Raw genomic sequence first — 144,179 nt, forward strand, 5'->3', positions numbered from 1 at the left:
CATCTTTCTCCTATTTTGTGCCAGTATGCATCTCGATCCTACTAGCTTGCGTAGTAAATAAAAAAGGGTACATGGAGATGCAAATTTTAAAGCGGTAAAAATTTTTAATAGTTGTACCAGAAACATTGGATTTATATGCTATCCTCGACTGGAGGATTTAAAAATATTAAAAATAAATAGTCCAATATCCATGAACCTCTTCTTAATCTTTTGTCATATAGAATAAAACAGCTAGAATAACAGAAAATGTGTCACGCCCCGAACCCATCACCTGGGTCCGGTACGTGACCGGCCGCATGAGCCCTAGAGCAGTGCCCTAAAGATCATGCAAGGCCTAAGATAAACAAAAATTCCAATAAATCCATAATTAATATATTGAAACCAAACCAACTAAAATGTACTGAATAATTACATAATTTCAAATGTCTATAAGCAAAAGATAAATTAACTTCTATCTATCTAGCAGTCTGACTCCAGATCGAGCTCACTTCTTGTCCCACCCAACAGATTCTACGAATCCAGTGTCTCTGAAAAAAATGTAAGTGTAGTATGAGCTTTTCCAGCCCAGTAAGAATCCCAACAGCCACACACAGTAATAATGATAAAATCATCAAAGTAACAAATAAATGTCATTTCATCATTTCAAAAGCTCAACAAACAACAAGTATATATAACCATTTCATATATATAAATCCTTTTTCACATTATGTGATCCATTCACGTATTACTCTGATTCCCAAATTTTAGAATTTATCACTTCTGGCTTTGGACTAACCAAGATCATGTCCCAGTCCAAGACTGCACAAATCCCACGCATAAGCTCGTGGCAGCTATCCCACGCGTAAGCCCGTGGAGGCTATCCTACGCATAAGCTCGTAGAGGCTATCCCACGCGTAAGCCCATGGAGGCTATCCCACACATCAGCTCGTGGCAGCTATCCTACGCATAAGCTTGTAGAAGCTATCTCATGACAAGGTTAGTCCAACCCAATTTACATGTCTAGTTTTACATGTTTAATCTAATTCCAATCACATCACATATTTTCATCAATACTCAAAAATATATTAATCCTTTCCAATTTAATTATTCCAATATTTTCATAATAAACAAAATGCACACCTCATATGTGTCATATCAGCTCAAATATATGCATAGAGGTGCTCAGATGTAAGGATTCTTATAGAGATTGTAGACTGACTTAAACACGGATCCGAATCACAACCTACGCGCTGGGGTGCTGAGTCCCCTGATCAAAATCTCCTGGCACCGCTGACTCTTCCCCTACAACATCAATTATAAATCACAAACTAAATTACTTAATATTTAAATATTCTAAACCATAATTCACATCTACTATGGGGTCCATCACCAGGTCCCCAAACATCTTTATCCCTCCAGATCTAGGGCAATCGGGGTGGTCCGACTCCCACCTTGTACCACCGGCCCATGTCGTCGCCAGCCGTGGCCGCCGCCATACCGGCGACGATGGCAGGTCTCGGTGAAAGGACCAAAAGAAGGGGGTGGATGAGAGAGAAGGGAGGAAGACCCTTCTCTCTTCACAGGTGTTTTTCCTTGGTCCTAGGGCAGCAGCCATGGTGGCTGTGCCCTCTTCCTTCCCCAACCCATGGCTGCTGCCCTCTTCCTTCCCCAACCCAACAACTCGGCTACCACTCCGACGATGATGGCCGACCAAGAGAGGGAGAGAAGAAGAAATTTCTTCTTCTTCCCCCCCCCCCCCCCCCCCAAAGAACCGGATGGACTTCCTTGCCCCCCCCCCCCCCCCTCTTCATCATCAACGGAAGGCCACCGTGATGGTGGCTCGGCCTTCACCCGACGGCAGCCACAGTGGCTCTCACCGTCGTCGCCGGCCGGCGGCCAATCGACGCGAGAGGGAGAGAAGAAGAAGATGGTATCCCGAGAAAGAAAATCTCGGATCCACCACTCCCATCTTCAATTAATCATAGATACCCCTCACAAATCCAACGCACAATCCCGTTCAACACAAATGCCATGGATCTCGGCCAACCCGGCGGCCGGCGGCGGCGGCAAGATCCAAAAAAGAGAAGCCGAAACAGGGTACCCCTATTTTGGATCCTTCTCCGACGGTCTCACCGGCCAAATCCCCACCATCACAGCCCTAAATCCAGGAAATGAAGCACAAGGGGCTTACCTCAGTCCGACAGGATGCTCCGGTGACCTTTCCGGTGAGAAATCGGAGGAGGAAATTCATGAGCAACTTGGACCAACGCGCACGGATCCAAAGCTTCTTCTCCCGATTTGTGGGGGATCTTTACTGAAGGAAAGGGGGCTTTGGGGCTTCCTCCGCGGCCGACCGGATCTCGGAATCGTCGCCTCTCCGGCGTTCGGTCTCCTCCGGCAGGTCACCTCGTCTAACGCCGCTGCCTCCCCCCCCCCCCCCCCCCCCTCTTCTCGTTTCTTCTTCCACGATCGTAAATGGTGGATGGGCCCGGTCTTTTTGGGCCGGCCCGTCCATCCCTTTTTTTTTTTTTTTCTGGTTTCTCACAAAATGGGTCATAGTTGGTAATTCTGAAAAGCTCTTACGGCTAGCCTTCAAATGTCACAGGCGAGTTGCACTGGAAAAGGAGGAAGATGGGAATAAGAATAGTTAATGGCTGGATAAAGTCTTATATAATCTAGATAGAATAAACAACCAAGATTTCTCTAGGTCATATAATAGGGAAGAATCCCATACTTGAGTTTTGAGATGGAGCATGGGGAGTTCCCACCTTGCTATGAATGCATGCACCTTACATTTCAACTCATATTGCTCTATGGAAGCATGTGACGTTGCTTTTCCATACGCAAGTAATGCAGTTCCTCATTAGGGCTTACCATGGTCTTTATTTTTAATAAATGCATTTGTGTGAGTGCTTCCTCTTTACATCATGTTCTTTGGAGATGCGTGCTAAAGTGGTTGCATGGTCTGGAGAGAATAGGTACAACACGCCCGGGAAGAAGATTTTAAAGGACATGACTGGATAGGGAGCTCAGTGAAAGAATATTACTAGAGGTCGATGGAGGATGGGCCAAATGAAAATATAACACGAAATTTAGCCAATCAAATGTTGTTATTGGTCTGATGGTAGGTGCAGAATGATCATGCTAGAGGACATGTTTAGTAGAAGGCAACTAACAATAGTTAACAGAATTACCAAATTGGGAAACAACCGTCATAATGAACTAGGTACTATATTTATGGGCGGTTATTATGTATTATTATAAATAAGTGGAATTATACTATGTAAAGACTTTTGGATAATCAATCCAATCAGTTTATATTTATCTTTACTTTAGTCTTCTATCCTAAAAATAGGCATAACTTATTTTTTATTGTAACCTAGTACTATATACTTACCGTAGGCTGGTGCTATATCTCTATCGTAGCCCAATGCTATACTCTTTTTTCGTAGTTCAGTGCTATACTCTTCCATCGTAGTCTAGTGCTGCACCTTCTCTTTCTATTTCTATCTACGTCAAACGGTAATTTGACGATGGCGAAAGCCCTTAAAGATGAAAGCATATGGATCCATACTACCATCTATCCTCCATTCAACTCGTACATTTTAGGATAGCCTAATATTGTTGGTATATCTGTGTATGCATCCCAGCTTCTTCCGATCAAGCTTGATAAACCGTCCTCTACCTCAACCAGCTGAGCTTTCCAAAAATCTCAAGTTTTTTAGCTCATTCGGAAGGAAACGAAAAAGGCGCCAACACTTCCATAGACTATTTTCTATCAAAATCCTTCCAAAACAACGAAAGAAAGAATATTCATCGAATAGCCTTCGTGACCTAGACATGACTCATGCGCACCATCATAATATATTTTTTCTTTGATTAATTTGAAAGTTAATCAAGTTTCTGCTCGATTGCTTTCCCTCAGCCAATAATGCGAGCCTTCCATTCTCTCCACCCACAATTAAGAATTTAAACTTGCCAAACTTGTTGCACCCCTCATTTAAGCCAAATAATAAGAGATTGAAAACTCTAAAGGACTCCAACAAATATCACCATCCTCAAAGCAAAAGGTTTTTAAAAAGACAACTCCGAGTCACTTAGTCGTTCCACAAAAGTCCATTATCTCAGTCACCTTTCTTAAAAACCATAACCAGTGAGATCACTTTCTAACTGCATTTCACCTTACTATTACGCTGTGTAAGGAAGAAGGCAATCTCCCATGGTCCACTACAAGAAAAACAAGATTTGACGACACTTTTTAAAGCTTTTACCGACGCTTATAAACGTCGGTAATATTTTCTTCCGATGCTTTTAAAAGCGTCGGCTATGTCAGAGTGGGAAAAAAAATTGCTGACGCTTTTGAAAAGCGTTGCTAAAGGATGGTTTTTAGCGATGCTTAAGGCGTCACTAAAAATCCACGGTTGCAACCCCAAAATAGTTAGCGACGCTTTAAAGCGTCGGCTTTTAACCTTTTATTTTTAGTTAGCAAAGCTTTAAAGCATCGTTATAAATATTTTTTTTGAAAAAAAAAATATTTATAAAATTATTTTGAATGAAAGCTGCATTGCGGTAGCCAATAGTTCAGAAATAGAAGCTATGAAACATGCAAGCATAAAGGTAGTAATTAGTTTCATTAAGAAGTTGTTTGGTCACATATGGATTGTCTCCATTCAAGATATTTGGAGCATTTGTGGCAGCCTCTTCAGAGACAGCATAAGCCATTTGGACAGAGCCACCTCCTAAATCAACCACTCCAACTGTGTCTGAGTATTTATTTCCCAAATTCCCCAACAAATAATTCATAGCAACCTGCATATAATAAAGGACTTTTTCACCACATCAGCTCTTACACAAGATGCAATAATGCTCTGAAAAGTAAATAACAAAACCTCAATTAGACCCTCGGTGAGCGTAGGGTGTCACCGAGGTTTGTAGCGGAGTTCGCACGAGCACAGGCATTGAAGATCAGACCCTCTTCCGATGGACCTTCGATAGCTTGGGACACATGGGGTTCCCTCTCTACTTCGGCAGCTCCTCAAATGGTGTTTTTCACCTGGGAACCCCCACCTCCGAGTTTCCTCAAGGTCAACTTCGACGGATCTGTATAGGATGGAGGTGCGCGGGGTGGTGCGGGTTTTGTGATACGAGGCCCGCACTCCAGAGTGGTGGCAGCAGGTGGTTGTCAGTTGTTCGACATTTCGGTCCCCGGGGCAGAGCTACGAGCTGCTTGGGCGGGTCTTCGATATGCGAGGCAGGTACTGCGGGCTGGCTCGGTTGTCCTGGAGGGCGACTCGGCCACAGTCATCAGGTGGATCCAGGAGGGGCTGAGGGGTGTGGGCACAGACCACCCCTTGGTTCGGGACATTGGGATGATATGTGGGGTTGGGGTGGCCGTCGAGGCCAAATATGTATTCAGAGAAGCTAATGGAGCGGCCAATTGGATGGCTGCCTTTACGGCTCATCATTCAGGGTACACCCTTTGGGTGGGAGAGGCGGAGATGCCATTGGCACTCCGTGAGCTAGTGTATTTTGACTTTATTGGGTGTATTCATACACGTTGTGTATGATATACCCGCTTTCAGCAAAAAAAAAAAAAAAAAAAAAAAAAAACTCAATTAGAAGTCACTATCCCAAGATTAGCTATTGCAAGGGGGTTCTGTAAATTTCAATGTACATCAAAACTTTTGTATGTAATATGTCTCTCTTCAGCATTCCATCGAATAGATATTGTGCTTCCCTGCCTGCCACTCTTCTCACAGTCAGAAAGGCTGAGAATATTGCATCCGTGGCAAGCGAGGAGGACAGCGGTGAGGGAGGTGGAGTTCGCCGGAGATCCGGCAAGGCCAGATCCCCATACTCCTAGTATAGTTGGTTAGCAAGCTGCATAAAGATTTACAGTTCGAGAAGAGAGAAGAAAAATCAAATGAAAAACTATCCGTATTTCTCAACATACCTTCTTGAGTGCCAACCTCTGCAATTTGGGCAACTCCTTAATCAACCGGACCTTGGTGTGCCGGATCTCAGCATTCATCGCCACCACCGCCGCCCTGTTTTTCTCCCCGGCTGCCATCTCCGATTTCTACGCAACAGGGAAAAGAAAAAAAAGAGCCACTAAGGGAACATTAAGGAAAAGAAACCCCGGAAGGGAGAAAGAGGAGGAGGACCTAGAGACGTCGTCGATGTCGGACTCGACGGCGGCGAAGGCATCATCGCCGAAGACATTCTCTGCGCACTGCTTCTCAATGCCACAAAGAGAAGCGGGAAAAAGAGGAGGGGAGCCGAGGATGAGGCCCCCTTCCACAGGGCTAGCCCACCAACCGCTGCCGCCTACGGTGATGGAGAGGGAGGAAGAGTAGTAGAGGCAGAGAAGGTCGGAAATGGGGAGGAAAGAGGGGGATTTGAGGAAGAGGAGGATTTGGTCGGGGAAGGAGATGGCTCCTTGAATCTAGAGGGGGTTAGGGATTTGGGAGGGGGGGGGGGAGGGGGGGTGCGGCGGCTGAAGAGGTTAGGGATCATTTCTGAAAACGAGCGACGGATAGAGAGGGAGAGGAGGCTTGGGATTTGCAAGGAATGGGCCTCCGACGTGTTAGGCTAGTGACTACGACGGCGTCGTCTATTGCCGACGCTTTCTAAAACTGTCGGTAAATTTTGGTGCTAGACCAAAAATTGCCGATGCTTGTAAAAAGCATCGGCAAAAAAGTGTGAGGCCCAATAGTCCCACATCGGAAAGACTCGTTCCAGAGCCTGGGCATATGAGGCGGGTGTCTCCAAATCCTGCAGACGCGTTTTGGGTGGAAAACAAAACCGGGGAGGGGTGAAGGACGCTTGCGTGAAGCCCCAGAACCAGACAATATCTGGCAGGGGAGCCCCGTGTTCCCCCCTCATGTGGCCCCCACGTGGGCACTAGGTGCCTCACGTGCCTCGCAGAGGCGGGGGCGTGACATTTGGTATCAGAGCCGAGGACGACTCTTGTCCGATGGTGGAAAGGGTGTGAGGCCCAATAGTTCCACATCGGAAAGACTCGTTCCAAAGCCTGGGCATATGAGGCGGATGTCTCCAAATCCTGCAGACGCGTTTTGGGAGGAAAACAAAACCGGGGAGGGGTGAAGGACGCTTGCGTGAAGCACCGGAACCGGACAATATCTGGCAGGGGAGCTCCGCGGTCCCTCCTCATGTGGCCCCCACGTGGGCACTGGGTGCCTCACGTGCTCCGCGCAGGCGGAGGCGGGACATTTGGTATCAGAGCCGAGGACGACTCTTGTCCGATGGTGGGAAGGGTGTGAGGCCCAATAGTCCCACATCGGAAAGACTCGTTCCAGAGCCTGGGCATATGAGGCGGGTGTCTCCAAATCCTGCAGACGCGTTTTGGGTGGAAAACAAAACCGAGGAGGGGTGAAGGACGCTTGCGTGAAGCTCCAGAACCGGACAATATCTGGCAGGGGAGCCCCGTGTTCCCCCCTCATGTGGCCCCCACGTGGGCACTAGGTGTCTCACGTGCCTTGCAGAGGCGGGGGCGTGACATTTGGTATCAGAGCCGAGAACGGCTCTTGTCCGATGGTGGGAAGGGTGTGAGGCCCAATAGTCCCACATCGGAAAGACTCGTTCCAGAGCTTGGGCATATGAGGCGGGTGTCTCCTAATCCTGCAAACGCGTTTTGGATGGAAAACAAAACCGGAGAGGGGTGAAGGACGCTTGCGTGAAGCCCCAGAACCGGACAATATCTAGCAGGGGAGCCTCGTGTTCCCCCCTCATGTGGCCCCCACGTGGGCACTAGGTGCCTCACGTGCCTCGCAGAGGCGGGGGCGTGACATTTGGTATCAGAGCCGAGGACGGCTCTTGTCCGATGGTGGGAAGGGTGTGAGGCCCAATAGTCCCACATCGGAAAGACTCGTTCCAGAGCCTGGGCATATGAGGCGGGTGTCTCCAAATCCTACAGACGCGTTTTGGGTGGAAAATAAAACCGGGAAGGGGTGAAGGACGCTTGCGTGAAGCCCCAGAACCGGACAATATCTGGCAGGGGAGCCCCACGGTCCCCCCCTCATGTGGCCCTCATGTGGGCACTAGCTGCCTCACATGCCTCGCAGAGGCGGGGGCGTGACATTTGGTATCAGAGCCGAGGACGGCTCTTGTCCGATGGTGGGAAGGGTGTGAGGCCCAATAGTCCCACATCGGAAAGACTCGTTCCAAAGCCTGGGCATATGAGGCGGGTGTCTCCAAATCCTGCAGACGCGTTTTGGAAGGAAAACAAAACCGAGGAGGGTGAAGGACGCTTGCGTGAAGCCCCGGAACCGGACAATATCTGGCAGGGGAGCCCCGCGGTCCCCTCTCATATGGCCCCCACGTGGGCACTGGGTGCCTCACGTGCTCCGCAGAAGCAGGGGCGTGACATTTGGTATCAGAGCCGAGGACGGCTCTTGTCCGATGGTGGGAAGGGTGTGAGGCCCAATAGTCCCACATCGGAAAGACTCGTTCCAGAGCCTGGGCATATGAGGCGGGTGTCTCCAAATCCTGCAGACGCATTTTGGATGGAAAACAAAACCGGGGAGGGGTGAAGGACGCTTGCGTGAAGCCCCAGAACCGGACAATATCTGGCAGGGGAGCCCCGTGTTCCCCCCTCATGTGGCCCCCACGTGGGCACTAGGTGCCTCACGTGCCTCACAGAAGCGGGGGCGTGACATTTGGTATCAGAGCCGAGGACGACTCTTGTCCGATGGTGGGAAGGGTGTGAGGCCCAATAGTCCCACATCGGAAAGACTCGTTCCAGAGCCTAGGCATATGAGGCGGGTGTCTCCAAATCCTGCAAACGCGTTTTGGGTGGAAAACAAAACCGGGGAGGGGTGAAGGACGCTTGCGTGAAGCCCCAGAACCGGACAATATCTGGCAGGGGAGCCCCGTGTTCCCCCCTCATGTGGCCCCCATGTGGGCACTAGGTGCCTCACGTGCCTTGCAGAGGCGGGGGCGTGTGAAGGACGCTTGCGTGAAGCCCCAGAACTGGACAATATCTGGCAGGGGAGCCCCGTGTTCCCCCCTCATATGGCCCCCACGTGGGCACTAGGTGCCTCACGTGCCTCGCAGAGGCGGGGGCGTGACATTTGGTATCAGAGCCGAGGACGACTCTTGTCCGATAGTGGGAAGGGTGTGAGGCCCAATAGTCCCACATCGGAAAGACTCGTTCCAGAGCCTGGGCATATGAGGCGGGTGTCTCCAAATTCTGTAGACGCGTTTTGGGTGGAAAACAAAACCGGGGAGGGGTGAAGGACGCTTGCGTGAAGCTCCAGAACCGGACAATATCTAGCAGGGGAGCCTCGTGTTCCCCCCTCATGTGGCCCCCACGTGGGCACTAGGTGCCTCACGTGCCGCGCAAAGGCGGGGGCGTGACATTGCCTCATATGCCCAGGCTTTGGAACGAGTCTTTCCGATGTGGGACTATTGGGCCTCACACCCTTCCCACCATCGGACAAGAGCCGTCCTCGGCTCTGATACCAAATATCACGCCCCCGCCTCTGCGAGGCACGTGAGGCACCCAATGCCCACGTGGGGGCCACATGAGGGGGGAACATAGGGCTCTCCTGCCAGATATTGTCCGGTTCTGGGGCTTCACGCAAGCGTCCTTCACCCCTCTCCGGTTTTGTTTTCCTCCCAAAACGCGTCTGCAGGATTTGGAGACACCCGCCTCACGTGCCTCGCAGAGGCGGGGGCGTGACATTTGGTATCAGAGCCGAGGACGGCTCTTGCCGATGGTGGAAAGGGTGTGAGGCCCAATAGTCCCACATCGGAAAGACTCGTTCCAGAGCCTGGGCATATGAGGCGGGTGTCTCCAAATCCTGCAGACGCGTTTTGGGTGGAAAATAAAACCGGGGAGGGGTGAAGGACGCTTGCGTGAAGCCCCGGAACCGGACAATATCTGGCAGGGGAGCTCCGCGGTCCCCCCTCATGTGGCCCCCACGTGGGCACTGGGTGCCTCACGTGCTCCGCAGAAGCGAGGGCGTGACAAAAAGCGTCGGTAAAACCGACTTTTTCTGTAGCGTCCGGTTTCTAAGGCATGGATTGGATTTAGCAAGCTTGCAAAAATGTTTAATAGTATCTAACGTGAATAGGTTTAAACAAGCCTATTGGAGCTGAGTAACATATAAATGTATGTATATGAGAGTACAAAGGTTCAGAAAATCGGGTTCCTATGACTTCAATGCGAAAAATAAGCAACATATAATACATATTATACAAATGATATACATTGTAGAAAATCTTTCTAATGTTTTCTGATATTTTCTAATATTCTCTAATATGGCATATCAATTAGAAATCTCTCTTGTATTCTCTGAATTGCTGTCAGCTGAAAATCTTCTTTGATATTCTCTAATAATTAAAATGGTGATAGCTAAAATTTTCACTGATATTCTTTGATAAAATTGGAATACAACCTCAAAAATATCATTAGAAATGTGCTACATCAAGCCGGTCAGCATTGTGTTGCTACTTCATCTATGCTGCCAACTTGAACCTTGGAAGATGCTGGGCAGCCCCAAATGATCCATTAAAGTGCTAGTCAATCTTGGAAAGGGTCAAGGAGGCCACCAACTTAATTCTTATATGCAATCTTGAAACTAATCTTTCTCCAATTACATTAATGTCAATGTGCTGGTTAGCTAATTAAGTGGGAGATTGTGGCCTCCAACACTCCAGCACCAAGTGGCGGCTCGTCCATGACTTCAAAAGCCGGAGCCCACCAGCCATACCTCTAATCTCAAACATAAAAAAAATAAAGCCATAGATTCTAATTCGATGTTTTTGTGTCTGTTACTCCGATCCTTATTCTTCCTATTTAATAACAAAAGGCAAGAGACATTTCCCCCTGAACCGGCGGTACCACATGAATGAAACTAAATCATGGCTCTCTCGATCCGGCTCAATTAACCATGAAAGAAACCAAAGTTGATATCAAATAAGCTCATAAGAATGGATTAATCACAGATACTTGCAGAAAATTTTATACCTTGTTTTATTCTCAAGTGCATGCTTCTTTTCATTTTATTAAGCATTCTGCTTTTTAGCACCACTCCAACGAGTCCAAAGAGAAATTTTATAACTCTCGCGTTTTTCTTCTCTACTTGTTTACACTTCGCACCTTCACCTACAAAAAGTGATCGACCATTCACAACATGTTTCCTTGGACCACCCTCTTAGCATGGGACTCCAAATTTTGATGCTTGCAATGCTTATAATTGGGTGGTGATGAGTTTTGCTGTAACCGGAGATATAAGTTATATGCCGGCTATTATACTTTTGTCGACCCCACAAATCTTGCTATAAGAGTTGTGGTTCATACTTGTATTTGGTTGTTATTAGTTTGTCGTGCTTATTAAGTCATTTTACTTTTCTGGCGACACATATTAACTACCATCTAGGGCTCGTTTGGTTCGCAAGAAGCATTTTTCCTCCTAGAAATATGATTCCTAGGAAGTAGATTCCTAGGAAGAGGATGCATAGGAAAATACTTTTGGCATATTTGGTTGACCATAGAAAAGTGACAGATTTTCAAAGTGCTTATATTTGGTTGACCATCCACTTTTCTGGAAAAGTTATGTATAATTCCTATTATACTCTTAATAAAAATTAGGTCTTTAATACCTCTTTAATGCTTCTTTAATGCTGAAGGATTTTTTTGGAAAAAAATAAAAATGGAGTGATTCCCACCTTATGGAAAAGACTTTCTTATGAAATGTGGGAATCATATTCCCATGGGAATACAACTTTTCCGTCTCTCTTCTTTGAAAACTCCAACCAAATAAAAGGCATCTCATTACTTTTCCATTGACCACACTTTCTTCCCTTCTTTTCCGTGAACCAAACGAGCCCCTAGACTAAAACTAGGCAACTAGCTTTGAGTTATGTGGTTGAACACCAAATAATTATTGTTATTGAATGTTCGGATTGTGCTACTTATTCTATTTTATGCTCCAGTACTCTTGGAAATGTTTGGGACGCCTACCCTTACCTTCTAGTTTCTCGCCTACCACCTATGCTAAGTGCCAAAAAGTAGAAAAGAGTCATTAGAAAGTGACTCAATGGGGAAGAAACAAGCTTAAATAGTGGTAGTCTAAATCGTTAAAGATCAAAACGTCGCATGGACTTGTATAGAATAAGCCAAAATAAGCTAGTCCTTACTTTTCAAGATATATAAGAGAATCGCCAACTACAAACAAGTACATGTCTAAATTTTCTTTTAGAGATTTAAGCACAATTACTTAATCAATTAGCAAAAGTGAATCGGTAAGGAAAAAAAGTCATAATGTATAACCTTGGTATCGGAAAATAATCTCACCTAAAAAGGTATTCTTTTTCCCACCGGACCACGTAGTGAAATATCTTCTGACGTATCAACCTTCATATTAAAAAATAAGCTCACCTAAAGCCTATCTTTTTGTTACACCTCGAACCCAGCACCCGAGTTTGACATGCGACACGGCCGCACACTCTCTAGGGCAGAACTCTAGAGAATATGCAAGGTTAAAAAATATATTGCAACATCAATATCCGTAATCAACAATGATCTCAATTCATATCATACAACAAAGTTGTTCCAATTACAAAATTTGATCATCTAACTAGAATCTATGATACTCTATCTAATTATTCCTTCCACCTGTGATTTCAACCATAGTCATGTACCATGCAATCTACAACTCTAAAAAAGAGAAAGAAGAAGGGTGGTGAGCTTTACAAGCCAGTAAGAATCCCCACACATCCACACCAATATAATAATAATATATGTTTAAAAACCACAAAAAAACGTTGCACACATCATGAAATCATGAAACGACTATCAATAATGCTCGAATAATCAATATAAATATGTACATTAAATATCAATAGAAATCTAGCTACTCAAAAGTGATATAGCGTATGATATCTCATAAATCTTTATTACTGTTTTCAATATTTTTTTTTCATTTCTTTTAAACTTGATTCAGATCAATTATCTTATCGACTTTGGGCCAAATCTCGGTCACATTTCTTAGCCCATGATAGGTCTACCAAAGTATCATATTTCCAGTCTGTGACAGGGCCCGCTAATTATAGTTTCACATTTTCAGTCTGTAACAGGGCTTGCCAATTATAGTTTCATATTTCCAGCCTGTGATGGGGCCCAGCAAAGTACCACATTTTCCACATGTAACAAGGCCTGCAATAATATCGAGATAAGCCCAAAGTCCTTGTTTATTCAATCCAGTTCACATCCATACATCAATTTCTTTTTATTTATTTTCGGCTTTAGACTAACCACAATCAAGTTAATTTCTAACCCATGACGAGGCAACCAATATAGTATAGTTAGTCCAGAGCACCACATCCATTAGTTTAATTATACAAATGTAGGTTATGCACATACATGCATCCATCATAATACCAATCACAAGCAAACAGGATCAAAATATAATTTAATATAAAACTATTCTTATTTCTTACTTATCTGGATCATAGCATACATACATATATAGGTACAAAAATATTTATATTATGCAGGTCGGTGTACAAGGATTTTTACCTCTTTGCTGATAATCCAGACAGACCAATCATCTGCCCACACTGCGATCTATCAAGCAGGGTGTGCAGAACCCTACTCAATGTTCTTTTGCCTAAAAGATTGCTCCTATAGAACCAAATCAACCTCAAAAATTATCCGAGGTATCTGACAACCTAGAACCCTTTACTGATCCACTAAAGAAGTCCACCATCACATAGCAACCCAAGACTATCCAGCAGCCCTCACAAACAATGATCTCCTCGGGTCGAGCTAGAGAGAGAGTACCAATAGGAAAAGAGGAAAACTAGAGTATAAGATCTTGTTGGGCTTTTTCCTGCCTGGATGAATGTAGCCCCATACAAAACTAGGACTGACCATGAAAATAGATTCATATAAGAAAGATATACAATGTCAGCTAGATGATAACGCCCAATTGTTGAATTAGTTAGTATAGCATAATCTAATTCATCTAATCAAGAATCAAGGGAATAGGTAAGAGGTTATGAATTATAGATCGAATGGTGGCTGATAACAGTCGGATGTAGGACGTACAGAGTCAACTAGGTAGCAACGTTCGACGATTCAGGTCGATTCACTTTAGACAATTCAATCAGTCAAATCATGAAACAAGAATCAGACCATGGTACAGGATAAAGCTAGCACGACGAGTGGTCGCAGCGACACTTGTCCAGAATTCTTTATTAGGGTTCAACCTGGATCTACAATAAGAACACGAGGACCCTCCTATTGGTCCATAGAACCATGTGAAGAGAGAAATAATTCAGGTAGAGGAAGAAACAAGAGAGAGAAACCAAGAAAGAGGAGAGATGAGAGAGAAAGAAGAGAGAGCTCTCTCTTCTTTTTCAGAACAGGGGAGAACCCACTCTCCCTCTCTTCTTGGAACAGAGGTGACGACCACCAGGAGGCCTAGCCCCGATGATGACGGCCATGGAGGGTCTTTAGTCATGGCACCACCAGTGATAGTGGACGGCATGCACAAGGAAACAGAGAGAGAGGAAACTCTCTCCTTCCTCAAAATAGAGGAGACTTGAAATCTTGAGTTGGGGTGGACGGGAGTTAGCACCGGTGGCAAGTAGCACCCGCTAGTGGACCAACCTCTAGCGAGGTTGCGACGGTGGCAGAGACATCAATAACCGGCAGCCAAGGCAGAAGGAAGAAGGAGATAAAACCGAAACAAAGGATTCTTTTCCCCCGATCGATTTTCGGCCGCTTTCTTGGGCGACCGATGTGATTTGGGGTTGTGGGAAGAAAGACATGGAAAGGGGAACAAGGCTAGGGTGATATGGAACTTGGATGCTTAATAGCATCACTTTGTTTGCACTTTCTAATTACCACATAAAGATTTGTAGATCATTTTCTAAAAATGTGTGAATATGATATTTTGGAAACTGTGTATTAATTTGCATAAAAATATATATTGAGTTGTTAGATAACTAATTTGCTAAACTGTATACCGCGTACTGGTGAACCATATTCTAAAAATTGCACATAAATTTATCTAGATGTATATATTGACTTGTTAAATAACTAATTTGCTTGGTCTGTATTTAGTCTTGTAGTATATATTGAGATTTTTTTTGCTATTTTTTAATTACGAAACCTACGACTACATTAGTAGAAAAAATCTATGACATTTGGATTTTTTTTTTAAGATAGGCACTAAAAAATCCGTGGTAAAATAGGAAACTCACCCTATTTTTTTCGCTGGTGCCTGCCTACGAATTTTTTTTTGATCATAAGCTCCTACAGAGGCCAGCTGGCATTCAAACACTACATCTATTGTTCCAATAAATGCTGTTATTTTTTTTTAAAAAAAAAAAGTGAATCAAAGGACAGTTTTTTAAGCTTAAAACCACATCACTTAAAAGAAGGAACACCATCGTATATAACCAGTCTCGAGAGAACACAGCTACCAAAGAAAAGTGAAAACCCATGATCGATGAACTCCACTCATGGCCTTGGAAAAGTGGGAACAATTGGAAGCGTTACATGGACAGGGGGAGAGAATTTTGCACTGGGCGGACAAAAGGTACATTTTGGGAATGATGAGTAAGTATATTTAAGATGAGGGAGTGAAAAATAATACGACAATTGGAGAATGGTGATGGCTGGGATAGAGCTATCAATGGAGAGCTCCTATATTAAACTTCCTATATTAATTTTCATACAGAGAGTTTCATCAAAAATAAAGTTTCTTGTATACAGAAGATTCTGCGGCCATTAGGGGTTAATATCCGGGGTAAGAATAGAGTTGGAAGTGGGCCGGGCCAGGCCATGCCCTATCCAAACTCGGCCTAAATTAATTTCTCGAGCTTCAAGTTAGACTTAGATCCAAATTTTTTTTAGATAATTTATACACGAGCCCAGCCCGAGCCTGACCCAAGCCCAATTGAGTTCACCATCACACAAGGGACTGCTTGGATAAATGTGCAGTCCTCGTAATCTCCATTTACTTAATTTTTTAAAAAAATGTAGATGCCTAGCCTCTTGCTGACCATGTAGACGGCCAATTCTAGCAGCCGGATATCTGCACTAACTCGGAGCTCCGGTGGTCCTCCTGCTGCTCCGTATTCAATGGCAGACTCTCTCCTAGATGATATTCTTTTTTTTTTCCGAATTAGGCTCACTTTTGGATACGATTAAAGTTCTATTTTATAATTTTTAAAACTAAGAATCAAATGGTTTTAACTAATTAAAGACAAAAAAATAAAAAGAAAATATTTTGGAGGAGGGATTTGGAGCGTATCATGAAATTATTCTAATAAATTCTCAAACAACATTTTTGCTAATTGCTGATTTCTTTTTGCATCAGATCAAACCGCAAGCTGGATCTTTTTAGTCCAATTCATAATTTAAATATGGCCTTATTTTGCCGAATCAGGTTTGTGGTTCTAAACTAGTTTGGTCTTGACGTTTTGTGCAATTTACGGCAAAGGAACTAAATTATCTATAATTTATAGCTGCAAAATGGTGCTATGAAGGGTTCAAATCTTGATCTTTATCTACACTTGCATTGGACTAATGCCTTTGCAACTCTAAGCATAAATCCAACGCAAAGCATAATGATTGATCTAAAGCGTGTCCTCTGAGCAATGAGCATTCAAGTCTCCAATGCTCCAAAATCAATCATTATGCTAAAATAAATCAATCATTAAAATAAGGAGCCACCATATACAAAATCAATCATTGAAAGGCGTTAGAGAAAACAAGCTGGCCGGGCAGGCGATAATGCTGAGAAGATTCAACATTGTTCATCTGTTCTTATATGAATTTGATGTTTACTTCCTACCAACTCGTCCGAACACCAAGGCAACTTGTTTGATGTTGCGAGAACCACAATCAATATTTAATAACTAAGGAAGCGGCCATTTACCTTCTTTATATATATTTGATTTGGTGGAATAGCGCTTTCAAGGGAATAAGTATTTTTTTTTTTTTTTACTCTGTCATCCTTATCTTTCATGTACGACCATTTAATGATGTCGTTAACGTTCTTTTAATATTTTCCGTTCGTTAGGATAGAGCTATCAACTTAGCAAGCATTTCTTTTGTTATTATTATTTTATTCTGAAGCCATTGTTTATTTTTATTTATAAAGAAGGCGTCGTTTATCTCCTCTCTATATTTTTGATTCAGTGGGATAGCGCTTTCGATGGGACAAGCATCCCTTACTTTATTTTTCAAAACATTACTTATTTTTATTCTTTTATTCTTATTGTCCGTGCAGTAAGCGAGCTGGGTTCCCCAATTACTCAGACCGTGTCGTTAGCCTTCTTTATATTTTCTGTTTGTTGTTGGGATGGGGCTATCAACGGAGCAAGTATTTCTTTTTCTATTTATTTTGAAACCATTGTTTATTTTCATTCCTTTTTTTTTATTTATAAGGAAGGTGTTACCTTTTTTTTATTTTTGATTTGGTGGAATACCGATATTTCTTTAGCTTTATTTTTTTATTCTCATCTTTTGTGTAGGAAGCGAGCTGGATCCACCGCTTACACAGACCATTTGATAGTGGCGTTTGCTTTCTTTTATATTGGGCAATCATCATCTTCTTGTTTCTTTTAATGATGTCATTTACCTTTTTTTTATAATTTCAGTTTGTTGGAACAGTGTCTGAATATTGGAATAAAACAAACCTCTAAGTCAGGTGCACGAAAATGTCTTAATATTGGAATAAATTAAACCTCAAGTCACATTGTAAGACGAATTGCTATGATTGTATCTTTCGCGCAATAGAATGATTAATCTTCTTTCGCGACATCAACTATTAAATCGTATTTTGCATATATTTCAAAGCACTCTAATTTTTATTTCATTGCATCATAGATTAGAAAGTAAACATTGTAACAACCCAAGACCTCACCCAAAATAGTTAGCCGGAAAGTATTATTTGGGTTATTTGATTCTGTATAAGTATCCAAAATCTACCCAGCGAATAACCGATGTGGGACTAAACATATGCCCCCACGGGTCCTCTCATACTCCTTCCATTCAAGCCCTGACGTCCTAGTCAGGCTAAGGGTTCATATCTATTCAAATCTAATCATAAATACCACGATGGGCCCGTGGTCAGCCCCAATGGATCTGTGCTGCAGTGTCCCCTAGTCCATATAGGTTATGGGCCGTGTCCGCTCTGATACAATTTGTAACAACCCAAGACTTCACCCAAAATGATTAGCCGGAAAGTATTATTTGGGTTCCTTGATCCTGTATAAGTACCCAAGATCTACCCAGCGAATAACCGATATGGGACTAAACAGACGCCCGCACGGATCCTCACAGGCATCATGCTTTAAAAGCTGTGCAAAGTATGATCCAACGGTTGATGCCGCGAAAAAAGATCAACCATTCTTTCGTGCGAAGGATACAACTCAAATCCAAAGTAGCCAAAATAATTAAACTTCTTATATTAATTTCATGCAGAGTTTGATTAAAAAAAAAATGTACAGATAAGGTTCCGCGGCCATTAGTGACGGGTGGTATAGCGGCTGAGAACCTATATTTTTGTCATAGACACATGCATCGAAAGTGCCTGGATATTGGAATAAACCAAACCTCAAGTCACATGGTAAGAAGAGTGGCTACAGTTGTATCTTCCGCGCAATAGAATGATTGATCTCCTTCCACGACATTAACCGTTGGATCATATTTCACACAGATTTCAAAGCATTCCAATCTTTTTCTTCCGCTATAGCAGAGATCATAAAGTGGACATCATACTTTGAAAGCTAGGCAAAACACAATCCAATAGCTAATGCCGCGAAAAAAAGACCAATCATTCTTACATGCAAAAGATACAACCCGAATCTAGAATAGCCAAAGTAATTCAACTTCTTATATTAATTTCAAGAATTCTTGTACAGATAAGATTCCACGGCCATTAGTGAATAGGGGCTTTGATTTTATCGGAGTGGCCCAAGTTCGAAATGCGCGGGCATCAATTAAATGCGAGAACCGAATGCCCCTACCTGGTTTGTCCGGTGAAGTCGTTATCTGGTCTGCCGTTTCCTAGATGGTGCTGGTGTGACGTACTCACACGGAGATAAGGCTGCCACGCTGGTGGGGCTCTGCCACAGATGAGGAAGATATGAGTAAAAAATGTTCTACCCTCATCAAACACTCTCCAGCGAGAAGGAGGGCCAGTGGGGGTTGCTACGCAGGTGAAGTTCTCCTCAACCATCCCCCTTCCTATTCCTAAGCAAAAAAAATAGGGGCTGAGAACTTATATTTTTGTCGTAGAGATAAATTGACCTTCTCACTTTTATTATACCCTGAAGAGTGAACATTATGGAAAAAAAAGAGGTAATACAGTAATTGGCTTATGATATGAGAGGCAGTAATCCTATTCTACCACTCTCCATGGACAGACCCGACTCCTGAGGGATATCCTTTCACATGTCATAGCAAGGGAATAGGTTAACCGGTAAGACCAGACAGACTGTTTGGCAGCACAAAAGAGGGAACAGGAGGTTATCCCCCCACTTGTTCTCAATCTAGACATAGCTAGAGTGATAATAAGTAGGGTACTAACATCTCATGTTTGGAATAATGTTCACCTGAAGGGCTGATTTAGTAAATTTCTTTCAAGGGAAAGAAGATTTGGTTGCTAGTGCTGAAGGATTGCATCCAACTACAGTATCAAATCAGTTGCTTTAATTTTTCTTTTCAATTAAAGTATCATATAAAAGATTATAAGATCTCTCCTACTTGGCTCGTACTTATAGCCTTAATTTGCTTAAAATTTTTTTAGTGTGACCGTGAGAGAGAGGGGGAAGCGAAGACGACCGATGATGGTGACATGGATGATGGTGAGCCTGAGCTACCACTGCGAGAGGAGGCGAAGTGGAAGCTCCAGCCTTGGAAGTGGTGAAGGCATAGGGGGCAACGGTGTCAAGATGGTAGGGGATAAGAAAAAAAAGTGATGACGACATTGAAGATTAGGCAGCGATGGAGACAGATTCGACATTGTAGATTTTTTTTTTAAAAAAAAAAGTTTCTTGCATAGACTATGGAGAAGATTCCGCGGCCAATGGCCGTTATTGACGGATTGCATCCGGGCTGAGAACTTCTTTCCCAGAAATCAAGGACTCTCCTTCTTGGCTCATACGTTCGACCATCCTCTAAAATCTTCTTCGTCTGAGTAAGAGAGAGGGGAGGAGAGATGGTTGAGTCTCTGGTTTCTCATGTCGTGTCTAAGCTTACCAACCTTCTCATACAAGAAGTTGCTTTCTTGCATGGTGTGCGCGATCAGATCAAATGGGTGGAAACAGAACTCCGTCTATTGCAAGGCTTCCTCAAAAATGCAGATGCCAAAAAGAAAGGAGATGAAAGAATGGAGAGCTGGATACATGAGATAAGAGATGTGGCATATGAAGTGGAAAACATCATAGACAGGGTCAAGTTCATGGCTGAGAGGCAACGTCAGAGGAGAGGCTTCATGGACACCATTTCAAGGTACTCTCACAAACCTCGTGAATTGTTCACCCTACATGAAATTGGTTCTGATATTGGAAAAATAAAGGAAAGGATCCGTGGTATCTCTGAGAGCAAAGATAGATATGGCATTGCTAATCTACGTGAAAGTAGTGCAGTGGATGAAAGTTCACAATCACTCAGAGAATCCTCTCCTCGCTCTGATGACGATGACATTGAAGTTATAGGCTTCGAGAATGATAAGAAAGAAATAGTGAGTCAATTGCTTGATGGGAATGAGAAAGCACGATGTGTAATTTCTATAGTGGGTATGGGTGGGCTAGGCAAGACCACCCTGGCAAGAAAAGTGTATAATGACCTTGCAATTAGAGAGCATTTTAATACCTTTGCTTGGGTTTCAGTTTCTCAGAGCTACGGAGTTATCGAGCTAGCGAAGGACATCATGAAAAAAGTAATGGGAATCAAAAAGAAGAAAGAAATGAAGCACCATGATTGGAAGGACATGATGAAAGAAGTAATGGGAATCAAAAAGAAGGAAGAAACAACTACAGAAATTACAGAAGAAGACTTGGAACAGATGGGTGAAGAAGAAGTTAGAGAGAAGCTCCGTGATTTCCTAAGAGACAAAAAGTATTTGGTCGTGATGGATGATGTATGGGAAGTTGATGTTTGGAGAAAGATGCAGCGAGTCTTTCCAGATGAGAACAACGGCAGCAGAATACTGCTTACTACACGTAAGACCGAAGTTGCAAGAGATGCCCAGCCATGGATTACTCCACATGAACTGCAGCTTTTGAACAACGCAAAGAGTTTGGAACTATTCCGTAGGAAGGCATTTCCACCAAATCAAGATGTCCCAACTGAGCTGGAGGCATTGGCCCAGAAGCTTGCAAAGAAGTGTGGTGGACTTCCTCTTGCACTGGTGGTGTTAGGGGGCCTTCTGTCAAGGAAAGATCGTAGCTACAATGAGTGGTGGAGAGTAGCTCAGAGCATGAATTGGGAAGATAGTAGAGATGGGAAGGAGTGCCTCAATCTATTGGGTTTAAGTTACAATGACTTGCCAGATCCGTTAAAACCATGTTTTCTATACATCGCTGCGTTTCCGGAGGACTCCATTATCTCTGCTTCCAAATTAGTCAGGTTGTGGGTCGCCGAAGGTTTCATACCCGAAGAGCAGACAAGGACAATGGAAAAAACTGCTAGAGTTTGGTTGGATAATTTGGTCCAGAGGTGCATGATCCAGGTTGTTAGCAGAAGCATGGTTCATGGATGGGTTAAGAGCATACGCATCCATGATATGTTACGTGACTTTGGCCAATCGGAAGCCAGAAGGGATAGATTTCTTCAAATTTGGAGCAGTGACAACATGGCAGTATCTGATGGCATATCGAGGCATCGTGCGGCTTTCCACAATCGTATAAATGACAAGGTTGCTGTTTCCTCACCACATCTCCGCACACTGTTGGGCTTCAATTTAATTTTGACTAATGGGAGAAGATTTTTGAATGGGTTAAACTTATTAAGGGTGCTGGATCTGGAGGACGCGAAACATTTGAAGGAGTTACCGAAACAGATCGGCAGCATGATTCATCTACGATACATGGGATTGAGAAACACTGGTTTGAAGAGACTGCCATCCTCCATCCGTCATCTCTTGAATCTGCATACTCTGGATGCGAGAGACACAAGGATTTCACGGCTTCCGAAATCATTTTGGAAAATCCGAACGCTGAGGCATGTCTATATTAATATGAAAACGTTTTTGATTACACTGCCGATAATTGGTGATTACAACAACCTGCAAACTCTGCGAATCAGGATGCTTGGAGATTTTCTGGCTTTCAGGGATCCCGCACTTTTTTCTATCACTCAGCTACGCTTGGCTTGGCTTGGAGAATTATCTGGAAAAGCACCCGTGAAAATGGACAGTCTGAACTCCGTCACTCTGGTACTTCGTTTTCAAATCACTGGGGACGTCCTTTTTGCTCAGGCACCAAACCTGCACCAGCTCCATTCATTGACACTATGGGGAAGGTTGTCACTCGAAACACTCAAACCACAGCAGCAGCTCCCAGACAGCAGTCAATTCCCGCCAAACCTCACCAAGCTCATATTATGGAATTCTAAATTGGAGCAAGACCCAATGCCGGTGCTGGAGAAGCTGCCAAACCTCAGGTTTCTTCAACTGAACGCATTTGCATACGTAGGGAAGAGCATGTCGTGTTCTTCTGCTGGTGGCTTTCCTCGACTGCAACACTTGATATTATTCTTTCTACACAATTTAAGGGAATGGAGAGTGGAGGCTGGGGCGATGCCCAGCCTCACCCACTTAACTATCAATAGATGCAGAATGTTGAAGATGCTTCCTGAGGGATTGCAGCACATGACCACACTTATCCACTTAACTATCAACTATTGCGACAAGTTGGAGATGCTTCCTGAGAGATTGCAGCAGGTGACCACCCTTCGACGACTGAAGCTGAGTCTCATGCCCCGTGAGTTGAATAACAGGGTCAGAAATACGGTCCGACACATCCCCTCCATTATTTTTGAACATGAGTTGCAGGAGTAAGTCGCTCCCTCTCTCCTCTATTTCCTCTATTATTTGCATCCCGCGAGATCCTACTAATGAAGTAAATTTCTTGCATGATTGAATACGCTCAAAGCTTGTAATTGTAGCACGCTACATGTTTTACATAATATCATGCGGAATATTCTGATTTATTTCTCTCTGATCTTCGAACTTTCTAATTGCTGAAATTCTTATTCTAAAATTCTTTCCCTAATCTAGCTTAACAAAACAGAGCATTGAACTCAACCAAGTACTACTGATCTTACTGGAAATTGATTTTCATTATTTCTGGTTGTTTTTTGTCAAGTACAAATAGTTGGATGACAGGATGTGATAACTCAATCCACCTCTTACAAGACCACATGCATTAAGACACTGATAACACCATTCATAAACCTGGGACCGACCAAGAACAGTTAGAAAAAGTAGAAAGTAAACATTGAAAAACTCAAAATATGTACTCTAAACATTAGGGTTAAAAGATTGTTATTATGGTTGGTTGTGATATTATGACTCCTTTAACGTGATCTTTTTTATTCAGTCAAAAGGTCATAACCCACCAATCCAATAATTGATTGTTAATATGTTTCTTGTGCTTACATAAATGACACAGCAGCATGCATTAATTCTCTTGTTGCATTCATTTTTTAAGGTTCCAATCATGACTTTATCTACCTAGATTTGTTAAAAAAAATTGAATTCATTGGTAGAGAAAATCAAAATTTTGGAATATTCTATTCAATGTAGACATTTTTGGTTAAGTGATTGCAAAGGATTTGACACGACTCTTCTTTTACAAATCATAGATAACTTTGTAATTTCAAATATAATGCCAACTACTACTATATTGTGGGTACTTTAGTAAATCTAAATGCACCCTTCATTTAGAATTCCCAATGTGGGTAAAGATGAATATCATCGAAAGAATCTTGGTTCTCGCTAGTTTTGAGTTTTTTCTCAATTCAATGCATCAAGGAATGTATTTCTAGTTCCTTTTAAAAGCCTGGGTTTTTTATTTATTTGTTAAATTTCCACTATGCCAAAGGTTGCCCATGCTTTATGAACTATCTAAAAAAGAATTGAGCGAATAACTTTATCATTTCCATCTAAGTAAGTAACAACTGTGGCGTTTCTTGTCTTGCAGGGAGATGCTTTCAATTTACGGTTAGCTGAAGTGATGATCCAGTCAATAAGGTTCTCTGGCTTTCTTTAATATATACAAGGCAACACTTCTAGCTATTTCTTATGGAACCATGGAACTCTTGATTGTATTAGTTCTTATTTTTCATTTCCAAATCATATAGATTTGATGGAATTGTTAATTTTCTGTAATGTATTTGATAATGCTTTTCACACATGAACTTCTATTTCGACTTGCAAATATTTGGCGATATATGTTATATTCTGATGAAATCTTCTTTTCTGTTGTTTCTTCAGTAGCATCCTTCAAAAACAATAGCTTCGTACATTTTTCGATTTAATATTAGCATATTCACTGAACCGTATCTCAACCTCACATAAAGTTTATGTTTCTCTATTATTTTTCCAAGAAAAGCAAGAGCAAAGCTCCACACAGCTTCAATAAGATCGCAGCATAAAGTTCATTTTTCTCGACAACACTTATTGACAATGGCTTGGTAAAAAGGATCTATGACATTTCAAAAGAAGATGCATGAGGAAACTTAGTTTTTCTTTTTCTTTGGAGTTCTTTATAAATAGGCTCGAAAAAGAAGGTCATTTTTGGAGAGAATCAAAAGGAACTTCTACTTCCTTTCCCCAAATTGTTAGTGTTGTGGGATGGGGTTCCCAGTTTAGTCCCACATCGGCTAATCAGCGGAAAGGTCTGTGCCTTATAATGAGGAGGCCTAAAATCTTTCCTCACGAGGCGCCCCTACGGGGGACAAAACCGTGAGGGACACCTGTCCAGCAGCCACGCGCCTGCAGGTGGGTCCGCCACCGTGCGAGCCAAAGCGCCCACGGTTTCCAAAGCGGACAATACCATATTCGCTCTGAGCTGAGCTGCTCCAGCACTCTCTCACTGACGAGGCGCCTTTTATAGGACAAAACCGTGAGGGTAGGGGGCAACCTCCGCGGACCCCCGCGCCGTCAGGGCTCGGGACTGTCATTGGGACTGTCATTGGGCTCCGGCCCTGGGCGACCTCCCGCAGACCCGAAGCGGCAATCCCAGAGCGGACAATACCTCGGGAGGGACGCAGATGCTTTCCCTGCTCGGCCGGTGTGTGGGCTGGTGTCGGGGTTCCGACCCCACATCAGATGGCGCTAGAGGAAGGGCCCCGGCCACGCACAGACCTTCCCACTGGGGGGGCTGTGTTGTGGGATGGGGTTCCCAGTTTAGTCCCACATCGGCTAATCAGCGGAAAGGTCTGTGCCTTATAATGAGGAGGCCTAAAACCTTTCCTCACGAGGCGCCCCTACGAGGGACAAAACCGTGAGGGACACCTGTCCAGCAGCCACGCGCCTGCAGGTGGGTCCGCCACCGTGCGAGCCAAAGCGCCCACAGTTCCCAAAGCGGACAATACCATATTCGCTCTGAGCTGAGCTGCTCCAGCACTCTCTCACTGACGAGGCGCCTTTTATAGGACAAAACCGTGAGGGTAGGGGGCAACCTCCGCGGACCCCCGCGCCGTCAGGGCTCGGGACTGATGGCGCTAGAGGAAGGGTCCCGGCCACGCACAGACCTTCCCACTGGGGGGGCTGTGTTGTGGGATGGGGTTCCCAGTTTAGTCCCACATCGGCTAATCAGCGGAAAGGTCTGTGCCTTATAATGAGGAGGCCTAAAACCTTTTCTCACGAGGCGCCCCTACGGGGGACAAAACCGTGAGGGACACCTGTCCAGCCGCCACGTGCCTGCAGGTGGGTCCGCCACCGTGCGAGCCAAAGCGCCCACGGTTTCCAAAGCGGACAATACCATATTCGCTCTGAGCTTAGCTGCTCCAGCACTCTCTCACTGACGAGGCGCCTTTTATAGGACAAAACCGTGAGGGTAGGGGGCAACCTCCGCGGACCCCGCGCCGTCAGGGCTCGGGACTGTCATTGGGACTGTCATTGGGCTCCGGCCCTGGGCGACCTCCCGCAGACCCGAAGCGGCAATCCCAGAGCGGACAATACCTCGGGAGGGACGCAGATGCTTTCCCTGCTCGGCCGGTGTGTGGGCTGGTGTCGGGGTTCCAACCCCACATCAGATAGAAAGACAAAATTTTTATCTTGTCCTGTTTTTCATTGAATCTCTATGATCAGATGATATTTTATATCTTCGCCAAACTTTAAAACCAAAAAGAAATAGAAACTTTATACAAATACCATATGTTAACCAATCTTTGGAAAATAAAGCAACAAATAAATTGATGACCAACAACAAACATTCCATAACATAGTCATTAGAATCATATTAATCTATTATTATCGTGAAATACACATGCCAATCATCCAGAACTTGAATTTTATTTCCACTACTTAGTAGACAATAAATGAATTTTTTTTTCAATAGTAGTTCATCATAAACAATTTACAATCATTTCATAACATAAGACACGCTAATTCGACCAATATCTCAAGAGTAGTCCATAACAAATCATCATCAGTAGTGCCAATAGACACCAATCAATTAAGCCATCGCCAGATGGGTCGTTAAATGCTTCAGCTAACAAATATTCTTCCACGATGGTTTCAACCCAATCAACCTCCTTACTCTCTTCGGGATCATTGGCTTGCTTACACATATTAAAGATGTTCAGTTCTAGGATCATGTTACTAAAGGATAGCTTCATGACGCCATTCCTACAATTAATCAATGCATTAGAAGTTACGAGGAATGGACGTTCTAAAATGACCGAAATCTGAGACTGTGAGTTTGAAGTCGGATGTATATCCAATACGATAAAATCAACAAAAAAGTAGAACTTGTCTACTTGGACTAACACATCCTCGATAATCCTCCTCGAGATCTTGACTAACCTGTCAGCTAATTGTAAAGTGACGGAGATTGGCTTCAACTCACCTAAACCAAGTTGCTCATATACAGAATATGACAACAAATTCACACTCGTCCCTAAATCTAACAATGCTCGCTCTATCCTAAAGTCGCCTATGATGCATGAGATGGTTGGGCAACTCGTATCCTTATATTTAGAAAGAATGCTGTGCTGCAAAATAGCACTTACATTTTCAGTTAAAAATGCCTTCTTCTTAACATTTAATTGACGCTTGACAGTACACAAGTCCTTCAAAAATTTGGCGTATGAGAGTACTTGTTTGATTGCATCAAGAAGAGATATGTTGATCTTTACCTGCTTAAAAAGATCAAGAATTTCAGAATTTGGTTCGAGCTTTTGTAACGGCCTTAACCGTTGTAGAAAAGGTAGGAAAAAAGGACATTCGACATTTTCGGTACAGGTTGGGACCTCAACTTCTTCTTTGTTCTTTTCATCAGCTTTGGGCACATCAGAATTAGAAGTGACGTGCGGTCCCAATGGGATAGTCTGTTCAATGACTTTTCCATTACGCAAAGTCATGATGCTCTTTGCATGCTCTGTGTGCGAACCAGAAGGAGCCATATTATTACTATCATGCACTTGTGGGTTTGGTTGGGGTTGATCTGGAAGCTTACCCTTCTCCTGAGTATTTAGGACCGTAGTCAACATTGACAATTGGTTTCTTATATCTTCAAAATTTCGAGTATTTTGAGCATTAATATTGGCTTGATCTTGTAGAAAAGATTGTATAGATTGCAAGGTATCCTCGATACTTGGCTTCTGAGGAGGTAGTGGTGCAAAAGTAGGATGTGCAGGTGGAGGAGCTGGATGGTATGACTGCTGAGGACAATCGTTCCTCCACCTAAAATTTAGATGATTCTTCCAACCAGAGTTATAGGTATATGAGAATGGATCATTATAAGGCTTCTGGTAGGAGTTCATAGCGTTTGCTTGATCATGCAAGACTTTCTTGAATGCCGGTATAGTGGGGCAATCTGTAGTAGTATGACCAGACATGTCGCATATCCCACAACACTCTTTCCAAGCTCTATGGTCTTGACGGGCTCAACCTTCCTAAGTTCAATTTCTTCTACCTTCCTAGTGAGGCCTGCCATTTTAGCATGAAGATCATCCTCAGTTCTGAGGTTGTAAAGGCCACCCTGTCCAGAGCTAGTAGGCTTGGGCAAAGGCATATTGTTTCTATCCTCGTTATCCCAAAGTTGGGCAGTCTCAGCAATAGAATCCAAATATTCCCATACCTCATCAGGTTGCTTTTCTAAAAATCGACCATTGCATATGGTCTCTACAAACTGTTTCAACTGTGGAGACAAACCTTCATAAAAAAAAACTAATAGTTCTCCAATTTTTGAACCCGTGATGAGGGCATGAGAGAAGAAGATCTTTAAATCTCTCCCAACATTCATAAAAAAATTCATTAATTTTTGTTGGAAATTGCTGATATATCTTTTCAGAAAATTGGTCCTTTGTGTAGGAAAGAACTTTTTCAAAAATTCTCTTTGCATCTCTTGCCAAGTTCCTATTGATTCGGGCCGCAAGGAGTTCAACCATGTTTTAGCCTTATCCTTCAAAGAGAAAGGAAACAATGTCAGCTTGAGGACATCCTCGGTGACATTTGGCACTCTAAATGTAATGCTTAATTCTTCGAAGTCTTTTAGATGAAGATAAGGACTCTCGGACTCTAAATCATAAAATTTTGGTAGCAATTGAATTACCCCTGGTTTGATGTCAAAATGTCCTACATTATCAGGAAAAGTCATGCATGAAGGCTGACTAGTCCTAGTAGGTTGTAGGTATTGTTTCAAAGTCATAACGGGGGGTTCACGATCGTGGTGACTCTTTGCATATTCATTAAAATCTACCATCTCAAAAGGTGTGAGATACTGCGAAGGAATCTCAGGAATGTATTCTAAGGGATTGTCAAAAGATGTACGACTTAATCGACCACTGTCGTCCCTATTCCACTTTAGCATGCAAAATAATTTATTATTATTATTATTTTATTTTATTATTATTTTATTTTATTATTATTTTTTCTTTTATTTTTTTTAAAGAGCTAAAACTGACCTAAACTAAGTCTCTAATTGGATCTGAAAATACACTAACAATTCAGTCGTTCCCCGGCAACGGCGTCAAAAACTTGATGCATCGCAAAATTGCTCTCCCAAGTGCAGGAGAATCGCACAAGTAGTATAACTCGGAAATTCGAAGTCGATTCCTCAGAAAACAATCTATGTATTATTAGTGTAATTTCAGATGTAATTTTTAGTTAATTTTCAAAAGTTAAAAGTAGAGAATAATAGGTAAATAAACAAAGTTCAATGAAATGAAGATGGTTAGGGATCTAGAATCCCCCTTGACAATATTGCATCCAAGAAATAAACTCTTTTGTTCTTGATTAAAGATGAGTAGTAGGATATATCTAATCATAGTATATGTTTCATGAACTAATGAATCCAACTTCTAAGTATTCATCGTGCCTAATACGTCTACGATAAATCAAATACTAAAGCAATCCATATATCAATAAACATAAACCATTAAAGGATTAACTACAAAATAATCATCCAAGAATCCATAACACATCACAAACATAAATCAATAAGAGCAAGGTTCAGAGTTTACTTCAAAGAAAGCAATACATCAAAGGTTTCTCCATCACCCTCCACCTAAGAAATCAGCCTCTCATTATAAAGATTAGCCTCTCCTCTCTTTTTTTTCTTTTTTTCTTTTTGAAAACAGAGCATCCTCTGTTTTGTTTTCTTTCTCCCCCTCTCTATTTTTTTTAGAATGAGAGCTAGCCCCCCTTCCTAGCCGAGAGCTGCCCCTTCATATCTTTCGCAAGAGCCCTCAAGCCAGCGATAGATTCCCAGATCGAACGTGGAGAGGAGGGGGAACGGACGGCTGGGATGTTGGGACGCGTTGATGCAAGGCTTGCTGTGACGCTGGGACGCGTGGATGGATGAACGCGGAAGTGAATGAAGCGGATGCGAAAGGGAGCTGAGACGCGGAAGGAAGCTGGAAAATCTAGAACGGACGGCTGGATGGAAGGAAGCCGATCGCGGGATGCTGGAGATGTTGTGATGCATCGCAGGATGAAGTCGGGATGCGGGGCTTGGGAATTCCGGGAGCTGGGAGGTTGATCACGGACTCGAGATGCTGGGATTCAGATGACACGCTGGTGGGGAGAGACATTCGAAAATGCGTGAGATGCTTGGGAGGAGCGGACGGACTTGTGGGATCGCACGGGATGCTAGGATGGCTGAAGATGGAAAGCTGGGACTGGGTGGAAGGCATGGAATGCGAGGAAGTGCGCGGAGCCCTCCTCTATTTCCGCACTGCTTATGGCAGATTTTCCATGCGGCTAAGCTCAGCCTCCTTCTAGCGTGCAACTGGGGCTAACCATGCAGTTGGGTCCTCTCTGATCTAGTTGAGCTAAGCTTGCTATATCCTTCTGCGCCCTGGCCTGATCCAGGCACTCTGCTGTTGGCCTGCAGTGATGCATCTTTCGAGACCCAATGCGCATTTTAGCTTTGATTTATGATCACCTGTACCCAACAAAAATATAACATTAATTCAGCGATATTATCATTATCTTGTTAGCAATAATACTAATTTAAGTAGTTTGTAGATCGCACTTTTGTGCTCTCATCATACTATGCAATCTGCAATTCTGAAAAAGAGAAAGAAGAAAGGATAGTGAGCTTTACGGCCCAATAAGAATCTCCACACACCCACACCAATATAATAATAATATATGTTTGAAAACCACAAGAAAACATTGCACACATCATGAAATTATGAAATTACTATCAATAATGCTCGAATAATCAGTATAAATATGTACATCAAATATCTATAGAAATCTAGCTACTCAAAAGTAATATAGCATATGATATCTCATAAATCTTTATTACTCTTTTTAATACTTTTCTTTCCATTTCTTTTTAACTTGATTCAGATCAATTATCTTATCGACTTTAGGACAAATCTCGGTCACATTTCTCAGCCCATGGTGGGGCAGCCAAAGTATCATATTTTCAGCCTGTGACAAGGTCTACTAATTATAGTTTCATATTTTCAGCCTATAATGGGGCATGTCAAAGTATCACATTTTCAGTCTGTGATAGGGCTTGCCAATTATAGTTTCACATTTCCAACCTGTGATGGGGCCTGGCAAAGTACGACATTCGCATGTGACAGGGCCTGTCATAATATCGAGATAAGCCCAAAGTTCTTCTTTATTCAATCCAGTTCACATCTACACATCAATTCCTTTTTATTTATTTTCGGCTTTAGACTAACCACAGTTATGTTTCTAGCTCGTGACGAGACAACCAATAGTCCAAAGCACCACATCCATTAGTTTAATTATGCAAGTGTAGTTTATGCACATACATGCATCCATCATAATACCAATTACAAGCAAATACGATCAAAATACAATTTAATATAAAACTATTCTTGTTTCTTACTTATCTGGATCATAGCATACATACATATATAGGTGCTCTTGGGGAGGGAGCGGACCTCGAAACTTTAGTCCCATGCTGCTTGAGTGACGAAGAGGATTGTGCCTTAAATGAGGGGGTGACTCATTTCTCTTCAAAGGGCCCCCACAAAAGGGGACAAAATCGTGAGGGGAGCAGTGCCTACGTGGACCCTCCAAAGCGAACAATACCACATTCTCTATGAGCTGAACTGCTCCAGCACTCTCTCATCAGAGAGAACCCTTTTGTGGGACAAAACCATGCGGGGAATCCTCTTCTCCAAGGAGTGCTCTTTTTTAAAGTGGACAATACCTCTGAGGAGAAACACAGTCACTTTTCGGCCTCAATAGTTGGCGTCGTCTGTGGGAAAACTCCTAAACCCCGTAAAACTGTAAGGTGGAGTCACAGCCCTCTCCATCGGGGGGGCTGTGTTGGGGAGGGAGCGGACTCTAGAACATTAGTCCCATACTGCTTGAGTGATGAAGAGGGTTGTGCCTTAGATGAGGGGTGACTCCTTTCTCTTCAGAGGGCCCCTATAAAAGGGGACAAAACCATGAGGAGAGCAGTACTTATGCGGACCCCCCAAAGCGGACAATACCATATTCTCTATGAGCTAAGCTGCTCTAGCACTCTCTCATCAGAGATGGCCCTTTTGTGGAACAAAACCGTGTGGAAAATCCCCTTCTCCAAGGAGTGCTCTTTTTCAGAGCGGACAATATCTTTGAGGAGAAACACGGTCACTTTTTGGCCTCAACAGGTGCAAAAATATTTATATTATGTAGGTCGGTGTACAAAGATTCTTACCTCTTTGCTGACAAACCAGATAGACCAATCATTTGCCCACACTGCGATCTATGAACCAAGGTGTGCAGAACCCTACTCAACATCCTCTGGTCCAAAAGATCGCTCCTATAGAACCAAATCAACCTAAAAAATTATCCGAGGTATTTGACAATCTAGAACCTTTTACTAATCCACTAAAGAAGTCCACCATCACGTAGTAATCCAAGACTATCCAGCAGCCCTCACAAACAATGATCTCCTCGGGTCGAGCTAAAGAGAGAAAGTACCAATAGAAAAAGAAAGAAACTAGAGTATAAGATCTTGTTGGGCTTCTTCCTGCCCGGATGACTGTAGCCCCATACAAAACTAAGACTGGCCATGAAAATAGATTCACATAAGACAGATATACGAGGTCAGCTAGATGATGACACCCAATTGTTTGAATTAGTTAGCATAATTTAATTCATCTGATCAAGAATCAAGGGAATAAATCAGAGGTTATCAATTATAGGTTGAATGGTGTCTGACAATAGTCAGGTGCAGGACGTACAGGGTCGACTAGGTAGCCGTGTTCGATGATTCAGGTCGATTCACTTTAAACAATCCAATCAGTCAAATCATGAAACAAGAATCAAACCATAGTACAGGTAACACAATAAAAATTCATGATAATAGAGTTCAATGTTGCTTGGCGATGGTCGGGATAAGGTTAGCGCGATGGATGGTCGCAGTGACACTTGTCTAGAATTCTCTATTAGGGTTCAACCCGGATCTACAATAAGAACACTGGGACCCTCCTGCTGGTCCATAAACCATGTGAAGAGAGAAACAATCTAGGTAGAGGAAGAAACAAGAGAGAGAAACCTAGAGAGAGGAGAGAGGAGAGAGAAAGAAGAGAGAGCTCTCTCTTCTTCCCCAAAAAAGGGGAGACCCACTCTCCCTCTCTTCTTGGAACAGAGGTGACGGCCACCAGGAGGCCCAACCCTAACGATGACGGCCATGGAGGGTCTTTAGTCATGGCACCACCAACGACGGTGGCTAGCATGCACAAGGAAGCAGAGAGAGAGGAAACTCTCTCCTTCCTCAAAACAGGAGAGACTTGAAATCTTGAGTTGGGGTGGATGGGAGTTAGCACCGGTGGCAACTAGCACCCACTAGTGGACCAACCTCCGACGAGGCTACGACAGTGGCAGAGACAGCAGTGACCGACAGCCAAGGTGGAAGGAAGAAGGAGATAAAACTGAAACAAGGGATCCTTTACCCCTTATCAATTTTCGGCCGCTTTCTTGGGCGACCGATGCGACTTTGGGTTGTGGGAAGAAAGACATGGAAAGGGAAAGTAGGCTAGGGTAATACCTCAGCCCCGGCGGCATTCGGTGGTCCCAATTTCCGGCGAACACAGTAATAGGCACCCATAAGCTCAATGGGAAGAAGAAGAAGAACGAGGGAGAAACAATGGAGATCGCCCCGGGAGGAGGCTTTGGAGGGAGAGAGGGAACTCATGAAGCCTCTAAATAGAAGTGGAAGCAATCAGAATCTGACTCCAAGGGAGAGAGGGCACTCATGAAGCCTCTAAATAGAGGTGAAAGCGATCAGAATCCAACTCAGAGTCATATTCCATCCAGAGATATCGAGAGGAAGAAGACTCCCATTAGGAGTCCTCTCCCTCCCCAAGCACATGCGCGGCACGTGCCGGCTTCTTTTCCCCCTTTTTTTGTGTTTTGGCCCAAATTCAATTGGGCTGGTCAAATGGACCAGGCCCAATGTGCTTGAAGGATCGGGTTTTACACTTTTCTTGTTAGACCATAGTAAAATATATTATGATGTATGGCGTACAATGATGGATGGTGCACCATGACTTTTGTCATGCCTTCGATCCGAGTTCACGAAAACTCATAGAGAACCCTTCCCACAAGCATGCAGAGCATCTCAAGATAATCTCATAAATATATAGCAAAACAATTTAAATAATAATATACAAACTTTATTTCAATAACTAGCTCAACATTTAAATATCTCACGATTCTAACAATAGTCTAGGGTAGTACATCAATTTAAATAAACTATATTCTAAGATAATATGTGCCAAAGTTCTACTAGTTTCTCTCTCATATTGAAAATTCTACTCAAGCTAATTCTCTGTAAAAAAAAAAGAATCATATAATAAGCTAGACAGCGCAGTAAGCAATGATCACTTTAGCTAAACAAATCAGACAATCAAATACATAATAATTTGCAAAAAATAAGCATATATGCATTACTAATATATGAATCAAATCTTTCTTAAAATATTAAATTTTGTTCTTAGATTCAAATTCTTTCAAATATTCAATTCATCTTATCGATCCTAAGTTAAAACCAATATCATTCTGTAATAGGGCCATAACACTGACTAATCTTCTTGTGGTGAGCTGTGCAACATCTTGCAGCAAAGTCCTTCAGGACTACTGGTCTACTGGAAGTATGTCGCTAAGTATCTTGGATACAATCTTCAGGACAAATTATGTGCCAATGTATTAGCCCCCATTGGCGGGGTCTTCAACATAGTCAAGTCAAAATTCAAATAGTTTTAGATTTATATTTCAGTTCTAAAATTATGAGATATCAAAATCAATCAATCATATTTATAATAAGATCATATATCTTTATAATATTCTAAAATAACGTTTTTTTTTCTAATAATATACTAGCAATCAAATTCATGCCTTATGAATAATAGCCCTCAAAAATCATAAATATAATAATTTAATGATTGCTAATAAATTTTAAAAAAGTAATACATTACTTATCTTGCGAATGCAATCTAACTATATATTCATCAATCTTCCTAACTTATGTGCAAAATTATTATTCTTTTGACCAGCAACAGCCTCTCTTTCCTGGTGAGAGTGGAGTTGATCAACTTGTTGAAATTATTGAGGTGACTTGACTGCTGATGGTTTTTGCATCTTGTAATCTGATACTAACAAAACAAATTCTGGTCGATCCCCTCTTTCTTCATATGGCTATTTTCTGTTCCAGATTCTGGGCACGCCAACAAGAGAAGAAATTAAATGCATGAATCCAAATTACACGGAGTTCAAATTTCCATATATCAAGGCTCACCCGTGGCACAGGGTATGTTCATTTTCCTTGCTTGTTACCGTGTTTTTATGTTTTTATCCTGTTTTCTTTGACTTGTCTTCTCCTGCTAAAGGTGCAACCAAATCTACACCAATTTCTCATCAGATCTTCCATAAAAGAATGCCACCTGAAGCTGTCGATCTTGTCTCGAGGCTTATTGACTACATATATTCAAGACACTGTTTGTAAGTTATGTGCCAAAGGGCCTTTGATCTTTCCAATAGATGGTATGGATGTCAACTGAACAATTGTTATCCGATGCAGCTGGAGGCATTAATTCATCCATTCTTTGGCGAGCTAGAGACCCAAACACCCGTCTGCCAAATGGTCGGTTTCTACCCCCGCTCTTTAACTTCAAGCCTCATGGTAAGTACTAAATGTTCCATCTGTGCCTGTCTTTTTGCCCTCTAGATAGCCATGGTTGCTTATTGACTACATTGAGCAGAGTTGAAGGGAGTTCCCATGGAGATCGTAGCGAAGTTGATTCCAGAGCATGCAAGAAAGCAATGCGCCTTCCTAGGCTTGTAATTTGTTTAATTGGATAGTATTACTCAAGAATAGCTCGTGTGTACCTATGCAAGGCAAAACAAAATGTGATCTAAGAATTTCTTACGTTAGTTGCACGTGTGATCGTGTCAAACCTTTGTTCCTTTCTTCTTGTTTCCATTGTACTATGGCTGCTGCCTAGTTCTCTAAAGCAGATTAGTCTCTCCTGCGGATCACCCAAAACCTCAGTGGGTCTCTCCGCTAATCTTTGCTTTGATCCTTGCCTCATATTTCTAACGTTCTTGAAGCAATACTTTTCCACTTGGTTTATCAATTTGATAAAAAAAAAAAAGGATACAAATCTTTTGTTGATGCAGCTCTTAGAAGGGTCCGGCCTCTTTTATTATTAATTGTTATTGTTATTTTCTCTTGTTATTACAAGAACTCTTAAGCTTGTCTTTATCGTGATAGGTTCGTTTATTTCCATATTTAACTGTTTTTTAGGGCTCGTTTAGTACGCGGAAAAAGAAGGGGAAAAGTGTGGTCAACAAGAAAATAATGATATGCCTATTGTTTGGTTGAAGTTTTCAAAGGAGAGATCTAAAAAAGTTGTATTGCCATGGGAATATGATTCCCACGTTTCATGAGAAAGTCTTTTCCATGAGAAACATGAAAAAGTTACTTTTCCATAAGTCAGGAATTACTCCATTTTTGTTTTTTTTCCAAAAAGACCTTTCAGCATTAAAGAAGCATTAAAGATCTAATTTTTATTAAGGGTATAATAGGAATTACACATAACTTTTTCAGAAAAGTGGATCGTCAACCAAACATAAGCACTCTGAAAATCTGTCATTTTTCTATGGTCAACAAAACATGCCAAAAGTACTTTTCTAGACATGCTCTTCCTACAAATCTGCTTTCTAGAAATCATATTCCTAGAAGGAAAAATGATTCCCGCGAAGTTCTTGCTGAACTTGTGGGTGGCTTTTCCATTGTTATTTGAAAGGTGATACAGATGGTTAGGAGCATCTCGTTGTTCCCACTTTCCAATTACCACATTAAGATGTGTAGATGATGTTCATTTTCTAAATAGTTTTATCCTGCACGTATTGCCTGTCTAAAAGTGCTTGATTTGATGTCATCTTCTAACTTGTCTATTTAGGCATTTTGCATTGTATTTCTCTCTTGACATTTGTCATCCTTTCTTTTCTTTTGTGTGCGTGTGATCTAGATAAGTAAACTTCTGAGAAATGAAACAAACTAGAAGCATATAACAGAATATATATAATTATTACTATGTCAGCATTCATATTAGTATAATAATATAGTATTAATATTATAACTGATAAAGCAATATCTTGTCCTAATACTTTTTAAATACTCTTAGATATTTTATCATAATATTAAATTTAATATCGATATAATATTAAATTATAATATTAAATAGTATCAATATTATCCCAATGATAATAAAAATCTAATATCTAGTACAATAATACAAATATAATGTCATATCTAGTGTAATAATATGAATATAATAATATAATAATAATTATGGTAGCATTGTCATTGTAAAAATAGGCTTGAATAATATAATAATAATTAATAATTAAGTTGAAACAAAATCTACTATTAATAACATGTATCATTAAATATTTTATAATAACAGTTATACTATGAGTATTTTTAAAAGTAATATTAATCTTAAAACAATAAATTGATCTTCTTATTTAATATTAAATAATTAAAATGACTACTATACACAATATAATATTATGTTAATAATATAATATTTGATATAAGACAAATATTATTATATTTAAAAATAATGATAATAGAATTAGTGCGATAGATAGTATGATACTTAAATCTAATAAATATAATAATTATATTATTATAAAATTTGTTAAATAATATATAATATATTATGATACAATAATATTATTGTTAATATAAAAATATAATATATCATATAAAATATTATTATTAACAAAATGACAATTATATAATATCAAAAAAATATGTATTATGAACATATTGTATATTTAATATTAATGTATAAGTTAAAATATCAAATAATTTGAAATATTAAATAATGTATTATAATATAATATATAATATTTTATCTTATAGGTAATAAATGTTAGATAATAAATTGCTATTGTGGATTTTTGAAAATAATTAATAATGATATAATAATAAATTATTATAGTGTATTTAAATCAATAATTAATCTTAATAATATAATATAATATAATTGGTTTCTATAATAACCTTTTTTTGCGCCAACGTTGGCAATTGTCTTTGGCCGCCTCATCATGTGAGGCTGGTTGCTGTCCAGGACCAGACAGCTGAGCCGGGAAGAAGCTGATGACGCGACGTTGGGACACGTGGAGAGAGGGTAATGTCACGCCCCCGCCTCTGCGAGGCACGTGAGGCACCTAGTGCCCACGTGGGGGCCACATGAGGGGGGAACACGAGGCTCCCCTGCCAGATATTGTCCGGTTCTGGGGCTTCACGCAAGCGTCCTTCATCCCTCCTCGATTTTGTTTTCCACCCAAAACGCGTCTGCAGGATTTGGAGTCACCCGCCTCATATGCCCAGGCTCTGGAACGAGTCTTTCCGATGTGGGACTATTGGGCCTCACACCCTTTCCACCATCGGACAAGAGCCGTGCTCGGCTCTGATACCAAATGTCACGCCCCCGCCTCTGCGAGGCACGTGAAGCACCTAGTGCCCACGTGGGGGCCACATGAAGGGGGAACACGGGGCTCCCCTGCCAGATATTGTCCAGTTTTAGGGCTTCACGCAAGCGTCCTTCACCCCTCCCCGGTTTTGTTTTCCACCCAAAACGCGTCTGCAGGATTTGGAGACACCCGCCTCATATGCCCAGGCTTTGGAACGAGTTTTTCCGATGTGGGACTATTGGGCCTCACACCCTTCCCACCATCGGACAAGAGCCGTCCTCGGCTCTGATACCAAATGTCACGCCCCCGCCTCTGCGAGGCACGTGAGGCACCTAGTGCCCACGTGGGGGCCACATGAGGGGGGAACACGGGGCTCCCCTGCCAGATATTGTCCGGTTCTGGGGCTTCATGCAAGCGTCCTTCACCCCTCCCCGGTTTTGTTTTCCACCCAAAACGCGTCTGCAGGATTTGGAGACACCCGCCTCATATGCCCAGGCTCTGGAACGAGTCTTTCCGATGTGGGACTATTGGGCCTCACACCCTTCCCACCATCGGACAAGAGTCGTCCTCGGCTCTGATACCAAATGTCACGCCCCCGCCTCTGTGAGGCACGTGAGGCACCTAGTGCCCACGTGGGGGCCACATGAGGGGGGAAACACGGTGCTCCCCTGCCAGATATTATCCGGTTCTGGGGCTTCACGCAAGCGTCCTTCACCCCTCCTCGATTTTGTTTTCCACCCAAAACGCGTCTGCAGGATTTGGAGACACCCGCCTCATATGCCCAGGCTTTGGAATGAGTCTTTCCGATGTGGGACTATTGGGCCTCACACCAAATGTCACGCCCCCGCTTCTGCGAGGCATGTGAGGCACCTAGTGCCCACGTGGGGGCCACATGAGGGGGAATACAGGGCTCCCCTGCCAGATATTGTCCGGTTCTGGGGCTTCACGCAAGCGTCCTTCACCCCTCTCCGGTTTTGTTTTCCACCCAAAACGCGTCTGCAGGATTTGGAGTCACCCGCCTCATATGCCCAGGCTCTGGAACGAGTCTTTCCGATGTGGGACTATTGGGCCTCACACCCTTCCCACCATCGGACAAGAGCCGTGCCCGGCTCTGATACCAAATGTCACGCCTACGCCTCTGCGCGGAGCACGTGAGGCACCTAGTGGCCACGTGGGGGCCACATGAGGGGGGAACACGGGGCTCCCCTGCCAGATATTGCCCGGTTCTGGGGTTTCATGCAAACGTCCTTCACCCCTTTCCGGTTTTGTTTTCCACCCAAAACGTGTCTGCAGGATTTGGAGACACCTGCCTCATATGCCCAGGCTCTGGAACGAGTCTTTCCGATGTGGGACTATTGGGCCTCACACCCTTCCCACCATCGGACAAGAGTCGTCCTCGGCTCTGATACCAAATGTCACGCCCCCGCCTCTGCGAGGCACGTGAGGCACCTAGTGCCCACGTGGGGGCCACATGAGGGGGGAACACAGGGCTCCCCTGCCAGATATTGTCCGGTTCTGGGGTTTCACGCAAGCGTCCTTCACCCCTCTCCGGTTTTGTTTTCCACCCAAAACGCGTCTGCGGGATTTGGAGTCACCCGCCTCATATGCCCAGGCTCTGGAACGAGTCTTTCCGATGTGGGACTATTGGGCCTCACACCCTTTCCACCATCGAACAAGAGCCGTGCTCGGCTCTGATACCAAATGTCACGCCCCCGCCTCTGCGAGGCACGTGAGGCACCTAGTGCCCACGTGGGGGCCACATGAGGGGGGAACACGGGGCTCCCCTGCCAGATATTGTCCGGTTCTGGGGCTTCACGCAAGCGTCTTTCACCCCTCCTCGATTTTGTTTTCCACCCAAAACGCGTCTGCAAGATTTGGAGTCACCTGCCTCATATGCCCAGGCTCTGGAACGAGTCTTTCCGATGTGGGACTATTGGGCCTCACACCCTTCCCACCATCGGACAAGAGCCGTGCTCGGCTCTGATACCAAATGTCACGCCCCCGCCTCTACGAGGCACGTGAGGCACCTAGTGCCCACATGGGGGCCACATGAGGGGGGAACATGGGGCTCCCCTGCCAGATATTGTCCGGTTCTGGGGCTTCACGCAAGCGTCCTTCACCCCTCATCGATTTTGTTTTCCACCCAAAACGCGTCTGCAGGATTTGGAATCACCCGCCTCATATGCCCAGGCTCTGGAACGAGTCTTTCCGATGTGGGACTATTGGGCCTGGTGTGAGGCCCAATAGTCCCACATCGGAAAGACTCGTTCCAGAGCCTGGGCATATGAGGCGGGTGTCTCCTAAACCTACAGACGCGTTTTGGGTGGAAAACAAAACCGGGGAGGGGTGAAGGACGCTTGCGTGAAGCCTTAGAACCGGACAATATCTGGCAGGGGAGCCCCATGTTCCCCCTCATGTGGCCCCCACGTGGGCACTAGGTGCCTCACATGCCTCGCAGAAGCGGGGGCGTGACATTTGGTGTGAGGCCCAATAGTCCCACATCGGAAAGACTCGTTCCAGAGCTTGGGCATATGAGGCGGGTGACTCCAAATCCTGCAAACGCGTTTTGGGTGAAAAACAAAATCGAGGAGGGGTGAAGGACGCTTGCGTGAAGCCCCAGAACCGGACAATATCTGGCAGGGGAGCCCCGTGTTCCCCCCTCATGTGGCCCCCACGTGGGCACTAGGTGCCTCACGTGCCTCGCAGAGGCGGGGGCGTGATATTTGGTATCAGAGCCGAGCACGGCTCTTGTCCGATGGTGGGAAGGGTGTGAGGCCCAATAGTCCCACATCGGAAAGACTCGTTCCAGAGCCTGGGCATATGAGGCGGGTGACTCCAAATCCTGCTGACGCGTTTTGGGTGGAAAACAAAACCGGGGAGGGGTGAAGGACGCTTGCGTGAAGCCCTAAAACCGGACAATATCTGGCAGGGGAGCCCCGCGGTCCCCCCTCATGTGGCCCCCACGTGGGCACTAGGTGCCTTACGTGCCTCGCGCAGGCGGGGACGTGACATTTGGTATCAGAGCCGAGGACGGCTCTTGTCCGATGGTGGGAAGGGTGTGAGGCCCAATAGTCCCACATCGGAAAGACTCGTTCTAGAGCCTGGGCATATGAGGCGGGTGTCTCCTAATCCTGCAGACGCGTTTTGGGTGGAAAGCAAAACCGGGGAGGGGTGAAGGACGCTTGCGTGAAGCCTCAGAACCGGACAATATCTGGCAGGGGAGCCCCGTGTTCCCCCCTCATGTGGCCCCCACGTGGGCACTAGGTGCCTCACGTGCCTCGCAGAGGCGGGGGCGTGACAGGTAAGGTGTGGGCCGTCGGAGGATGAGGTGTCCGGCCCGGCTGCTATGGATATATGTGCATAGAGAAGTGAGTTCCTTACTTTCGTCATCGCAGTGGTGGCCCACATAGAACCAGTGGGATAAGGGGATCGTGGAGTGGATGCAAGGTGGAGGATTCCCTTCAGAACCCCCTACCTTCTTCCAATCATGCTAAGGCATCAAAAATGATGATTGACATGTAGAGAACTTCTTTCCCAGAGATCAAGGACTCTCCTTCTTGGCTCCATACGTTCGACCATCCTCTAAAATCTTCTTCGTCTTGAGTAAGAGAGAGGGAAGGAGAGATGGATGTGCAGGGCTTTTCGGTGTCTTGTCTCAGCTTGCCAACCTTTTCGTACAGGAAGCTGCTTTCTTGTGTGGTGTGCCCCATCAGATCAAACGCGTGGAAACAGAACTCCGTCTATTGCAAGGCTTCCTCAAAGATGCAGACTCAAGGAAGAGAGGAGATGAAAGAATGGAGAGCTGGATACGTGAGATAAGAGATGTGGCATATGAAGTGGAAGACATCATAGACAGGGTCAAGTTCATGGCTGAGAGGCAGCGTCAGAGGAGAGGCTTCATGGGCACCATTTCAAGGTACTCTCACAAACCTAGTGAATTGTTCACCCAGCATAAAATTGTTTCTGAAATTGGAAATATAATGGAAAGGATCCAGAATATTTCCGCTAGCAAAGATAGATATGGCATTGCTAGTCTAGGTGAAAGTAGTGCAGTGGATGAAAGTTTGCAATCCCTCAGAGAATCCTCTCCTCGCTCTGATGACGATGACATTGATGTTATAGGCTTCGAGAATGATAAGAAAGAAATAGTGAGTCAATTGCTTGATGGGAATGAGAAAGCACGATGTGTAATTTCTATAGTGGGTATGGGTGGGCTAGGCAAGACCACCCTGGCAAGAAAAGTGTATAAGGACCCTGCAATTAGAGAGCATTTTAATACCTTTGCTTGGGTTTCAGTTTCTCAGAGCTACGAAGTTATCGAGCTAGCGAGGGACATCATGAAAAATGTAATGGGAATCAAAAAGAAAGAAATAAAGCACCGTGATTTGAAGGACATCATGATAGAAGTAATGGGAATCAAAAAGAAGGAAGAAACAACTACAGAAGAAGACTTGGAACAGATGGGTGAAGAAGAAGTTAGAGAGAAGCTCCGTGATTTCCTAAGAGACAAAAAGTATTTGGTCGTGATGGATGATGTATGGAGAGTTGATGTTTGGAGAGAAATGCAGCGAGTCTTTCCTGATGAGAACAGAGGCAGCAGAATACTGCTTACTACCCGTGAGATGGAAGTTGCAAACCGTGCCAGGTCAAGCTTTCCTCCTTATAATCTGCACACTCTGAATGACACACAGAGTTTGGAACTCTTGTGTAGGAAGGCATTTCCACCAAAACAAGATTTCCCCGCTGATTTGAAGGAATTGGCCAAGAGACTGGCAAAGAGGTGCTATGGACTTCCTCTTGCACTGGTGGCGTTAGGGGGCCTTCTCTCAGGGAAAGATCCTAACTATGATGCGTGGTGGAGTGTTGATCAGAACATGAAGTGGGAAGATAGTGGGGATGGGAAGAAGTGCTTCAATATATTAGGTTTAAGTTACAATGACTTGCCGTCTCCGTTAAAACCATGTTTTCTATACATCGCTGCATTTCCGGAGGACTCCATTATCTCTGCTTCCAAATTAGTCAGGTTGTGGGTCGTCGAAGGTTTCATACCCGAAGAGCAGACAAGGACAATGGAAGAAACTGCTAGAGTTTGGTTGGATAATTTGGTCCAGAGGTGCATGATCCAGGTTGTTAGCAGAAGCATGGCTCATGGATGGGTTAAGAGCATACGCATCCATGATATGTTACGTGACTTTGGCCAATCGGAAGCCAGAAGGGATAGATTTCTTCAAATTTGGAGCAGTGACAACATGGCAGTATCTGATGGCATATCGAGGCATCGTGCGGCTTTCCACAATCGTATAAATGACGAGGTTGCTGTTTCCTCACCACATCTCCGCACTCTGCTGGGCTTCAATTTAATTTTGACTAATGGGAGAAGATTTTTGAATGGGTTAAACTTATTAAGGGTGCTGGATCTGGAGGGCGCACATTCTTTGAAGAAGTTACCAAAACTGATCGGCAACATGATTCATCTACGATACCTGGGATTGAGAAACACTGGTTTGAAGAGACTGCCATCCTCCATCGGTCATCTCTTGAATCTGCAGACTCTGGATGCGAGAGGCACAAGGATTTCATGGCTTCCGAAATCATTTTGGAAAATCCGGACGCTGAGGCACGTCTATATTAATATGAATTCGTTTTTGAGTACACCGCCGATAATTGGTGATCACAACAACCTGTAAACTCTGCGAATCACGATGATTGGACATGGTCCGGATTTTAGCTCTCTCCACACTCTGCTGGGCTTCAATTTATCTGGAAAAGCACTCGAGAAAATGGACAGTCTAAACTCCGTCACTCTGGTACTTCAGCATTTTCAAATCATTGGGGACGTCCTTTTTGCTCAGGCACCAAACCTGCACCAGCTCCATTCATTGACATTATGGGGAACGTTGTTACTCAAACCACTGCAGCAGCTCACAGGCAGCCTCACCATACTCCGTTCATTGTTTTTGGATCGACGGTTGTCACTCAAACTACATCAGCAGCTCCCAGACAGCAGTCAATTTCCGCCAAACCTCACCAAGCTCATATTATGGCATTCTGGATTGGAGCAAGACCCAATGCCGGTGCTGGAGAAGCTGCCAAACCTCAGGCTTCTTCAACTGAACGCATTTGCATACGAAGGGAAGAGCATGTCGTGTTCTTCTGCTGGTGGCTTTCCTCGATTGCAACACTTGAAATTATACCTTCTAGACAATTTAAAGGAATGGACAGTGGAGGCTGGGGCGATGCCCAGCCTCACCCACTTAACTATCAAGTCTCGCAAAAAGTTGAAGATGCTTCCTGAGGGATTGCAGCACGTGACCACACTTCAAGAACTGAAGCTAAATTCCATGCCCCGTGAGTTCAATGACAGGGTCAGAAATGAGGATGCGTACAAGGTCCGGCACATCCCCTCCGTTATTTTTGGATATTAACCGTGATATAATATCACCAGTACCTGTAAGTCGCTCCCTCTCTCCTCTATTTCCTCTATTCTTTGCATCCCACGAGATCCTACTAATGAAATAAATTTCTTGCATGATTGAATACGCTCAAAGCTTGTAATTGTAGCACGCTACATATTGACATAATATCATGCAGAATATTCTGATTTATTTCTCTCTGATCCTTGAACGTTCTAATTGCTGAAATTCTTATTCTAAAATTCGTTCCCTAATCTAGCTTAAAAAAACAGAGCATTGAACTCAACCAAATACTGCTGATCTTACTGGAGATTGATCTTCATTATTTCTGGTTGTTTTTTGTCAAGTACAAACAGTTGGATGACAAGATGTGATAACTCAATCGACCTCTTACAAGACCTCATGCATTAAGACACTGATAACACCGACCGGCCAAGAACAGTTAGAAAAAGTAGAAAGTAAATATTGAAAAACTTAGAATATGTACTCTAAACATTAGGGTTAAAAGATTGTTATTATGATCGGTTGTGATACTATGACTCCTTGAACGTGATCTTTTTTATTCAGTCAAAAGGTCGTAACCCACCAATCCAACAATTGATTGTTAATATGTTTCTTGTGCTTACGTAAATGACACGGTAGCATGCACTAATTCTCTTGTTGTATTCATTTTTTAAAGTTCCAATCATGACTTATCTACCTAGATTTGTTAAAAAAAATTGAATTCATTGGTAGAGAAAATCAAAATTTTGGAATATTCTATTCAATGTAGACATTTCCAGTTAAGTGATTGCAAAGGATTTGGCACGACTCTTCTTTTACAAATCATAGATAACTTTGTAATTTCAAATATAATGCCAACTACTACTATATTGTGGGTACTTTAGTAAATCTAAATGCACCCTTCATTTAGAATCCACAATGTGGGTAAAGATGAATATCATCGAAAGAATCTTGGTTCTTGCTAGTTTTGAGTTTTTTCTCAATTCAATGCATCAAGGAATTTATTTCTAGTTCCTTCTAAAAGGCTGGGTTTTTTATTTATTTGTTAAATTTCCACTGTGCCAAAGGTTGCCCATGCTTTATGAACTATCTAAAAAAGAATCGAGCGAATAACTTTATCATTTCCATCTAAGTACGTAACAATTGTGGCGTTTCTTGTCTTGCAGGGTGATTACTTTAATTGGCATTAGCTGAAGTGATGATCCAGTCAATAAGGTTCTCTAGCTTTCTTTAATATATACAAGGCAACACTTCTAGCTATTTCTTATGGAACCATGGAACTCTCGATTGTATTAGTTCTTATTTTTCATTTCCAAATCATATTTTTCTTTAGATTTGATGGAATTGTTAATTTTCTGTAATGTATTTGATAATGCTTTTCACACATGAACTTCTATTTCGACTTGCAAATATTTGGCGATATATGTTATATTCTGATGAAATCTTCTTTTCTGTTGTTTCTTCAATAGCATCCTTCAAAAACAATAGCTTCGTACATTTTTCGATTTAATTTTAGCATATTCACTGAACTGTATCTCAACCTCACATAAAGTTCATGTTTCTCTATTATTTTTCCAAGAAAAGCAAGAGCAAAGCTACACACAGCTTCAATAAGATCGCAGCATAAAGTTCATTTTTCTCGACGACACTTATTGACATTGGCTTGGTAAAAAGGATCTATGACATTTCAAAAGAAGATGCATGAGGAAACTTAGTTTTTCTTTTTCTTTGGAGTTCTTTATAAATAGGCTTGAAAAAGAAGGTCATTTTCGGAGAGAAGCAAAAGAAACTTCTACTTCCTTTCCCCAAATTGTTAGAAAGACAAAAATTTTATCTTGTCCTGTTTTTCATTGAATCTCTATGATCAGATGATATTTTATATCTTCGCCAAGCTTTAAAACCAAAAAGAAATAGAAACTTTATATAAATACCATCTGTTAACCAATCTTTGGAAAATAAATCAACAAATAAATTGATGACCAACAACTAACATTCCATAACAAATAGTCATTAGAATCATATTAATCTATTATTATCGTCAAATACACATGCCAATCATCCGGAACTTGAATTTTATTTCCACTACTTAGTAGACAATAAATGAACCCGTAATCATCAAAAAGAGGAGATTGAAGATGATAGTGTTATTTTGATGATTAACACAACCATTGAGGAAATATCTAATTAAATACTACAAGTTAACATGATACATCATTACTGAGTTTGACACTCTCGGTACATTAGAAGAATGAGATCAAGATGTCTTTCAATGATTAATAATGAGATAAAATTTGCGATAGAAAAGGGAGAGTGAATTCTAAATTCTAATTCAGCAAAGTTTCAAGTGAAACATACTTCTAAGGGGACAATAGCAATTTTCATTGTTAAGAATATGTAGCACTACCATGGCATACATTCAAAATTGCTTGAAGTATATTTCATTCATTGTATGGATGAATCTAACCTTAAGTTGCAGCAAAGTGTCGAATGAGTCGACCCCAAGATTGGTGGAGTCGACCCCGGCACATCATGGAACCATCAGGCACACTTCTGCGAAAATGGCACGGATGAACAGTAGTTGGGTCGACCCCAAACCTGCTTGAGTCGACCCCATCTTCAAGCCTCAAGAAAACAAGTCTCTGGAATCCCTGAAAGGGTCGACCCCAATGAAACTTGAGTCGACCCCACTGTACCTTGAGTCGACCCCAACTGAACATGAGTCGACCCCAAGGCTGTGTCATTCAAAATTGTGTCTCTGGAATTCCTGAAAGGGTCGACCCAATGGAACTTGAGTGGACCCCACTGTACCTTGAGTCGACCCCAAAAAAAGTTGAGTCGATCCCAGGGAAAAACGGCTGAAATATAAGGTTCTGTGTTTCCTGAGAGGGTCGACCCCAATGTAGCAGGAGTCGATCGCAGTGAAAGTTGGGTCGACCCCAGTGAAAGTTGAGTCGACCCCAAGTTTGATGAATAGTGGTTTGAGTCGACCCCAGAAAAGTTTGGGTCGACCCCAGCACGGGCAGAAGCATAACGGCTACTTCTGCAGAAGTACTTTTTGTTCTCCCAACAGTAAGTAACCGCTAGTTTTTGAAATCTAATCAATGGGGGATGTCCAATGAATGAGGAAAACTATTTAAAGTGACACTATTCATCAGAGAAAGCATCCTTTTGCAAAAGATCAAAGCTTACACAAAAAAGATAAGAGCCCTAATTTTCTTCATCCAAGTGCTTCACTCAAAGAGTCAAAAGGAAGTGGTTGAGCAGATTCTAAGAGACATTAAGAGCTCCATCAACCTTTGAAGAGTGAAGCAATCTCGACAAAGAAGAGAGAAGTCTCATCAAGCGATAACTATATTCTAAACTCTTCTTTGTAGCTTATAATTGTTATATTTGCTCATCTAGGAGTTTCAACTTTCTTCTTCTTTTTAATCACCTTGTAAAGGTTTGTTGGTGAGCCCGTAAAACCAACGGTGTAGGTTTATTGGTGAATCCGTAAAACCAATTGTGAAGGTTTGTTGGTGTGCCCGTAAACCCAACATAGATTTTTGGTGATCCCGAAAAACCAAAGTGTAAAGGTTTTTGGATTGTGAGCCCGGAAAACAATCCAACTGTAATCCGCGGAATTATAGTGAACTCCCAAGGGATCGCTTGGGGAGTGGACGTAGGTGCTTAGGAGAGAACCGAACCACTATACTTCTTGTGTGTTTGCATTGTGTATTGTTTTAACTTCACTCACTCATCAATTGACTCAAGTAAGATAGTAAAAATTTAGAGAAACCAATTCACCCCCCCTCTTGGCTTGTCATCTTGGGCAACAAGTGGTATCAGAGCAAGGTGCTCATATAGTATTTGTTGATCTCACAATCAAGAGACAAAAATCATGACAACCCAAGTAGGATGTTCTATGAGCGAGGGGCAATCCACAAATAGACCTCCTCTGTTTAATGACACTAATTACACATACTGGAAAGCTAGAATGAGGATATTCATTCAAGCTCTAGACTTTGAAATGTAGTATATCATAACTAGAGGACCACACACATCCACAATTAGTATAGAGGGCACAATCATTCCCAAATCAGAAATAGATTGGAATGAGAGTGATAGAAGACTAGCACAACTAAATGCTAAAGCAATTAATGTACTTTACTTTTCACTAGATGATAGTGAATTCAATAGAATATCTACATGCATCTCCGCGAAAGAAATTTGGGATAAACTGGAGGTCACACATGAAGGAACTAATCAAGTCAAAGAGTCAAAAATAAATATATTAGTACATAAGTATGAGTTGTTTAAAATGGAATCCACTGAGTCCATAACTGAAATATTTACTCGATTCACGGAAATCATAAATGGGCTAAAGAGTTTAGGAAAGTCTTATACTAACTCTGAAGTAGTGCGAAAAATTCTCAGATCTCTACCAAGAGTTTGGGAGGCCAAGGTAACAGCAATTCAAGAAGCAAAGGACCTCAATACACTACAATTGGAAGAACTTCTAGGATCACTCATGACCTATGAGTTGACTATGAGGCAAAATTCAGAAGATGAGGTCAAGAAAAGAAAGACCATTGCCTTGAAGTCTACCACTCCAAAACAAAAAACTGAATCAGAAGAATCTGATGATGAGGAGGAATATGATGAAGAAGGAATGGCTATGCTTGCAAGAAAATTCAGAAAGTTCATGAGAGGAAAGAAGAAATTTCATAAAAGGAAGTCCTTCCTCAAAGGTAGCTCAAGCAAAGAAAAGGGTAAGGACAAAGAAAAGGAAAAGAAAACACCAATTTGCTATGAGTGTAACAAGCCCGGGCATTTCAAGATAGATTGTCCAGAATTGAAATGGATAGCAAGAAAACTTAAGAAGAACTTCATGGCTGAATGGAGTGAAAGTGAGGAGTCAAGTTCGGTAGAGGAAGATCAACAAGAGACGGCCCAAATCTGCTATATGGACAATGACGACAAGGTAGATTCTGAACTTGAATGTGATTTTACTGTAGAAGAATTACATGATGCATTTTTAGAACTCATGGAAGAACACAAGAAATTAATCAATAAAAATAAAGTTCTAAAAGATGAAAATCAATCTCTTATCAAAGAAAAGCAAAAACTATCTAATGACTATGAAACATTAAGTAGGAGATTCACCAATGAAACCAAAAGTCAAATTGCTGAAAATGTCAAGTTAAAAGAAGATGCTGAAAAATACAAATCCTTAGTGGACAAGTTTACACTTAGCTCAACTAAATTAAATATGATTCTTGATAGTCAAAAAGCTGTATATGATAAAGCTAGGTTAGGATATAAAACAAATAGGAAACAAAAATACTTAAAGAACATATTTGTGAAAGCCAAAAATAAAAATATAACTTGTCATTGCTGCAATAAATTAGGACATAAAGCATATGAATGTAATTATAGAAAGTCTAGCTACAACAAATTGAGTAATAATTATAAGCTAAAATCCAAGAAAATTTGGGTTCCAAAAGGAACATCAAGTACTAACCCTAAAGGATCCAACATAGTTTGGATACCTAAAGCATATTCTTGATCTTGATTGCAGGGGTGTCTTGCAGCTAATAAGGTGGATAAACGATGGTATCTAGATAACGGCTGTTCAAGACACATGACAGGTGACGTAGAACAATTTGTTACCTTGGAATCTAAGAAGGGTGGAGTGGTAACCTATGGAGACAATGGAAAATGACTTATCATTGGAAAGGGTAAAATTTATATTACTCCATCCACCTTTATAGAAAATATTTTATTAGTTAATGGTCTGAAACATAACCTACTTAGCATAAGTCAATTTTGTGATAAAGATTTTAAAATCACATTTGAAGCCTCAGTATGCATAATCACAAATCCTAAAGATAATAGCATTGTACTTATAGGACAAAGGCAGAGAAATATTTACATGGTAGATCTTCATGATTTAGGCAAGAAAAATGGATTATGTTTAATTACTAATGAAGAAGGGAAAAATGAAACAAGTTGGCTTTGGCATCGTAGACTAGGACATGCTAGTATGGACTTAATATCAAAACTAATCAAGAAGGATTTGATAAAAGATGTGCCAAAATTGATCTTTGAAAAGGACAAAATCTATGGACCATGCTCATTAGGAAAGCAAACAAAATCATCCTTCAAATCAAAGAATATAGTATCAACCACTAGGCCTTTTGAACTCATACACATAGATCTATTTGGACCCACTAGAACCGCGAGTCTAGAAGGGAAGAAGTATGGACTAGTTATAGTAGATGATTTTTCAAGATATACATGGGTTTCATTTCTTGCACATAAGAATGAAGCATTTTCAGCATTCTTGAAATATTATAAAAATATCATAACTGAAAAGAAGCTTACCTTAATAGTAATTCGAGGTGATCATGGAACTGAATTTGAAAATCAACACTTTGAAGAATTTTGTAATGAAAATGGTATCTCACATCAATTTTCAGCACCTAGAACGCCTCAACAAAATGAGGTTGTTGAAAGAAAAAATAGGACCTTGGTAGAAATGGCACGCACAATGTTGTGCGAGTCAAATCTTCCAAAGTACTTTTGGGCTGAAGCTATAAGTACTGCTTGCCATATTCTAAATCGAGTTTTAATACGACCTATAACCAAGAAAACTCCTTATGAACTTTGGAAGAATAAGAAACCAACTGCTAAATATCTTAGAGTATTTGGATGTAGATGTTTCATTTTAAACAATGGCAAAGAAGATCTAAGTAAATTTGATGCCAAGTCAGATGAAGGTATCTTCTTAGGATACTCTACATCTAGCAGGGCATACAGAGTATTCAACAAAAGAACTCTTGTAGTTGAAGAGTCAGTTAATATTATTTTTGATGAGTCTGATAGTGAGTCTCCTAGAAGAGAAAATACTCTTGATGATGATGCAGGAATTATTAACTTTGAAAAATTGAATCTTAATGACGTGCCAAATCAAGAAAAGGAAAATAATCGCGTGCCACCACAATCTCAAGACTTGCCAAAGGAATGGAGGTATGCACATGGACACCCTAAAGACTTAATCATTGGTGATCCATCTCAAGGGGTAAGTAACTCAATTCTCTCTTAGAAATTTAAATGACTATCTTGCTTTTGTTTCACAATTAGAACCTAAGACTTATGAAGAAGCTGAAAAAGACATAAATTGGATAAATGCTATGCAAGAAGAATTAAATCAATTCAAAAGAAGTAATGTATGGACATTAACTGAGAGACCAAAGCATAACTCTGTAATTGGAACAAAATGGATCTTTAGAAATAAATTAGATGAAAATAGGGTAGTTATAAGAAATAAAGCTAAACTTTTAGCTAAGGGATACAATCAAGAAGAAGGGATAGATTTTGAGGAAACATTTGCTCCCGTGGCCAGATTAGAAGCTATTAGATTACTTCTAGCTTTTGCATGCTTCATGAATTTCACATTGTACCAAATGGATGTAAAAAGTGCCTTCTTAAATGGTTTTATAGAGGAGGAAGTATATGTAGAGCAACCTCCTGGTTTTGAGAATCATGAATTACCAAATCATGTGTTTAGATTACATAAGGCATTATATGGATTGAAACAAGCACCTAGGGCTTGGTATGATCGACTAAGCAAATTTCTACTGAATAATGATTTCAGTAGAGGAAATGTAAATAAAACACTTTTTCTCAAAAGAAAATACAAAAATCTGCTAGTAGTATAAATATACGTAGATGACATAATCTTTGGTGCCACTAATGATAATATTTGCAAAGAGTTTGCTAAATTAATGCAAGGAGAATTCGAGATGAGTATGATGGAAGAACTAAATTTCTTTCTCGGATTACAAATCAAGCAAACTAAGGAAGGTATCTTTATTCATCAAACTAAGTACACAAAGGAAATATTAAAGAAGTTTGGGAATGAAAATCACAAGGGAATAGGCACCCCAATGAATCCCACTAGTAAGCTAGACAAAGATGAAAAAGAAAAAAGTATAGATATAAAGCTTTATAGAAGCTTAATTGGATCTTTGCTTTACCTTACTGCTAGTAGGTCAGACATAGTGTTTAGTGTGGGAATATATGCTAGATACCAATCAGATCCTAAGGAGTCACATCTAAGTACTGTCAAAAGAATCCTTAGATATTTGAGAGCAACCATAAACATAGGTTTATGGTACTGTAGAGACTTCTATCTAGATTTACTTGCATATTCTGATGCAGATTTTGCTGGTTGCAAATTAGATAGGAAGAGCACTAGTGGAACATGTCAATTTTTAGGAAATAACTTAGTATCATAGTTTAGCAAAAAGCAGAATTCGATAGCATTGTCAACGGCTGAGGCCGAATATATAGCTGCTGGGAGTTGCTGTGCTCAAGTACTATGGCTCAAGCAATAAATAGAGGACTATGAAATTAAACTAGACAACATTCCTATAAAGTATGATAACACTAGTGCCATTAACCTTACTAAAAATCCGGTTCAGCACTCTAAAGCCAAACACATTGAAATAAGATATCATTTCATTAGAGATCATGTGCAAAATGGGAACATATGTATTGAGCATGTATGTACTGAGAAACAATTAGCTGACATATTCACAAAACCTTTAAGTGAAGATAGATTTTGCATGCTTAGGAGGGAATTAGGCATATGTGATCCTTTTGATTGAGGAGATATAAAAAGGAACAAGTTGTCTCATGATACTCTCCTCCCATTTCGAAGAACCCATGAAACATTAGACAAACTAGTCATCTATAGATTCCTTACTCATGTATCATTGTCCCATAAAGAATTTGTAAGGATTGGAGGAAAGGAAGAATTTTTAAAAAGAAAGGAAGAAAATTTTCTGAACTGGGGCCGACCCGAGCCAGAATGGGGTCGACCCCACGTTGAGTCGACCCAAGAAAAATCTGGGGTCGACCCAACGGCGGGACCCTGTTTTTAAAGAGGGACCCGCGAGCTATTCTAGGGCACTGTTTCATCTTGTCCTCTTCCTAAAATCCTATTTTCCACCTTCCAATCCCTTCCAATCATCTCCAAACAGTGCTAGATTGCTTCTCTACGTCGTTAGATCAAGACCTAAGGAAGGATTTGGTGAAAATGGGACCCTAGCGAGCCGTTGCTAAGAGATCCGGAAGAATCTCATGCCCAACCATTGTAGATAGACATGCTAGAGATTCATCTACAGTTCCCCCACAAGGTGAGACACGTGTTGAGCCTCCTCCACCTCCTTCCCCTTCAATTCAACTTGCTAAATATGCGGGAAGACCGGTAACCACGGGGAGAAGGATCCACTCCGAATTTTTGGATCAAGGGTTCCGGTTGGGGGATTGGATTCGAAGGCAAGGATGGGAGTATATTTGCTCCCTAGATTTGGTGACATACCCGGGCTTGGTTCGTGAGTTTTATGCCTTCCTAAAAGTTGGAATGGGAGAGCTTGTGTCTGAGGTCCGAGGTGTACGGGTTAGGGTTTCAGAAGAAAGTTTGAGTGAGTTGCTCCATCTCCCCTGCGAAGGTGCAACTCCAAAAAGGCCGGAAAGCAAGTTGAGAGCTCTACAGTTGATCCTTGAGAACGATGATTTTGACTATTCCGAAAATATGATAGCAAGCTCTCTATCAGCTGAGATGAGGTTGTTGCACAACTTCATAGGTAAGATTTTGTTTCCGAAAAGTGAAAGATTTGATCTCATATCTGAGCGAGATTTGGTCATTATGGAGCACATTATTCAGGGCATTCCCCTGAACCTCCCAGCTATGATGATCAGGCAGATGAGAAAGGCTATATGCAATTCGAGAGTCTTTCTGCCCTATGGTATGATACTCACCCTGATCTTCCGACAGCATGACATATCAGTGGAGGGAGAGATCTCCAGGCATCTATTATTTACTGACACTTACACTGCACGGTCCCTAGTTCGCATGGGTTATGAGAAGGTGAACGGGTAGTGGGTGCGTGGAGGAGCAGGGATACATGCACCAGAGGGTGATGCACCAGAGGTTGGAGACCCCATCCCTGAGGCTGAGGTACCTGAGGATCATCCTACGGCACCTTCAGAGGCTGGCCCATCGTCATCCGTACCCACGGGGTGCACAGAGGAGTTTTGGAGTAGGATGACTGAGCTTATGTCAGCTCAGGCGAGGACTCTCTCTGACGAATTGACGAGCAGGATGGACATCATGACTGCTGAGATTAGCGATCTCAGAGAGCAGGTAGGAGCATTACAGCAAGAGAGAGAGGCTCATGGTCCATCTGTGCCCCGAGCAGCTGAGTCGGAGGTTTCGGCACAGAGTCATCCAGCTCAGCGAGGTCCACGCCAGACTCAGTCCCATCAGGCTCGACCTCCCCTCGCCACTTATTCTAGGAGAATGAGGACTAGATCACAGCCCTTAGATACCCCCTAGGCTGATGTTAGCATTATGATTAGTGCCTAGAATTGATCTAGCTCTCATATGTATTTTGCTTTGTTCATGTACTTTGCACTTTGATTGAAGAACATTGTATTTTTGGCATTAATGTACTATAATGTTCCATTTTGATCAATGAAACTTGACTGTTTATTATTTACTGTGTCTACTTATCTATTGTCATGCACCTATTTGATGATAACAAAAAGGGGAAGAAGTAAGAAAAGAAAGAAGTTGCAATAAGTTGACAAACAAGGTTGAAAATGATAATAGGAGATAATATACACTTAAGGGGGAGCGATATGTAAGAATGAAAATGTTAAAGTCTAAACTTTCAATCAAATTTCAGAATTTGGCACATACCTCTCATACCTCGATACATAATTTGAAACTCTTGCTTTATCTCAAATTTTTGAAGTTTCATCTTTAACCAAATATAAAAGAAAGGAGGAGAAAATCAAAAGTTCAAATTAGCAATATTTGGATGAAAATGGGGAAGACTTCACTCTCAAATTTGAAAAGCTGAAATTCAGCAACTTGAGCTCTTCTAAAACAAATTTTCTAATAAGTATCAATCTGCTCGCACTCAATATTTTGTAATCATCAAAAAGGGGGAGATTGAGGATGATAGTGTTATTTTGATGATTAACACAACCATTGAGAGAATATCTAATTAAATACTACAAGTTAACATGATATATCATTACTGAGTTCGACACTCTCGGTACATTAGAAGAATGAGATCAAGATGTCTTTCAATGATTAATAATGAGATAAAATTTGCGATAGAAAAGGGAGAGTGAATTCTAAATTCTAATTCAGCAAAGTTTCAAGTGAAACGTACTCCTAAGGGGACAATAGCAATTTTCATTGTTAAGAGTATGTAGCACTACCATGGCATCCATTCAAAATTGCTTGAAGTATATTTCATTCATTGTATGGATGAATCTAACCTTAAGTTGCAGCAAAGTGTCGAATGAGTCGACCCCAAGATTGGTGGAGTCGACCCCGGCACATCATGAAACCATCAGGCACACTTCTGCGAAAATGGCACAGATGAACAGTAGTTGGGTCGACCCCAAGCCTGCTTGAGTCGACCCCATCTTCAAGCCTCAAGAAAACAAGTCTCTGGAATCCCTGAGAGGGTCGACCCCAATGGAACTTGAGTCGACCCCAACTGAACATGAGTCGACCCCAAGGCTGTGTCGTTCAAAATTGTGTATCTGGAATCCCTGAGAGGGTCGACCCCAATGGAACTTGAGTCGACCCCACTGTACCTTGAGTCGACCCTAAAAAGAGTTGAGTCGACTCCAGTGAAAAACGGCTGAAATATAAGGTTTTGTGTTTCCTGAGAGTGCCGACCCCAATGTAGCAGGAGTCGACCCCAGTGAAAGTTGAGTCGACCCCAGTGAAAGTTGAGTCGACCCCAAGTCTGATGAACAGTGGTTTGAGTCGACCCCAGAAAAGTTTGGGTCGACCCCAGCACGGGCAGAAGCATAACGACTAGTTCTGCAGAAGTACTTTTTGTCCTCCCAACAGTAAGTAACGGCTAGTTTTTGAAATCTAACCAATAGGGGGTGTCCAATGGATGAGGAAAACTATTTAAAGTGACATTATTCATCAGAGAAAACATCCTTTTGCAAAAGATCAAAGCTTACACAAAAAAGACAAGAGCCCTAATTTTCTTCATCCAAGTGCTTCACTCAAAGAGTCAAAAGAAAGTGGTTAAGCAGATTCTAAGAGACATTAAGAGCTCCATCAACCTTTGAAGAGTGAAGCAATCTCGACAAAAAAGAGAGAAGTCTCATCAAGTGATAACTATATTCTAAACTCTTCTTTGTGGCTTATAATTGTTATATTTGCTCATCTAGAAGTTTCAACTTTCTTCTTCTTTTTAATCACCTTGTAAAGGTTTGTTAGTGAGCCCGTAAAACCAACGGTGTAGGTTTGTTGGTGAACCCGTAAAACCAATTGTGAAGGTTTGTTGGTGTGCCCGTAAAACCAACATAAGTTCTTGGTGATCCCGAAAAACCAAAGTGTAAAGGTTTTTGGATTGTGAGCCCGGAAAATAATCCAACTGTAATCCGCGGGATTATAGTGAATTCCCAAGGGGTAGCTTGGGGAGTGGACGTAGGTGCTTAGGAGAGCACCGAACCACTATACTTCTTGTGTGTTTGCATTGTGTATTGTTTTAACTTCACTCACTCATCAATTGACTCAAGTAAGATAGTAAAAATTTAGAGAAACCAATTCACCCCCCCCCCCCCCCCCTCTTGGCTTGTCGCCTTGGGCAACACAATTCTTGGTTCATTGTTCCTAACCCTTCTTCTGTATTTCGTGTGTAGATCTTGCCGTGAATATCCCCCTTTCAAGCTGTTTTTAGGAGTTTCAGTAGTTGGAAAGATATAGTCAAATCTCAGAGTTAGACTTGTTTTGTGCATAGGCCGTTTTGGCTTTTCAAGTTGCTTACCTGACCTATTGCCGCTGATCCCCGAATCAAAAAAGCCAAACTACTCTACTTACGATCAAAAGCCTCGCCTATTCGTGTGGAATTCTCTGAAATTCTTCCGTCAAGCCCTGATTAATGAATCTATAAAATCCCTCAAATTGAATCTGACTAAATCCAGGTATTATGTACATTCCCTCATTTCCATTCTGGAGCATCTTAATCTTAAGTTTCCTTTTTTATCGAAAAAATCTCATTATTGACTCACTATTCATTGCTGATACCTCCTCGCCGCCCGCCTGCTGGCCGGGCGAATCGAAGTTATCTTCCGGTCAACTGTCCACCCAGTCAAGTGCAAAAAACACAGTGGAATCACGCAACGCACGCTGTTGGTGTGCTTCCTGCCCACGAAGAAAGAAGAGTGACAAGGTTCAGTAGGGACAATCAAAGCCTAGAGTAGGATTGGCTCCAACCGGATTAGAAAAAGCCCATCTCTGCAGCAGTTGCATGGCAAGGGCAAGGGCGGATACTGAGCCTCTTCCTCTCATCTCTGGGCTTACTAGCTATCTGGGTAATGCTCTAAACCGTCGAATCACAACAGCCCTTGCCCTTACCATGCAACTGCTGCAGAGATGGGCTTTTTCTAATCCGGTTGGAGTCAATCCTACTCTAGGCTTTGATTGTCCCTACTGGCACCGCAACTTCTTGTTCCCGTTCTCGCCCGATTTCGAAAGGACGTGGGTCCGGTCGAGCCACTGAACACCATAAGAAGGGAATACAGACGACTCGAAGAAGTTGGTTTTTTTCGAGGAAGAAGAATGACAACTAGACCTTAACACAGGAAAGGGATAGAGAGATGGATGTTCACCCAACCTGATTGAAAGGAATCAGAGTATGTTCACCCCAATAGTGTAGCCAGCCATAAAATCAAGGCTGACGCTCGATCGGAACGGAACCAAGGAGGTTGTGTTGCGTAACGAGACTACAAGAAAAGAATGAAACTAGAAGTTGTTGGCAACTAGTGAACCCGGCGGTTCAGCCGGGTGAGAGGTAGATCTTCCCATGGGTTCGGACTTGAAGTGAATCCGATGGATGTTCTTTCTTTCGAGAAGACTGCTTTTCGTGGAGGTGATTTCGGGCATCATCTTACGTCATTCTTCTCTTTCTCTTTGGATATTGTCTCTCTTTCTCTGCTGACCAAGTGAAAGACAATGCCATTCTAGGGGTGGAATCATCATTGATTAGTCTGATTACTGTCACATTTCCTTTACCATCTCCAACAGCAACAATATCCAAAGAATGCTCTGAAGAGTTCATGACCATTATATCCATACAAATGATTGGTGCGTCTCCACTTACTTGCGCAAGTTCAGTCCATCTCACATTCCAAGGACTACACAATTCAGCACAATGCAGGAAGCCATTATTTGTGGCAACATAAAGTATATTTTCTCGAGTGAATTGTAGGCATCGAACATATTCACTTTTGCTGCAACAACACAGATAGTAAGACGTCATATGGAAAGATTATGAACTTGGAACTTCATGCAGCAATTGAATGGGCAACATGTTTTACATTTAATGGATATGGTGGTTATACTCTGGTTCAATTTTACTGTGCAGAGTCTTCTGCTGTTTTAATGCATTGTTGCTGAGTGTAAAGAAGAATAGTCAATCACTCATACAAGAAAGTAATGGAGGAGGAGGAGAGTCATTCCAACATATATAACATTGGACCTTGATGAAAGGACTATTCGACTATTGTCATGCATTACTGTTCACTCAAGAGTCCAGTCAAAGTAAAACCTGACATTACATGACTGATCAAAAACTAAAGATTTCAGATTTAAACTATAGTCTACTATTAGGAGCTGGACCAAGAAGTATCAACGAAATAGAGCTGCAATGAAGAGTTGAGCATGCAATGATAAGAAGATGCTTCCTGTCCATGGAATTTGGAGAGATTGATTTAAATTTTTGCTTTTTAGTCCTTCCTCACTTGCTGATAGCATGATTATCTTTCAAGCTGGCGTCAACATTCCATTCCATACATGTGTGCATGTACTTTAATATTTCCCCTAACTGATGCATGTGCAAGTACTCCAACATATACTCCAAAGATGCTCTATCGGAGCATCTTTGAAGCCTAGAATTCTGATTTCAAGACCACACCAAACTTAGAATTTGTAAGAATATGAGTTTATATCTTCTTCCCAAAATGCACCTTTAAGTTCAAGATGATAAGGTTAATAACTCAGAAATGTAAAGAAACGTTACATTGCCAACTTCACCAATGCTAGAATTCCACTTTCTTCAAAGAAAATCAGGTGACTATTTAACCATACTAGTATGTTAAAACAAACTATAAAGCTTGCAAAGCATCAAATCAATAGAAGCAATGATCTTCTAAGTGGATATTAATGAAAAAAAACTTTGAATAGAATATTCTAGAAATTCATAGATATTTTACCCCATATGGCTAGTTAATTTTTTCAGTTTTGAAATTATTTTGTATTATTGCATTGATATATTAATTCTATTTTTATATGTTTTATGTCTTATATGTTTTCATTTTCTTCTATTTTCATTATTTCATTATATAATGAAACATAGGATTAGTTCGCATTATCCATTTAGTAGTTAATTAGTACTAGAATATATACTAGTATAACATTTGGTGTTAACAACTAAATAACTATCTTTGTAGCTCCATAATGTTTCAATTTATGCTCCTAGCTATTATCTGGATATACCAAGAGCAGGATTTTAAAACCAAGATCAAACCTTGTACAATTTTTCATCAGAACAGTACAGCATTGGTACTATACTAGTATTGACAGTACGTACCAAAACCAACAACTTGCAAAAAATTATAAACCCATTGATATTGATAGGTGTGGTCGGTAATATACCACCGGTGCACACCAACACGGACTAGTATGGCCGATACTGTCTGCGGGTACACACCGGCATGGACTGGTACAACCAGTATGTACCGCTACAGCTATTTCGTCATTCCGGCATCAATAGTATGTCGGCTTTGCATTGAAACAATACGATACCAATTGTACCATCCCATTTTGGCAATTTTTGAAAACATGACCAAGAGAAGTGTATAGTCTAACGAGGCTGCAACGAAATATTTACTCATGGGTGGGGCAAGTTCTATTCTGGTTCATGGTTTCTCTTGGCATATGGTTTATCTTGGGGGAGATCGAGCTTCGAGAAATAGAATGGTAAAATAAATCAAAAGTAAAGGAGGCTAACCTTTCTTTTTTCCCAATTTTCTATTTAATATCATCCCTTCACACTTAATTGAAAGGAAAGGAAGCTGCATTACCTGAAGGTAAAATAAATCAAAAGTAAATATTACCTGTCCATCAGACCAAGATGTTTTGATACTTTAGGAGCACAAATTTGAAAGATTTCTTTCTGGTCCTTTGGCTCATTGAACACCACATTCTGTTCCACTGCCTCGCCACATGAAAAGAAATGGAGTTGATGCACTTTGATTGCAGAATCAAATCCAGCAGTAACAAGAAGGGAAGAGCTTCGGTCATATTCACATCGCCATATTCCTCTTCCACTAGACGAATCACAATTGTAATAGCAGTTTATATAAGCTAACCAAAAGATCCATTAATTTATGAAGTTTAATTCAGTACAATATATCAACTACTTACATGTGTTCCCTGAACATCATTAACTGGTGACCATCCATTCCCCACACACGACATGTACAGTCCTCGCCAGCTGTAATAACTATCTAAATGGCAAATTCAGTGTGAAGTAGCATTCAGAGATCCATGTTTCTCAGAATAAAACAGGATTGCGATTGAAAAATGTGCCATTGCAATGAATGTAAGCTCTGTCATTCAATTACCTCAACCTGACAAAGTATGACTGCAATACAGATGAATAGGAATCATATGCAACCTAATTCATTTATCTATAGTTAAAGATTTCGTCTAACAGCACAAAATGCTCATATGCAAATGCTTCCACACACCAATCTCCCCGACCTACTTTGTGTATAGCAGTTCCTTATATAAAGCTTTTCTCTCACATTGATTATTAAGATAAGACTGCGTGTTCATTTATGGACCGGAGAACTAATGGTATAGTCTCCTATCACAAAAAGTTCATGAGAAAAAATACCACAAGTTAATTCAAATATATTATCCGGAGGCACTTTTACATTCTGTCAAAACTTTCTCAATAGGTCGAGCCTAATATAACCATCACAACATCATTTATTCATCTCTCAATGGTAAAGTCACAATTCCAAGGAAATTCCTTGCATCCTTAGGATGATCTCACAGATCCATTCAGTTTCTTTTTTTACTCGATGATGTAAATCTGGTCCCTTGGAAGAAGTCCTCAGTACTTCTCAACTCTCTGACTATTGATATTTGAGAAAGTTGTTTGTTTCTTTACAAATCTGAAAGATGACTACTTTCGGACAAATCACCTATAACTTTTCAAAAAAAACTGGTGCGATGAATACCTTAGCTTACAAGTGGTCGTCTTTAATTCATTACAAGGATTGAAACAATGGCAAATGCATGAATGCTCATATGAATTTTAGAATATGATAAACAGTGACAAAACAATTGTTTTTTATGTGCATATACCCAGCAAAATTTGAAAAACATGATCCTACAAGGGCCCAACACTTGAGGACGCTACCAAAATTTTAAATCAAGACAAGCATCGCACCATCAGATGTAGAATATGCTTTCTTGCCTATCAAACAATAGAAATACCTACACATCACATACTGCATGAACTTGGATACTGAAGCCTTTTAAATGTAACCAAGTAATATACTAAGATATTAAGGCTGAGCCATTAATAAGAAGTGGGAGCCAGCTTGGATTGTTTGCCATCACATCCAAAGACTTATCCTTGGCACAACTGCAGAATTGTTGACATGCATATTTGCGTCTCTTAGAGATGTTGATTTAAATGTAAACTGTGAAGACCCAAAAAGTGTATCCAATCTATCTCTTACGGTACTTGATATTGACCATTAAAACAGGGTTGACTATGCAGCACGATTCTCAGCATTGAGATGAACACTCCTATTGATATCACCAACATTCTGCCACCAAGCAGGGGTGCTGGAGTGGGGGCACCTCACCAAAGGTACAAAACAATTAAATAGCATATTACTAGATCAATACTGGTTTTTTCCCTTGTTTAAGGCACTTCCAATAATAAAATATAAATTGGAGCTGGATGAACTTGTTTATCGGATGAAACTTATTTCAAGATTACAATAGTAAGCTATGTTTCTGTAAAGATAATTGTTTGAGGATAATGTCATGAGCAAGCTATGTTTCTTTCCAGAACTATAAAGTTAAAAATATACTGATAACCACCAAGGCTACCATGAACCAAAAAGTGCAAGATAATATGAATATATAAGCTGAACACACAATATGCCCAAGTATGTCAAGCAGCATCTCCAACTATGGACCTCAAAACACATGCAGCAGAAGCAGTGCATCCCACTCAACAAAATTGTGGTAATGCGTTAAATATGATAGTGGATAGTATAAACTAATCATATACATAGAACCAATCAAGAAAAAAAACAGAAAATAGAAACTTACAGAATCAGAGATATAGCAGTCCCAGATTCTAGCACTGTGTCCAAACAATTTGAGGCTTGCTGCAACATGATAACCAGGAATCTCGCTGAGATCACCAAAATCTTGCCTTTGATCACTAAGTATCCAGACACGAGCACTGTCCTAACGATGAGGAATGCACTACTTATTATAGAACTTAAGGACCTAGGATAACAACAGCCAATATACTAAAAGCCTCATGTCATTGAAAAAAAAATAATAGAAGATAAAGCTACCCAGCTTATTCACCTGCGATCATCAGAAACAGACATCAATTTTGACCCATCAGCGGACCATGTTATACGAAAGATTGAACCTTCATGTCCGCTGAGTCTGCTTAAATGCATAGCCATGTATTGTTGATCATGAGGCCAAGTTTTTGTGCCCGATATGCTGGGATTATAAGACTCCTTCGCAGATTTAGATAATGGAAGAGGAGCACGTGGAATTAACTTCCAAATAATTATCTGTCAAATTGCCACTCAGTTTCAAAAATTTGAAGACTTGATACCTTTCAAACACATAATGTGTGCTACTAGTGCTCCTTGAAACATAGACATGCATGCATATGCATGTGTACACCAACACACTTCCAGTAGTTATAAAAAAGAGACTATACTATGAAATAATGTGTGTCTTCTTTGCAAAAGCTAGGACAAGACAGAGAATGAAAGCCTCAATAAAGGCCAAGACTAAATAGACGGTAAACTGCCATGAGTTATATCCAAACTCGCACATGTATATGCACTTATGCATACATTCACAGGCATAAGCCGACATACAAGTGCATTTGCCTGAAAGCAACATATGAACTGCCTTTAATTTAGTAACAGAACAAAAAATGTCTAAGAGAGTAGTATTTAAAAAGAGAATAAGTCAAAAGTGATAGAGGGCATATTTTTACAAGTAATGCATATTTTCAGCCACCACTAATGTGTAGAATCTTAGATTGACTTTCCTTCTTTTATAATCATATGAAAGTACATTTATGACACACCACTGAATCAAGAAATGTCCACAGCCAAATTGAACTTTTAGTAAACAAAACATAAAGGTAAAAGAGGGACAATATGCAAGAAGATGTTGAAGTAGCGGGGTGTTCCAAAGAAACAAGACAAGTTCATTCATTGTCCAAGCTATGGCTCAAGCATGCAACTTCAGATTGATGCTCATCAATGTTAAGATTAATTCCCTACGCTAGATGCCTTGATCGAATTCTAAGCAAGAAGATTGACAGCAGCATAGTAGTCCAAAAATTGACTAACTTGAAGATTCCGAAACAATTGTAGATACTGAAATTTTAGTAGTTAGAAAACCTCATCTAGGTAAACCACAGACCTAGTTCATGCATAGAAAGACCTTTCCTTGATCCAAACTGCCAAGGCAATGAAAGAAAGCAATTTTAGACATCAAACAGTAAATGATAAGAAAGACACACCTCGTTAAAAATAGTGCCCGAAGCCACACGGAGAGTCTTCATGCTGTCTCCCCACATCCTCATGGAGTACAAAAGGCACCGCTCTGCAGACAATGAATGCGCATAAAAAGAACAACTTTCACCAAGATATACCAAAATACTGACCAATTACTTCAGTGGAGCAGAAGCAAAAGGCCAATTACATAAATATCTCCTTAAATCTAAGTAAGTGAAGTTTCCAAAGAGATATCAAACCTGAGGATTTCACTCGGGAAACGACATTGGACATACTAAGATCCCAGAGAGCAACCGAATTATCACTGAGACCCAGCACAAGAATACCATCCTCCTGCCACCAACTATCAGAATCAAACAACAAACACCATCCAATGAAAATCCATTTATGGGAAATGCCAAAGTTTACCTCCAGGAAGCATACGTCCAGGACCCAGTGGTCGAACGCTGGCAACCGGAAAACTAACTTGAGCCCGACGCCCGCTCCATCCCCGATCCGACCGCTAGATGCCGCATCAACACGCAAGAGGAACAGCTTCACCCTGCGTTCCCCGTACACGGCAATCAAAAAACAGGCGGCGGCAGGAGAGGAAGACTCCTCCCTTGGGTCGGGGAATCGCAAAGAGATGCCGTGAACCCGGACGCCTTGGAAAACGTCGAAGGAGTTGAGGAGATTCCCGAATTCCACGTCGTAGACCAGAAGCTGGGATCCAGCTCCTGATCGAGAGAAGACACAGGAAATAAGAACAAGTAGGCTTTCAAAGAACGAGAAGAAAGAGATTGAGGAGGGGGAAAGGGAGAGGGGGTTACCGGCGAGGAGGAGGGGGAAAGAGGAGAGGCAAGAAGGTAGGGGAAGGAAGGAGAGGGCGGAGATCTCGCCGAGGTAGGGGCCAGACCGGAGGCGCCATGAGGTCCGCTCGCCGTCGGCCATGGCCGGGGGGTGTGAGAGAGAGAAAGAGAGCGCAAGCGAGCGGTAGGGTTTTGCCGGGGTTCTACTCTGTCGCCCCAGCGCTTCGTAACTTCGTACAGAGTTAATATCGGCAAACATGTTGACGCTATTAGGGCAAGTTTCTCCGTCGCCCAGGGCTTCGTAAGTTCATACAGAGTTAATGTCGGCACACAAGTTGACGATATTAGGGCAGGTTTCTTTTGTTGAGGACCGGACCCGGGAAGACGGTTTAAGGCCAACTTGGTTAAACACAGAAGGCTCCGAAGTATAAGCAAGAGATTGATATATCATACATACAGAATTTCACAACAGTGACTAAGCCTGATCAAACACAAAATGGCCACAGTTGGACACTTTTTTTTCACAAAATTGTCTCCTTGGTCAGATGATGGACGAGAATGATAAATCACCGCTTTCTCCGATATTGATTTTCCAGAAGAATTTGTAAGAATCTAATCATGCTCTCCAACATCTTAACATAACGTGCATGTATCAAAGTGTGTTTTAGTCTAGTCTGGGTGGAGGGGCGACTAATTTTTTTAATCCATCCATTTGGTGATCTTCAAGCATACTTTCAAGAACCTAATCAGCATACAAATTGGTTAGTAGGTAGAAGCTCCAAACTTTGCATATCCTTCTCGTGACAGTATTCCATTGGAGCTATCTATTCTTGTTCAAGTTGGCAACTATGATTGTAATTTTCTTTATTTTTTGAGGTCTATGACCTCCCACATACAAAAAATAAAGAATGTTTATTTCACTAATTTCTTCATAGTCCGCACAATTTTTATATTTGTGTATTAATTTCTCAAAACTTTTTATTTGCATATTAAACCCTACAATCCTATAGTTATAGTATGGAAATTATATATTTTACATATTTAGCTAGCATATGCTACATTTTCACATGTGTTATTATCTAAAGTATGTGAAGTAAATATGCAAGTCTATGTTTATCTCGAAACTCTAAAATGTTTGGGGTTTTTCCATGGAGTTTTTCATCCTTATGCATACAAGGAATTCAAGTAGAAAGTACTTCTTCATCTTGAGGATGACCACCTTAGAACCATGTTAAGGTATACTTTTTCTTCATTCCCACTTTCAGTCACCAAATTTTGACTCCTTTTTGAGTGGAGAAGAAAATAAACAAATTAGGTACATGAGCAATGTGAAATAGAAAAACTTTTTCTTGAACATTTCCTAACATGAACATCTTTCTCCCATTTTGTGACAGTATGTATCTCGATCCTACTAGCTTGCGTAGTAACAAAACAAGGGTATATGGAGATGCAAATTTTTAAAGCGGTAAAATTTTTTAACCAGTTGTACCAGAAACCTGGTTTTATATATATGCTATCCTCGACTGGAGGATTTAAAAATATTAAAAATAAATAGTCCAATATCCATGAGCCTCTTCTTAATCTTTTGTCATACTAGAATAACAGAAAATGTGCCATAGTTGGTAATTCTGAAAAGCTCTTACAGCTAGCCTTCAAATGTCATAGGCGAGGTGCACTAGGAAGGGAGGAAGATATATGGGAATAAGAATAGTTAATGGCTGGATAAAGTTTTATATAATCTAGTATAAAGAACCAAGATTTCTCTAGGCCATATAATAGGGAAGAATCCCATACTTGAGTTTTGAGATGGAACATGGGGAGTTCCCACCTTGCTATGAATGCATGCACCTTACATTTCAACTTATATTGCCCTATGAAAGCATGTGCCATTGCTTTTCCATACACGAGTAATACTCATTAGGGCTTACTATGTGGTCTTTACTTTTAATAAACGCATTTGTGTGAAGCCTTCCTCTTTACATCAGATTCTTTGGAGATACGTGCTAAAGTGGTTGCATGGTCAGAAGAGAATAGGTACAACACGCCTCGGGAGAAGATTTTGAAGGACGAGAATATGCAGAGGACCAAAAGAAGGTTGAAGAGGAATAGGCTAAATGGAGATATGGCAAGAAATTTGGCCAATCAAGTGTTGTTATCGGCCTGATGGTAGGTGAAAAATGATCATGCTGGAGGACATGCTTAGTGGAAGGCACCTAACAACAGTTACCAGAATTAGCAAATTGGCAAGCAACCGTCATACTGCACCAATTACTGTATTTATGGATGGTTATTATGTATTAGTATAAATACATGGATTACACTATGTAGAGACCTTTTGATGACCAATACAATCTGTTTATCTTTATCTTTATCTTTACTTTAGTCTTTTATTCTAGAAGTAGGCATAACTTATTTTTCTACTATAACCTAGTACTATATACTTACCATAGGCTAGTGCTATATCTCTACCATAGTCTAATTCTACACTCTTTCACCATAGTCCAGCACTATAATTTTCCATCGTAGTCTAGCATTGCACCCCCTTCTATTTCTATCTATTTTGAACGGTGGTGTGATGATGGTGGAAGCCCTTAAAGATCAAAGCACATGGATTCATGCTATTTTCTATCCTCTATTCGACTCGTACATTTTTGGATTGCCTAATATTGGCGGTATATCCGTGTATGCATCCAAGCTTCTTCCAGTCAAGCTCGGCAAACCGTCCTCTATCTTGACCAATCGAGTTTTCCAAAAATCTCAAGCTTTCTAGCCTGTCCAGAACGCGGCAAGAAAAGGTACCAACACTTCGAAAGAGTACTTTCTATCAAAATCCTACCAAAACAGCGAAAAAATATTCACCGAATAGCCTTCTGGCTTAAACATGACTCATGTGCACCATCATAGATTATTTTTTCTTTGATTAATTTGAAAGTTAATCAAGTTTCTGCTCGATTGCTTTCCCTCAACCAATCCTGCGAGCCTTCCATGCTCTCCACCCACAATTAAGAATTTAAACTTGCCAAACTTGTTGGACGAGAGTCCATTATCTTAGTCACCTTTCTTAAAAACTATAAACAATGAGTTTACTTTCTAACTGCATTTCACCTTAATATTACGCTGTTTAAGGAAAGAGGCAATCTCCCATGCTCCCCTTTCTAAGGCATGGATTGGATTTAGCAAGCTTGCAAAAATGTTCAAGAGTATCTACCATGAATAGGTTTAAACAAGCCTATTGGAGTTGAGTAACATATAAATGTATGCATATGAGAGCACAAAGGTTCAGAAAATCGGGTTCCCATGACTTCAATGCCAAAAATAAGCAACATATAATACTTATTATACAAATGATATACATTGTAGAAAATCTTTCTAATGTTTTCTGATATTTTCTAATATTCTCTAATATGGCATATTAATTAGAAATCTCTCTTATATTCTCTGAAATTCTTTAAATGCTGTCAGCCGAAAATCTTCTTTGATATCTCTAATTATTAAAATGGTAACAGCTAAAATTTTCACTGATATTCTTTTTTTTTTTTGCTGTGAACACTGATATTCTTTGATAAAATTGGAATACAACCTCAAAAATATCATTAGAAATGTGCCCCATCAAGTCGGTCAGCATTGCGTTGCTACTTCATCTATGCCACCAACTAACACCTTGGAAGATGCCGGGCAGCCCCAAATGATCCATTAAAGTGCTGGTCAATCTTGGAAAGGGTCAAGGAGGCCACCAACTTAATTCTTATATGCAGTCTTGAAACTGATCTTTCTACAATTAAATTAAAGTCGATGTGTTGGTTAGCTAATTAAGTGGGAGATTGTGGCCTCCAACACCCCAACACCAAGTGGCGACTCATCACATAAAAAAAATAAAATCATAGATTCTGATTTGAGGCTTTTGCGTTTGTTACTCCGATCCTTATTCTTCCTATTTAATAACAAAAGGCAAGACATTTCCTCCTGAACCGGGGGTACCACATGAATGAAACTAAAACGTGGTTCTCTCTATCCGGCTCAATTAACCATGAAAGAAACCAAATTTGATATCAAATAGGCTCATAAGAATGGATTAATCGCAGATACTTGCCGTAAATTTTATACCTTGTTTTATTCTCAAGTGCGGGCTACTTTTCATTTTATTAAGCATTCTGCTTGTTAGCACCACTTCAACGAGTCCAAAGATAAACGAGTATCTCATGGGTAATTGGCTGCCTTTGTGGACCAGCCCAACAGCAATTACTCTTTGGTGTTTTCTTTTTCTTTTTTTTTTAGCTGCTAAAACAAATTCATATGGTTCATACAACCATATGGTTCAAATTTAAAAAATAATAAATTTGGGAGCCTTCCTCTCTTCGATCGATAGGGCACTTTCGGAGTGGAATTCGCAGCCTCATTAGCCTCTTTGTAAATGTGCTTGGCCTAGAACGCTATGTCGCCACTAATTATGGCCCGAATATCTCGAAGCAAGAGGTGACACCCTCTATACCATCTGCGCCTTCCTGGATTGAGCCAATAACTATAGCCGAAGGACATGAGTATAAGCTATAAATGCTATTTTCTCATAGTCAAATCAAAATAATAAAATAATCAAAAGAAGTTCTTTAGAACTGTATTATTATACACCATAGATGGATTCATATTTGGAAGGGGCTGACAATAAGTTCTTTCAAAATTGATCATTTGTTTCTCTGTTTGAGGTGTTGCAAAAATGTCTGTGATCGAGTGACCGCAACATGCGCCGAGTATGGCCTAGTCCGGTTACTCTTTGGTGCTTTGGGGGTGGTGAATTGAGTATGGGGAAGCTTTTCCTTTATTTTTTTTTGAAATATTAATATATTTTTTTTATTGGATTAGTGGTTGAACTTATCGGACGTGGAAATTGGACCGTTCATGAACCGGTCCGGTTTGACGCCACCTGCCACGTTCTTACGTCAGGCGGGTGGGCCCGGTCGGGGCCAACCCCACCTACCGCCCGGGCGACCGCCGCGTGTCGGTTCCCGACCTTTCGGGAGTGCGCTTGGTCGGGAGCGCACCACTTCCTAGTTCGGCTCAACTTTCGCAGTCCCCGTTCCATCCAGTCACGACATGCCACGTCCTCGGCTCAACAGCCGGCTTGAGCCGTGGCTTCTCGATACATTTATTGTTCCCGTTCTACCCTCAATCTCCTATTTCTTTGGCCCTCTCGCGTTTCTCTTCTCTATTTGTTTACACTTCGCACCTACCCTTTCACTCGTCCATATGCGGAGTCCAAGCAGAGTTATGTTCCGGGTTTTTTTTTAATATATTTTTGGTTCATACAACTTTAGTACCCATACATTCAAATATATATATATATATATATATATATATATATATATATATATATAATCAACAATAAATTTAGAACGCTTTAGACAACTCTCTCTTTTTCTAACATCCCAGGATGATCGGTTCCGTTAGGCTCTCTATATACATGCTTGGCTTGGAAAACCACGTTGCCACTAATCATGACGTAAATATCTCGAAGCAAGAGATGGCACTTACCCATGCCGCCGGTTCACCTACAAAAAGTGACTGACCATTGACAACATGTTCCCTTGGACCACGCTCTTGGCATGTTTGGTAGCGGCGACATTTGCCAATTTGCGGTAGCAACCCATGTGATTCGATTTTGTCGGCATGGGCTCCAAATTTTGATGCTTGCAATGCTTATACTTAGGTGGTGATGAGTTTTGCTGGAACAGGAGATATAAGTTATATATCGGCTATTATACTTTTTGCAGCCCCACAAATCTTGCTATGATAGTTGTGGTTCATACTTGTATTTGATTGTTGTTAGTTTGTCTTGCTTATTAAGCAGTTTTACTTTTCTGGCGACACATACTAACTACCATCTAGACTAAAACTGGTCAACTAGCTTTAAGTTATTTGGTTGAACACCAAATAATTATTGTTATTGAATGTTCGGATTTTGTTACTTATTCTATTTTCTGCCCCACTCTTGGAGATGTTTGGGACACCTACCCTTACCTACTAATTTCTGGCCCACCACCTCTGCTAAGTGCCAAAAAGTAGAAAAGAGTCGTAGAAAGTGACTCCATGGGGAAGAAACAAGCTTAGATGGTGGTAGTCTAAATCGTTGAAGATCAAAACGTCGCATGGATTTGTATAGAATAAGCCACAATAAGCCAATCCCCCTAACTTTTTCAAGATATAGAAGAGAATCGCCAACTACAAACAAGTACATGTCTAAATTTTCTCTTAGAGATTTAAGTACAATGACTTAATCAATCCGAAAAAGTGAATCGGTAAAGGAAAAAAAGTCATAGTGTATAACCTTTGTATTGGAAAACAAGCTCGCCTAAAAAGGGATCCTTTTTTCCGTCGGACCACGTAGTGAAATATCTTATGACGTTTCAACCTTTGTATTGAAAAATAAGCTCACCTAAAAAGCTATATTTTCTTTTTAGACCATAGTAAAATATATTATGATGTATGGCGTACAATGATGGATAGTGCACCATGACTTTTGTCATGCCTCCGACCCAAGTTCATGAATTGGAGGTCATGACAGCCGCCACATATTCATAAAAAACTCTCCCTACAAGCATGTAGGGTATCTCAATATAATCTCATAAATATGTAGCAGAACAATTTTAATAATAATATGCAAACTTTTTGTCAATAACTAGCTCAACATTTAAATGTCTCACGATTCTAATAATATTCTAGGATAGTACATCAGTTTAAATAAACTCTATTCTAAAATAATCTGTGCCAAAGTTCTGCTAATTGCCCTCCCATATTGAAAACTCCGCTCAAACTAGTTTTCTGGATCTGAAATAAAAATAAAAATCATATAATGAGCTAGACAACCTGGTAAGCAATGATTACTTTAGCCAAACAAATTAGAATATCAAATACATAATAATTTGCAAAAAAATAAGCATATATGTAGTATTAATATACGAATCAAATCTTTCTTATAATATTAAATTCTTTTTATGATTCAAATTTTTTTAAATACTCAATCCATCTTATCGATCCAGAGCTATGACCACATTATCCTGTGGCAGGGTCATAATACTGACTAATCTTCTTGTAGTGAGCTATTCAACATCTTGTAGCAAACTCTTTCAGGACCACTGGTCTGCTAGCGATATATCGCTAATTATTTTGGACACAACCTTCGGGACAAATCATGTACCAATATATTAGCTCCTATTAGTAGGGTCATCAACATAGCCAGATTGAAATTCAAATAGTTCTAAATTTTATATTTTAATTCTAAAATCATGAGGTGTCAAAATTAATCAATCATATCTATAATAAGATCATATATCGTCATAATATTCTCAAATAGCACTTTCTTTTATAATATACTATCCATCAAATTCATGCATCATGAATAATACTCCTCAAAAGTTATGAATATAATAATTTAATAATTACCGATAAATTTAGAAAAAGAGATACATTATTTACCTTGTGAACCCAATCTAACTAACATATCCAATTAATTTTAAAAATTCTTCTTAGAGTCAATATCCAATATATATATATTTTTATTAAAATTTCATCATAATTATTTTTTTAAAATAAAAACCTTAAATTCCAATGCCCTCATAAGGTCGACCAAGCGAAAGTGCTCGACACCCCAGTCGGTCTGATCCTAGTAAAATTTATCTTATCATGCTCGCACTAAGATACAGAGATTCCGATAGAGATCAGGGCTGACCAATTCTAACAATGTTCGAGAAGGACTAGGGCTGCAAATGGGTCGGGTTGGGTCGGGTCCTAGGTGACCCCGATCCGACCCGGTTGCATGTTCGGGTCCTAATTTTGGACCCAGACCCGACCCGGTTGAAAAACGGATCGGGTCGGGTCGGGTCCATACCTACCCCGATGGGTCATTCTGGTCGGGTCGGGTCCGGATCTGGTCGGGTCCGGATCGGGTCCGGGTCGGGTCCGGATCGGGTCCGGGTCGGATTTGCATTTTTAATTCAATATTTTGTCAACTCCAATACTCCATCACCGATTCACCAATTCACCATCAGGTGAAGCCTTTTGCAAGCTCAACAATTCCTCCTGAAAGGCTGGAAGCGTGAAAATAAAGGCTGCAAGCTCAACAATTCAATATCTGTTACATTCAAAACCGGTTCAGAATACATTTCACCAAAAAAATTGAAGGCAAACTGATCAACCAGGTTTAGATCTAGCTTATTCAAAACACATTTATCCATCTGTTACATTCAAAATAGGTTCAGATCTAAAACAAAATCAACTTGTCCAACATTGAGACTGCAAGTACCTGCATCTAAAACATTTGAACAGGTGCAACTTTCCATCTAAAACATAAACATTTGAACAGTTGCAACTTGGAATTGCTATTCATAAAGAATCAAAGCTGGTTACAGTATTAGCATCAAAGGATTTTTCAAAGCAAAATTCAACCCCATATGACAAAGGACAATCCAAACAACAGCATTACAACCTGGGTCACAGTTTTAGGATCACAACATTACAATTTACTACATCACAGCAAAATTCTACCCCATATGACAATCCAAAAGGATGCATCACAACATCAACATCATGTTCAGTGAAGATGACTTGTCCCATTAGTTAAGATAGATTACCACCATCCTGCATAAAGCAAAGAAGCAACATCAGTTTACGATCATTATACTATAAAATTATAAAGTTTAAGTATCAATGAGTACACTTTTATGTTTGTGCAGGAGCTTTGAAGTTATGCTGTCTTTGCTGGTTATGTAAATAGGTTTGTCATGCAATGTATACATCCTTCTAACTTGAACACATGGAATCATAAATTTCTCTTTGCTTGCACCTACATCTGATAGCAACATATATAATGATGCAAGTAGGTGGTCATTTGGAACACTAAATTTTGAACATGAACTTCATGAATTCTACTAATTCAACTCAGTGCCTTCTGTTAACTTGATTCATCATAAATTCCCAACTGTATTTAGATACCTATCTCTTTTCAGCAGACTTCAGTCCACTTCGAGTTGATGTTGCGAAGATTAAAATTTAAGCACAATTTTCTTACTTCATAACGAGCAATAAAAAAAGCATTTTGCAGTCAGCATATAATAAGATAATAATCAACAACAAGATAGTCTCAATGCAAGAGATGAGATGATACCTTTCCACAGAACTCACAGAAATACTTGGCATGCTGGGAGACTTCCATTTTCTTGATTTGCTTTCGCAAACTAGCACCATATCTGGTACCTGGATCCCAAGACATGACAATAAATCGGAGAAAATAGGCAACAGCTACTGCAATGGTAGAAATAGACAAGCAAAGGAAAACAGCTATAAAGAATTTGGTTACCATATTTGCCAACAATTCCAGCCTTCTTGGTTCACTTCGTCTGCATCAAGAAAAGAAGAAACAAAAAACACACTTGTCAGGAGGAGTCAAACACCTAAAGAATTATAACAACTTCTTTCTCAAACCATTCCAATTATTGATATCCACTAGTAAACATGAGACATACAGGACAAAGGCCAATAGACACTTCAATTCCACCACCTATGCACTAAGATGTAAGTTTATAATCAAAGCTGGTTACAGTATTAGCATCACAGGATTTTTCAAAGTAAAATTCAACCCCATATGACAAAGGACAATCCAAACAACAACATTACAACCTGGGTCACAGTTTTAGGATCACAACATTACAATTTACTACATCACAGCAAAATTCTACCCCATATGACAATCCAAAAGGATGCATCACAACATCAACATCATGCAATTAACATCAACATCAACATCAACATCAACATCATGTTCAGTGAAGATGACTTGTCCCATTAGTTAAGATAGATTACCACCATCCTGCATAAAGCAAAGAAGCAACATCAGTTTACAATCATTATACTATAAAATTATAAAGTTTAAGCATCAATGAGTACACTTTTATGTTTGTGCAGGAGCTTTGAAGTTATGCTGTCTTTGCTGGTTATGTAAACAGGTTTGTCATGCAATGTATACATCCTTCTAACTTGAACACATGGAATCATAAATTTCTCTTTGCTTGCACCTACATCTGATAGCAACATATATAATGATGCAAGTAGGTGGTCATGTCACATGAAATGATGCAAATCGGAGAATTCAAATGTAAGCATAATAATGAAGATGAACTCTACTACTTACCAGCATAAGTTAATCATCGATATTAATATCAACAACAGTTTTGTAATCTTCAATCTTGTATTTTGTATGAGAAGGTGGATCATCTACAAATGAAGAAAATATGAAATTAAAAATCTCAAAGTTTTAAAGCACTAGTACAACTGATGCATGATAAAATTTATGAATGTTATAGAAATTGAACCTGCAAGATGAGGCAAGCTGTCTCGAAGCCAATCCTGTGTGCACACCAATACCTCAACCGTATTCGGAGATAGACTACTACGAAAATCATCCAAAACCCTGCCAGCAGTGCTAAAGGCAGACTCAGATGCAACGGTAGAAATGGGAATTGCCAAGATATCACGTACCATCCTAGACAATATTGGATATTTTGATTCATTGAATTTTCAATACTGTAGAATGTCAAAATTTTGATCTTCTAATGGATGAATCTGCTCCAAAAAATTAAATGGCATGTCATTTTTATTAGTATTATTGACTAATATTTTAATGTAAGCATCCAAATTAGAGATCGTAAAATACCTTCTCTTCCAAATAAGTCTCTAATTCTGACTTAGATGGTTGGGTAACTTGTACTCCATGGATGAATTCTTTATAGCCATGCATAAAACGATTCTCATCTCTTCCACCATGGGATGTAGACACCCTCTCATCCACTTGATTAAGAGAGACATTTGTGCCATATAAAATTGCATAATTATCATACAAAGTTTGAAGAACATCATGCACTTTGTTGATCTCAAATGAAGCACGATCATCATTACCATGGATTGTCTGAAAGCAATATCTAATAAGATTCATCTTATGTCTTGGATCAAGGACAACCCCTACAGCAAGAATGTGAGAGCATTCCTTCCAATACTTGTCAAATTTTTCTTGCATCTTTAAAGCCATCATCATCACAACTGCATTTGAACTCCTAGATTCTTCAATCAAGAGCATATTTATTCTCCAAATCTCATAGAAATACAAATTTGCAGTTGGATTTTTTGTTTGAGAAAAAACTTCAGTTATAAGATGAAAAACCTTTAAGAAGTCACAAATAATGATGCCTTGAGACCAATCTTCCTCAGTTGGCACACCTTCAAAATTAGGATCCCGGGCCACAAGTCGCATAAATACATCCTTGAATTGTATAGCATCATTTAACATGAGATATGTAGAATTCCAACGAGTAGGTACATCTAAGCATATCCATTTTTTACCATTCATCTTGAATTGTTTCACAATTCCCATAAATAATTCCAACCTTCCTTGAGATGATTTTATATATTTAACAGCCTCGCGGATCCTATGAATAGCACCCTCCGCTACCTTCAACCCATCCTTCACAATCAAATTAAGAATATGTGCACAGCAACGCACATGAAAGAATTTACCATCCAAAAGTAAATCTTTTTTAAATTATTTTTGAAGTTCTGTTGCTACAACTGTATTTGCTGACAAATTATCAAGAGTGATTGAACCCAACCTTTTCTCAATATTCCAAGATAAAATACAGTTAGCTATAGCATCACTAATGACTAAGCCTGTATGTGGTGAAGGAACCAACTTAAAATTGATAATATGCTTTTTCAGTTTCCAATCATTAGTGATATAATGTGCAGTGAGACACATGTATCCCAATGTTTGATTTGATGTCCACATGTCCGATGTTAAGCTGATTCTTCCACAGTTCATCTTGAACAAATCTTCAAGTCTTCGTTTTTCCTTTTCATAAATTTTAAAGCAATCAGAAGACAATGTTGTCCTTGAAACAATATGAAATTCTGATCTAAGGTTCCTAACAAAGGTCTGAAATGCTGGATGTTCAACTGTTGTAAATGGCATCTCTTGTAGAATTACCATCTTTGCAAGGTCCTCACGACTTCTTTCCTGATCAAATGAATAGGGAACTAACTCGTTCAATGGAACACCATCTTTTGAAGTCACGGTGCCTATTAATATTTTCTGTTTCTTATCATTATATTTTTTTGCCTTACAAATATTTGCATGTTTGTGAAGATGGAGGATCAGCTGAAAAAATAAAATGACAATAATTGCATCTAGCCTTGTCTTTTTGATTTTCTACCTCACAATAATGATTCCATATCTCCGACCTCCTTTTTCTGTTCGTTTTAGAGCTATCTGTATTAGAAGGCTCCATTACTTGAGAACCACTACAACGAAGTACACTTGAAACTTCAGCCATGTTTTCATTGCTATCCATCTCGGACATTAACCTATTTTGCATGCAAGCATTAAATAAAGATGTATGAGCATAAAATGCAACTTTATACAATGAAAACAAAAAAATTAACGGCTTAATAACGATGTATATCTATGACAAATAACTGAATAAGTAACAAATATTTTAAATTTATATAAGGACAAAAATTTGCCACCAAAAATATAAATAAATAAATTCCTTCTTCAGAGTAGAAACTTCAACTTGAGAGTACAGATTTCAATTGAATAGTTACACACTTACACTGTTACACAGTTACACTAGCAGGAGCTAATTAATATACAGGCATACGGACAATCTAAACTTATTGTGAGCTAATTAATATACAGGAGCTAATTAATATACTGGCATACGGACATTAACCTATTTCATAGGCTTATAGCGTATTCATTGAATTTCATTCTCCACCATCCATGTTTTTTCATAATTTACAGCATGCAAAGCCAACTATAGAAATCCCTACTATATGGATCCTCCAGTCAAGACCCAAGCAGAGAAAGTAGATCGAGGAAGACCACAGCACTGTTCAAAACCTCTTGCAGAATATCACAAGTTATGCAAAAAAAAACAAAAACCATAGCACTGTTCAAAACCAGATCAAGGAAGACTTTAGCAGAGAGAATGTCGTGCATATAAAATCTTGAAAACTATGATTAAATCTCAAAAAAATTGTGCAAACTAGGTTAGATCTCACAGATTGGTAGAAAATAAAATAAGTAGGCCGAAATGATGCTCCCCAAGTGTGGCACGCCCCTCCTCCAAATCTTCCGACTATCCTCGAGGACCCCGACGACCCCCACCTCTCCCTCTCCCTCTCCCTCAAGTCCGGCGTCGTTGCCCTGTTACAAGATAAGCCCCCTTCGCCGGAACCATCTCCCGGCCTATGCTAAAAAAAATACGGAGGACTGGAGGAGGGACATACCTTGGGACGCTGAAGAATGGGAAGAGGGAGATCCGCGGAATGGGGAGTCGGAAGTCGAAAGATCTAGGGCACCGAGCACGGAAGCGGGCTACTCTTCTCCAAATGATCCTCCGCCGCAGCTCAAGATCTAGGGCACAGCCGCACGGGAGATCTAGGGCACCGAGCACGGAAGCGGTCTACTCCTCGACGTCCTCGTCTCCTCCAGATGATCCTCCGCCGCACGGGAGATCTAGGGCTAGGTCACAGCCGCTGCGCCGCACGGGAGAGAAAAAGGGAGGAAGGGGTCCAACAGGTGAAGCGGTCCAGCGGATGATTTATATATCATCCGTTGCGGGCTGCGGGCAAAGCACAGAGCACAGTAGTCAGTAGCACTGCGGGCCTGCGGCCCAATGGGCTGCATGTCTTAAAAAAATGGTCCAAAAAATTGGGTCGGGTCGGGTCGGGGTGCGGGTCGAAATTGGGCAGACCCGACCCAACCCGAAAAATAGAACGGGTCCAAATTTAGGACCCGACCCGGCCCCGCGGGTCCTAAAATGCGGGTCGGGTCGGGTCTTAAGCGGGTTGGGTCGGGTCGGGTCACGGGTCGGCTCAACCCATTTGCAGCCCTAAGAAGGACCAAGGTGGGAGCTCACACACCAACCGCTGAACATAGATGAGTGCTCTTCACTAGGGTTGATCCAGAGTCACAAAAAGAGGTGCCATGCTTGATCCAACATCTTTAGAGGGAGTAGAGAGAGAAAGTCCAGTAGAGAGAGAAACTTTGTAGAAATAGAAAGGGTGGGGGAAGAGAGAGAAAAGTGGGAGGAAGAGAGAGAAGAGTCTCTCTCTAGCTAAGTAAGAATAAAGGAGGAGAAAGGGTGGCTGTAGGTGGTGCCCGGGGTCAGGAACCCACACCCGGCCAACAGGCGACCGGCGGTGACTGGCGGTCGGCAGCACCAAAACCAATAAAAATAAGGGGAATCAAAGCTTCTTCATCATTTTCTAGCTGTTGACCACTTACCGGCGACCAATGCTTTGCCAAGAAGGGTTGGTGGGAGGCCGGGGGAGTCGATCAAGTTTCGGCATCAAGAGGTGGCGAAGTGGCTGGAAAAAGGAAAAGAGGTGTCGGTTTTCACAAAAATAAGGAAAATAGGGCATCCAATTCTTCACAAAAATCCAGCGATCATCGGCCGGAATCAAAACTTTCGAGGAACACGGAAGAGGGAGAGAGAACCCGGCGACAATTGGCCATGGCAACGACGTTGATAGGATTGACGATCGCAGAAAAAATCGAAGAGGAATCCGGCAATGACTTCGATTGGGGGGACCAAGGCTCTCCGATGTGATAGAAAAGGGATGAGGGGGAGCTCTAAATAGAGCTCGGACGCGACCGGAATCCAACCTGGAGTCGGATTCCGTCTGACCAACTCGGGGGAAGAAAAAGACTCCTATTGGGAGTCCTCTTCTTTTCAGGCACATGTCATTTTTTTTTGTTGAGCCAACTTGATTAGGCCAATTACTTTGGGCCGGTCAAATGGACCGGGCCCAAATATGGGTATCACATTCTCCCTCCCTAAAAAAAAAAAATCGTCTACGAAAATTTTCTTTTCTTGCACTTTCAAAAGGTTAGAGATACATAGTTCTAATCTCATCCTCAAATTTTTAATAATTTTACTTATCAATACAACTTCATTATTAGTTCTTATCATAAGAATAAGATACGATACTTCCGGACTTGATTCTTTTTGTAGATGATATAAATTAAACTTTTTTTTTTATAAATGAAAATCAACGTCTTAATTCGCAATAACAATGTCAAGTTTGTTTGTCAAAATATTAGCTATTCTTGATTAACTGTTTATTATAAAATTAAATCATAAACAACTCTAATCCACTCGTAGTAGAATATTTATCAAAGTCAATTTATAATCTCAATTTCTTTCAACAAATAGAGGGTTGATATTAATTGAAAATGAGCAAGCTTCAGATTTAGGAGATCAAGAAAATCCTACTATACAAAAAAATAGATCAATTCTTTTATTATTAAAAAGAAGATAATATTTCTGATCAACTTAGAAAAAAAAATACTTCAATTCACTATATTTTTGCTGCGCATTTTAATTCAAACTACCAAAATTTTTTGGATTTATTAATAATTTTTTATCAAAATACTACAATATATTATGAGCTAAAAAAATTCAAAATCTAAATTTTCAAATAAAGCCTCAAAAGTAAGTTTTGATTCTTGTCTCTTAATTTATCTTGAGCATATTTATTTAGATTACCATCTTTACGCACACCACAAATAAAGATAGAGTTTCGATAACAATGGATTTATGACCGATAAAATAAAAACTGGCACAGCTCATCAGATCAGAGCCGGTTACCCGAGAAGCGAGAAAAGCCGCAAAGCCGATGAACCTAGCCGGAAAGTGGGTCCAGGGGTGGTAGGTGGATCACCGGCTAAAGCCAGTAACTCTCCACCTCGGTGGAGCGTCCCTCTCCCCCACCCACCCCCCATCGAACTAACCCCGCAGGGTCCGATACGATCCAAACCGAATCCCACGGCCGAGATTCGATCCGCCCCACTGGTTCCGGATCCCAAATCATCGAGCCCGAAGTCCAAACCGCGTCCATGTGCCCCTCGGCCTCTATAAAAGGGGCCGATGGCGTTGGGGAAGAAGCCGTGAGAGGAGGTGGTCGAGGCTTCCATAGGATCCAGCGGGAGAGAGAACGGCGGTGGAGCGGCTTATTTCTGTTTCGCTCGCAGGTCAGAGGATCTTGTTCCGTTTGTTTCGATCCGGGTTCCTTTTCGTTTGGATTTGCGTTTTTGTCCCGGAAATCTGGTGTTTTTATCTGATTTTTCCACTGCTTTCTTGGGGTTCTGTTCAGTAAATTGTTTCCTACTTAGGAATCTAGTGTTTTTGCGATTTTTGATGTTTTTTCGGGGGTTTTGTTCAATAAATGCGTGGATGTCGATGATGCTGCTGATTTCCTGATGTCTTGGACCCTGTGCCGTGTTAGATCTGATGAACTTGATTGTAGCTTTGTTGATGATCTGTTACTAGATCTGCTTGGTTTTTGAGAACTACTGCGATCAATTTGGTTTTTTTTTTTTTGGTTGGAAAAGGGCGGATCTGGTTTTGGGTAGTTGAAAACTCGGTTTTTTTTTGGATTTTTAAACTATTTTTTCTCCTTTTTTTGGCTCCGAACGGGCGGGCCCAGATTGTTATGCCGGGTTTCGTTGATAGGGTTGATGTACTCTTGGAAATTAGATCTGGCTTACTGCAGAGTTCAGACCCGAGATTTTAACTCGAGATCAGTGCAAGAGCTCTAGTTCTTTGTTATGGATTAGCTGAGAGATCCGCTTCTTTTCTTTTTTTTTTTTTTTTTTAATTTCTAGCTTTCTGCTGATTTCAAGGGTTGTAGATTGACTATAGTGTCCGAAGCTACTTCCTTTGACCTTAGTTTTAAACAGAGATGGCATTCTTTTGCTATAGATCCTGTGCATGGCTAGCATTTTGGGAAGTTTTCCATTGATTTAGGTTACGTCTGAACTTGAAATCATATAAAGTAGGTTTCATGCATGTTAATAAGGTGTATCAACATCTCATCATATTATGTTTCTCCTAAAAGTAGGTTAATTTCCTTAGGTAAAACCTTTTTTTTTTTAAAAAAAAATTTTGAACTTCGGAGTTGTTGTTAGGTTGCTCCGCCTAGTTAAATGTTTCTTAGTTTTAGATCTGCTTTGATATTCGAGTTATGAAGTGTGCATTCTGTACTCACTTTTTGGCATGCGATGTGATTCTTTCCTTCAGACATGTTCTTTCCGAATTCTGAAGCTATGTGTAAAGTTATTTAGACTCTGGAATGCTAAAATATTTGAGATGCTTATGCTTTTCCTGTTCATTTGTTTTATTTGATTCTGATTCTCCATTATCCCCCGGCCTTCCAGCCGTGCATCTTTGGTAAATCTTGTTTAAAGCTTATCATTTCTCTTGTTCCACATAATGATTAGTTCATGGCCATAAGCAATTTGAGTTCTCCGATCTTTAACACATCTATCTTGTCATAAACATTTGATTTACGAAGTAGATAGGAGGTATACCCATGCAATGGCATTGGATTAAACAGCAGCATCTGGAGGTTATTCTTCAGATGCAAAAAATGCTAACTTGCTTTCAGAAGTTGGTGATGAAACTTGTTTTGGATGTCTATATTGTCCAATTTATTTGTATATATGCAATTTTGTGATTCTTGCAGTTTGTTGGTACCAATTCATGGTGGACTTTAGCTTAATTCGATTTCTCTACTTGCTTTCGCTTGCTCAGGTCTAAGTAAAATGGAGAACACATTCCTTTTCACCTCTGAGTCTGTCAATGAAGGGCACCCCGACAAGCTCTGCGACCAGATCTCTGATGCCGTGCTTGATGCCTGCCTCGCCCAGGACCCTGACAGCAAGGTTGCATGTGAGACCTGCACCAAGACCAACATGGTCATGGTCTTTGGGGAGATTACTACCAAGGCCAATGTAGACTATGAAAAGATTGTTCGTGACACCTGCCGTGCCATTGGATTCACATCGGATGATGTTGGTCTTGATGCTGATCGCTGCAAGGTGCTTGTCAACATTGAGCAGCAGTCCCCTGACATTGCCCAGGGTGTTCACGGCCACTTCACCAGGCGCCCCGAGGAGATTGGTGCTGGTGACCAGGGACACATGTTTGGGTATGCAACCGATGAGACCCCTGAGTTCATGCCTCTCAGCCATGTTCTTGCCACTAAGATTGGTGCCCGCCTCACCGAGGTGAGGAAGAATAGAACCTGCCCCTGGTTGAGGCCTGACGGCAAGACCCAAGTGACTGTTGAATACCGCAATGACAATGGTGCTATGGTTCCTGTCCGTGTCCACACTGTACTCGTCTCGACCCAGCATGATGAGACTGTTACCAATGATGAGATTGCTGCCGACCTCAAGGAGCATGTCATCAAGCCTGTCGTCCCTGAGCAGTACCTTGATGAGAAGACCATCTTCCACCTTAACCCATCTGGCCGTTTCGTCATTGGCGGACCTCATGGTGACGCTGGGCTCACTGGTCGCAAGATCATCATTGACACCTATGGTGGCTGGGGAGCCCATGGTGGTGGTGCCTTCTCCGGCAAGGACCCCACCAAGGTCGACCGCAGTGGTGCCTACATTGTGAGGCAGGCGGCGAAGAGCATCGTGGCCAATGAGCTTGCGCGCCGGGCCCTTGTTCAGGTCTCCTATGCCATTGGTGTGCCAGAGCCTCTTTCTGTGTTTGTTGAAACCTATGGCACTGGAAGGATCCCTGACAAGGAGATCCTGAAGATTGTCAAGGAGAACTTTGACTTCAGGCCTGGGATGATCACCATTAACCTTGACTTGAAGAGGGGCGGCAATGGCAGATTCCTCAAGACGGCAGCTTATGGACACTTTGGCAGGGATGACCCAGACTTCACCTGGGAGGTGGTCAAGCCCCTCAAATGGGAGAAACCAGCTGCCTAGACCAAACAATCATAATCTTATCCAACTAGTGACAATAACTGCAAAGAATGGCTATTTCAGTAGTGATACAACTACAAAGATTGGCTGCTGCAGCTCTCTCCTGCTGGCTCTACCTGCCTTTTATTTTTATTCCTCCTCTTTTATTGTGTTGCACTTTTTTCTTCTTCATGTTTTGTTCTTTAAATATATTTGGTACTGGTCTTAAGTTGTGTTGAAGAAAAGGTGGATTTGTGTGGTCTGAACTGATGCTATTGTTTGGGGCCTACGCATCGTTTCAACAATTGTTAGGGAAGACTTTTTTACTGGTCAAATAATTTTTTTTATTTTTTTGTGAGTAGAACGAGAATACTATAACAATTAATCAATGCTAGCACTACCAAAATCAGACCACAAGAAAGATAAGGAAGCAAGAGATAACAATTTTTAGGTAGAAAACTCTCCAATGTGAGGAAAAAAATATCGGATCTAAGTTCACTTTAAACCTCCACTATCTTCCACTATTAATAATAATGGGTTTACAAAGTATTTTCGCTAGACTAAGTTAGAGGATTATATACATCAAGGATTTATTTCTTCGATTACAAACAAAAAGTTGACATGAAAAAAAGTGTAGGCTCCAATAATAAAATAAAAATAATTTTATAGAGTGTAGGTTTGTACAAGGTTATTCTTTCTACTGCGATGCTTTGAATAAGATCTTCACCTCCTTTTTGAGATGAATTCTACAAGCACTTCACCAAGATGGCTTTTCTCCTTTTCTTCTCATCAATCCTCTAATAGAATTAAAATCTCTAACCCCTCTTTTCCTCTTTTGTTTCTTTTTTTTTTTCATTTAAGTTGTTGGGTCCCACATCACATAAGATGGGACTCGGCCAATAATTCTTTCCCTCCCATCTTATGTGAGAGGCTCCACCAAGTTTATCTTAAGCATACAAATATCATGCTTCTTCTTAGGCAAAATTTTAGTCATCATATCCGACCCGTTTTCATCGGTATGGATTTTCTCTAGATGCAAAAGCTTTTCTTTCAATACATTCCGAATCCAATGATACCTCACATCAATATGCTTCGACCTTGAATGAAAGCTAGAATTCTTGCTAAGATGAATGACACACTGATTATCACAAAAGAGAATATACCTTTCTTGTTTCAAGCCTAATTCTTGGAAGACTCTTTTCATCGACAACATATCCTTACATGCCTCTGTCACTGTAATATAGTCGGTCTCTGTAGTGGACAAAGCAACGCATTTCTGCAATTTGGACTGCCATGAAACAGCTCCCTTGCAAAAGTCATCATATATCCCGATGTAGACTTTCTATTATCAATATCACTAACCATATTTGCATCTGTGAAGCCCTCTAGCATAGTTTTTCAATTTCCAAAGCATAAGCAAGCTTTGGAAGTACCTCTGAGGTATTTAAGTATCCCTTTGACTGCAGCCCAATGTTCTTTGCCAGGATTCGAGAGAAATCTGCTCACAACACCAACTGCATAGGCTATGTCTGGTCTTGTACACACCATGACATACATCAAACTTCCTACTGCTGAAGCATAGAGAACCTTTTACATCTCCTCTTTCTCACTTTCACTTGTAGGGCATTGCTTTTTTATGAGTTCGAAATGATTTGCAAGTGGAGAGAAAATCGGTTTAGCCTTTTCGATATTAAACCGCTCAAGCATCCTTTCAATATACCTTTCTTGTGATAGCCAAAACTTTTTGTTTTTTATATCACAAGAAATTCTCATACCAAGTATTTGCTTTACGGGCCCCATATCTTTCATGGCAAAAGACTTGTTTAAGTCTTTCTTCAACCTATCAATTTTGGTAGTTCTTGCATTGATTAGTTGTTATAGTATTCTCATTCTACTCACACAAAGATAGGATTGTTATTTGTCTAGTGAAAGGGTCTTTCCTGACAAATGGTATCAGAGCAAGATTTTGTGTCTATAAGGTGTTTGATAAAATTCTTGTATAACTAGAATGGAGGATTCTATGGGAGGCATGATCAAATTGACATTTTCCAACTATGCCATTTGGAAATCTAGGATGGAGGATATCCTTTATTGTAAGGATTTGTATGAACCTATCCATTGAGATGAGGCTAGGCCAAAAGAAAAGACCAACAAAGAATGGAAGATAATGAATAGAAAGACAATTGCACAAATTAGATATTGGGTTGATCAAACTGTGTTCCATCATGTTGCTCAAGAAACCAATGCCTTCTCTTTTGGTACTGGTCTTAAGTTGTGTTGAAGAAAAGGTGGATTTGAGTGGTCTGAACTGATGCTATTGTTTGGGGCCAACGTATCATTTCAACAATGAATGGAAAGAACTATTGCTATTGTTTCTGAATTGTTTTTCCAGGGAGTTAGAGTTGCCATTCTTTGGTGTTCCTGAATTATTTTTCTGCTTGTAAGTTATTTGAGGCTTCTTCACTCCTCGTTTAATTGTATTTGCCTCTGGTTATGTCACTGTTAAAATTGAAATTTGTAATACCAGGAGGTCACATTGCCGAGATGAAAAAAATAATGCCGGGACCAAGTAAGTCTGCTCCAAGTCTGCCCAATCCACCATACCATATTTAACCTTTCTCTCTGTTTGCAGATCTACCAAACCAACAAATTCATCTCCTTAGAGGTCTCACCGAGCCGGCAATTTGTCTTTATTCTATTCATTGACATCTCAACTTCAAATAATTTATTAGATGTGACAAAGCAAAATTGTGATTTTGAGGCTTTGACCAGCTCCGGAAAGAAGTTTTATTGATTTCCCTGTTAACTTGAGCAGGCTGCGCTGCTTTAGACTTTAAAGATCGTGCAAGTGTTATTTATAGGAAAACAACTAACAGAGGCATGTTACACAAGAAAAGTGGCATGAAGTGTGGTGCTAAACGTGTGTGCAAGCAAAGATTGCCTACAGGCTGCATGAATCAAACCTTAATCCTCTTAACCTTATAGCAAAGGCAAGTCAAGCGCATAAGCTTTGACTCAAGCCCTTTGATTCATTTTAGATTTAATTTGTGCTCGTGCAGGTTATCCGTGTGTTATCTAGCTATTCCCCTCTTTCTAAGACCGCATTAATCTTTATAAATCTGTGCAGTGGATCAGTCCAACCACAAAGAAACACGCATATTATAAATCTTCAGGGTGGTCTAGTCCAACCAAAAATAAAAAAAAGAAACAGTGGACAAAGAGAGCAATACAGATATCTTTTTGTAGATGGATTGATCGAGGGCTGAGCTGGAAAATCTTATCTACTATTAAGATCTGGTCCAACCAATAATCATATTATCCACGTGTTATCTAGCTATTCCCCTCTTTTTAAGACTGCATTAATCTTTATAAATCTCTACAGTGGACCAGTCCAACCACAAAGAAACGCACATTATAAATCTTCGCCGTAGTCTAGCCCAACCAAAAAGAAAACAATGAAACAGTAGAGAAAGAGAGCAAACAGACATATCCTTTTGTAGATGGATTGATCGACTGCTGAGCTGGAAAATCTTATCTACTGTAGAGATATGGTCCAACCAATAATTCCACTCTTCACTCTTTTTTGTCTCCGCTTCTTTGAGATTAAAAAAAAAAAAGGTACCTTGAAGGCGACAGCTTCATGCATGGCCCATCCACAGTAAGATCCGGAACCTCTCATTTTACCAGAGCTTTAAGACTTGAAAAGGGTCCTTTTGTGGACTTGATTCGAAGAAGAGTGCTGCAAGGACGTTGTCGCTGCTCCCTTGTACTTCACAACTGAACTTGGAAATTGGAAAGTCAAGTCCACATGTAACTTGAACATGTAGTGTGCTGTTACAATGATCCTAGGCGTGAGAACGCGAGGACAAACTCATCTTTTGTTCTGATTTCTATCTGATCCGTTGATCCTCCCTCGCATCATTCTTCTCTAACTGGAAGAAAAGCTTGACTGTCAATTTTATGTACAATTTTGTCATCTTGATCATTGTTTGCTTGGATGTATACAACATGATTGCATGCTGTTTTCAAGTCCTTCCACCTTGTTAGAGGGCCCATTGTCCCTTTCTCCCTTTGAAACACAATAGTTCTTCTAGCCAAACTTTTAGGCCACTCTTGTACTGCTTTATCTTATTGGCTTTTTGGACTCTGATCCTTGAAGTTTCTTGGTGGCAGGAGGATGGATTTGTTATCTGATACAAGAGAATTTAATAAGATTTTCATGCTGAGGCGCTGCCTCATGATTGATTCACTTTGGATATGAAGGGGAAACTGGTACCTTCAATTAATAATGCATATTTCTTCATCTGATTTGAGTCCATCATGGCCATTCCTTTTCTTCATCCTAGCATGCAATGAGAACACCTTCGAATCATCCTTGCATGCACATTTCTTCATCTGATTGATATGCATTTTCTAAAAGCAGATGTTGTTCGTTCGATTACTTGTGGGAGCTTTGATTGAAAGGAGTGACAGTTGTCATAACAAGTGTGCACTGCAGTGCGGTCAAGATATGTTTTTTTTTTTTTGGTGGTTCGGCTGCTCAAACTGTTCTCACATGAGCACAACCAGCTACATCACTAACAAGAATACTAGTAAAATCAGCAGGAACTAAAGCCTGCTGGGTTCAAAAAAACTTCTTCTGAATGCTGAGCAACGAAGGAAGCGACCTAATCAGCACCTTGGTTCGCCTCCCGAAAGACGTGCCTGACCTGAATAGCCCGGCAATTCCATAGCATCCATCGCATGTCGTACAAAAGCAGGTGCTCCACCCCCTCCTGCCTCTCTATCTAATGGCGATCAATCAAGACAGTAAGTCAAGATATGCTTCAAGTGCATGGTCAGGTGTAAGTGCAGTCATCATTGGAGGCACTTTAATTGGCATGGATTTCCATATGTTTTGGGTTACCAGCCTACATTGCTAACAGACGCCAACTGCTTACCGACAGGACTACAGCAGGGTAAACTTGCAGTAGTGCCACGGTAAAGCTCAGTGAAGCCTATTAGACAATTAGTTGCAGGTCCTCGAAGCCTATTAAAGGCAAACTCAACATAGCACCTCTTTGTTTAGTCCTTCACAAATATTCCCTCTCTGAACTGCCTGATTTTCAAATGCCTAGCGAAGCATTATCAAAAAGGAAAAGTTTTGGCCCAACATTTCTTTGTGACCTAGATATTATGAATTCAAAATACGAAAATAATTTCTATATACGAAGAGATAAGGCTACATTCATGTGACTCTCTAAATTCCAAACCCTCCCCTTCTTTTTGGTTTGATTCAGTGCCTGTCTCTTTGTAATGCATGCAACCTCAAAATAATGACTCTTTAAGTTAACCTGATCTCCAGACAAACCATGCCAAGGACACAGCACAAAGGAATTATGGTTTTACCTCTGCTTCTAGATGTTGATCCCATGGTTTACTAAGCTTGTCAGTAACTGAGGTCGCCTAGCTTTTATGCTGCAGCATCCGAGCCCAACAAGACTGGGACACACCTAAAGATGCGACAATCTGTGGTGCCAAAATAAAGCAGAGTTGCTGGTGAATCCTGGAGCCAAACCAGAATGGTCATTGTCCTAACATCATTGGTATGAACAATAAATATATTGACAATGCAAAGAAAGGCTCATTAGTAGCACATTGTTTTAAGAGCAAAATTATGAAAAAAGAAAAGGCCACTGTTTCATCTATCAGAGTGAAATCTATCCTTCTAACAATCCTGATTACTATAATCTCAATCAAAAGTTACATATTGATACAAGCTTATGGGGATCCTTTATATGAACAATAAAGTATTAATTTACAAAAGCAATAAAAGACCAAAAAACTTTCATGATGTTACAAATCACACTTTTACACTTTTACCTTATCCAGCATCGTATCTTTGGCTTGTTTTTATCTACCCCGTATACTTACTGTACCTGCCACAACAGAACACATTGAAGAGGTGTACTGCTCCCCCAAAAAAAGAGATGTACTGCTAGAATCCACAAATCCATCATGGGCAATTAGTTGAGAAAAAACTTGTCTCAATTGATAACAAGAGAGGGCTTCCCTTGAAAGGATTTAACGCTAAAAACACCAAGGTCTCCAGCAGAGGCATGTATGCAAATTGGATTCATTCCAAACTGAGTCGTTCTGCTAGTGAATCAACAGGTAAAGAACCGAGGGGAACTGAGGACTCAACCTCCTCAAATGAATCAATCGAATCATTCTCAAAATCTTCATAATCTTCATGATAAGCATCTCTTTCCATAAACTCATCACCATCTTTGTCTTGAACGCTCTCAGTCTCAGTGTTAATTCTAGCCTTATGTGTGGCTATTGAAACATCAGGCTCTTCTCCACTGGGAAGGATTAAGGCAGGATATGAGTGCTCTGTTGCCTGTGACATCCCTTCAAACTCCTCAACCCTTTGAAGAAGAGAATCTGGGCTGAGTTGAGTCTCATCCAGCAAGAGTGCTTTGCTTGAATCTATTGCACGCTTCCAAAGGGAAAGCATTTTTGGGCTGGAGAGCTCTTTTTTAGTGGTGCAATTGTGACTGACATCATTTGACTGGCCTGTATACACATGAGCCTTGTTTCAGATTTGGAAAGCAACAGTATGAACCCAACCCCCAGCACCAACAAAAATACACACACACACACACAAAAAAAAGCCACCAGCATTGTATTTTGTTGTCCTGAAACAAAATGGCTTCTATGAATGCCCTTTTAACATAGAAAAGGAGGCAAGAGGCACATCAACATATAAGATGGGAAGAAAAGCTACAACCAATGAAGGCAAATCCTTAAAATGTCAAATGACTTTATATAGTTGAAATTAAGAAGTCCCTTGGGACTTTTTTTTGCCTGTTTGTCTGCTTAGAGATAGAACTTCTTGAATTAACAAAGGCATTTGAGATCCAAAAAAAGGCCAGGCAGTTCCACAGATATAGCTTACCTTCTAAATACACTTTTTATATGGAGTTCTGTAAGTTAATATCATTTCTATTGAAAACAGGGTATAGGCTTCGAAAATGATTGGCCAACAAAAATACTCAAAATATATATTAAAAGACAGACAGCATGTCAAACAAAATGATTTTTCTCCAAGTTAAAGGCACACCTGAATTGTCCAAACCAGATGAAACACCACTGTCAGTCTGGTGAAGCTTTGAAACAGAAGAGATAGGTGTCTGATAACTTGACTTCCAATCTCTACCTCTCCACATCAGTATCTGCTCATTGTCAAAAGACAACAGAACACAAGGAACAAGTTCCTGTGAACCAACAACAAGCAGCTTCAGTTGACAAGGTTCATATATTCTTAAAAATTACAGAATAATTCTATTCTTAAGAACTTCACTTTGTCCTGGCAAGAATTCTTTTAGTGATAGAAATCAACTAATGTGGCATCGAAGTAACTTAAGAAGAAAACACCAAGGTATGAAATATTAACAGAAAACTTCATGAACCTTCAGCTTTGCACCTAATTTTTTGTAATCACTTGCGTGCATCCCTTGGCAGTCAACCTTTACCAGCTCGCTTCCTTCAAAAGCATCCCTCACATCCTTAACAAGATTAATATATATTCCATTTTTTGCTGCAAGATAAATGAACAGTATAAGTGTATAACAGTTAAACAAGTAAAATAACAGCTAAAATAATGGATACAAACAAGGAAACTTAGCTTACCTAATTTACAGATTGGCAGTAGGTTTTGCCCTTTCTTTCTCAATTCATCTGCTTCTATTTTTGTAAGTCCTTCCGGAGCATCCTGAATAAGCTTTGGGTAAACAGGAGCAGCTGGCTTCCAGAGCATTATAGGATATCGTGGGCGTGTACGAGGGTCATAATTTCTGCCACGAAAAAGATAAACAACGCCGCCAACTCGATGTATAATCTTTCCCCAAGTCTTTTCCTGTCATCATTAAGAAAAATTGAACCAAGAGCTGTTATTCCTTTTAGTAATGTGTAAATTTTGTGAGGGAAAAGAAGACCTAAACATGTGCAGGATGTAGTTTTAAACTCTGTAACAAAATAAATAGTTGAAGATGAGAACCTCAAGATGATGACAGATATTGTCCATATCAATAGTAGGAACACCTCTGCACCGAACCTTACAAACCTCCTGGCGCCTCCAATGTGAATGTATTGATTCCAACATGTTATGGGTTAACCCATCCCTTCCTGCATAGCATAATAAAAGAGTTACCACTTAGCATGAAGTAATAACAACGACACTTTGCATTTGTGATATGCAACATCTCTTTTTTTTTTTTCAATAGGCTTAATATAAGCTTCAGAATGCATGAAGTTAAAAGATTACACATCCTTCAATAATAAAATACTAATATAATAGAGGGAAAACATGCATGTGTACCAACATTAGATCATTACAATAGATATCACCAGACCACTATTTTATCCTACACATCAAAAAATCAAACTAATGTCATGGCCCATTTTTGGACAGTTTCAATTATTGAATAGATCTACCTACATCCAGATGCCCAACATCGAGCATGAGTTCAGCTTCTAATCTTGAGACAATAAGGAGCTAACTCATAGAGTATTAGGGGCAATCCTTTTATCCAAAGCCCATCTTTTGAATGGCACTATCTGTAACATAGACAGGGGCTCTCCTTGAACTGGACCAAGTAACAGTTACCTAAGGTATCCGAGCTTGCTCAGGTGCATCTAGGACGTTTGATTTAGTCTATCTACCCCGGTCACAAACACACCCACCATTGTCTCCAAACGTCCTAAGCCTTTTTCAAAGAGACCAGAGAAACCCAACCCAAATGCTCAGAAATGAATGCAGTGTCAGCCTGTCCAACAACATCAAATCTCCCCAAGCCTCACTATCAATTCCCTTGTGAACTAAAATAGCCAATATATAACACACCTTGTCCAATCCCTCATCTTGAATTCCCTAAAGTTGCATTTTGAGTTAAAGAGTCCACAACATAAAAATCATTGGCAAATCATTTAGGAGTTTCTAACCATCACGGAGAAAAAAATCACTTTTAGATAAAAAAAATGAGAATAATATAAGGGTATAGACAATATATCGAACACCATTGACACATTCTAAGCCTTACCAAGATTCACCTGACGGTTGGAGGAGACATAGGGCTTGATAAGCGCCCTTACCTCCGCCCTCTTCAGCGGCACCCCCAATATTTCCTCCCGGGTTCTCCCATCGTTGGGGTAGCGCCCCAATTGCCCCAATTGCACCGCCCTCCGGGTCATCTCCATGACCTTCGCTCCCTCCTCCTCCACCACCATCTCCGGCTGTCCCAGCGGCTCGAACAACCGGACCTTCTTCTTCCTCTCCTTGTCCTTCTTGGATAGGAGAGGCGCCTTGCCGGTCCAGGGGCGGGGCATGGTAGGCGGGGCGAAGGGGAGGAAGGCGGGCTCCCGGATGGCAAGGGGCTTGACCTTGGGGGTCTCGGAGTAGCTGAACTGGAACTCGAAGGGGGCGCCAGGGAGGAGGTACGAGACACCAGAGGGGCCGACGACGACGGTGCGGCCGTCGGCCTCGGCGGCGAGGACGCCGTCGGAGACGGGCTTGTAGTAGCGGGAGCGGGAGTGGGCGGCGCGGAGCGCGGGATTAGGAGGAGGAGGGGCATTCCGGGAAGGGTCGGGCGGGGGCGTTTTGGGAGGGGGTTTGGATCGCTTGGGGACGGGGAGAGGGGGGGCGCGGTTGGGGGGCAGGGGCTCGTTGAGGCGGGGATTGGGGGGAGGGGAGGCGAAGAGATTTGTGCCGCCAGCCGGAAGGGCGGCAGAGGCGAGGATCGGCATGGATGATGTCTAGGGTTAGAGTTTGAGAGGTTTAGGTTGAGGGTTTGGTCACTAATGGCGGATAAGATGGCAGGAGTGAAGCGAGAGGGAGGGAGGGAGGTGGGGGGAGATAACGGAAAAATCTCACGCGCACGCATATTCTTTTTTTTTTTTAAAATATATATTATTAAATAAGAGAAATATATTATTTTACCCACTCTATTTATTTCTACATCTCCATTTTAGTTCAAAACAGATGAACTCTATTTTGAGAAAATCTTTATCCCTCTTTCATCAATTTCCATAATCAAATAAATTTTATTTAAAATTTAAAAGTAAATAAAAATATCATGCTCCCTTTTTTTTTTTTTTTTTTTTTTAACGGTAATTCATATATCTCTAATCTGAGTACATCCTGCCAAATCAGAAGAAAATAAAGAGTACAGTAGGGGCGGGAGCTCTACGGAAGGCGTCCATAAGAACTCCCCAAAATGTCGTGCAACATAGGAGGCGACCCAGTCTACTGCCCTGTTCGCCTTTCGATAACATATGCTACCCGAAACTCATCCAGCTCCAAAGCCAACCTGCGTGTCTCGCGAATGAGCGGATGACCATCTCCATAACTATCCGCACCCTGAATCCACTCGATCACCATAAGAGTCTCCCCCTCGATGTGCACCCGCTCAACACCAAGCACCCGCCTCGCATATGATATCCCCTCCCAGACAGCTCGAAGCTCTGCCCCAACTACGGTAAGGCCTGGCATGCGGCGACCCCTGCTGCGACCAGACTACCACGATGGTCTCTGATCATAAATTCAACACCTCTGGACCTCCCATCTACTGCCATGTTGCCATCAAAGTTCACCTTTAGAAAATCAGGGAGTGGGGGTACCCAAGAAACGACAACAAATTTGGGCGCTGAGTCAACGAAGTGAGAATCCCAGATGTCCCTGGCCATCCCAAGAGAACACAAAGCAGCGCACAAAATCACCTCCCCAGCTTGAAGCACTGCTCTGACCACCACCAGCCTCAGAGAAGACCTCCTACCCTCAAACAAGCCTGCATTTCTGTCCAACCAGATATGGTAGGCCAGATATGCTCTAAGTACCTCTACCTCAACAGATCTATGGCTCCGAAAGGAGTCTCTCAGTAGCTGTAACAGATCTTGTACCAACACCACCAACTAGGGGAGAAAAGCAGGTGACCTCCTCCATATCTCCCTGGCCCCGAAACACTACAGAAGAGCATGCTCAAAGTCTCCTCAAAGTCCGTGCACACCTAGCAGTATAGAGGGATCTGCATACCCCGCCTGACGAGCACACTCCTGGTGGGAAGGCAGCCCCAGGCCACCTTCCAAAAGAAGAGCGCCACCCACGGATGAATCTGCATCCTCCAAATCCAACCTCCCTCGATCTGCCGAACTGGCTCCCCCCGAACAAAACCTGAAGGTCCCTCGCCCGCACCTGCGACCGTCCCGCCGATGCCCAGACTAATTTGTCAGGCTCCCCCCAAATGGGCACTGGGAGAGCCAGGACCATCTCCGCCAAGTGCTATCCAAAAACCTCCCGAATCAACCCCTCCCTCCATCGGCCCTCCTCTGAGACCATCAGATCACTAACCGTGTGGCCCGCCAATCGTCTCGAGTCCACCATGGTCGGAACCTGACTGAGCGGCTGCGCAGTCACCCAACAATCCTCCAAAACATCAATGGACCGACCGTCACCAATGACCCATCTAATCTCTGGGAGGACCACCCCAGCTCTGGCACACATCTCCCTCTACACTGGTGAGTGATGGCAAGCAGCTCTCGCTCCAGGCAGCAACACTCCATACTTCGCCCTCATCAAGGAGGACTACATACTTTCGGGCTCTAGTATAAATCTCGCGACATGTCGGGCTGCCAACACCTCCCGCCTCTTCAACAAGGACTGCACCCTCAGACCTCCAAACCTGGTAGGCTGACACACCACCTCCCATGCTAACATATGGATGCCACCCCTGCCTCCATGCCTTCCCCAGATGAAGTTTCTAAATAGTTGCTCAAGAGACCTCAAAACCGACACTGGGATGAAGGAATTGGAGAGTGAGTAAATAGGAATCAAGGAGAGAACTGACCGGACTATGGTGATCCTGCCCATCATAGATAATGAATGCATCTGCCAGCCCTCCAGCCTCCGCCTGATGCTGAGCTCGATGGAAGAGCAATCCCTACCGCGCAGCCGCCATCCTGAGATCGGAACTCCCAGATATCTCATGGTGCTCTCCTGCTAGCCCACCCTCAAAATCTCCAGAATAGAATGCCTCACCTCCTGTCTGGTCTTCGGATTGAAACAAATAGCTGACTTTGAGAAGTTGACCCGCTGCCCTGATGCTGCACAATAGTCCTGAAGAAGTCTGCCAATGACTCGGGCATCCTGCCGCGATGACCTGGCTAGCAACAACCAGTTATCAGCGAAAAGTAAATGGGAAATCGGGGTAGCACCCACCACTGGCCTGTAGGTCTCCAACTCTTGAGTAAACACAGCATGACGCAATGCTCTAGACAGTGCATCCGCACAAATAATGAACAGCAGGGGGGACAGGGGGCACCCTTGGCGTAGCCCTACCGAAGACTCGAAGAAACAAAATGGCGTGCCGTTTACCAGAACGGCGAACGATGGAGCCCTGACACATCCCATAATCCACTGAATCCATAACTCAGAAAGCCAAACCCCCGCAAAGACTGCTGCAAGAAATCCCAGCGCATCCTGTTATAGGCCCTCCCCATATCAAGCTTGACTCCCATTAAGCTCCTCCTCATCGGGGCTCTTTCCAAATCAAATATGAACTCCTGGGCTATCAGGACATTATCGGAGATGCTACGCCCTCCAATAAAAGCTCCCTGCTCCGGACTAATCAATCTCGGAAGGATATCCCTCAACCTCACGGCAAGTATCTTCGTTGTAGCCTTGTACAAGGTGGTGCACAGGCTAATCGGTCGAAAATAACCCAGCTCAGTAGCATTCTGCCGCTTCGGTATCAAGGTGATAAAAGTCCTCTGCCACTCTAATGGCATCACTGATGTACTGAAGAACTGTTGTATAGCCGCCGTCACATCCTGTCCCACTATCATCCAATACCTCCGAAAGAACAGAGATGGAAAACCATCCGGCCCTAGTGCCTTGTCCCCCTCGAGGGACCATATCGTCTCCCTAATCTCCTCTCCGACACCGGCCTAATCAACGCTACAGTCTCCTCCTCCAACACCCGATCCACAGGCATCGACATCACCGCTCGGCTCCCATCCCCTGTCAGCTCCGTCCACCTAGCTCTGAAGAAGCCCTCCACCATCCTCCGAATCATGGCAGGATCATCTGACAACTGCCCGTCCTCACCCTTGATGACTCTAATCCTGTTCTGGTGCCTCCTGATCACCGTCGCCTGATGAAAAAATCTAGTGTTCAGATCCCCCTCCAGAATCCACTGAACCCTGGACTTCTGTCTCCTTTGTGTCTCCTGCTGTCTGAGAAGAGAATCATGTAAAGCCAAGTGCAATCTGAGCTCTCCCACCTCCTCCTCCGATAATCTTTCCCTCAGTGCCTCCTGCGACTGTAGTCTAGCAATGACCTCCTCCTCCTCCTCCATCCTCCTAAAGATATTCCCCACTTCCTCCCGGTTCCATTTCCGCAACCACCTCCTAGTCAACTCCAACCTATGGGACACCCGATACATAGCATCTCCCCTAACCGGGACTCTCCATGCCTCCCTCACCATATCCCAGGACCGAGGGTAGCACAGCCAAAACTTCTCAAATCTAAAGGGGGGGCAAACTGGTATGTGTGCCTCTGTACTCACCAGCAATGGGCTCTGGTCCGAAGCAATCCTAGGCAAGTGTCTGACATGGTAATCTAGGAAGCACTGAGCCCACCCAGCCGTGGCACAAACTCTGTCTAATCTCTCTCAAACTCGGCCCCTCCCCTGCTGATTATTACACCCTGTGAACCTAGGGTCCGAGTAGCCCAAATCAATCAATCCATTGGATGTGAGAAAGTCCTGAAACTCCTTAATCTTCCTATTGTGAGAGAAGGGCTTCCCCCCCATCTTCTCCTGGGGGTCCACAATACAATTGAAGTCTCCTGCCATCAACACTGGATAACCCTAACCGATCACCTAAGAAGCTTCCTCCCATGGAATCCTCTTTTTCCTATACTCAGTACTAGCATACACCGCTGAGAGAACCTAAGGACTCCTATTTTCCTCCGAAATCACCATGATTACCTCCTGATTACATACATTGAAACTATCCAACCTACATCGCCCTAATCCCCAAGTGACTATAATGCCTCCCGACAATCCTTGAGATTCCACAGCATAGAACCCCCACGATCTCGGTAACGCCCTTCTAGCCTTCTGAAGACTCCTCCTAGATAGACGAGTCTCAAACAATACACAAATGTCGGGGTTGTGCAGTTGCACTAACCTACAGAAAGCGGGGGCAAAGGAAGGTTTCCCCGCCGCACGACAATTCCATAACATAATCTTCATAAAACACCCAAAAATGCCCCACAACCCACAACCCCGGAGTTGCTGCTGCTGCCGCCTTCCACCCCTTCCACGCAACCTTCACCTCCTGGAGCAACAGTAGACTTCACCTTAGTTGAAGCCAGAAGTTGAAGTAGAATTTGATGGTGCTGCTCCCCACTGCACCCCTGTGCCATTTGGCATGTTGCTACAGTGCCCTGCTTTCCCTCAAAGTCCAGAGCCTCTATATCAACATTTGATTCCCCACACTTGGCCTTCCCCTACGACAACCTCACCTTGAGAGATGCTTCACTGGCCGGCTGTGCTGTTTGGCACAATTTGGTTTGGAGCCCACTGCCAATGCCGACTGCGACCACCTGTTGGGAATTGTATCATAAGAGTCAATCGTCAGTGTGCTGATAATTGAATTTTGTAAATGAATGATAAATTAATAAAGTGTTATTTGGCATTGTTCATCATTTCATTGTATATCATCAAATGAACTCTTATATGATGAAGTCCTTAGGACTTGTTTTATGATAAAGGAGGATTTATCTTCAAGTCCTTAAACCTGTTCGCGACCAAATGATTTGCTGTTAGTAGGACGATAGCATTGTCGAGATTAGGTCGTTGTGAGACATATACGTTGGTTGTCTTCTTAACCAAGGAGTGTGGAGACACTGATATGTCGCACAGGTGAAGTGTAGGAGTACATTTTACTGAATGTGACCAATTCCGGAACACTCTACTGTCGAGAGATATTCTGAGTGGATATGGGTATAAGTACCCTCAGACCTGAGATCACTACAGTGACTAGCAATCAACTCACTGTACTTTGGTACCGGACTAGCAGAATTTCTAATTCTGGGACGGAAGGTTACTGGGTGCAGTCAAGTACTTGCAAAATCAGTGCGTGAGTCAAGATGGAATTGACTCCTCTTGGAAATAGGAGATAATGCTTTGTGTTCAATTTAGCAAAACCTTGGCCAGGATAATCCTTGTAAGGAGTCACAGGATTTTTAAAGTTGATCACATAGAGGATGTACTTACTACAGAGTTAACAGAACTCTAAAGTCATCCTGACATTAGGAGTCAAAGGAATGAATTATACAGTAACCATAGTCCAGGGTTCCAGAATATTTGCTTCGCATATATTCGGCCTATCCGGACGACGGGTAGCATTGCTAGAAGGTCATTTTGATTAGCACAAGAAGTTGTTCTTGTGCTACCGGCTTAGGTTCCAACCTATGGGGTCACACGCATAGAAGTTTCTAGGTTGATCAAATGGCTGATTGATGATTAAGAATCATTCAGGGGTAATTTGGTCAATTCGATTGACAACTAAGCAAAAGTTACATTAAAATAATTATTGAATTATTGAAGGGTTAATTAGTAATTGGATTACTAATAAATTCATATTGATTGAATTATTGGACTTTAATTAAGCCAAATTGAATTAGATTCAATTTGGGCTAAATTAGGGTTTGACCTAATTCGATCGGGTTCGACCCGAACCGATTGGGCATAACCTAATTGATCGAACTTGATCCAATTGGATTCGGCTTGACTCAAGTCAATTAAGAGTCCTTATTTAATGAGGATTAAGAGTCCAAATAATCAGAATTTATTATGGAGAAGAATTCCTAAAATTTAGAACCCTAGCTTTTTTTCTTGGAGAAGAAAGACACCTCATCCTTATCCCTAAAAGCAGTGGTGCCTATCCTCTTTATTTTTGGCCAATTTTTGGCGTGAGGAAAGAGGAGGCGTGGGGCTATTTTTTAGAAAAATATGGCATCTCAAATCTTTCTAAAAAGATAGGAATCAAATTCCTAATTTGTAGGGACTGTATGGCGCATCAAGCAGGGTGGCATGTAGCTGAAGTTTGGGGCACAATGACCCCTTAATTTTTAGGGATTCTTGGCACAAGATTAAAAGAGAATTTGTTCATCTCTTAGCTTCCGATTTAGCAAAATTTTTTGGAAATTTTATCAGCCAAATTCGTTGGCCAAAAGAGGTATGAGGCATGGGGGGTCTTTTGGCTATAAAAAGACCCCCATGCCTAGGGTTTGAAAAAGATGGTCTTTAGAAAGGATTCTAAATTCTGAAAAAATTTTGAGAGCCAGCCACCTTCTCTCCTCCTTCTTCTCCTTCATCTCCATCCTTCATCCTCTCGAAGAAGAATCCAAAGTTGAGTGCTTCGAGGGAGAAAAGTTCAACCACTGTAGTACCTCTGCACGAGCTAGCACTCCTGCAGTTGTGGATCTTCCTAGAGCTTCGCATGGACTATCCGTAGAGGCCGGACGCATGTGCGGCTATACAAGGTGATCAAGGCATCATCAAAGTTCTTAAAGCAAAAAGGTATGAGATCTGATCTCATTAAAAATTAAGATTAGAAATCAACTAGGTTGCTGAAATTCTGCATGACTACATGTTAGATATAGAATCATGCCTACTTATTTAGGATAAATGTTTAAAGTTCTGGATCTATTTTTGTTGTAGAGATATGATCTCTAGCATGTATAGGAATTAAATAGTTTAATTCATGCTTCCGCTGTAAAAATTTTAAAAATATATGCATGCGACCATCAGGGTCACCAACACCACCTCCACAGGGCCGAAGTCAAGACCATCCACCATTCCATCCTGGCACATCGTTACCTCCCTCGGCTCGTCCTCGGCCATAGCCGTCATCCCCGACTCGTACAGACTCGCCGCCACTGAGAGAGCGCGGGTCAAACGCTTCCTAGGTGGCTCCGCCCCCTGCCGTGAGACGTCGACTGCTCCCTTGGATTCGTGCGCCACCCGTGGAGGCCGGCCACGCATCGTCGCAGACGGTAGAGGGGAGCTCCTGCTCCTTCGGCGAACGGTGATCATCGTCCGCCCCGCCTTCGTGAATGAGGGTGTCTTCCTTCCAGCCACTTGAGAAGACCCGCCCGCCAACGAGCCCACTTCCTTTTGTTCCATGGGAGGGCTTCTGGACCATTTCATCGGGCTGAGGCCCAGCCCATCTGAGAGCAGGCCGCTACTTGAAATGGGCCTTACCTGAACCCCGCCCAAAATGGTTTCGGCCCGATTCGAATCCAGTTGAGAACCTAACTTGGCGCCCAACCCGGAGCCCGAGCCGAGTTGACTCAGATCACCCGGAACGACCCCTGCTCCCACTTCCAAGAAGTCCTTCTCCGGCGTCCTCCGGTGAGCCACCTTGGAGGGTTTCTGCCATCCTTCGAGGTCAGCCGGAGAGCCCGTAGGGACTGGCCTCTCTCCCGACAAACTCGGCATGGAGTTTGGGATGGGCATCGAGTTCTTCCTTGCTTTAGTCCCCTTCGTCTCCTTCCACCGGGATGCCGCCGAGGGCGCCCGCCGAAAACTGATCCGGTTGGTAACCATCCACGGTCCGTAGCAGCCTTCCTCTCCGACCTCATCGCCATCCCTATCTACCTGCGAGGGGGCCCCTGTGGCATCCTTCCCCCTAGCAACCTCTCCCAGTCCCTGCTTCTCCATCACCGATTCCTTCCCGGCCACCGATTCCTTCCCCATCGCCGCCGATGAGTGTCCAATCCGGCCACACTTGAAGCATGGAGCAGGCAAGCTTTCATAGGTAAATCCCTGCCAGAACTTCTCCTCTCTTCTCGCCGATCTCCCCAGCATGAAAGTCCCAGGCTTTAGCGGAGCAGAGATATCCAGTTCGATCTTAACCCGAGCGAAACCATACTGCTTCCCCTGCGCCGTGAACCCATCTAACTCCAGAGGGTTGCCAGTGCTCGCCGCAATTTGAAGGATGGTTTTCTTCTTCCAGTAATCCAACGACAACCCGGGCAAGCAGAGCCATACCACCACCCGCCCAATGCCGCTTACCCCCGGAATGAAGTTGGGGCGCCACCGGTCCATGGCGAGCAACTGTCCGGCCACCATCCACGGTCCTGTCCTCATCGCGGCCTCCTGGTCCGCTTCCTTGGCAAATCTGATAGCACTGAACCCGTCCACCAACATAAAGCTTTCAACATCGTACGCCAGTCTCCCGACCCGCCGGATTTCCTTAGCCACCCAATCCACTGGAATGCTCCTCCCCAAGCTTCTCACCAGTACCGTGGTGTTCCTCTACTCCGACCGCGTGCCTTCCAGCTCTTCTTCTGGCACCTCTACCACCTCGGTGAACCGACTCTGCACCACTTCCAGTTCACGGGGGGAGATCTGGTAACTAGTCCATACCGGTTGCTGCGACCCGCCTTTTGTCACCTCCGCCCACGTCGGACGCTTCGCCGCACTTCTGGGAGAAATATCGCTCGGTCCTCCGGACTTCCCCGACACCGGCGCCGCCAACGACCCAGCTCCAGGCTCGACCATGTCACTAACTCGGGACCCGTTCGACGAAATTTCCCTATGGCGACCACCCCAAAGCACAAATCTCAAAGCACCCGCCCACTGCACACCCGCCCCTCCCTCAAAGCTCTGTCTCTCTCTCTAAGAGAGCTATTCCTCAAATACTTCCTATTGAAGAATCCTTATGTTCTATCATGCTCCTTCAAGTCTGGGCTGGCGGAACACAATTTTGTGGAGCATGTGTTAATAAAACCATTAAAATAGGTGGCTGAAGGTGCTCGGCGTTGTTTAGAGCCTTAGCTTGCTTGTCGGCAGTCGAGCTTTGGTATCTAAAAATGAAGGATCCATAAGGACTCCATTGGTGGTTGAGCAAGACTTCTTGTCACATAAATAGGGGACGACAATTGCGGATCAAGAATGATTTAGGACGATGCAATCCAACCATTATCAACAGAATCTAGGCCGGCAATAATAACTATATGAAGGGATAGATCGTAAGAGAGTAGGTAAAATGGAGGGGTGATACTTGGACTCATGAGGTCTCGAGGATGACATGACCAAAAAAAACTTTAAAAAGAACAGAAAGAGAAGAGGGGGGGGGGGGGGGGGGGGGGGGGGGGGGGTGGTGGTGGTGGTGGGGGGGGTGGGGGGGCGTTGGGTGTTTGGGGGGTTTGTTCGGGCGCGGAGGGGCGTGGGGGGTGGAGGTGTGCTGCAGGTGGCTATCAAGGGGATGCAGAAAAGAATTATTAGCAGATTTTTTAGCCTTTGCAAAGTTGGAGAGGCGCTGGAGTTAGTTTCCTCCAGCTCAAATAAGGAAAGCCTAAGCCATCAAGATGGTAGCACTGTTGGAATAGGGCTAAGATTTTATCAGAGTGATCCAAGTTTGAAACATACGGACGCCGATTAAACGTGGAGACTGGATGCCCCTTGTCTAGTTTGTTCAGTGAAATCGCCATCTGATCCGCCGGTATTGAGGTGGCACTGGAATGACCTACTCACACGTGGGTAATGAACCCAGTGGGAGGAACCCACGAATCGGAAAGGATACGCGGAAACTTGCGGCTTGCATCGATCATTTTCTGGTGGAAGGAGGCTCAGTGGGGACTGCTACGCGGATGAGGTTTCCTCTCCTCCCTCCTATTTTTTTACCAAAAAAAAGGAAAGTCTAAGGTTTCGGAGTTGGGCTATACGTGTTATATCTCTCCTTCTCTTCCCCCTAAAAAAAAAAAAAAAAATCATTCTCGAAATATACTTACCCGAGTCTTAAAAAAAAATGGAGCATACTTAGCTTCTTTTTTTGTTATCCTCGACCTTCCAAATAGCCTCATATCACCCCACCGAACCCTAGTACAAAAAAAAAGTTCGGTGCTTCAAGATTTGGTCTTTCTGTCAACAATCTAAATTGGATACTCTTTATTTTTTTTAAAAAAAATAGGATTGCAGTATCTTAATTAGCTGCTTTAATATTTAATTCATTATTGGTTGAATATTTAAATCCCCTCTCCATATATTCTTTCCCCAACACTTATGACACCCTGTTTGGGTGTGGGCTAGCTCGGTGGAGCTGCTCGCGATCCTCGCCGCAAGGGAGGGCAGGGCCGCGCGACATCGCCGGAGCTCTACCCCTCTTCTTTTCTTTCCGGCGAGCTCTGATTTTGAAAGAATAGCGCGAGGAGATTGCGGAATCCACGGTCTCCTCCCTCTATTTCTTCCCCTCCACGTCTTCTTGGGCTCACCGAGCCCTTCTCCCTCCTCCATCTCTCTCTCTCCCCCTTCTTCTCTCCTTCCTTTCTTTTCTCCCTTCCCTTCTTTCTTCCTCTGCTTGGGCTCACCGTGCCCTCGATTGTGCCGCCGGATTCGTGGCTGCAGCACCTCCTCAGAGCCAAGATAAGTCTCCATCTCCTCCCCCGTCTCCCCCTCCTCCCGATCGACCCGGCGATGGCCAGATTCTGGCAAAGGGTCGTCGGGATAAGAAAGAAGAAGAAGAAGAAGGGGGAAGACCACTTACCTGGTGGTTCCTCGACCGCAGCCACCGTCGGTCCTCAGCTGGAGACGCCATCGGGCCGGAGGCCCTTCCTCCCCTCCCCTTGGTGGGGTGGGCTCTCGTCCTTCCCCTCCTGCAAGATGAGGGGAGAGCGATGAAGAAGAAAAGAAAAAAAAAAAAAAAGAGGAAGAAGAAAAGAAAATAGAAAAAACAGAAGGAAAAAGGAGAAAGAGAAAGAAGAAAAAATGGAAAACCACTTACCCACCATGCACCGCAGTCCTTGGCTGCAGCCATCGCCGATCCTCGGCCACAGCCACGTTGGGCCGGAGGCCCCTTTCCTCCCCTCCACTGTTTCTCAGTGGGGCGGGTTCAGACTCCCTCTCAAGTCCATTTCAGTTTGCTCAAAGATTTTATTTTATATTTAGACTTTAAATAGTGAATAACAAATAATTTGTTCTTTTAAAATGATTTTGATAGGTGCAGCGGACTTGCCCCACTGAAGATTTTTAGGCGAATAGTGCTAAGTGACCCTGGCACAAACTTTATTTATTTTAAATTAGTGATTAATTTTAGGTATAAAATTATAAATTATATTTGACATGATTGATCCTTATTTTTAAAAAAAAATTAAGGATGAAGCATATAATTTTTAATGGTCCATATTTTTGGGCAAATATCATTCTTACTGAATACTTTATTGTAAATAATTTATAATTATGAAAAATTACATAAAAAATGATATATGTGGCATGATTATGCCTTTTTAACTTTTGCAATGCAATTTAACATTTCCAACTTAGTTATAAAGATATGATTTATAAAAATATAAAATATTTTATGAACTCTAAGATAGCTATGACCATTTTTGGAAATGCCTGGAGCTAGCATCCAACGAAAATGGCCCTCTATCAACGGGTTAAAGTTAGTAACGAATATGAAATATGATATCTTGTCGATTACGAAGACGACCCTATCACGGATTACAGTGACTGTAGCACAAAAATCTGTGAGCATTATTTTGATAAAAAGTATGGATAAATGGCAAATATTTGATGACTATGAATATTTTAACTTGTACCTTCAGCTTTACGAACTTGCATGATTTGTGCATACATAATTGGTTTGCCATGATAATTTGTTAATATGCTTATAAAATATTTTATTTTACAATATAATTTTACTTTCCAAATGATGCATTGAATCATGTAAAAATTTATACTTGATCCGATAAGGTGGTGCATGGTCACTTACTGAGCCGCAAAGCTCGTTTGTTTCTTTATATATTTTTTTAAGATAATTAAGGTTGCTAGAAGTGGAAAAGAATAAATGATAAAGGATGAAAGAATAAAGCTTGAAGCATAGTTGCAAGCTAGTAATAAGTGTAGTCCTAACTATAAAGTTTAGGTTATGTGGTCGAAAAAATTTAAATATTGGATTTAGATGCTCTATATCTGCTTCTTTTTGTTTAGCAAATGATATTGGATATTTTTTTTGTCATGCTATATGAAATGTTATGGTGGGCAATACCCCACGGTAGCACGACCATATCATGCTCCAGTTCTGGGGCAGGATACTTAGTGATATCAGAGCCTAGGTTTGATCATGGGTAGAAGTTATGGGTAGAAGTTATAGCTTAGTAATGAGTAAATAGATTCTATCTAGTTAGATCTTTTTGATTGTTAAATAAAAATATACAAAATTTTCTTAACTCTATTATTCCTCTTGACTAATTTTGGTAATTGGGATAGGGAAAATGAACTTAAGAAAGGAGGATATCCTAGCAAACATTGCTTCTAGGAAAAGAGGAGCAAGAGTGGCGGCAATGGGAGATGCTAACCGGCTGGTTGAGCAAGCTTCTAGTGCTCCAACCACTCAGACGGATATTGGTGGAGTATGCTAAGTAGTGGCTCAATTGCTCCAACAGCAATAGTAGTCTCAGGCGGCTCCTCGACCTGCTTATCCTCCTGAATCAGACTATGAGAGGTTTTGGAGGCTCAACCCGCCGCAGTTCGATGATGGAGCTAGCCCTTTAGCTGCCGAGGCATGGATTCAGAAGACGGAGGCAATGTTTGATGTGTTGCAATTCTTCGAAGATGTAAAGGTGAGAGTGGCCATTCCAATGCTCAAAGAAAATGCAGAATTCTAGTGGGTTGAGACCAAGACTGCTTATGAAGATGGAGGAAGCCAACTTTTTGGACAGAATTTAAAGAAATATTTTATGATCAATATTTTCCAGGATCTGTAAGGTTGGAAAAGGAGAATGAATTCCTAGCAATGCGACAGACAGAAAAAATGTTAGTGCTGGAATATGTTAATAAGTTTAATGAGCTAGGATGATTTTGCCCATATGTTATTAAGTCCGATAAGGGCAAAGGCAACAGGTTTGAGCAGGGCCTAAGATGTCCAATTCGGTCTCGGTTATTGTCGCATCTTTTCAATAGTTATAAAGATTGTTGGCCCAACTAGGCAACCGAAGAGGGGGGCGGCGGGGTGAATTGGGTTTATAAAATTTTACGGAAATAAAATCAAATCCCCTCAAATGAAATAAACTAGATGCAATAAGTATAGCAAGTAATAATTACAAATATACAACTAAGTATGAAAAAGTAAAGAATGAAGAAAAGAAAAGTATTACGCAACGATTTATAGTGGTTCGGTCTCCTTGTGAGTCTGCATCCACTCTCCGGGACTCCTTCCCGAGATTTAATTCACTATGCTTATCTAAGCCTTACAAACCACTTGATTTCTAGGTGCAAGCAACCTTTACACTTCGTGATATCCGAGCTAACCCTTGGTTGATCTATTCCCTCAAACACTTCTTGTTTATCTAGAGTACGATCCTCCCAAGCAAATCTCTCTATCACTAAAGCTAACAAGAGCCAACGACTCTCTTACAATACTTAATCAAAATAACAAGAATGAAAGCACTACACTCAATTTCTCAACAAGAAAGACTTTTTACTTGTAAGCACAATACTCTCTTGATTTCTATTCAATCCTATGGAATTCTCTTTCTTGCTGCAATATGAGGTATGAAACTCCTTTTATAGGCTTGAGAAACCATTTTTCCATTTGAAACAATTTAAAGCTTTGGAAACCCTTTTTCAACACATTTAATGTATGCAGATTCGGGTCAGTTTTGATTTCCTACCTTGCAGTACCTTTTTGATAAATTAAAAGACTGAATTTGACTTTGTGGATAGAGACAAAGTTGTATCCCTTTAAGTTATCTTTTCAACCTGACAAGAATTATCTCAAAAGAATATTTCGTTGAAAAGTTACAGCTAAAAGAGTAAATATCTATCAGCCTGAATTACAGCTATAGATAGATAGATTGTACACCATATTACTCATAGCTAACGTTCAAATTTGAAAATATATTTAATATAAAAGTTATGACCATTTAAGTTGTCTTTAAAACTTGATAAGAATTATTTTAAAAGAACATTTTGTTGAAAAGGTACAGATAAAAGAGTAAACATATATCAGCCTGAATTACAGCTATAGATAGATAGATTGCAGACCCTATTACTCATAGCTAACATTCAAATTTGAAAATATATTTAATATAAAAGTTGTATCCCTTTAAGTTGTCTTTCCAACCTGGTAAGAATAATTTCAAAAAGACATTTGGTTGAAAAGGTACAGGTAAAAGAGTAAACATATGTTAGCCTAAATTATAGCTACGGATAGATAGATTGCAGACCCTATTACTCATAGCTAACGCACAAATTTGAAAATATATTGAATACAAAAATTTTAGATAAATAAGTTTTCTTTCCAGAGCATCAAGAATTGTATTAATATTGTATTTTAATTAAAAGTTATGCTAAAAATACTAACACACGTTCAGAATTCCAGCATTTATCTTCAAAAGAAATCTCAATTCCTAATTTTCATTCGTTTGCTATAATCATAATAATGAACTATATTCATTTGTTTCTTATCATTAAAATCAAATAGTAAACCGTTGAAACCATGGGGTTAACAATCTCTCCTTTTTTAATGATGACAAACAATAGATGCAAACTTATATATTATTATTATTATTACTATTTTTAAATAGCATCTCTTCGTATTAATCATATATCTTCTCCCCCTTTTGGCATCAACAAAAATAAATATCAAATTTAAAAAAATATAGATGTGCGATCAAAGTAAATCAAATAACTGCTCATGAATCAATCTTATTTGATAACATTTATTCTCACCCTAAATAATCGCATTTTAGCACATGAGAAGAGAACAGCATGAATTCTAATTCACCAAAATATAGAGAGATTGATGAGATTCAAAGTTATGCACAATATCTCCCCTTATCTATATGCATAGTATAGAAAAAAAAATATCATTTTTTAAAAGGATTGGACATACCAAGTTCTCTTCTAATATCACAAAACTTTTCTTCCCTAAGAGGTTTTGTAAAAATATCTGCCAATTGATAATCGGTACTAATAAATTCAAGTTCAATATCTTCTTTTTGAATATGATCTCTTATAAAATGATGTCTAATTTCAATATGCTTGGTTCTAGAATGTTGAATAGGATTTTTAGTTAAATTAATTGTATTAGTATTATCACATTTAATAAGAATATGAGAGAAATAAAATTCAAAATATTCTAATTGTTGTTTCATCCATAAAATTTGAGCATAACAACTACCGACGGCAATATATTTGGATTTGGTTGTAGATAAAGCTATCAAATTTTGCTTTTTACTAAATCAAGATACTAGAGAATGTCCAAAAAATTGACGAGAACCACTAGTGCTTTTTCGATCAATTTTACAACCCGCAAAATCCGCATCGGAGAAACCAAAAAGATCAAAAGAAATATTTTTAGGATACTATAATCCTAAATTTTGAGTGTCCAATAAATATCGAAAAATACGTTTCACGGCAAGCATGTGAGATTCTTTTAGACATGATTGAAATCTAGCACACATACAAATACTAAATATAATATCCAGTCTACTAGCAGTTAAATAGAGTAAAGAACCAATCATACCTCGATATTTTCTGTCATCTATCGGCTTACCATTTTCATCTTTGTCTAGCTTAGTTGATGGACTCATTGGGGTTCCAATTGGTTTTGCATTTTCCATTCCAAACCTTTTAAGCAAACCTTTATGTACTTGGATTGGTTAATGAAAATTCTTTTCTTTAGTTGCTTGATTTGGAGTCCAAGAAAGTAGTTTAGCTCTCCTATCATACTCATCTCAAATTCAACAGCCACAGGCGGCTGCTGCCGCCGAGTAGTCCCTTCGGAAAGAAGGAAGGAAGAGAGAGAGAAGGAGAGCCTTCCGGCTCTCTCCTTTTTTCTATGTCTTTCTCTCTTCTCTCTCTTGATTTCTCTCTAGTTTCTCTCTCTCTGTTTCTCTTTATTGGACTTCCTCTCTCCCCTGAACTTTCTCTCTCTACTAGATTTTTTCTCTCTATAGAACTTTCTCTCTTTACTTGAATTATTTGTCTCTCTAGTTGGGGTTTTCTCTCTTTAGTTTGATCCAGAAAGATCATTGTTTGTAAGGACTGCTGGATAGTCCTGGGTCAATAGAGGGTTCTAAGTTGTCAGATACTTTGGATAATTTTTAATATTGATTTCGTTTTGTAGGAGAACAATCCCTGGGACAAAGAGACATTGAGTAGGATTCTATGCGCCTCAGTTCCTAGATCACAGTGGTTAGTTTGTGTGGCTATCAGCAAAGAGGTAAGAATCCTTGAACACCGACTTGCATGATCTAAATACTTTTGTACCTATATATGTATATATGCTATGACCTAGATAAGTAAGAAGCAAGAATAGTTTTATATTAACTTGTATTTTGATCGTATGTGCTTGTGATTGGCATTATGATGGATGTATGTATGCACATAACCTACATTGGCGATGTGCATGTCTGGCTCAATATCCGAATGGCAATTCGTTGCAGCTCAAGACAATTTATCCCATGCTGTTGCCACCATGCAATGAAAGGAAGAACAAGAACAACAAAGAAGCAATGGTTCAACATCCCATTCTACCATCAACAATAAGACAACAGCGGCATCTAACAAAGCATGCACAAAGCCAGTTCAGTTCCAAAATCAGCTTTAGCAAAAACAAAATCAGAAATCTAGGATGAACAACATGAGATCACAGAAAATATTAATAAAAGAATCTGTTAGAAAATTTACAGGTTATCATGATATTAATCATTAAAAAATGATTTAAGTCGGACATAGAGTACCTGCGAAGCAGCAGAAACTCTTCTTCCATTATCTGGTTCCAATCGAGTAATGCATTCATTTAGACCTCGGATCACCTCTGTTAGCTACGTATGGTAGCACGGCCATATCATGCTCTAAATCTGGGGCATGACACTTAAAAATTAATTGCTATGATACCATATTTGTCACATTCTAGATCCAGAACATGATGTGTCGCACCCAGATCCAAAGCATGACATGGCCGTACTGCCGAAGGGTACAACCCATGCTAACACGAAGCTAACATTACATTTAACTTTCCGATCCATCTCAAAAATAATAGAATCAATAGGAATCTAATTTCATCATCCATTAAATAAAACCAATATTAGTTTAGAGTGTATACATTCAAATATAAAAACCAAATCCATAATCCTCAATATTCAAAAAATCATTGATTACAAATTCATAGTCAATATAAAATACTAAAATTCTTTTATAAAATTGCCAAGTGATGAGAGCACAAAAGTGCGACCTACATGTTACTAAAATTAGTGTTATTGTTAACCGATAATGATAAATTCACTGGATTAATATTATATTTGGGTTTAACATAGATTAGTATAAATTAGAGATAAAATGCACATTGAGTACAAATTTGACTTCAAATCGGGTCCGAGTCGGGTTCGGATCCGAGTCGGGTTTGGGTCCGAATCGGATCCATTTCTTTTGTGCTTTTGGAAAATAATTTTGGGCAAATCTAAATTGGCTATATCATAACTATAAGGTGCTGGGTGACCCATGACTTGAAAGAATTGCACTTGACCTCCAGCCAGAATAGATGACCCGTCTACAAGCCAAATTTCATATCACACTATTTTTTTTTCTATATGACTAATTGGATGGAACTTGGTGTCTCCCAGCTCCTTCCAACGCAGCTATCCTCCTTCCCTATTCAAGCCGTGATCCAAGCTCCCAGCGATCGCGTCCGGCTCCTCGCACCAGCCCGCCTCTCAACTAAGGTCCAAAGAAGGAATCCCGAGCCGGAATCCCAGCCTCCGACGCCGCATCCGAGCTCCAACGATCATCGACCCCCTCCTCCGCAGTCCCCGTAATCCCGAGCGATCTTCCAGTCGTCCATGGATCACGCCATCATCAATCTCCTCCGTGATGCAGCAGCGTTCAAGCCGTGATCAACGTTCCAGCCATCCAAGAAGGCTCCTCCCAACGCTCCCGGCTCCTTCCGTCGATCCCGCGGCCAGCCTTCAGCCTCCGCCATGATCCAGCCAACCGTTGGAGCTCCCGGATTCAAGACCATTTCTTCTGCCCGTTTCAAAAGCAGCAAATCCCAGCCATCCCGTCTCACAGATTCAACGCCCAAATCCTAGCGCTCCGCTTCTCCCCCTTTCGGATTCGTCAGGCCTCTTCCGCCTCTGCACCCACGGATCCACGTCCTCCCGGAATCTCAGCCCCCAGCCAGCAGCCAACGTCCATGGATCGTGCCGCAGTCACGCCTCCGAGTCCGCCCCTTCCGGCATCTCACTTAACCTATAAATAGGCTGGTCCAAGGGAGAGAAGGGAGAGCTCGGTTGAGGTGCGGGGTGGAGGCCAAGAAACAGAGCATTGCTCTGTTCTTGTTCTTGGCAAGAAGAAAGAAATAAAAAATTATATTTTATGTTGAACGTCCACCGTGGGAGAGAGAGGGAAAGAAAATGCAATTTTCTTGTTTTTCTTTTATTTGTAGAAGGAGGAAGCATTAAGCTTCCAATCTTCATTTTATTTTTGTAATTGCCCTTTTATGCAATCCATACATTTATCTTTTATGCAATCTATGTTTTAAGCTTCAATTTAATTTCTGCAATTCATTTTATGCATTTTGGAATTCTTAGTTTTAAGATAATTTTGAAATTTTTCTTCGCTATTCGATCTGCAGTTTTCATTTATATTATGTCTTCAGGAATCGACCCCTACTCTACATTAGAATTCAATTGCAAGTTTTCTTTCTTCCCCTTAGTTAGTTTCAATTAGAAAATCATATCAACATTCCCGACATAATGTTTTTCTTTTGTTATTCAAAAATCGCTTTTGAATCCGAGTGAACGTTTTTATTTTTAAGCAATTCCAATCGCCTCCCGGTGGATCGACCTCTTACAACCACTATTCTCCGAGTAGAACAGATAAGAGTAAAATTAATTTAAACTTTATTCGTCGGTTCTAACAACGATCTGTTTAGCATATTTTTAGGTGGACAGGAAAGGACGAACAAAATTTTGGCGCCGTTGCCGGAGAGGCAAATCGAGAAGCAAGAACGATCACGAAGATCAAATTGGATTTTGGATGCCCGGAGTGAACGCACTTCGGTAGTAAGTTTTTATTTTTATTATTTTGATTATTTTCAGTTAATAATTTCGTAGTTATTAAATTCTGAAATTTGAAATTCGAAAAAAAAAATTTCAAAAAAAAATAAAATATAAAAAATATTTCAAAATTCAAAAATTCAAAAATTTAAATTCAAAATTTGAATTCTGAAATTCGAAATTTGAAATTTAAATTTAAGTTTAAATAAATATATATAAAAAAAATTCAAAAAAAAATTTTAAAAAAAATTTAAAAAAAATCTATATTATTTTTGCTAGTAATTGATAAGGCGCAATTTTCCGAGGTTATCATACCTCTATTGGGACTCCTCACGGAGTAATCTCCAGAGCTTATTCAACGGGCATTCGGAGATTGACTGACGCATAAGGATTGTGTTTAGTTTACATTCAAGTTATTACTAAAAAATATAAAAAATAATAAAAATAAAAAAAAGTAAAAGTAAAAAAAGAAATTGCTTGCTCATTTAATCAATACAACCTAATGACATTGCATAAACTTTGAAAAAATATTGACTATTTGCTGCATTTAGTATTAAGCATTTGCATAAAGTAATTAAGGGCAAAACCCAGTAAAAAGATAAGGTCGGGAAGTCATTACCTGTCCTTAGCCCAAAAATCACCACCTTGCATACTTATCCTAAGCCAAATTAATTTAAAATCAAATTAGACGTTGGCCTTAGGGTTTTCGAGCTCAATTAGGCTCTTGGAAAGAAGCGGTTGAAAGCCACTCCAGTGAGGATTTAGTAATTGGTGATGTCTAGGAAAGTTTTACAACAGTGAGAACTGTTACGGGTATTGTGGTATCGGTGTATCTCTTCTGGCACCACCACACACCCCGGGACTTTCCTGGTCACTGGTTACTGGATCGCTTAACTAGTAAGCTCAAGCTTAATCTGAAAGGGAGATTAGGAGCTGTCTAATCTAGAGAGAATTTCAGGAACTTTTTAACCTGATAAATCTCTGTGCAACTAGATTTAAAAAGCTACTAAACCTCACTTAATTCTAAGACTAATAGGGTCAAATTGTTGTGTGGTGTTGATTGTGGTCATCTGTGTCTAGCCCTTCTCTTCTTTTAGGATTTCGTTCATTGTAGGAGTCGAGTCTAATTAAGTTGTAGAAAATGTATGCATGGTAGAAGGTCATTAAGGGATAGGTTAACCCCATTTGATCCTGAGATTGACAGAACTTTTCATCACAACCTGCGAACTGTAAACCAACCGTCGATCTCTACAATGGGTGAACATATTAGAATCCTAAATGAATTGTTTGCACCCGCATCCGCTAGTCCCCCTACTTGCATAGTATTACCAATTAATAATGCAGCCCAATTCGAGATTCGGGCTGCAACAATAAATATGTTACCCAAGTTTCATGGGTTCGAGAGTGAACAACCCTACATTCATCTAAACAAATTTTTGACAATCTGTCAAACGTTTAGAAATCAAAACTTAGATGAAGAGGGTATTAAATTAAGGTTGTTTCCAATGACTTTAGAGGATCGTGCTGCTGCATGGCTATATTCCCTTGCTTCAAATTCTATCACATCATGGGAACAACTATCTAGGAAGTTCATGGCAAAATTTTACCCCATGATTAAAACAGAAAAAAATTAAGGATGCTATAAGAACTTTTAGAGGAAAAGCTGAGGAGGAATTTTCCCAACTTTGGAAAAGATTCCATGATCTTTTGGTCAAGTGCCCGCACCATAGGCTTGACAAGGCTGATCTAGTACATTTCTTTTACAAAGGACTACCTCCGGCACATAGAAACATGATCGAGTCCATGCACAAAGGTAGGTTCATGAACCAAACCCCAGATCAAGCCTATGAATTTCTTGTTGACTTAGCTGAAAATGCCCAAAATTGGAGTAGCTATGGTGAGGAAGTAAATAGAGATGAGTTCGGGTCTAGGAAACTAGGTAATTATGAAATGAAAGTAGACCCAGATCTCAAAAATGTTATATCCAATCTGGTGACTGGAGTAAACAATTTAGGCAAAAAGTTTGATGCTTTCACTGTGTCTACTAGTTCAGGACCATATGAAGAGTCAAATCCCATCATAAAAGTGGATCACGAGTCATATAGTTTGTGTGTCTTGTGTAACAGTCCAGAGCATCTAGTGGAGTGCTGCCCTAATCTGCCCACCATAAAGGCCGAGCAAGCAAATGCTCTAAATTCATATAGTGCCTTTAAGAAGCCCACTCCCAATTCGTTCAGCCCAGTTTACCACCCTGATAATAGGTTCCACCCAAATTTCTCATATAAGCAGAACGAACCTATTCAGCATCAAGGTGGTCCACCAGGTTTTCAGAACAACTTTCCCAGGATAGGTCCATCACAAATGAACCAACCATTGGTTCCATCTGTACCTCCTTATAATGCCCCTATCCCACAGCAACCTTCACAATTAGAAACCATGGTGGCTAATATGATGAAACAACAACAAGATTTTATCAAGCAACAACAACAGACCAATACAGCCCAAGCCCAGACTAACCAATTCCATGCGCAAGCGATTGCAAAACTTGAGGTTAGTCTAAGCCAAATAGCTAACTCTTTAGGGGATAGGAAGAAAGGTGAACTACCTAGTCAACCAGTGCCTAACCCTAGTAGACAACAAAATCAAGGTCAGTATCAAATCAATTCTAATGGAAATCCAACCTATGAAGTCCAGACAATTACCACTTTAAGGTCTGGCAAGTAAGTGGACAATAAAGTTCAACTTCCTGAACATGAAAAAGAAAATAAAACTGAATCCGATAAGAACCCTATTCAGAAGAGAGGTCAAGAACAGGATAAATCAGACAAAAAGGAAGAACCCATAGAAACATACAAACCTAAGGTTCCTTTTCCCAGTAGACTTCAGGACTCCAAGAAACAATCTAACTTTGATGAAATCATGGAAGTCTTTAAAACTGTTCGGATAAATATACCTTTTCTCGATGCCATACGACAAATTTCCTCCTATACAAAATTCTTGAAAGACCTCACCACGGTCAAAAGAAAAACCAGCATTCCTAGGCAAGCTGTTATGGCTGCACAAGCCTCATCTCTCATTCAACAACAGATTGCCCCGAAATTCAAAGACCCTGGTTGCCCAACTATTGAAATAAAAATAGGAGAGACGATCATCCAGAGAGCTCTATTAGATTTAGGAGCCAGTGTAAACCTACTTCCCTACTATGTGTACCAAAAATTAGGTTTGGGGGAATTAAAGCCTACAAATATTATCCTTTCCTTAGCAGATAGGACAGTGAAGTACCCCAAGGGAATTGTAGAGGATGTAATAGTGAAAGTAAACGAGTTTTACTATCCTGTGGACTTCGTTATCCTTGAGACTGAACCTGCAATACATCCAGACAGTCACACACCTATAATTTTAGGTAGACCTTTCTTAGCCACAGCAAATGCTGTGATCAATTGTCGAAATGGGATGATGAAGTTATCTTTTGGCAACATGAAAGTCGAGCTTAATGTCTTCAACATAAGTAAACAACCACCAGACGACAAAGAAATCAATGAAGTTGACATGATTGAAAGTCTGGTTCAGGAGACTTTCTTACAAACCTATAATAAGGACCCTTTAGAGGCTTACCTTGCCCATTCCGAGGAAGTGGTCGAGCATGAACCTCCTAGTTCTGTTCTCCTTATAAGCATAGATTGTCACCAGCCAACTGTTCTTCCTTGGACTCTTCCAAAACCATTCTTAGATAATGGTTGAAAAAAAAGGGAGATTTACATTTTGTCTGGCTGAAGACATAAAACTTAGCGCTCTTGGGAGGCAACCCGACATGTAAATATTTTCAAAAAAAAAAAAAAATGCAGGTTTGTGATTTTTGCCCCTATTGTCACTTTACCTACCCATATCAGGTAACTTCTCCTCTATCTTATTACTGTTTTAAATTTTCTTTCACATTGAGGACAATGTTAGATTTAGGTGTGGGGGAGAGAATATTTTTGATTTTTTTATGCAATTAAAAAAAATTATTAAAATTAAAAAATAATAATAAAAAAAGGGGATTTCAAATTTTTAACTCAAAATCTAATATTTTTGGCTGTATAAAGTAGGAATTGCTTTGACAATAGCTTTGAGTTAAGGAATATGATAGCAGTTCTAGCTTAAGTTTTCATCCCACCTATCTTCTGCTAACATGATACAAGATGATTTAGCACCTACACGTAAGCACATGAATAGTGGGGTATGTAAACTTACGACTAATATGAATACTTTTAATTTTCGGGATAATTTAGAGTTATATGTGTGATGGACACCCTAACCTAACCAAAAAAAAAGAAAAAAAAGAGAAAAAAAAGAGATAAAATAAAAAAAAATAATGAGTTTAATTTAAAGTCTTCTCACTGAGTAACCGGGCCTCTTGCCTTTCAAGCAGCGAGTGTTCGCGTAAAAAGGTGAGTATGATTGAGATTAAACTCTGAGTGACTAATTTGACCTTGAAGCCTAGTTAACTTGAGTTATTAAGCCTGTTAGGGTGTCTCTACACCTAGTGCCCTGAGCCATCTGGATCGGGAGTCATTGGCCTAACACTCGCTACATGGGTCAGCTAGAAAGCTTAATAAGGCCAGATATTGCACAAGTCATTCTTCTTAGCATTCAGTCTAAAATATATATATATAATAAATAAATAAATAAATAAATCCGGGGTGTTCATTACCATTTAACTTCAGAAAGTCTTGAAAATTGGAGTGATCATGTTGGAAGTAAGTGGAAGCCACTCATTTATATGATACTATCTTGCACCTCACTACATTCTTGACTTGTTAGCAGATAGATGGAGTGTAATGAAATTTGAGTTAGAGTCTGTTTAAATATGATAACAACAAGTCTCTATTGTCCTTGCAATTCTAGTTTCATACAGTAATACTTGTTCAAATTTCGAGTTAAAATTTGGAAATCCCTGACTGATGAAGTTTGTGGGTAACTTCACTGCAAACCCTCACGAGACAACACTCGTCTGCTAGGGTAACCTAGGGGTTTAACGGCTTGTTGCACATGCTAAGTGCAATCGTAATGCTCTACGAAAGTGAGTATTTATCTTAGGATATTTATATAATAAATAACACTTTTGCTCTCTCATTTTATCATTTTCGCACTGAATTGCTAGAGACTAGCAATAAGCTAGTTGGGGGGTGTGATGAGAGCACAAAAGTGCGACCTACATGTTACTAAAATTAGTGTTATTGTTAACCGATAATGATAAATTCACTGGATTAATATTATATTTGGGTTTAACATAGATTAGTATAAATTAGAGATAAAATGCACATTGAGTACAAATTTGACTTCAAATCGGGTCCGAGTCGGGTTCGGATCCGAGTCGGGTTTGGGTCCGAATCGGATCCATTTCTTTTGTGCTTTTGGAAAATAATTTTGGGCAAATCTAAATTGGCTATATCATAACTATAAGGTGCTGGGTGACCCATGACTTGAAAGAATTGCACTTGACCTCCAGCCAGAATAGATGACCCGTCTACAAGCCAAATTTCATATCACACTATTTTTTTTTTCTATATGACTAATTGGATGGAACTTGGTGTCTCCCAGCTCCTTCCAACGCAGCTATCCTCCTTCCCTATTCAAGCTGTGATCCAAGCTCCCAGCGATCGCGTCCGGCTCCTCGCACCAGCCCGCCTCTCAACCAAGGTCCAAAGAAGGAATCCCGAGCCGGAATCCCAGCCTCCGACGCCGCATCCGAGCTCCAACGATCATCGACCCCCTCCTCCGCAGTCCCCGTAATCCCGAGCGATCTTCCAGCCGTCCATGGATCACGCCATCATCAATCTCCTCCGTGATGCAGCAGCGTTCAAGCCGTGATCAACGTTCCAGCCATCCAAGAAGGCTCCTCCCAACGCTCCCGGCTCCTTCCGTCGATCCCGCGGCCAGCCTTCAGCCTCCGCCATGATCCGGCCAACCGTTGGAGCTCCCGGATTCAAGACCATTTCTTCCGCCCATTTCAAAAGCAGCAAATCCCAGCCATCCCGTCTCACAGATTCAACGCCCAAATCCTAGCGCTCCGCTTCTCCCCCTTCCGGATTCGTCAGGCCTCTTCCGCCTCTGCACCCACGGATCCACGTCCTCCCGGAATCTCAGCCCCCAGCCAGCAGCCAACGTCCATGGATCGTGCCGCAGTCACGCCTCCGAGTCCGCCCCTTCCGGCATCTCACTTAACCTATAAATAGGCTGGTCCAAGGGAGAGAAGGGAGAGCTCGGTTGAGGTGCGGGGTGGAGGCCAAGAAACAGAGCATTGCTCTGTTCTTGTTCTTGGGAAGAAGAAAGAAATAAAAAATTATATTTTATGTTGAAGGTCCACCGTGGGAGAGAGAGGGAAAGAAAATGCAATTTTCTTGTTTTTCTTTTATTTGTAGAAGGAGGAAGCATTAAGCTTCCAATCTTCATTTTATTTTTGTAATTGCCCTTTTATGCAATCCATACATTTATCTTTTATGCAATCTATGTTTTAAGCTTCAATTTAATTTCTGCAATTCATTTTATGCATTTTGGAATTCTTAGTTTTAAGATAATTTTGAAATTTTTCTTCGCTATTCGATCTGCAGTTTTCATTTATATTATGTCTTCAGGAATCGACCCCTACTCTACATTAGAATTCAATTGCAAGTTTTCTTTCTTCCCCTTAGTTAGTTTCAATTAGAAAATCATATCAACATTCCCGACATAATGTTTTTCTTTTGTTATTCAAAAATCGCTTTTGAATCCGAGTGAACGTTTTTATTTTTAAACAACTCCAATCGCCTCCCTGTGGATCGACCTCTTACAACCACTATTCTCCGAGTAGAACAGGTAAGAGTAAAATTAATTTAAACTTTGTTCGTCGGTTCTAACAACGATCTGTTTAGCATATTTTTAGGTGGACAGGAAAGGACGAACACCAAGCTTGCTAGCGCGAACTCCAAGTTTGGACCAACCTTCGTCCTTACTGATCCTATTCACCTAGAGAGAGAAATAAACATAGAGGTATATGAGTGACACAGCTCAGTAAATAAACCTTTCACTGCCTTACCGGATTAAGCATAAGTTTTTTTATGTCAATACATCATTTAAAAAAAATAATGGATATTTCAAAATAAGCATTTCATAATACAGTATATTAAAAATAGGTTATAAAGCAAATCATGTATGAACAAATTATCCATTTGCCATAAACATAGTGCCAAGTTTATATTGCAATTAAATTTGCAAATCGTTCTTCATGTCATGTAATCCTATCATGAATCAAAACATTGCTCACAGATATTCGTGCTATGGTCACTATAATCCGTGATACGACTATCTTTGTAATCGACAAGATATCATAGTTTATATTTATTACCAACTTTAACATGTTGGCAGAGGGCCGTTTTCATTGGATGCTAGCTTTAGGGTGTCGATTGACTCCTATTTCTAGAAGCAGTCATAGCAATCTGAGAGCCTTTAGAAACTTATATCTTTTTCTTCAAACATACATGCATATAAATAAAAAAATATTAAATGGCATGATCAGATTCATATTTTATGATAAAGTTATTTTCGCTAAATAATCCATAAAGCTATTTGTCATAATAAAGCATGATTTTTATAACATATATGCTGATCCATAATTTTAGAAAAAACATGATATTTTCACAAGCAAATTCTATGCACGGAAGACATGATCATTTAAAAGATAATAAGGAGTGCAAGATCTATTTATAAATTTAAAAACCAGTAAGAAGTATAAGATTTACTTACCTCTTTCGTCTTACATCGTCAAACTTCACTAGGCAATTCAATTAACCCTATAAAAATATTAAAGACAAAATTAATTTTTGTTTGACGATTTTAATTGAATTAAAATAATAAGAAATAGGAACAAGAGTTCCACGATTTCAGGTAGGTCGGGCTCGAGCGATTTGATCAATAAATCATAGGGCATGGACACGATCAGGACCAAGGTCGTTTAACATAGCTCATCATCAGTAGGTTCCATAGACACTTGACAAGGCCGGGTGATCAGTCTAGTAGACGACTAGGGCACTAGGGGAGTTTAGAAATTCATTCCAGAGGTCAACTCGGGTTCGTGATCATGTCGCATGACCTGACTCTAAGTTCCTTGGACATTCTAGAGAGAGAAAGTGGAGAGAGGAGAGAGAAAGTGGACAGAGGGGAGAGAAAGTAGAGAGAGAAAGTGGAGAGAGAAATTAGACAAAGATGGTAGAGAGAAGAGAGAAAAAATAAGAGAGAGAAAGAAGAGAGAGAAGGGTCTCTCCTTCCTTCTCAAAATAGGGGAGAGCCCGTCTCTCCCCTTTTCTTCTTTGAATTAGAGGGGGTAGCAGCCATGGTGGCTAGCCCCGACGACAACGGTCATAGGCGGCCGTTTAGCTACGACACCACCAACGACGATGGTTGGCCGAAAAAGAGAAGGAGAAAAAGAAATCATCACAATTAACCTCTTAATCAGCTTTTACCATGGTTGTTTTCCTCACCCACAACTGCAAGATCACAGGGGTCCTCGGGGCGGCAAGGCTTGGCCTTTTTCCAGTAGCCGACGGCGGCGATCAAGGGAGGAAGAAGCCAAAACAAGGTACCCCTATTTCGAATCAAATTCCGGCGATTCGCCGACCCAACTTGGGGTGAATCAAGGCTAAAATACCAGGAAGGAAGGAGAAGAAGAAGAGAAACACTTACTTCGATCCGACTAAGCTTCCGATGAGGTTTCCGGCGAGGATTCAAGGAAGAGACTCGGAGAAGCAAACTTGGAATCGACAGCGATTTCCGGCGATTCAGGTGGGAGAAATTAGAGGAGGAGGAGAGTTAAATAGGCAAGATCCTTGAGTTCGAATCGAACTCGAATTGCCTACATAACCTTGATTTTTGCCAAAAATTGAGGAAGGAGAGGAAGACTCCAACTGGAGTCTCTTCTATGCATCATGCCACAAGCACGGTGACCTTGGGTTGGCCTCTTTGGGACGGCCCACAAGCCCAAGAAAACTAGGCTAGGCTGCACATTCACCCTCCTTAAAATAATTTCGTCCTCAAAATTAATTTACTTGAGATTCAACTTTGAAAGTACTCAACCATTATGTCATCCTTGAGCTCTCAAATAGTCTCCCTCTCGGAGTACCTGCTCAAAAGATTTGACATATAGAATTATGACATACAAAATCATGATATCTCAAACTTGATCCTTTCTATTTACAATACATTGCAGGTTCTTTTGATCTCCTTCAAAAGAAGACAACATCCCAACCTTGGATTAAAATGCCATAATTCTTTTCCCAAGAAATTAATTACTCCTTATTAATTCCACACGGAGATTATAATCGGCTTTACAAAAATAGGAGAAAGCTTTAACAACAAATGCTCTTTATAATCTGCAACTTTTTTTCTTCTATTAATTTCACCCATGATTTAATAATTAGACTTTTATTCTATGGAATCCTCAAACCTCCTGACAATGTCAGAACTAGGAGTATGAGATCTATGTTAATACATTTTAGATCCAAGCTTAACCACGGAGCCACCAATCCGTTAACGCTAAATTTGATAAGCCCAAAATACTTTCTGGCTAGACATTTTGGGTGAAGTCCTGAGTTGTTACAAAATGGTATCAGAGTAGATCCAACACATAATCTATGTGGACTAGGAGATACTGCAGCACAGATCCATTGGAGCTAATTGCAGGCCGATCGTGGTGCTTGTGATTAGATTTGAATGAATTTGAAACCTTAGCCTGACCAGGACGTCAGGGCTTAAACAGAGGGAGTATGTGAGGATCCGTACGGGCGTGTGTTTAGTCCCACATTGATTATTTGCTGGATACATCTTGGGTATTTATACAAGATCAAAGAACTCAGATAATACCTTCCGACTAGCCTTTTGGGTGAGGTCTTGCATTGTGACGAATGATATCGGAGCAAACTCGACCGATAGCCTATATGGACTAAGAGACATTGCAGCATGAATTCATGAAGGCTGACCACGGGTCTATCGTAGTACTTGTGATTAGATTTAAATGGATTTGAACCCTTAGCTTGACGAGGACATCATGGCTTGAACGGGGAGAGTATATAAGGACCCGTGCAGGCGTGTGTTTAGTCCTATATCGATTATTCGCCGAGGAGATCTTGGGTACTTATACAGGACTAGGAAACCAAAAAAAATGTCTTCCATCTAGCCTTTTTGGGTGAGATCCTGGGTTGTGACAGCACTCCCCCATTGCAGCCGACCTTTTTATATTTCCTCTCACAGCCACGAGGCATCAATATGAGCAGCCTCATGTTGGCCAATAAAGGGATTTATGTTTCCTCCCAAGGGTTATCAAATGGTTTTGTTTTCAATTTTCTACATTGAAGTGGTTGCAGCGGACCAAGAATAACAAGATCTGTTGGGATAGAGCAATCACGGATAACGGATCTTCTAAATTTTACCTTTTCCTAATTATCCTCTACTTTTACATTTGTTTTAGGGAGACAAACATTTTAGCTGGCTAAGTTATTGCTTATATTTCCCTTCCAGGTGGGGTATTGTTAGTTCAAAATTACAAATTCAATATAAAATCTTCCAGTTTTATGGAACTTTATGATTTGGGCTTATGGTTTTGCATACTGACTTTTTTTCTTGAACTCCTATAACTGATAGCTGCCACAATTAGTGTTGTGGTACATTTGATGCAAAAAGATATAGTTGTACATATGATCAACAAAACAATATTTTGTGCAATTGGATGTGGTAGGTTTTAAACTTCTGATTTTTGCCAATTCGTTATTCCATCTCTAGCCTTCTATTGTCCATCATTTAGAGTCTAAACAAGAAAGAGTTTGGCTGTGTAATTCATAATAACGACTAATACAAATAAAAAGAACCATCATACCAATCCTTCCTAATATTTGCTGAACAATTATATGTAACAGGTACAGACTACAGTGGCAATTACATATATTACTTACATTACATGAAAGTAGTTTATTGGACTTAATTTTGTAAGTTTCATAACTTTCAGCAAATTACACATGCTATTTTTATCCTAATTGAGTTGCCGTTTTTTTTTTTTTTTTTTGAGGGGGGGGGGCCGGCGGCGGGGGATAGATGGTTATCCTCTTTATCATGAAATTTTGGACAACTATATGATGACATTTTTAAAGAATCTTTTTTATTATACCATAAAGTATATGCTTCAAGCTTTTCCCCTTCAAAAGTTGTTATAGTGTGGTTTTTGCTTTTTATTATTCGTTTTCCATTGGGTTTGGTGTCATGGAAGCAATCTCCTTCCTAGATTGATAAGAGTACATAAAACCAGTAGACCTAAAACTACTTGTACTTTGAAAAAGGAGCTATGAATAATTTTATCTTTCACATTTTTCATATAATAAGTTTGTGCATGTAGAAACATTAGCAGCATTTCCATTTCCAACTATGATCTTTTTATATGCAAAACTAGAGATTGAAACCAACTAATACTAGAAGTAAGCATTTATAGCTAATATTATACACTGTATTTTCTGTGCAGAGACCTTAGAATGATTCTATGGTGTGACAAAAGCTATCACACAGAAATATACTTCACGTCCACCTTTATGACACATAATGTAATCTGAGAAATCTTAATTGCAAGAAGCACAATAAACTTGAAAGGGGACATCCAAAAATTCATATATTAAACTCACGGTTGATCTTTCTTCCAACAACCAACAACCCCCCCCCCCCCCCCCTGCCCCACACAAAAAAAAAAAACTCATGGTCGAGCAGAGCATTAAGTGATGACTGAACCTGCTGCTCTTTGACGATCATCACATTCTGGTGATCTCTATGGAACGCTGCCTGTAAAAAACAACTATTTCAGTCGAGGACAACAATCTTTGGTCGCTTATTTGGCTTATTATTATGCAATGACTCATCATTGTCTGAATTGAATTTCTTAGGCTTGTCCAAGTCGCATGTAGTTGGGTCCTCATTGCCACTATCATTGTCATCATCAGTATCATCTTCTGTGTCAGAGGAGCTGCTACTAACGGAGTTCATGGTTGGTCGAAAGCCACCTAATGTAGCCTCAGCTGCTGCCACAGCATCAGCACTATGGAGGTTGGCAACACCCAAAAGCAAATCCTGCAAATACATTACATCCATCATCAGTCAACAAACCCAAGAAAGATTGAACAATTTCTAAATTATGTTTTAGCTGACAAACTAATTCATTTACCATCTCAATGTACTCTTTTTCATTCCCACTAAGAACTTCTATATCATAGTCTGCACGAGAATTCTTCTGCAATGGTGCAGATCAGGCATCAATTGCAAAAAGGAATAGAACAGAAAAATAATCAAATCTTTCTGATAATGAAAAGCTTACTTGTGCATCGAGCTCCAATTTTTCATTAGCTTTGGTCATAATTCCTAAAAAATCTCTCACTTTTCCAAGAACTGAAGCACAAATCGATTAAGAAAATGAGATCAAAGAGTTAAATCATATGTGAAGCCCTTACTACTCTACATATTTCAAGACATAACATGTAAACGAGAATGTAAAATCACCATGACTACCATAAAATCATAATTATGATATTAGAAACGCAAATCAAAACTATCATTTTATTTTCTGATAAGCCTTGATATTTTAACATGAAAAATAGGTTCTAATTTATGGAGTATATAAAAGCTACGCTGATTATAACGAATCATATACAAAATGGATCATATCAACAGAAGCTATTTTTATGTTCTACATCCAGCAAAATCCTGATTGTAGTTTGTTTTGATCGCCAATGGAAACTTATAAATGATGATGAAGATATCAAAAATATACCTATTCTTTTATCCAAAAAGGGCAACAGCATAGAATTAGGGAAAGATCCATGTCAAGTATCAAGAAGCCTCATTGTGACAGAAAAGAAGTTGAAGGCAAATACTAACAGTATAAGAACAAACTAAAACACAGTTTAAAGAAAAGGAAGTGCCTTGACCTAGTTGAGTATACTATCTATAACGAAATAGAAAGCTTAGAGAGAAAAATAAATAAGCTCAAGATAGTCTACTTGTTACATATAGACCACTCCCTACCACGCATGCTGATTCAAGATTTTTTGACCTGGTAACACCTTGATACAACACCATATATGATGAAAGCTACATTATCCTGAAGTGGTTTATCTTCCGTATTATCAACCATCAAGTTTTGGTGTCTGGACCTCTTCAGTTTTCTATGGTCAGGTCTTCAAAAATTGGTGCTGCAATCTGAAAAACTTTCAAGGTGCATTATCCATGAGCTCTGATAAAAAATGCTTGTGAGAAGACTTGCCAATAAGGTTGAAAACAAACAACCATTAGCAAGGACAACCCTTGAAGCATGAGCATCCACTTTATTAAATTCTTTCATTCTGAAAGAACTATAGAATCAACAATACAGGTTATTCCAAGGACATCTCTTCTCCCCACAAGATACTAGCACATTCTTCCACTTGAGTTTTGAGCATGGTTTTGTTGGAATAACTGCATAAATTGACAACTAAAGTTTCTCAAATATAAGTTTTCCACAAGCTTTTAATCATTACTCCAATCAACAATGAAGAGTTTCTTTTTTTTTTTTTTTTGAAGAACTGATTTAGCCTTTCGTCAATTACTTCTTTCATGTCAAGCCTTCCAAGAAATGCTGAAAAAGTCTATACCTCCCCCCTCATCATCCAACTTTACCATAATATTTGATGATAACCACCAAGAAGGTGATCAAACACCCACTTAATCTGCATCAAGTCAGGAGAGGGCTTCAAATCATCCAACAAGCTGGCAATGAAACAGGAGGTATCTTATTATGTTCCTTCTTAAACATGCAGTAATTATGGTATGAAGATCCATCTTAAGATTGCAATCTTAGTAAGTTACCACGTAAGGACATTACCTATGCATTATGAAGGTTAACCACCAATTATTCTACCTGAGGAAGCACATCAGTTACCTTTGACTAACAACAGTGTAGAAAAAAAATCCATGAGAATCTCATTGTTTAGCAAGTGGTTCTCTTAAGCTGTATGGTAAACACCATCTCATAATAATATCATCACAAGTTTCCACCTATTACTGATGAAATCTCTTCTGAAAGTGATGTTTTAAACTATAAATAACGACATGCATGTCCTCCACAAGGATTTCTTCAAGTCTTCTAGAGCTCCATCTTCCCCACCATTAGTCAACACACTACACCATTGTGAACACATCTGAACCTAGTGACTTCCTTGCAAAAATTCATCATCTTTTTAAACCACAGAAAAGAACACCTCCTTAACCTGTGAATTCCACAGTATTGCTAGTATTTTGTCATGACATCTTCACAACAACCATATCCATTGCTGCAAGCTACGCGGACTCTCCCTGTATCCACGGGCATTAGTACAGGTTGGCTCGGTCGTTTGAGTCCGTTCATGACAAATTATAGATCGATCTACTAAAGCCGACCCACAAAGCAGATACCTTTTCCCCAACCACTAGTTTATCACTCACTAAATCTAGTACCAGCATACTTCTTTGGCCAAATCAAGTTTTCGAAGTGAAAAAAAGAGAGACAATTATCAATCCACTTCTTCGCGTGTAATCTCATTGAAGAATCCAATTATACCTCTACTGTACTTCCAGATGGATGAAATTAATCTTTAATGTCCCAAAAAAAGCATTTTTAATGGAAAAGGGCATAAATTTCTAATCTTCACCTTGGCTCTTAGGTACTGCGGTTGTGAGAGGCCTTCCTTCCTCGTTCCCATCGACTTGCGCATTGTTCCGTGGGATTTTGGGCGCAGAGTCCGTATTCCCCAAGAGAAGGGTCTCTGCAAAGAAAGTAGCGCTTTGAAGCACGGAAACGATACCGGAAAAAATTGCGCATTCACCAACTAAATCAAACAAAAGAGAAATCAATTGCCAGAGACTCTAAGAGTACCAAGGATCGACGGTCTCGAAGGTTGATCCAGTAGTTGTCTTCTGGACTCCGCCATGGCTGCCGTTCTCGATCGCAAAACCCTAGAAAACGCAGGAAAAGGGCACAACAGCTCGGAGTCTGATCGGATCGGGTTTACGGAATCTGGATTCTGGTCCGGTTAGATATAGGGCTTGACCGGATTCGGTCTCATAAATGTTCGACCCACAATGGGCTCAGCTGGTAAAGCTGATTAGGGTTAGATCATTGGCTCGAGAGATCTATGCCCTGGCCCTGGGTTAGAGTTCACACTTTTTTAATTATATAATTTTGTCAATATAATTTATTACATATTTATTTTAAAAAATTATACATATAACCATCTTATTTTTGTATCGATCTCCCTTTCATTAGATTTTTGACCAGTAGCATTAACAAATAAATATTTTAAATACTAATTAAGTTTATTATCTTTTCATAAATATCCTCGATAAAATTATATAAAATATAGCTCTTTCCGATACAAATCAAATAATAGTGTCCAATGAAACTCAAAAGTCTAGCGGGAAGGATATTAATAGTAGGATAAATTGAGAGATATATAGAGATAGTGATTTTTGAAAGATAAATATTTAATAAATTATATTTTCTATATAGAGAGAGAGAGATGTGAAAAATCTGTTTATTTCATAAGTTAGATTGTAAACATGGTAAAAACATCTAAAAGCTTCTAAACATTGGGATAGCCCTTAAGCTTCCTCTACTTTCAAATCACCAAATACTATTTACATATTTGATTGTCATAATATCACCTCTATGTCATTTTATCCATATCTTTTTTAACCCTCTAGTAAATCTGTTTTCAATCCCCCCTACCTATGACCTTACACATGTTATGAGATGCTCCTATCTTTTTGGAAACTCTTTGATCTTAAGTTATCATTTATTCTATTACCATCTTTCATTATAAATCTTCTTTAGCCAATAGCTTATACAAATGGTCGAACAAAGTATTCCATGTAAACCTAACCTAAGCTTCATAATTCCTTCTCTTCTCTCTCCTAGCCTTCTTTCTTTTCAATTAATGGGATTTTTCAACCTCCCATTAAGAGAATCCTATCTAAAACTCCAAAATATTGGACCTTTACGGTATCTATCATCTCCACCACATCCATCTTGTTAAAGCTTGAACGGAGGCCTTTTTTTGCTTTAGGAGTTTTAAACTTTTTTCCAAGCCTAACCATGAAGCTTCAATTGTCAATATGATTAGTTTGCCAATTCATTTTTATTATTTACTTTTTTTTAAATGTTTGCTCAAATTTTAATTTCTTTTATCTACCGCTTACACTAGTGCTTGGTCATTAAAATGATTGTCCAACTAGTTCAAGGCAAGGATGTCTCAACATTTTTTCATTTTCAAATTAAATTATTTTTCATATTCAAATGTCTGTCAATTTAGTTCATATAAACATATATTGCTTTCAACAAACAAAAGACCCATATGATGTATGAGAAATTGATATTATAAATCACCAAGTAAAATGGGTGCATAAATGAGTTAAAATTGAGTGAATTGCTTATGATTTTGGGAAGCCCCCCTAACAAAATAATATGACTAAACTAGTACCAGCCTGGTCGATCTATCAATGAATGTTAATCACTATAGACTAACTATATTTTTAATTAATCTAATAAAACTTAAAATATAAGTATATCCGTATATGGTATATATAGGTTGATAAACAAGTTAATAATATGTTCAAATCCAAGCTGACCTGTTTACCGTTTGGGTTATTCATGCCGACCCATTTGACCAAAACCTGTTTATGACTATTTCAAACTCCCTCTAATTTCATAATGGGTTCCTGTGAAGGTCAAGTATGTAGGATAGATTACGAATTTCTACCCTTGTGTAAATTAGAAATATAAAATTGGTATTTGATTGGCCCTTCTCTAATTAAAATCATTTTCATGAAAACTAATGTACCATAATACTATTTCCTCAATGAATTAATGGTCCAAGTTTGTTCACGATCAAGCAATATCTAACTTAAGAGAACTCTAATGTATAATTCTTTTTTCATTTGCTCTCCCTAACATAACCAATCTATAGTACATTACGCGATGCAAAGAATTTGACCGTTTTTATACAAGAATTTGAATGATATTACCTTTTAAATTCAAATGCAATTGGGAGGGATTGATTCACATCCAATACACTCACATGCTTAACGTAAGTGGAATAATATAATCTAGATAAATTAATCGAAAGGGAACCAAATAAATTTAGTATTTGCAAAAACACATGAAATGCAGCCTCATTAAAAAGATAACATAAATTGCATTTACTAAGCAATTCATTCTCCATCCTTTCTCCTCTTAACATCCATCAGCTCTTGCTCATATCCTTCGGTGTTAATGCCCATTATAACCCAACTCAAACAATATCGGTATACTTTTGGTATTTTAAACAAATAATGAATTCAACGTTTGGCCCACTAATAACCAACTTGAATGTTGCATGACTTGACCCTCATGTCCAAATTTATGAAGTCCCTTTCTTGTCGAGTCCAAGACCCCTGCACACAAATGGAATACAACAATTGAAAAGGCAAATAATCATAGAATTCAAGTATTAAATGCAAAAAAAAGGGAAAAAAGTGTATGTTATTGAATTCTTATCAAGATGGGGTTGTATGCAAGTAGGGTATTGTTGTTCTGCCGTCCCGATTATCAGGTTATCTCCCTAATTACTAATCTTAAGGCTCAGCTTAGTCGACAAAACATCTAACTCTAATGTCACCCTAACTGAAGATGAGCCCAACTACTATAATCTGATTTTGACCTCCTTATTAAGATGGAGACAATCTGGGCCTAAATGGCTATTTGAGCTAGACTACATTTGGTTAGGTGGGGAGCTTAATAGGTTGTGCTGGTAGCCTTATTATATCATATAAATTTGGGTGATGTTAGAGTTGTATATATTAGACTAACTCAACTGCCTAAAGGTTTTGACAAACCAGGGAAGCCAGTGACAAGCCTCCACCATAGGTACCTAAAGTTAATTATTATTGAATAAAGGGATCTATGGTCCATTTACTTATGAAAGTGTTTGAACTAGTCTCGTCAGGGAGTCTGCCGAGAACTGGTTCAGCTGCAAGTCAAGGAAAATTAGTAAAAAAAGTCCATACTTGTATCAAATTGAGAATTAAGTCTCTTATCAGTTAGTTGATAAACATAGGGATCCTTAGTTAATTTACGCTGATTTGAACTAATGCCGGGACGCCGCATACGTAAAACTACTAGAAAACTCCGTTTACTTTGTCGACTTTATCAAAGAGTCCTTGTCATTTCCCTTTAACGGGTGTGTCGGATCGAGTTCCTCCGACCTCGTCCTCGCCTTCGGCGGCGACGGCGGTGGTGGCGATGACGGCGATAAGGAATGGTGGGTGTTGGCTGCTGACGGAGTTTGGTCTATTGCAATTCGCTCTTTTCATTCAAAGGTTAGTGCTAGGGTTTAGGATTCGAGCTCAGCTTCCTTCTCATTTTATTACTGTCACTGTCAGTTTTATTTGAATGGGGAATGAAAAGCTAAGATTATGGTTTTGGTTTCTGGATTTGTTAACGATGACATCTTCTCGTAGTTCTAAGGTAGTGATTTTTATGGATAAGGACATTGGTAGCATTAAATTTTAGGTTGCATGCCTGATAATCTAGTCCATGCAACAAGAATAGTTGTGGATCTCTCGGAGACTCTGAAAATTAGTCCTTCAATGTGAGTTTGTTGTTCAAGAACTAGTGGCTGGTTTATGGTCATTAATTATATTATAATCAAAAAGGATATGTACCAGTATGGTTTATTGGCAGGAATTTGGTATTTCTTTCTTACTTTTTTTTAAACCTCGCCATATTTATCTATTGGTGCTAAGTCTTTAAAGGTTAGAGTGCCTTCAATAAAATAAGGATATGTTTGGTTGAGAGGAGTTGGGCTTTGGAATAGAAATGGGAATAAGTAACTCCCACTCCTGTTGGTTTGGGAGGCAGTCCCATTCCCATTCCCATTTTAGGGGGGATGGAAATGTTCTAGTCCCTTTAAAAAAAAAATCCAATCCTCCCAAAATCAATCCTAGCTCTCCTCCCAGTATTCAAATCCCATTCCATTTACTTAAAAAAATAATTTTTCAAAAATATCCCTCTATTTAATCGATTATCCAAAAAATTCGATTTTGATTCTGATTTCAGTTATCAACCAAATGCGTGGTCATTTCAATTCATATTCCAATTCCTTCTGATTTTGATTTTGGTCGCGAACCAAACGCATCCTTAGAGTAATCTGCTTGAACCTAAGTGTGGTATTTAAGCGTCTCATGCCATAAAGACATTCAGAGAGTTGAATCGTGATGATTAATGCTAGTTTGAAAAGAAAGGGAAGTACCATGAGACAACCTCATTGTGAAGATTGTGATTCCAAAGACTGTAGATCACTTCAAGTCTTATTGTGAAGATTGTGATTCTGAAGACTGTGGATCACTTCACGCCAGACTTGAAGTTCTGGTTTAGATCTCTCTCTCTCTTTACACCTTGAAGAACCAATGCTAAGCAACTCCATCAGTCGAATTGTTTCCCAGATTCAATATGTGGGTAAATTTTTGTAGCTTTATTTTGTCACAGGACTTACATGGAACCATGGCAGTAGCAATGGAGAATTTGGATGCAATTGCTCGGTAATGAAGCATAAGTGCGCACTTTATTTTCCTAGCAGAGTGGAGATCTGATGGTAGGTAGGAGAAGATTATATGTAGTTGTACGCAAGGTTTTTAACCTTATGGGATGGGGCTATCTTGGTTTTTCCATAGAATGGGATGTGCTGCCGTCCCGCCCTGTTCTGACACTTGGAATAGGAGATGTCCCAAGACGTGCCGATTAGGATGTTGGGATAATGACGAAATAGCCTTGTCCTAACATTCAGGATAGTATCTTGCAAGGTTCGCCGTTTCGGTATTAGACTCTGTACCAGTGCTACACTAGCACTATGTCGGTATGGTATAGTACGGAATTTTTTTGGTGTACCGGGTATCAGTACGCCTCCCATGTTGGGTACCAGTATCGTACAGTATGCTCCATACCCCTTGGTTCGTGCCAATATGACGAACCATAGTACTATCCTATCCTGGTGTCTTGCAGGATGTCCCGCCGGGACTTGAGTCCTTGCAAAATAGAATAGAAAAGGCGACAAATTTGGATATGTATGCTACGACAAATTATTTGTTTCTTGCTATACCTTGAAACAAATGGCAATTAAAGATAAGATTCATAAAGCTGACTCTAATTACATGGTAAGTCTTGTGGCTATGCACATATCCCATTCTCTATGGATGCATCCTTTTCCATGCCTATTGAAGAGCTTATAGTGAGTCACTAGCTTTGCACTGTTTTGCATATAGCTCAGCAAAGTTGCATATAGATATATTGGTTTTGAAAGATTACATCCATTTAAAATGAATCCCTAGAGAGTTATACTCTAATAAGTAACTTGTCGTGATGGTAATTTTCCTGTCTGACCCATTCGACCAACCCCCTCCGATCCATCAGACCTTTTAAGCTGTGTATATAGATATTCCCTAACTTTTAACTTCTTTGGCTTGAATGTGCTCCAAAATTAAAAGTTCGTGCCTTTCTCCCTATCTTTTTCGACCATCTGCATGTATAATTCATTTGTCCGATGTTGTTTAGATGATCGCATGCATAAATTTGTCATGCATTACTGTCTTTGGCTTTTTTAATGATTATTTTATTGAAGAACAAAAATGATTATTTCTTGTGCAAAATCATGGTGACGCTTGGCATTGCGTTCATAGACTAGTACTCCAAGTGCGGAAACATAAGAAAAGCCATGAAGGTGTTTCAGAGTATGAGGGAGATTTAAAATTTTTTCCCTTTCTGAATAAAAATAACTTACGCCGTCATTTGAAATCTGGTGCCCCTCCCACCTTCCTTCACTTTTCTACCTGAAAAATTTGCTTGTTGGAAAGTGGAAGACAAGAGTCATTGGAAGTAACATTTTGAGATCATATGCTGTGTAACTGCATAGGAAGAATACCTTTCGCATCTCTGCTGAACTATGATATTGAAGAATAGTCATATTAATATGGAACAATGGAACTATCCCTATCTCACCCCAAACCATTATTTAATTTTCTAAAAGGAATTGCTGGTCGCATCAAAGCAGAAATGCTGCAACATAATAATCGATATATGCTTTTTATTGTTAAGAGCTTAGAAATCGAATCATATGGCAATCTAATTGTGAAATGGTAAAAGATTGATAAGGTGAACTGTTTATGGGACAGGTTTATAAGAAACTATGCATTGGATTCAAAATTTTTGTAAAAGCACTGTAGCTTGGGAAAATGACAGATTGTGATCACACCAACAGATAATCATCGTGCTTAGACTGGGTATGTTGTATAGTACATAAATTTTAACTCTTAAATCTAGAGTTGCCTTGGCATGATGGATTGCATCAGCATCTGAGGTATAGAGGGAACATTGGCACATTAGCTAGAGTGTTAGAAGAACTAAGACCAACTTAATAATAGGGAAGTGCTTAATAGACCCACTTATGGTGCTATGTGATGCATTAAACGTTCTTTCATAGTAGTAAAAGTTTTAAACCTTTGATTCATTTTTAGTGATGTAAAAGATGCACTTTAAATTTATAAACAGAGATGTGTTTTTAAGCCAATGGGAGATCAGGCAGCAGTAATGAAATCTCTATGTGGACTATGCAGGTTTGAAACTAGTGCAACTTGGGACTTAGACTGCAAATTGCTGCCACCATCCTATATTCAACAGAATAGAAAGGAGAATCTTATCTACTTGTCTGAGATGCCAATCCTTCTTTTTAGTAATTACACTCCAATCATTGTTGTAAGAGCCATAAATTTGATGTTTACTGGGAATTAGTAACACATAGATAATTCAACATGCTTTCCTGGTGAGAATAACAATTGGTGGTCAAGAATGGAAATAAAATTCTAGTTTTATACCACATCCAACTTCCAAAAATACCCCCTGCATTATATGTTTCTCTTGACATAAAACATGAACTAAATTTCCAAATAAACAACTAAAATAACTCCCTTATCCGAGGAAATATCTAGTTAATAATTGATATCCAAAATCATTATTTTGCCTGCCTGAAATGCTGGCTTGCTTGCTGGTCGCCATTACAATCTACTAGAGTTTTGGATGTACAATGCATATCTTTGGAGATAGATTTAACAATTGCACCATGTGAATTTAGGTTTTCCATGAAGTGAAAAGTAAGCTTTCACCTTGGACTTACCTGCTGTACATGGTAGACTTTGATATTTGAATGCAATTTCTAGTTACTTGTGTATTGATTATCACATGATATATTTCTGAATCTTAGAGTCCACCATGCCTTTTGTTTTTTCAAAGTAATATGAAAATATCCAAGATTCGAATGCTGTATCTCCTGGAGAGTAAGCCCTCAGGGGTGAGGTGCTAATTGACCATGGTCTGCCGTACCGATCGGTATGGATCGGTACGGGCCGGTATGTACCGGTACCGGATGGAACCGGTATGGTGAGCTATATTTTTCGGTTTCAACTATTCGCAATCTGTACTGGTCGGTACCGACCCGTTCCGAGCTAGTACTGGCCCGTACCGTCCTATACCGAGCCGGTATCGGCCCGTACCATCCAACCTCAAATTTTTTTTGGCTTTTGGCCCGAACCAGCCAAACCGGTACAGTACCAGTTCGGTTCAATATGGTATTGGTACCGGTGCCCAACGGTACGTCGGTATGGTCGGTACATCGGACCTTGCAATGGACTATATTAAAAAGTTGTCGACAGTCTGCCATGCATGTTAGATAAATCCGAAATAGCAAGTTAGTTTCCTCTTCATCAAGGACCTAGGCTGCACTAATTGCACTCTATATCGTTCAGACATTGTCATTACAAATTCTAATATAGGTCGCTTTATGCCATGATTACAATTTCTCTTTGGAATGAAAAGGAGGGAAAACCTTCCCCTGAATTTATTAAAGAATTAGTAGAAAATTAGTACAAAAGTGGTGAGTAGCATTGCAAGAAACGAACAACAGTAGTATGAACTAGAGATGTAGCGTGTGGCTAAGAAAAGGCTTGTGAAAAATGGCAGTAACAGAGTTTGTACAGTTAGGTTGTCAAAGCATCTTTTTCTACAATTTTACTTTACATCAACATCTCCAAGCAATTTGTGGTAATCTGAACATGACTTGAACCATAGTATAACTACCCTTTCCCTCTAGAGGCTGATACACATTTAATAAGAGAAACATTTGTCCCCCTTACCTCCTCTGAAAATTCATTTTGCCTACGAAATAAGCAAAAAGGGAGGCAAAAATGAAGGGGAAAGCAATTAGAACAACACCGACCAGTCCTAAAAGATTTATGAAAACCAAAATAGTCCTCTAAGAAGGAAGCAATTGATTTAGTTTCTCCAAACACCATTATCTTTTTCTCTATATCTCCATACTGTGAAGTAAAGAGGCCATTCAATGTCCAAGACATGGGGGAGACATAATATAACCAAATCCACCACTTTGGAATTTGCTGCAAGGAAGCGAAAAATTAAGGCGAGTTTTACATATTGTAAATGACTTATCATACATGAATCTGTTGTAGGAACCTTAGCATATAATCATGCATTTTATCGGTAAAAAAATAATGTAGTTTAAAGATTTAAGTCAATCTCTAAAACATGAGTATTTATACAAGTATGCCTTGTATATATTTCTATTTCTAGTTCTTCTTTGAACATGATTTCATGCAATCAAAATAACCAATCTATGAATAAATAATTCCGTTAGCATATCATGCTACCCTTTATGAATGAAGGTTTACCTTGTCGTGCATAGCAGATGAGCTGTTTGTTCTTTTTGGTTCTACATTAATTTACTTAATTCTAATATTTGATAGATTGGGAGAAAACATTGGACAAAAATGTACTTTTCATTTGTTTAAGAGATGTAGTGCTATGAAATCCTTAGTTCTTATACATAGAAGTAATCTGATTTTAAACTGAATATCCATAGATTGATGAGGAGAAAGTTAATAGACTTACTGGACGAGGCACCACAAAGCCTGAGAAGAGATTTAGTAAGGTGTAGCAAACAGATGCCAATATGGAAGCCACTTGGATATTTGGGGTCAATGAAACGAGCAACATTCCAAGGTAAACATAGTAGAGCAAGGTGCAAAACATGGTATAGAAGAACCATATGAACTTATAAGCTGTCCAGTGGTAGCCAATTGCTGGATATGCTATGAACATAAACAATACTACCTGAAGAAGTATATAGGGGATCTCGATGACCACCTGGAAAACAAGCAGAGAAATGCATATCATTGTCAAATATAGGGAAAAATTATCCTACCCTGTACATAAAATAATAGAAACACTAATTTGAATGCTAGTGGGATAGCTGCTAAACCTGTGCAAATGAATAAGCCCATGCAGAATACATTCCTGCAAATTTTTCCCGATACAGAACAGTGCGTTCGGTTGCAACAAATGGTAAAACTGATGAGCAGTTGTTTATCCCCGTGATGATAGTGGCCATGTGCATCGATGCCAGGATGTTGAACAAACCTTGTTGATTGTTTCTTCAGAGAAAGTAATGAATAGCTGGGTTAATTTTCCATGCTCTTCTAGATTGAAAAAAAAAAAAAATCTATCTTAAAGCTTACATTAAGTACAACGCATGCGGACATTTGCATACTCACTGAGGACTTATATTATATGAGGGTTTCAAACTTTCAGTGTTTGTTTACTGAGTTAATATCATGATTGATTTCCAAATATGCGATACGGCTCATATATACTTGTTAGCAATATATCTCCTAACTAAATAAATAAATCTATAAATTCAATTAATAAAAAAAAATCTTAAAGAAAATAATATACATGCATATCATTCGGCATCCAAATAATTCTATTTTAATACAAAATAAATCTATTCTAGCACAAAGTAAATCTATGCATTTAATAAGTTTATATCATAGAATTTCAAATCCTACCAATCTACTAATATTAAATTAAAAATAAAGGTAGAAGAAATAGCCTGATTGAAAGCAGGTCGAAGCGCGTAGACGCTGTCCCAAAGAAGTATTTGCCCCCACGTACGGGTCACCCGGCAATCCTTCTCGGAGATACGACGACCCTACAACCTCTTCTTCGGCACGTCTCGGAAGAAGTCAAAGCGAACCCGATCGGACTTGCAGATCCAGCAAAGAACGGAATGAAAAGAACTAAATAAACTGAATAAAAAATGTAAAATAAAATTTGGAAGTGGCTAAGAGGGAGAAGAATTTTTTCAGAATTTTTTCACTATTTTTCTGAAATTTTTCGTGTTCCTAAAGAGATGAAATGGAGGGGTTTATATAGGGATTTAATCGGGGGCAATATGGTCTTTTCGGCGGACGCGTCCGCGCCTTCCGCGGACGCGTCCGCGCAACGTGCGCCAACGGGCGCACGCGTCCATTTAATGCGAACGAAAACGCCCGTTGGCGTTTTCGTTTTCAAACGAGCACGCGGCCGCGGCCGCGGCCGTTTCCAAAGCGTAACGCCCGCTGGGCGTTACCCTTTTATTTTTTTTTTCTCTCAAACGCGCACGCGGCCAAATTTCGGGCCGCGTGCGCATTTAAATTTTTCCCAACAATCCCCCACAAAAAATTTAAATAATTTTAAAATCAAAATAAAATGCTGGATATCTTATATTATGTAATAGGTGTAGGTACCTTTCGGTTTGAACCTTCACTTAGTGACAATTGATTACATCTGTGGAGCCAAGGTGGTCTTAACCTTGAACCTCGGTCCATGGCTCAGATTAAATCAACAACACACATAATATAGCCCGATCTGGGTTCTAAGCGGGTTGCGCTGTTATGGCCATGCGCAGATATCTATCATGTGCTTTTTAGGGAATCGCCCATTTTCCATAATCGCGGCCTCACGACTGCACATATAGGTGAGTCCTAATAAGGAAGCTAGCAAGGAAGCTCCTGCCTCTTGGGTCTCGGACTCATTAAGAGTTATACAAACGAACTCATCCTACCGCTTGCTTTTATGAGCACTAGCGCCATAGGGATGAGGACAACATAAAATAGTGCTCCTCTTAGTCACACTTCGGTTTGTTTCTACCCATTGAACCTTTTAAGGTTGGGTTCCCACCGTGGTGATCTATCTTTATGGGCTAAGCCCCATCCCCCTCGACGACTCTAGAACCACTGTTCTAGATAAACCTTTTGTAAGCTGATCAGCCAAATTATTTTCTGATTTTACAAAATTCAAGGCAATAACATTATTTTTCAATTTATATCTCAATGATTTATGACGTACTTTTAAGTGCCTGTTCATTTTTACATTGGCATTTTCTTGGTTGCACTTATCTATTGCAGATTTACAGTCACAATGTAAGGAGACAGGTGGTAAAGGTGACTCATCTACAGGAAGGTCTATAAGTAGATCTCTGAGCCACTCAGCCTCAGTGCTAGTAGTGTCTAAAGCTATCAGTTCAGATTCCATGGTACTCCTAGATATTAAGGTTTGTTTGGTGGATTTCCAAGACACAGCAGCACCTCCTAGGAGAAAGACGTATCCTGTGGTGGATTTAACATCTAAGGTATCGCTGATCCAGTTGGCATCACTATAGCCTTCTAGAACAGCAGGAAACCCACTAAAGTGCAAACTATAGGACTTGGTACCCTTAAGATACCTAAGAATTCTCTCTAATGCTGTCCAATGATCTCTATTTGGATTAACAGTATATCTACTAAGTCTATTTACAGCATATGCTATGTCTGGCCTAGTGTAGTTTGTTAGGAATCCTAGTGAGCCTATGATTTGAGCATATAGGCTTTGAAGGATAGGAGTTCCTAAGTTCTTCTTAAGATGTGTAGAGGGATCAAAGGGAGTAGAGACAGGCTGACAATCCGAATAATTAAATTTGTTGAGTATCTTGTCAACATAATGACTTTGGGATAACTCAATTCCATTTGCACTTCTAATTATTTTGGTATTTAAAATTAAGTCAGCTTGTCCCAAGTCTTTCATATCAAACTTATGACTTAAAAATTGTTTTACTTCATCAATTATCTGAAGATCTGTCCCAAAGATCAGTATATCATCTACATAAAGGCACAAGATCACAAATTTGTGTCCAACTCTCTTATGATATACACATTCGTCTGTGCTATTGATTTCAAATCCAAATGTCATTATGGTTTCATCAAATTTCAAATGCCATTGCTTAGGTGCTTGTTTAAGACCATAAAGAGATCTGACTAGTCTGCAAACTTTATTTTCTTGGCCTGGGGTTTTAAATCCCTCTGGTTGGTCTATATAAATTTCTTCATTTAAGTCTCCATTTAGAAAAGCTGTCTTAACATCCATCTGATGAATCACTAATCTATGAATGGAGGCTAATGCTATAAGGACCCTAATAGTAGTTATCCTAGCTACAGGTGCATAAACATCAAAGAAATCTACCTCAGGTCTCTGAGTAAAGCCCTTGGCAACTAATCTAGCCTTAAATTTATCTACAGAGCCATCAGGCCTAAGTTTCTTCTTAAAGATCCATTTGCACCCTATAGTTTTACAACCAGGAGGAATATCAGTCAATTCCCAAGTATGATTTTGGATAATTGACTGCATCTCATTATCCACAGCTTCTCTCCAAAAAGGTGAATCCAAAGATTTCATTGCGTCCTCAAAGGTAGTTGGAGAGTCTTCTATTAGGAAGGTATAAAAATCATCTCCAAATGTTTTCTCTATCCTGGATCTTTTACTCCTCCTAGGTTCTGCTTCTACTTCTATTGTTCTTGTCCTTATTCTACTAGAGCTACTAGCTATACCGCTATCTACTCTAGTCTTAAGTGGAAAGGTGTCTTCAAAATATGTTGCATCTCTGGCTTCTATGATAGTGTTGTTACTAATATCATTTATTTCTGAACTTATTACCAGAAATCTATTGGCATTACTATTGGCTGCATAACCTATGAATATGGCATCCACTGTTTTAGGGCCTATTTTCTTTCTCTTAAAATCAGGTATTTTTACTTTTGCCAAGCACCCCCACACTTTTAAATAGCTAAGATTAGGTTTTCTATGTTTCCAAACTTCATATGGGGTTAGATCATTATTTTTAGAGGGAATTCTATTAAGGATATAACAGGCTGAAACAAGAGCTTCCCCCCACAAATTTTCTGGTACTCCTGAGCTTATAAGCATGGAGTTCACCATATCCATTAAAGTCCTATTCTTCCTTTCTGCTACTCCATTTGATTGGGGAGAATAGGGTGCAGTCACTTCATGAATGATTCCATGATCTTCACAGAATTGAGTTATGTCATTTGATGTATATTCACCTCCCCGATCTGATCTAAGAATTTTAATTTTCTTTTCCTGTTGGTTCTCAGCTTCAATCTTAAAAATTTTAAATTTGCTGAGCACCTCATCCTTGGTTTTAATTAGGTAGATGTAACAGAACTTCGATAGATCATCTATAAATGTTACAAAGTATCTGTTACCTCCCCTAGAAGTTCTACCAGAGTCACAAACATCACTATGAATCAACTCTAATAGATCAGAATCCCTATTAACAGATTTAAAAGGCTTCCTAGGGAGTTTGGCTTCTACACAAGTTTGACATTTCTCATGGTTCTTGAGATCACTTTTTGGTATTAGATTTAGGTTCATAAGTTGCTTAATTGAATTATAATTTACATGACCTAATCTACCATGCCAAATAGAAGGAGGCTCTATATTCATAATCAAAGGATTTTCATTTATTGAAGGAGCTATTACATTCAATTTGAACAATCCTTCACTAAGGAATCCTTTTCCAATAAACATAACACCATGAGAAATTACAACCTTATTGGACTCAAAGACAAGACGAAAGCCTTGCTGGACAAGCAAAGAACCACTAATGAGGTTTCTCCTAACAACTGGAACATGTTGGACGCCGTGCAGTGACAGGACTTTTCCAGAGGTAAGCTTTAAGTCCACACGTCCTACTCCTAACACACGTGCCTCCGAGCTGTTTGCCATGATCACAGCTCCTCCACTTGAGATCTGGTAAGAAGAAAACCAGGAACGATCCGAACAAATATGAATACCAGCTCCGGTATCAATCCACCAATCTAGTGATTGTAAAGTCATGTTAACTTCAGGAGTGAAGGAAACAGACCTGAAAGTTGTCTCAGAGGAGCCAGCGCCGGAAGTCACCATGTTGACTTGAGCACTGGATGTGTGTGGACCCTTCTTCTTAGATTGAAGAGGTGCAGTCTTCTTATAGAAGCACTGTGGAGACAAATGGTTGGTCCGACCACACACATAACAGAAACGAGCACCACCTTCCTTTTTTCTTCTTCTTCTGCTCCTGGGATTGAATAGGCTTCCCATTGTAGTGGTGGTTAGGGTTTCTAGGGTTGTAGGGTTTCTTCTTGAAATTCTTACGGAAGGGTCGGTTCTGATTTTTCTTAGGAGGAGCTTCTACATTATATGCATTATTTTTAGATCCAGTAGAGGTATTATTTCTGAGCCTATGCTGCTCTTCAATCCTAATGGAGTTTAAGACTTGGGTTAGGGTGAGAATTCCTTGGGTATGGCTCAGGGTCTTAGTAAAATCAGACCAGGAAGTAGGTAGTTTATCTATCAAACAGGCTACCTGGAATGATTCATCCAAATTGGTTCCATTAGCCCTAAGCTGGTGGATCAGGGTTTCAAATTCATGAATTTGGTCATTCATAGGCTTTGAGTCCACCATCCTAAACTTATTGAAATCGGAGGCCTTGAACCTCTTTACCCCAGCATCATCAAGACCATATTTGCTATCTAGGGTGTCCCAGAGTTCTTTGGCACTCTTGGCTGTGTAATAGATATCATACAGCCTCTCAGAAAGAGCACCTAGAATTCTATGGATACAATGATAATCTATCTCATCAGGTGTCCTAGAGGGTGTGCTAGTGGAGGCAGAATGTTCAGTGTTGGAAGAGGTAGTTGGGTTGGACCCGTTATCAACTTCGATCGTACTTTCACCTATGGCTGAGATTAACCCTAATGTGGTGAGCCAGAACCGCATTTGGTTCTGCCACCTCCTAAAGTTATGGCCATCAAATTTTTCAGGTTTGGCACTAAGATGGTCACTAGTGTTTGAGGCCATAGGATCAGGGTTACAGAATAGTGACAGAAACCTGATTGAAATCAAAAAAATCTATGTCAAAAGATTGCAGTAATATTTATATTGAACTTTGGATGTCTAATTGATATATCCAAAAAACTAATAGCCAGATCAGCTCCAGATCGGTGGTGGAGCACTAGGCTCACTTAAGTACCAGCCTTTCTTAGGCACGTATGCCTTTTTGACAAGCTTTTCTTAGACACTATTAGTTAGTGGATATAATCACTAGAAATCACACAAATTCAATATTTAAAATAACCTAAATGCAAATTTAAACGAATTAACTAATTTTTGAATTTTTCGTTTGACCTTTCCGAATTAGTAACAATTGATTACTAAATTTAATTCTAGCAAACAATTATTGTAATTAAAATCT

General features: G+C 40.7%; 8 protein-coding genes, 2 long non-coding RNA genes, 1 other non-coding gene and 1 pseudogene across 19 annotated transcripts in view; 5 read left to right on the plus strand and 7 right to left on the minus strand.

Moving 5' to 3' along the window:
- Window positions 1-19,343: 19,343 nt before the first annotated feature.
- LOC149768448 (putative disease resistance RPP13-like protein 3) lies at window positions 19,344-36,080 on the plus strand. 6 transcript variants are annotated; one of them, XR_016399630.1, is made up of 7 exons: window positions 19,344-23,026; window positions 24,175-24,224; window positions 35,177-35,233; window positions 35,335-35,430; window positions 35,510-35,621; window positions 35,701-35,802; window positions 35,882-36,080. XR_016399630.1 is itself a non-coding variant. In XM_089929264.1 (2 exons), exons 1-2 carry the CDS (start codon window positions 20,187-20,189, stop codon window positions 24,197-24,199), a joined length of 2,865 nt encoding a protein of 954 aa, XP_089785390.1. In that variant the 5' UTR covers window positions 19,344-20,186; the 3' UTR covers window positions 24,200-24,411. The 6 variants fall into 6 exon arrangements, 1 of the variants encoding a protein (XP_089785390.1); XR_016399631.1 differs by having other exon boundaries at window positions 35,183-35,233; XR_016399629.1 differs by having other exon boundaries at window positions 35,701-36,080.
- Window positions 28,392-28,499, plus strand: LOC149768449 (small nucleolar RNA R71). The gene has a single exon (XR_016399701.1). It is a non-coding gene; the product is annotated as a small nucleolar RNA R71 (small nucleolar RNA).
- Window positions 36,081-42,106: 6,026 nt separating the features above from the next.
- Window positions 42,107-46,449, plus strand: LOC103697048 (putative disease resistance RPP13-like protein 3). Its single transcript, XM_088717100.2, has 2 exons — window positions 42,107-45,059; window positions 46,192-46,449. Exon 1 carries the CDS (start codon window positions 42,404-42,406, stop codon window positions 44,294-44,296), a length of 1,893 nt encoding a protein of 630 aa, XP_088573226.2. The 5' UTR covers window positions 42,107-42,403; the 3' UTR covers window positions 44,297-45,059; window positions 46,192-46,449.
- On the plus strand, window positions 44,312-45,034 carry LOC149768450 (putative disease resistance RPP8-like protein 2). Its single transcript, XM_089928534.1, has one exon. The coding sequence runs from the start codon at window positions 44,312-44,314 to the stop codon at window positions 45,032-45,034; it is 723 nt and encodes a 240-aa protein (XP_089784660.1).
- Window positions 46,450-58,767: 12,318 nt separating the features above from the next.
- Window positions 58,768-65,956, minus strand: LOC149768451 (uncharacterized). Of its 3 annotated transcripts, none has more exons than XM_089929266.1 (9): window positions 65,740-65,950; window positions 65,339-65,646; window positions 65,170-65,263; window positions 64,936-65,018; window positions 63,747-63,964; window positions 63,480-63,615; window positions 61,545-61,627; window positions 61,235-61,447; window positions 58,768-59,350 (listed from the first exon to the last, which is right to left on the minus strand). In XM_089929266.1, exons 1-9 carry the CDS (start codon window positions 65,858-65,860, stop codon window positions 59,008-59,010), a joined length of 1,599 nt encoding a protein of 532 aa, XP_089785392.1. In that variant the 5' UTR covers window positions 65,861-65,950; the 3' UTR covers window positions 58,768-59,007. The 3 variants fall into 3 exon arrangements, with proteins under 3 accessions (XP_089785392.1, XP_089785394.1, XP_089785393.1); XM_089929268.1 differs by lacking the exon at window positions 58,768-59,350 and adding an exon at window positions 59,600-60,085 and having other exon boundaries at window positions 65,740-65,956; XM_089929267.1 differs by lacking the exon at window positions 58,768-59,350 and adding an exon at window positions 59,600-60,015.
- A 7,937-nt stretch (window positions 65,957-73,893) lies between these two features.
- Window positions 73,894-75,875, minus strand: LOC149768452 (uncharacterized). Its single transcript, XR_016399633.1, has 4 exons — window positions 75,652-75,875; window positions 75,065-75,574; window positions 74,873-74,961; window positions 73,894-74,346 (listed from the first exon to the last, which is right to left on the minus strand). It is a non-coding gene; the product is annotated as an uncharacterized LOC149768452 (long non-coding RNA).
- Window positions 75,876-75,904: 29 nt separating this feature from the next.
- LOC149768453 (zinc finger BED domain-containing protein RICESLEEPER 2-like) lies at window positions 75,905-78,104 on the minus strand. Its single transcript, XM_089928535.1, has 6 exons — window positions 78,045-78,104; window positions 77,327-77,770; window positions 76,418-77,221; window positions 76,289-76,326; window positions 76,077-76,246; window positions 75,905-75,978 (listed from the first exon to the last, which is right to left on the minus strand). The coding sequence occupies exons 1-6, from the start codon at window positions 78,102-78,104 to the stop codon at window positions 75,905-75,907; spliced, it is 1,590 nt and encodes a 529-aa protein (XP_089784661.1).
- Window positions 78,105-81,635: 3,531 nt separating this feature from the next.
- Window positions 81,636-84,771, plus strand: LOC103714941 (S-adenosylmethionine synthase 1). The gene is made up of 2 exons (XM_008802422.6): window positions 81,636-81,793; window positions 83,355-84,771. The coding sequence occupies exon 2, from the start codon at window positions 83,366-83,368 to the stop codon at window positions 84,548-84,550; it is 1,185 nt and encodes a 394-aa protein (XP_008800644.1). The 5' UTR covers window positions 81,636-81,793; window positions 83,355-83,365; the 3' UTR covers window positions 84,551-84,771.
- A 5,433-nt stretch (window positions 84,772-90,204) lies between these two features.
- CAF2 (RNA-binding CRS1 / YhbY (CRM) domain-containing protein) lies at window positions 90,205-94,447 on the minus strand. Its single transcript, XM_039124001.3, has 6 exons — window positions 93,610-94,447; window positions 92,568-92,695; window positions 92,201-92,426; window positions 91,981-92,108; window positions 91,632-91,785; window positions 90,205-91,084 (listed from the first exon to the last, which is right to left on the minus strand). Exons 1-6 carry the CDS (start codon window positions 94,310-94,312, stop codon window positions 90,642-90,644), a joined length of 1,782 nt encoding a protein of 593 aa, XP_038979929.2. The 5' UTR covers window positions 94,313-94,447; the 3' UTR covers window positions 90,205-90,641.
- Window positions 94,448-103,783: 9,336 nt separating this feature from the next.
- On the minus strand, window positions 103,784-107,916 carry LOC149768454 (uncharacterized). Its single transcript, XR_016399634.1, has 3 exons — window positions 105,359-107,916; window positions 105,122-105,230; window positions 103,784-104,457 (listed from the first exon to the last, which is right to left on the minus strand). It is a non-coding gene; the product is annotated as an uncharacterized LOC149768454 (long non-coding RNA).
- A 17,319-nt stretch (window positions 107,917-125,235) lies between these two features.
- On the minus strand, window positions 125,236-128,727 carry LOC103699604 (uncharacterized). The gene is made up of 5 exons (XM_039123997.3): window positions 128,572-128,727; window positions 128,348-128,461; window positions 126,001-126,071; window positions 125,851-125,916; window positions 125,236-125,756 (listed from the first exon to the last, which is right to left on the minus strand). Exons 1-5 carry the CDS (start codon window positions 128,624-128,626, stop codon window positions 125,490-125,492), a joined length of 573 nt encoding a protein of 190 aa, XP_038979925.2. The 5' UTR covers window positions 128,627-128,727; the 3' UTR covers window positions 125,236-125,489.
- Window positions 128,728-136,686: 7,959 nt separating this feature from the next.
- Window positions 136,687-144,179, minus strand: part of LOC103721783 (ABC transporter G family member 41-like) — a 24,916-nt pseudogene continuing 17,423 nt past the window's right edge. Inside the window, exons 22-24 of the transcript XR_016399636.1 lie at window positions 138,053-138,224; window positions 137,683-137,937; window positions 136,687-137,171 (exon numbers count right to left, since the gene is read on the minus strand). The product of XR_016399636.1 is annotated as an ABC transporter G family member 41-like (transcript). The remainder of the gene's footprint in view (window positions 137,172-137,682; window positions 137,938-138,052; window positions 138,225-144,179) is intronic.

Source organism: Phoenix dactylifera, chromosome 2, assembly GCF_051530095.1.
Source record: "Phoenix dactylifera cultivar Ajwa chromosome 2, Ajwa_hap1_PhDact_Kaust_v1.1, whole genome shotgun sequence".
NCBI classification, from domain to species: domain Eukaryota; kingdom Viridiplantae; phylum Streptophyta; class Magnoliopsida; order Arecales; family Arecaceae; genus Phoenix; species Phoenix dactylifera.

Excerpts from the sequence above, each read along its gene's own strand:
- LOC149768448 (XM_089929264.1), top strand. The coding sequence starts at position 20,187 with ATGGTTGAGTCTCTGGTTTCTCATGTCGTGTCTAAGCTTACCAACCTT. Across the intron at positions 23,027-24,174 it reads TTTGAACATGAGTTGCAGGA|GGAGATGCTTTCAATTTACG; the intron begins GTAAGTCGCTCC and ends CTTGTCTTGCAG.
- LOC103697048 (XM_088717100.2), top strand. The coding sequence starts at position 42,404 with ATGGAGAGCTGGATACGTGAGATAAGAGATGTGGCATATGAAGTGGAA.
- LOC149768450 (XM_089928534.1), top strand. The coding sequence starts at position 44,312 with ATGATTGGACATGGTCCGGATTTTAGCTCTCTCCACACTCTGCTGGGC.
- LOC149768451 (XM_089929266.1), bottom strand. The coding sequence starts at position 65,860 with ATGGCCGACGGCGAGCGGACCTCATGGCGCCTCCGGTCTGGCCCCTAC. Across the intron at positions 65,264-65,338 it reads TGGACGTATGCTTCCTGGAG|GAGGATGGTATTCTTGTGCT; the intron begins GTAAACTTTGGC and ends AGTTGGTGGCAG. Across the intron at positions 61,628-63,479 it reads ACTGCTATATCTCTGATTCT|ATAGTTATTACAGCTGGCGA; the intron begins GTAAGTTTCTAT and ends TTTGCCATTTAG.
- LOC149768453 (XM_089928535.1), bottom strand. The coding sequence starts at position 78,104 with ATGGATAGCAATGAAAACATGGCTGAAGTTTCAAGTGTACTTCGTTGT. Across the intron at positions 77,771-78,044 it reads TTCGTTGTAGTGGTTCTCAA|GAAAGAAGTCGTGAGGACCT; the intron begins GTAATGGAGCCT and ends TCATTTGATCAG. Across the intron at positions 75,979-76,076 it reads CAGCTTGCCTCATCTTGCAG|ATGATCCACCTTCTCATACA; the intron begins GTTCAATTTCTA and ends CTTCATTTGTAG.
- LOC103714941 (XM_008802422.6), top strand. The coding sequence starts at position 83,366 with ATGGAGAACACATTCCTTTTCACCTCTGAGTCTGTCAATGAAGGGCAC.
- CAF2 (XM_039124001.3), bottom strand. The coding sequence starts at position 94,312 with ATGCCGATCCTCGCCTCTGCCGCCCTTCCGGCTGGCGGCACAAATCTC. Across the intron at positions 92,109-92,200 it reads ACTGCCAATCTGTAAATTAG|CAAAAAATGGAATATATATT; the intron begins GTAAGCTAAGTT and ends TTTATCTTGCAG. Across the intron at positions 91,085-91,631 it reads ATCTGGTTTGGACAATTCAG|GCCAGTCAAATGATGTCAGT; the intron begins GTGTGCCTTTAA and ends ATGTGTATACAG.
- LOC103699604 (XM_039123997.3), bottom strand. The coding sequence starts at position 128,626 with ATGGCGGAGTCCAGAAGACAACTACTGGATCAACCTTCGAGACCGTCG. Across the intron at positions 128,462-128,571 it reads TTCGAGACCGTCGATCCTTG|AGACCCTTCTCTTGGGGAAT; the intron begins GTACTCTTAGAG and ends CTTTCTTTGCAG. Across the intron at positions 125,757-125,850 it reads AAAAAGAGTACATTGAGATG|GATTTGCTTTTGGGTGTTGC; the intron begins GTAAATGAATTA and ends ATGTATTTGCAG.